Source organism: Aulonocara stuartgranti (genome assembly GCF_965226115.1).
Source record: "Aulonocara stuartgranti genome assembly, chromosome: 7".
NCBI classification, from domain to species: Eukaryota; Metazoa; Chordata; class Actinopteri; order Cichliformes; family Cichlidae; genus Aulonocara; species Aulonocara stuartgranti.
In genome coordinates, this window is record NC_138945.1 from 4,832,191 (window position 1) to 4,976,369 (window position 144,179).

Genomic DNA, 144,179 nt, shown 5'->3' on the forward strand with positions numbered 1-144,179 from the left:
AAAAGTGATTTGATTTGATTTGTGATTTGATTAGTTACTGACTTTGACAAAATGTAACAGTCACACTATTGTACGGGGGCCCACTGACCTGCAGCCCCCTTTGTTTGTGTGCCATTGGCCCCTTTCGTAATCTATTCATGAGTGCAGCTAAAAATCAAGTAGGGGTGAGCACATGGAAAAATTCCTGTTTGTTATGACATTCACCACAAGACCATTAGCACTGTATAATCAAAATGAGAGTTATCCACAAGAATGATGTTACTGAATAAAAATTTAAAAGATTTATTGATTGCTGCTTGCAATTACTAACTCATAAGCCTGTGGTGGTTCTAAGTACACTTTGTTTCACAGTTTCTCTCACTTCCTTTTGTTGTTTGCTGGTGCTTGGTTAGTGTCCAGGGTTTGTGAAGAAAGCAAATTTTTGCCTCCAGCACATGAAGGCCCCACAAACACAATTAGAGGCCCATCATATTTGTGTTTGGCCAATAGGAAGGCGGATCTGGATTTCTTGCGGGAGGGTCAAGTTATGAAGACACTGCTAGCGGGATACCGGAAGTTTCGCACCTAACCGTATCAGTTGTCAAAATGATGCTGTAGGAAGGTTGATTCAGACAAATAGGGAAAGAATAAAATTAAATAAGATTACCGAACTTTGGTACAGCATTCATCAGCACACATCTGATAGGCAGAATCTGTGGTTCATTTTAAATGACTGCTAAAAACTATTTTCTATAGGTTAGCGTTTCTTCATAGTTTTGCCCATTATTTATGCCCTTTTGTTCTTTCTACATGTGTGTATAGGCGTCTGTATACAAGAATAAATGAAAAACCCTGTGCTTGACTCTGTGTTTAGATGTATAATTATGTACGCTTATTTGTTGTGTTTTTATCTGTGACAGTGCTAGTGATGTTCAAATAATGCTTGTCTTTTTATTGTTGATATAGTTGTTAAAAAGTATCTAAACTAACAAGCCGATTAGCGGATACTTTTTTTAATAAAATCCAAAAACACACGAGCGCCATACACGGTATAGGCGCGCTCCTCGTCTTATTCTGAAATTCCCAACCGGATGTGGCCTTGCATAAATCCCGTTGGTGTTCCGCCTGTGGAAAAGCGACCGTTGGAGCGTTTTCGCTTCACCGTGCTCCCATCCGTTGTGTCCGTCAGCGGCCATATCTACTGTAACCGCATTCATTCATTTTTAGACGCACTGCTATTTTTTTCTTGAACCAAAAGACGGCTATTTAGTGAGAAAGCCGTGAGCATCTCGTTGTTTCGTTACCCTCTCGGACGTTTGTCGGTTTATGCCTCGGTGAGTGTCCGTTGAAGGCTGGGTGGTAACAGTTCGGCTTCACGATGATCGAGCGACCAGAAACCGCGGTTCCCAGCATCGCTGTAAGTACACCACTCTTCACAACACGTCTGTGGCTTTTTCCGCCAAATAAACGTATTATAATAAACTCAACCGTTACCGTGGGTTTCTGGCTCCGCTGGTATTGACTTGGAGGATTGCAGACCAGGCTCCGTTAAAAAAATGTTCCGTTTTAGGGTGGTTCGGATTTTTACAAATACCAGCCTTTGACTAAGACGTAATTTTCATCTCCTGCGATATGAATATAATGTGGTGAACACTCCGGCGTTAAATTTGATTGACCATATAATAAGTACTTCACTATATGGCATCATTTTAAAGCGAATCACGCCTCATTCCTCCTGTGTAGCCTCGTTTTATAAATGAAGCGATGTTTGAATGACGAACAATGACTTTAATTTGTTTTAATATGTGGAGGTGGATTCTGTGTCAATTTACCTTTTGGACAGCGCAATTATGGTGTTGCTTATAAAATGTCACTGTTTTGAACAGAGCCTGGCTTGAGAGCTCCCATAACAGAGCAGCACGTATCGGGGGGTACGTGGTCTGGTGTCAATTATCGCTGTGTGCACAAAGAGATGGGCTTAGTGGGGTTTCTTTTAGGAGTATTTACACAGAGTTACTTGTCTAATTTTTAAACGCTGCGACTGTGAGACTCAGATCGGTTTGCTTTTCCATGCTAGAGTCCCTTAAAGAAATATCACTTTTTAATATTCTTAACAACAGCTTTGGCACAGTGGCCCTGACCCTCGGGTCAGTGGGGCTGTGGCCCTTTCAGTCCTCTTTATTTGCATGTTGTTGGCTTTGTTCAGGGCATTTTAAACTGACACTTAGATTTAGCAATGAGTCCCTGCTCACCACACAACACAGCACACATTGTATTTCTGCCGCATCTGTTTCTGTAATCCAGTACGAGGTGATTGGCAGTGACTCCCCCAGGCATAAAAGTGTGCACGGTGCTAAAAAATAATCAAAGAAAACATACATTCACTGTGCTCATATGAATCAACGTTTAAGCGATGCATTATTTAGCACACAATGCATTAATATTGAAGTTGAAAACAGCTGAGGAGGCAGTGAGAGGGCCACAGCATCAGCTGCTGCATGCATGAGGGGGTGGACTTGGCATCACAGATGATGTCAGTGAACCAAGCAGCTACTATCACCACTGGGTTAGACTGGGGGATGGGGTAGTATGAATGGTATGGACTGACTAGCCTTCCTCTCTCATCCCCCATTACTTCCTTCTTTACAGTCCCTTGCCTGTTGCTCAGTTAGTCACTTTCTCGTCAGAAATAGCCACACTGCAGCTGTTACACCAATGTGAATATTATGCGGAAATGTGATGTATGATAGTGCATGCATACTATTTTATTCATGTAGTGTCCCATCTGATCCACAGACTCTCCGCTAACCACCCACTCACACTTTTTTTTGTGAGCTAAATGCTGACTGGTTTTCACTAATACATGCTTCCATATAGTTAAAGATCCACTGCAGTGTACTGTGTGAGCTACATGGAAACAGATCAACCATCATAGGTGGTATCTTATGTAACCAGTGGCAGATTTGGGTGTGGGCAGCAGCTGGAACTTACTCTCATCTGGCAGGCAGCCACACACTTTGGCAGCAGCCCTGTTATGCTTCATTCAAGCAAGGTAATAACAGAGATACACTTACCCAACTTTTTTACTTGTCTGATGCAGTAGAGATGCCTTGGTTTTGGGTATGAGCTGATACTGAGTTCTAATTCAGAGCTAGTGTTAAATTAGTGAGCTGTATACCTCACCACGAGGGAACATTGTTTTCCTATCTTTGTAAAAATAAAATGAACCGAAGACATCCAAGAATATAAATTTACTGAATGTGGATTTATTATAACTAATAAATAAACTAAAATCAGAATCACCTGTTTTTCCTGCATTTGTTTAATTTTAGCACAGCGTGAGAATCTTTATCTGTATACAGCTAATACTTATGGACATGCTAGGCTCTCCTTTCTCTATTCTCACTGTGAGTGCATCCCATCACACACAAACACATCAGGTGTGCAATGGAGCTCTAAGAGTCAGGTGATGTGAATTATTAAAAATCAAGTTGATCTCATTATGTTACTGTAAGTGTGATTAAAGTTTGCTAGCAAATGTTTCTGCTGGTTTACACTTCAGAATGAAATCTTCCACTTAACTGAGGAACCTTCTTAAACAGTTGCCATAACCTGACGTACCTCCCTGGAAGAAGAAATAATAATTATAGCGTCAGCAGGAGTACTCGCATATGTCTGGAGGTAGGTTACTGAAACTATCCCTAATGGATGTGAGGGAGCATACTGTGAAGTGCCCCCAGGGGAAAAAGAAAAATGGCTACAAGAGTGGGGACCCTGGAGGGGGAAGTCCCAGCATTTTATTTGTTTCTGTCTGCTGGCAACGTAAATAAAACATTGGGACACAACTACACAGTACTTAACACATGATGCATCAGCATAAATGCCGGCAATGACGTTGGCCACTTATGTAGGTTACGTTGTAGGATCTAGATTCTAAATCAGACCATAGACTGAACATAACCACAGTGATGAAGTGGAATAGAGGGTGAAGGCTAGGGCTGGGCTATATCATACCGTTCGCGGTAATAGTAATAGTAATTTTGGGCAACGATAGGAAAATGAAATATTGCGATAGAATATGGGTAAAACGCGCATGCGTAGTGCCTTTGTTTACATACGCACATGGCGGCCACGCATAATGAGAAGGGCGAAAGTGGATCGTTAAATGAAACTGATGAACCAGAATTGGTTTGTAAAAATGCTGCAACTTCAGTGGTGTGGAACTGGTTTGGCTCTCGTCCGTCAGATACACAACAAAGCACTATTTTTCGTAGCGCATGCTAGCGGGCCGTCGTTTTTACCGTGTTGTTTGGAAAGTACGGCACACTTAAAATCAATCCTTTGATTTTTCTGAAACTTGACAGTGCCCTTATAATCCCCTGTGCCTTATGTATGAACTCTGGTTGTGTTTACTGACCTCGAAACGATTTTATGTACATGGCGCTCGAAAGTCTCAAATGTTTTAGTGCGACTTTGCTAAGCTACGAAGCCGCACCGCTTGATGGATTGTCGGAGCATTACGGCTATCGTAGGCAGGAGCCTCGCGGAGTGATACGTACTGTGCTTCAACATAATGTTACTGTATTGTGTGTGTATAACCTCTTAAGTTTTGTGGATATTATACATGGTTATGCTGAGGATATGTCGGCCAATTTCCACTGGAAATGCCTTTTGGTTAAACTGTTAGCAAGGAATTTGCACTGTTACATTTTTATATAAGTTTAATGCACATAAAAAAAACAGCTGCTTGTTTAAGTGAAAATACATTGATGGGGTTTTTTGCACTAATAAAGTTGTGGAGTTGTAAAGTATTTTGTCTAGTGTCAATTATATCGTCAGTTATGTCGTTATCGCAAATTTTCAAATGTATATCGTGATAAATATTTTTGGTCATATCGCCCTGCCCTAGTGAAGGCAGTCTGACCCTTTCAATCAGCTTGCTTGACTACACTTTGTTGTTCATGTGAGTTAATAAGAAAAGCTACACAAAACTACAGGCCTTTTACTCTCAAGTTCCTCCATGCTGCGTTGTCCCTCCTGCTAACAGCAGGTACACTTAAGCATGGCATACTAAAAAGAGATAAATATAAGATCAAACATGAAAGATTGTAAAATATGGACACAAATCTCCTTATGAAGCTTCCTGGTTCTGAAACCAGATGTGATGAGTGAGGGGTGGATTCTTTTTTCAGAGGTCAGAGGCTGTATAGACTTTTATAGGACCAGAAGTGTTTTTGCAAAAACGGATATGACTGTTAGGTGTCACCTCTGTTAAGCTGTCCACTGTTTCTGCTATTGGTGTTTTGAGTTTGCTTTTCTTTCTAATTATGTGACAAACATGGCTTTCTGTGAGGAACAGACACTCCAAGAAGTTTGTGCTTCACTTCTCCCAAAGTTAAAATGGTAGTATTTAGTGTAATTAGTCTGTTAGTGCTAATTAACAAGTATGGATGTAAGTGCTTTTCATCCATGCAGTTTATAGATGTAGCTTGCTAATATTAGCTTCAGAATATGTATTCCAGAACCGGCTGCTGACATCCTCGTAATAACATCCATCTTTCATAAACAGTGTATACACGGTTTATATACGTCTATTCTTCTTTGTATTCTAAAGCAGCCCTTTTGAATTATGAACTGGAAGTGGATATTACTGGCTGCCCTCTTGTCACTGTAGCACAGAGTGATACCCTGGAGCACTTTGCACAGAGATATCCACTGTATATTTGGAGAACGAGAGAGTCAAACGAGTGGATTAAAGTACCACACTGATGTGTCTTTTGCTGTTGTCCTTCATCATTCCTTTCTTGCTTCTCTATATCTTTATATCGTCATGCTTGCATGAATTTGCACTCGTGGATGACTATAGCGCATGAGATCAGCGTTCCATGCTTCTTCTTTTTCACACAGCTTTACTCAGGCCATGTGGCTCAGATGTGTTTTTCTCTGTTTGGTGCTGTGAAGATCAATGCTGCGTATGTAACACACACTCTACTAGCGTCTGTGTGACTCAGGCATGGAAACACTGGAAAGTGCTTCAGGCAAGTTCAGAGTAGTTAAGCCTGCTGTTGACCTGTGTTCATCCCTAGTATTGATTATTTGCATAGATTGCTTCCTTTTTCTTTTTCTTTTTCTTTTTTTGCTGCTGTCTGTGAGCTGTTAATATCCACTGTTGATGGTGGTGTGTAACTTAGTTTTCTGAATATCACAGATCTAAGGCTTGTACCGTGTTAATATCAGGTTAGATCCGTGGCAGGAAGTTTCCCCGAGGAACAGGAACCTGATGTGTGTCATTTTTGTAGTTATAAATGTAAAAATATAGCTACAGCCAGCATGTTGTATAGAACGCTTTGAGTACTCCGGGAGAGTAGAAGAGCACTATGTAAGAATCAGACCATTTATACTTACCATTAATACAATTTATTATAGTGTTTGTCCAGCATTTTAAAAACATGAAACTCCAGGCACATTGTTTTGCTTGTGGAATGGAGGCGTCCATTTTGTGACAAATCATCTAGCCTTTGCAGTGACTTAACATAAAACTTAACATAAAAGAGTTTAACATAAAACTGTTGCACTTCAAATATGTCATCAAATTAATTTTTGTAAATTTTCAAGGGTTTGTAAATTTAAGGGTTTGCAGCAGATAACTTAATACTCCAGAGGAGTTTTTCATAAATGGACACAAGCACTAAAAATGTTAGTAAATGTACTAAAAAAAGCTGAAATCAACATGGTATGAATCATTTGACTGCAGTCACAAAGAAGCTTTTTTTCCTGTACCATATCTAAATTTTGTCTCTAAATAATTTGGGACTGATGTAAGTTGAAATTTTTGTTTTAGCTCACAGATCTTCTGGCTGGGTTTGTGGCACTTTCTGGTTAATTGAGTGTTGTCGTTGGGTGGGTGGGCAATGTTTACACCCAAGTTTGTGAATGTGATTACTTGAGAAAGAAGGAATGAGCTTCAAATGTATACCATAGGTGTATGTACTAAAATTCTCGGACAAGTTTGAATCTCAGCGACCTCAAAGCCAGAGGTCAAGATTTCGGAAAATCCTGTGATTGCGATAACTCAAGAAGGAACTCACCTAGGATTTTGAAATCGATACAATAGGTGATTCTACTACAAACACCCTTGCTGTTAAAACCTGTAGCTCAGGATTTGCAGCAAGTTGTTGTTTGAATCTTCTTCACATCTAATGTGGAAAAGAAGTAGATTGGATGGAACAACTCTTTCAATATATGACAGCTTGAATGTCAGAGTGCATGATATCACTGTAGATACTAAAGTTAGCAAATGTAATTATAATGGTGGTGTCTGGTTCTGGGTTGGAGGGGCTTAAAGAAGAGCGTCACTCTGAGGTCAACAGAAGATTCAAAAGTAGATGTGGCAGGAAATGGTTATCACTCTCTGTTTCAGTCTTTCTGAGGCGTTCTCTGCCTTTTACCAAGAGTCAGCTGGGACAGTTGACACTAGTTACTGACTAGTTAAGTCAAAAACAAGAAATTCAGGAGCAAAACATCTGAAATTGATCGAGTGGTTAAATTTCTGCAATAAAAATAGCTGTTTCCTACACTGGCAATGATGCAGTCCATTTTGAAAATTCAGTGGGCTAATTTTCCAAATGGTTCCAGAAAGAGAAACGCACAAATTTTGACACTTTTCTAAAAATGGTTAAAGTGTTTATGGAATGGAGAAAGGGCTGCTGACTTTAGCTGTGGGTGGTTTTTAACCCCCAGCAGACCTCTCAGTGCTGCACTTTCCATCAGTGCCACGCCTGGCAGCCTCAGAGGTCAGCAATCGATGTGTTTGGAGGGCGGGGTTTTATTTTGACAGCAGGCTGGGAGATACGGAGAGGTAGAGGGAGATCAGTGATCCGGCCTGCCTTCAGTACGACCGGTCTTTCATGCGGGACATGATGGACACTATTCACGTAGGACCTTCTTCCTTTGCTTGTCTTCATTCTCTTTGTTTGTGTGTTCTTGTGTTTATTGAGGAAATGATTGGCCTCGTGTATTGGTGTTTTCCACTTTCATTTTTCATGGACTTTGACAGAATTGACTCGACTTCCTCTTTCCATCGAAGAGAAAACCTGTTATTTCTCTCTTCTTCCACTCACTTCTGTTCCCCTTATAACAGTCTTTATGTATTGAACCCAGCTGTACTTCATCTCTTAGAGGCTCTGCCACTGTAGCACAGGAAAATTCTAGTAACAGGTTTACAAAAGCAAGATTTGTGTCACCTTGTGTGTCCAAATCCAGCTGTTTGTCTTAACAAGTGCATAAAGCTCCAGCTATTCTAAACATATATTTATTCTGATGCGTGTTTAAGAGTCTGAGTGTGTTATTGATTCATGCTGTTGATCTCTTTGACAGAATGTGTGTTTTTTGTTTCAGCAGCGGAACCTAGAGGGCTACGTGGGCTTTGCCAACCTCCCCAACCAGGTGTATCGGAAGTCTGTCAAAAGAGGGTTTGAGTTCACATTAATGGTTGTAGGTAAGTTGGAAACATCAACACCTTGACTGTAAGTGAGGACACTCATGTGCATGTTTGCTTCTATTGTGTGTACACCTGCCACTGCTGTGTGTTTTTCATTGCTGCATGCATGAGTCATCAGCACAGGTTCAAAGACAGTAAAACATGTGTGGCATCCCATACATGTCACATTCAGCTGCTCAGGATGAAGAGTTGACAGTTTAAAAGGCAGTTAAAGGCTTCGAGGTGTTGTTGTTTTTTTTTTTTGTTGTTTTTTTTTGCCTGTCCCATTTGGTTCTTTAGCCATCAGAATTGTTGTCTGAAGACCAACAAGGATACCCAATGGATTTACTTTGAATCATCGTGGCATTGCCGTATTGGTCCATTTGGTCGATCTTTGTTTTTATTATTTATTATATTTTATTTTCAGATGTTACAGACGGGACAGACATGAGTGAGGGATAGGAAAGGGAGAAAGAAAGAGGAAGGAAAGGAAAAACAGAAGGGGAGAGGGACAGTGAGAAAGGGGGGGAGAAAAAAAATAAAAATCTCCTGGATCACCTGTTGAGAGAAGAATAGAAAACAAGCAAAAAAAACAAAGCAACATACTAAACACAACACCATCGCATTAATCTAGCTAAGTGTAAACAGCAGTAAATACTAAATATTCAATGTTGTTGTGCAGCACGCAGGACAGATGTGCTTCGAAGTAGCAGCCAAGAAAGGTGTAATTTGGGTCTACGAGCAGTGAACACCCATGTGCATACCTGTGTGGATCAGCGCGCTTGTATTCCAAAGGTTTCTCCATGTAACGATCTGCTAGGGAGTGTGGGGGGGCCACAGCCCCGTCCTCCGGGGTGTGAAGCGGGTATGGAGGAGATCAAAACTCCAGACATCCAGAGGCCCCCAGAACACAAGAGACCATGGAAGACCAACAAAGGGGCAGCCGCGCCACTGTCCCAGTAAGAGCTGAGGAGAGTCCCAGATGAGGGCTCACTCAGCAGCCGCGGAGCAGAAGCCAGGGGGAGTTGCAGTGACGCGCCCATGAGCTCCGCCGGCCCCCAGCTGTGCCTGAGTGACCGAGCCCCAGGCCGAGAGGCCGGGGGCACCCCACCTCCGAAGGGGCCCAAGCGAGCCCCAGGCTCCAGGCCCCGATAAGCGGCCGCCAAGGAGTGAGCCGGTGTGTACCTGGACGCCCATCCCCAGACACAAAGAACCACCAACGCACCGACACCTGAGGGAGTCCGCCACTGGCAGGGGAAGTGGTGGGGGGGGGGATAGGCCTCCAAACCTTGGAGGGCCTGAGATGTCCCCAGAGAGGTGGCGTCTGATACCCAACCTGACATATAGACACAGACATACAGGCACACACAGACACAAACATCCATTCCCACCCTCATGCTCTCATATGCACTTACTCCACACTCAACCAACGTGGAGACAGACATAAAGAGACGCTGTACACACGATCACACTCCCCAAGCGTACTCTACAAACCGGGTCTAGGTACCCTTGCCCCTGGAGGGGGGAACTGCACCCAGACCCAGGTGGTGTTACCCTTTTCCCTGCGGTGGGGAGAGGCAGACCACCCCGACTCCGTAGCAGCAGGGAGGCCCCACACCCCAGACCGCAGTCGGACGGCCATCTCCTCCTAGCCCTCCCGCTCCAGCAGGCCGCAGAGAACGGGGGTGGGAGAAGACTCCAAACCTCCCTCCACCCGCTCATTGTAGTGTTGATGCATGTGTGTTCTAAGGTGCAATTAAAACCCAGGAGGGCATGGAGCTACCTGCCAGAGAGCAGCAGGTAAGCGCATAGTCCCTCCTGCTAGCCCTCAATGTCTACGTGTATTTAAAATTGAGAGGTGGGCAACGACGCCAGGGGTGAGGTGTACACCCTGATGGTGATTTGGACTCCGTGATTGTGCCCACCCCCAAGATCCTATATGTATGTGTAATGAGAGTGTGAATAATGTGAATGTCTAAGTTGTGGGATAAAATTGAGGCAGAGGCAGCCAGAAGGGGACAGAGGGGGGGGGTAGCCTCCTCTGCACCCTGGTGACATACCCCTACTCCAAGGCCCTGCATGTGTGGGTGGTTGTGGTGGAGCGGGAAGAGGGAGGCAGCTGGAGATGGGGAGGGAAGGAAGGGAGGGGCAGGTAACCCCTCCCTGGGGCCAGCTCCCCCGCTGACCCCAGTAGGCACTCCCATACTCCGCGACCCGCCAGGGAAAGGGCCCAGGCCCATCCAGACCGGGGCCCAGTGCAGCAGCGCCCCCCGGCCCCACAGAGCCCGGGACAGTCCACCCAACCCCACCACAGAGAAAACTGCACCCACCCCACCATCCACTCATCTTCCAGACTACATAAGACAGTAAACGCCCAGGCTGAGATCTTCCTCCACCTCTCCTGTATCTCCCCCTCCTGCAGAGAGAGTTCCTGAGGAGAGGAAAGCTCCTGCAAGATGTGGCTTCGAGGTGTTGTTCAGTGATGAAGAAAGTGTGTCTGTCACCTTAGTAAAAGATGGATTTCCACAGTTTCCCACAAGGGTTTTCTCACGTTCCTCTGGCCAGGACGCACAATGACACATCAGTGTGTTTTGGATGACTTCATTTGGAAAGTAAGCTGCAGGATGTCTGGTGAAAAATGTGGCTAACTGCATTACAGAGCAGGGGAAGTGGACAGGGGAGTGGTGGAACAATGGCTTGGATTGTCTATATAGATCTGAAGCAGAAGGTGGTCCACGGTTATTTTGATTGTAACAGATACGACTTTTGTTGTTGTTGTAAATATGTCCTCCATGTTTGTTCAGCTGTCACACATTTTGCTATGTATTTTTCACATAATGCTAAATATGTAAAAGGTCACTTTTTCACCAAGTTTTTTTTCACCAGCCAGTGCAATCCTAACTCGGGCATATAATGGCACAACACAAAGATTCAGATTTGTTTCTACTGTAATAGCCGTGTGTCTAGTTTGCCGGCTACTATAACTTAGCTACACATCTGTCTGGCTGTAGGTGTTTTGTTGCTGATTCTTTTCTATCTTTATACTGATTCTCAGATACAATATACTGTGTATATACAGCAACAGGACACTAGAATATAATAACGTGCAACAGCACAACAACAGTGCAGAATAATCATGTTTCTCATCACTGCCAGTCTTCAAAAAAACATCCACATGCCTTATCTGTGTGCTTCAGTTTCTCTTGTTTTGCATACTTCTTTGTCAGGAGTGTTAGTTTGTCTCTCTGCGTTCTCCAGCTTTATTACCCCATCTCTAACCCTAAAGTAAATAATACCATCTGACGTTAGTGCTTAGCTCTGTGTAGCCGAACTTCCTTATTTGGCCACAACAGGGAAATGAAACTTACAATATGAGTTGATCTTAAAGGAAAAATTCCAAAATTTTGGGAAACGCTCTTAGTGGCTTCCTGAAAAGGAATCGTCTTTAGCAGACTGAAGAATGGACTCATTTCTAACTCATAGTAAGTAAAAGCAAGTCAATATTGGTAACCAATCGCTGTTGCTCTGTTTTGCTACTGATTTGACTTTTGGGGAAAAATATTTCTTGTTGTGCTTTAGAAATATTCTTTGTTTTTGTCTTAAACTGAACATCTTTTAAAATGTTTTAAGAGGTCATAAATCTAACTCTGTAGCCTGTGGTGACCCCGAGCTGTTCAGTGAATGGAGAGAGACATTAACGCAAAGAGGCGTCCACTCATTATTGTCTCAGTCTGGGGGTTTTAGTTTCCTGTTTAGTAAACAGCCACTGTGGAGGAGCAGTCGAGTGACAGTTTGGGAGAGGGCCACAAAGATCCACAATCAGCACCATCCTGTTTCAGGGTTTCTCACACGCGGGCCCCTCCGTCGCGTCTCAGATTTCTTAGCATGCAGCAGCATATAAATTTCACACATAACTAGCGAGCACGTTTTAAAGAGAAAGTTCAGTGGAAAGTTTCTCAGCTGCAGTCTGTTCCTGTATTCATCACACTGTTGTCTGAAAACGCTTGTTTTATTTAAACAGCACAGAGTGCAAAGACACTGATCACAAATTCTAGTACATCATGTTTTACCCGATTTATCAGGGTTACTGGTAAAAAATTGCATCATAATTATCATTTTTGAAATCTTAAAAAGAAAACACACAAAAAAGAAAAAAAAATACATCTTATTAATACTGGCTAATTAGGATTCAGTTACACACGAATACTTGTTGGTTTTGGGGACGAGGCTCTGAAGGCGAAGAATCTTATCACAGGGAGGTTTTTGGTATGGTACTGCATACACGCACTGGAGAAAAAAATGTGACAGGAAGGACCTGCTGAGACTCTGGATTAATCCATAGTGTTGCTGAAACAGCAACTAGTGTGTTTCTGTCTACCCAGATAAAGAGCTTAACGGGTTAAAAGTACCAATTAAATATGCAGGGCCACTTGTAATTGAGGTTGGCTCATGCAGTTTCAACACTTTTTGCAGCTTCTGTTGTTATATCTGTTAACATAGTCATGTTAGGCGTTTACTTCTACTGTTACCCTGAACAGATTTCCAGAGCAGTAGGTTAAACATTTGCGTCTGCATCATAAAATGCGGACTCGACCAAATATGAGGCTCATAAAAGTCACGATCACAGAACAATGTATTTTAATGGAGAAGTTGCAGAGGGGAAAAAAAGGAAATACCAGTGTTAGAAAGAGAGACAGAAGAGCTGATTATGTTTTGACTTGACGAGCAGCCAACTGGAGCTACAGTCTGAGACTAAAGGTTGGCTTCAGTTCTGCTGTACTTGGCATTGTCACGAAGTGTGAAAGCTCAGCTGGCCTCTGAGGCCCTGCATTGTTCTGCCGCACTTTTGGAAAGACAGATGGTGAAATATTAGACGACTGGGCTGATGCCTGCAGCTCACTTGCTCAGATTCCAGTAGTGCAAGCAAACACTTGAGCTTATTGTTAAGGCTTGACCTTAGAAACAAAAATGAAACCCCCCCAAAAAGAATTTAAGAGTGTAATATTTACTTAAATCTATTAAATGGTAAATGGCCTGTATTTGTATAGCGCTTTTCTAGTCCCTAAGGACCCCAAAGCGCTTTACACAACCTGTCATCCACCCATTCACACACACATTCACACACGGGTGATGGCAAGCTACATTGTAGCCTGGGGCGCACTGACAGAGATTTTTTTTTTTTTTTTAATGAAATTCGGTTTTTATTTTATTTATTTGGGGAATAAAGGAAAAATAAATCTCTCCTCTGCTCTGTTTCACCTTGAGTCTTTTTTCTGTCCCCCCCCCCCACAGATCATAGGAGAGAGGGGTTAAAGTAACCTTACCCAGGTTAACAGATATTTGTTACTTGCAATTTTTGATAAGATAAGACTTTATTGATCCCACAACAGGGAAATTTTTGCGTCACCTCAGCTCAGGTACAGACATCAGAAGGAAATACAAAAATACAAATAAGTACAATCGATGAAAAAAAGTAAGATAATACACTATATACAATGGTAGCATACACAGTATGTGATTATGGATATGGTTGGAAATATGGAAGACATAAACTATATAGCTTGACATAACTATTGTACCACTACTATTCCTATGTATAGACATGTACACACACATGTACACACTAAATATACATATGTATACATTAGGGGTGCAACGATACACAAAATTCACGGTTCGGTTCGATACTTTGGTGTCACGGTTCGATATTTTTTCGATACAAAAAAAACGTTCATGCCTTTTAATTTGTCATTTATTAAAATTATAAATATATATTTTAACTCAAAAGTACAGTTTTTAAATTTAACCCTAACCCTTGTGCGTGTTTTTTATTTTGACAGCGAATGCGCACCTGCGGACCACTTATGTGCAGCCCTGGTTATTTAGCTCATCATATTGCAGCCACAGAAATTCTTTTGTCCATGAAACCATAAAGCTGCACTTTCTTTTTGCCTTATAGTCTGATTTGTCATAACTTTTCCGTTTTGTGGTAAGCTTTTCTTTGGCTGTCACTTCTTCACCCTGACCTGTCTTATTTGGCTCAGCAGAACTAAAATATATATCCTGCTACTTTTACACACACACACTCGCATAAGCTCAGCGTTTCTCTGCATCCTCTCACATGTTTAAGCTTGCTGCGGGAGATTTCACTCGTCATGTTTGCATAGTAAGCTAACGATTGATAAGACGATGTCAGAGGAATTGGTGCGCAAATTATCATCACTCGCCAATCGGTGCTGTCGCTCTCTATACACAGTTCGCGCGATTACAAAGTGAAAGCAAAAAACAAGCGCAAATTCAAACGCGATTTCAATATGTCACATATTGACAGTGGCTCACCGATGCCAATGACATAATTACCCAGCTACATTTCCAAAAGAATGCAAAAGCATTGACATATATTTTTCCTTCCTACAATAGGCCGACGGGCAGGGCAGAGATAGATTTTGGTACCCCGGCTGGAAAAAATCGCTAGCTCCGGGACGTCGGGCTAGCGATATTGCGAGCCCTGTATCTGATTGAGGAATCACTCATCTTTGGAAAAGAGAGTTTATTACAGAGAAATGGCTCTTTCCAAAATAAAAGCTATACTATACGCTTCTTCTGGGCTATATTCTCAGCAGCATATTAAACATATCAGGTCCCCATAAGGAGAATCATGTGCTAACGGCTGTCTAAATGACTCGGGTAAAGTTTGTAGCATGCATGCTTGTCGTTTTTGTCTGCTTCCGCTTGTCTTTGCACTAGGATCATGTAAATGTGCAGTCATATTCGTTGTGTTCCCACTAGTGCCTTCAGGTTAATCTCGTTGAAATGACCTTAGGCTAGACGGCCAACACGTTAACGAGCTAACTGCGCTAACACACTAGTTCACACCCATGTAATTAAGCATTGCGTGGCACATCCAACATACTGTTTTACTTTTGTCCAAGGCTTACCTTCAGGGTCATACGTCACATGAAAACCAAAATAATTCTAAACGCCAGATCTGAATGAGGGTGGGGGAGGTTCAATTTGCCATGTTGCAAGGAGAGCTTAACTTCTGTCTCGCTAGCTTGCCCTGCGCTCTTCCTTCTGATGATGCTGTCTGTGTTGAGCGCTCAGTGGATCTGCGCTCGACAGTGCAGCCTAGGCGGAGTAGTCGAACGCAGATTCACTGAGCGCTCAACACAGACAGCATCGTCAGAAGGAAAGTTGATAAAATAAATTACAAATGTTGTATTGTTCGATACATATGCGTACCGAACCGAAAGCACTGTATCGAACGGTTCAATATCGATACGAATATCGTTGCACCCCTAGTATACATATACATACACATATACCTGCACATGTCCGTACACATGGAAGGTCCATTATGCATGAAGTGGTGACCGTGGATGTTCAGTGTCCAGTGACTTATGACATCGTGATTGAGGAGTTATAGAGTCTAACTGCTGTTGGGATGAATGATCTGCGAAAGCGCTCCTTCCTGCAGCGAGGGTGTTTCAGTCTCTGACTAAAGGAGCTGCTCAGCCCACTCACATACTCATGCAGTGGGTGATGTGGGTTGTTCGTGATGGATGTCAGCTTTACTAACATCCTCCTCTCGCCAACCACCTCCACAGACTCCAGGGGACATCCCAGCACGGAGCTAGACCTCCGCACCAGTTTGTCAATCCTGCTCCTGTCCCTGTCCGTGCAGCCACTCCCCCAGCAGGCCACTGCATAGAAAAGGGCAGATGCTACCACAGTGTCATAGAATGTCCTTAACAGAGTCCTGCAGACTCCGAAGGACCTCAGTCTCCTCAGCAGGTGGAGTCGACTCTGGCCCTTCTTATACAGGATGTCTGTATTTGTAGTTAGGGCTGCCACGATTAGTCGACTAGTCACGATTATGTCGACTATTAAAATCGTCGACGACTAATTTAATAGTCGACGCATCGTTTGAAGCTTTGTAAGATCACAAAGGACGCAGGAATGAGTAGCAGGATTTAAGAGTGTAATGGCAGCACTGCATGTACAAGGATGCCAGCTGCCGTTAAACCCCGAAGAAGAAGAAGCTGTGTCCCAGAATTCATAGCGCAGCCCAGCGCAGTTGTCAACAACGGCGGCAGCAATGGCGTGTCCAGCGGGGTGGCCTGGGGGGGCACAGGCCACCCCCCCAACCAGACTGGCCACCCCAGGTGCCACCCCAAAGGCAAAACAATAAAATTCAATCAAATATCAAATGTCCAATTATGTTTTCACGTTGACGCTCAGATATCCGAGTGTAAGTGAATGCAGCATCGGCTTCTGCGCTATGTGCATCAGGTTAGCAAAGGTAGGAGAGCGAAGCACGAAAGACGGCACTGCAGGAAACAATTTTTCGGTGAAAGAAAATGAGGACAGAATAAATGTCCCGGTAAGTAATATTAAGTTTGTTGAGTTTAGTAAACTAAGGTGAAATTAGAATACCAAGGACAAAAATAACACTTAAAGAATTATTGCAGCCGTGGAATATTTCAGACAGTATGCTACTGAGGGCAGCTAACATACGAGTTATGAGTTATAAGATGTAATCTAAGTCGTAACATTGCTGTATGGAGCTGCAGATTTGGTTGCAGGTTAACATAGCTGGACTGGCCATCGGGCATACCGGGCATATCCCCAGTGACTTATTTTTTATTTTTTTTGTAATGGCATGAACAATGAGAGGTGGTGGATTGGCCAGATGCAGGTCGATGTGTAGAAATAACTCCGTTGTTTGGTGGTGGCTATGGCGGGGCTTCCACAGAGGCCAGCAGGTGGATGAGGGAAGGGGAGGCAGGAGGAGAGCCCCGAGGCGGCCACCAGTCCGAGTGTCAGGTGAACTGAACTTCAGGTAAGAAGTTATGACCTGCAGTCTATCTGGGTCAGATACAAACTAAGTTTAGGTGGAGTTTATTTTCATTGTGCTGACTTTTTACTGTCAGTTGCAATAACTCGTACTGCGTTCTAGCCAGCTTGACAGAGTTTTTATACAGCTGGTTGGGTGCTATGATGTTACTGATAGTGAACTTTATTTTATTCATAAGGTTAGTAGAGTTGCCAACGGCTCCTTAAAAATGGAATGGTCCCTCAATCAGAGAAAATATTACACGTTTCGTATTGAGCTGAGAAGAGATGCAGTTTGTCCCGAACTTTAGCTAGAATGGAAAAAGACACAAAGCTGGAGTTATTCTGTCTTTACGCTGCACAGCTGCCTCTTCTTCTCTCATTCTCTCCCCCTGCCTCTCCTGTTGCTACTTCAATCATGAAACTGATCAATGATCAGCTGATCGGCTTTTCTCTCTTGTTTATTTATCGCCCACTTTGCACCAGAAACAGGAAACCAGCAGATGTTGCGCTAAACAACAGCAGCACGTTTAAGCTTGATCAGCTGTTGTTAGAATGTATTTAATATTAATTTCTAGTATCAGCTGATGTTTGCTGGAGCCACAGCTGTAAAGCTGCTGGTCATTATGTCGGTTTGGATATCTGGTGAGAGGGAAACATGAAACCAGGAGATGTCCTTACTGAATCATCAGAGCTGAACAGGTGATGGAGAAACAGGTTTACCTTTTAGGTCACATGAATGAGTTGAAGGGAAGTTTTGAACTGTTTCTGAGAGGCAAATAACACCAGGATCCTTTTTTATGTAGCTGACAGCTGGTAACTGTGCAGGGGTGGATCTAGGAAAGTTTTGCCAGGGGGCCAGGTAGGGCATTAACAGGGAAAGGCACAAAGAAATACTTTTCTTTCTTATTCTCATTTAAAATACCTAGTTTTTATTAAATAATTATCTAAATCTTACAACCAAAGTTTTTATCTGACGTAAAATGTATAGAAATCATACATATACCAACAAGACAGTGTACATCACTGTCACAACAGGGTTTGTTTTCAGTCAAAGTCTTTATGGCTTTACTACCTGGTGGGTCGGCCTGTAGTGAAAATGCCCAATTTTTTTGTCCCAGTCCAGCCCTGCAGGTTATACTGGCAGTGTCACCATGCCAGCTGACTGTATTTCATCATCAGCCAGTGCTGTTCTTTATCAATATTACCAAAGTTTACCATAAGGCAGCATAGAAAGTATTTACTTGCTTTCAGGTTTTATTCAAATGTTAGTCTTTTCAGTTGTTTCCCCACTTTTTTCCTGTTTCAAAATCAAACACCAGTTTGTGAGAAGATTATCTTCTTTTTTTAACAGGCAGATAAAGTTTTACATTGGAACTGGCTAATTTGTCAATTGTATGTTACAAATGTTCGTATTTTAATATTCAAAAATGTTTTTGTCCAAAACATATGTGCACTATATGTCAGTAAAAATACTATGCAAATATTGCTGTCCTTGAATGCTGAGTAAACACTGACAAAGCACTGATTGTATCTCTTGTACTTTATCAACGCAGTATCTAAAAACTTTGCACCGTAGTGGTTAAAATCTCATTCTAATAAGAGTTAAAAGTGCATTTGGTTATTAGGTTTATAGGATTATTGAATTATGGTTAACGGTTGGTAGAATTTTTTTTAAACATTATCTGCCAATTACATCTGCCACCCTTCTCCAAATCTGTGCCCCTACCTGGCCCCCCCAACAAAAATTTTCTAGACACGCCACTGGGCGGCAGCTAGTTAGTTTTAACTTTACTCTTATTATTCTTTCTGGGTCACAAAATAAACGTTTAACATATTTTCAGGCGAGAATGTAGCTGTGTAAACCTCAAATATCTGCTCAGTTTATCAGGACACCACATATTTTCAAAAGCGCTCCGACGTTTTCGGAGACGTCTGTTACCCACTAGCTCGTTAGCTAGGCGGGGGCAAGGCTAACTAGAGCCGTGAGAACACCGGACTCCCGGCAAATCGTTTTCAAACCCACCGCCGTCTTTCGCTAGTCAGGTTAAACATATATATATATATATATAAGTCACTTAGATAACTTAAAAATGTTATTGTTTGGCTTTCTTTAGTATTTTATTTGTTCCTGAGTAAATCGGTTTGGCTGAGATTAAAGTTATAGTTTTTGCACAGCTAAAACTGTCAAGCAGACAGCTGATTATCAGAAGTGTGAGACGCTGGAGAATATACTCCGGTGTCCTGTTATATTTTAGAAAGCAAGGAGTTTATTAAACTTCACCGAAACAATCTGCAAATTTCATTAAAAATAAACTACCATCTTGTCTTTATTTTTAGTTAGCACAAACACTTCAAGCTGTAAGCTAATGATAGTTATATAAGACCAGATGCTGCTGGTGCAATAAGCTGTACGCTGTACGTCCAATGGATGATGATCTGATTAGTCGACTAATCGCAAAAATAATCGGTGACTAGTCGACTATCAAAATAATCGTTTGTGGCAGCCCTATTTGTAGTTCAGTCCAGTTTATTGTTGAGGTGAACACCCAGGTACTTATAAGAGTCCACTATCTCAATGTCTTTCCCTTGGATGTTCACCGGTGTTGTAGGGGGTTTGATTGATTGATTGAATCTTTATTTTGAACATGTTGAAAAAGTATAAAAAAAATAGAATTAAAAGAGACAAATGAACAAAGCAAACAAAAGGAAAACGAGCAACCACAACTCCAAATAACGTCCATGTTCAAAAAGGAGCAGGAAGAAGCATAAGCTTATTTAATCCCACCCCTTTTCCACTATCTAGTATCAATAGACTACAGAAATACCTCCTTGCAATTACATTATATGTTATGTGTAATTTTTAAAAAAAATATATACACATATGTTTCTATCTATCCATACATACGTATATACACACATACGCACATATACACATTTTCAATAACCCCATTAACACCTCAAGGATACACAACCTACAATTTTTTATATATATATATATATATATATATATATATATATATTATACCCCCATACCAACAAACCCGTGCATGCGCACACACATGAAAATATTAGACAAGAACACCCTATCAAATCTCTACCTTTTCCCTGTACCCTGTAAAAACCATATCCTTAAACCGCTTTTTAAACTGCGCCATGCTTGGACATTGCTTCATATCTTTACTTAGTCTGTTCCACAGCTTCACTCCACACACAGAGATGCAAAAACTTTTTAATGTTGTATGGATACGAGGATGTTTTAAATTTAATTCCCCCCTCAAATTGTATCCCCGTTCCCTTTTAGAAAACATTTTTAGAATATTGTCAAGAAGCAGGTTATTTATTGCTTTATATATAATTTGTGCAGTGAGAAAATGAACCAGATCTGTGAATTTTAGAATTTTTGATTTTAAGAATAGTGGATTTGTATGATCTCTGTAACCAGTTTTATGGATTATCCTTATGGCCCTTTTTTGTAATATAAAGATTGATGATAGCGAACATTTGTAAGTATTGCCCCAAACCTCTGCACAGTAATTCAAATACGGTGCAATCAGGGAACAATAGAGAATGTGGAGTGATTTGTGGTCCAGAATGTGTTTTACTTTACTCAAGATTGAGACACTTCTTGAAATTTTGTTATGTATATGATTTATATGAGACTTCCAGTTTAATTTATCATCTATAATCACACCAAGAAACTTATGTTCAAGTACTCTTTCAATTTCCACACCATCTACATGAATCTGCACTTGTGCATTTCTAAGGGAATTCCCAAATAAGATAATTTTAGTTTTACTTAGATTTAGCGATAGTGACTTCCTCCTGAAGTCTATGATCATCTCCTTTGTCTTGCCGGCGTTGATTTGGAGTACGTTGGTCTCACACCAGCCAACAAAGTCACTGATGACCCCCCTGTATTCCTGATCATTCCCGTCTGATACGCATCCAATGATGGCTGTATCATCTGAGAACTTCTGTAGATGGCAATCGTGCGAATTATAACAGAAGTCTGAAGTGTAAAGCCTGATGTTGAGCCGTCTAAAATCACAGACCCCCAGCTATGCAAAGTCAGGATAAACTGGTGACAGTGCAAGAGTGAAGAGATATTAGAAGCTCCTTCTGGAACAGTAATGTTAAAGTTTTCACACCAGGCAAAGACACTGTCACCTTTTTCCACAATGTCAATGTAAATCCACAGTGGAGTAAAGCACTATTCTATTGATTTCAGTGTTTTGAAAATAGTTTTTGTAAAGTGTTAGTTTGGACTTGCTTTAGAAATTTGATGGTTGGAGGACTGACACAGAAGATAAGCACTTTATGGGCAAGTTTTAAATGACCCAACCCAACCCGAAAAACTAATTTGTGTGTTACATGTCTTGTGCGTGTCAGGCCAGGAAGTAGGGCTGGGGCATATTATACCGTTCACGGTAATACCGGTATAATGTTAGGCAACGATAGGAAAATGAAATATCGCGATAGAATATGAGTAAAACGCGCATGTGCAGTGCCTTTGTTTTCATACGCACATGGCCGATTGTTGAGTGAAACAGATGAACCAGAATTGGTTTGTAAAAATGGTGCAACCTCAGTGATGTGGAACTGGTTTGGTGTTTGTCCGTCAGATACACGACAAAGCACATTTTTTGCAGAACATGCAAGCGGCTGTCGTTATTGTCGTATTTGTCAGACTAAGATGCTCTGAAATCTGGGAGTAATCTGGGTCCTAAACTCCGTATGCTTCAGGTCAAAAGAACACTGCAGCATCACTGAGAGTTAAAAACTGTCTAAATTCTTTCATCTTTAATAAAACGATCAGCATTGCTGCTTTACCAGGTGTAACTATGAAGTTTAACTTCCAGGCATCCATGAAAACAAAATTTATTACATTTAACGGAGTTAGAAGTTAGCAGGAAGCTAGCGGAAGTTAGCTCGCTAGTTTCGCTAGTTACCTAAGCATGATATAGCACGTTCTGATGGAGAGATTTCTGAAAAAATTCAAACGTACAGCTCTGCTATCACTTCCAACATAAATGAAGACAGGAAACTAAACAGCAGTGACGTTTGTAGGGTTACTGAAGTTGGGCTAGCTGGTATATAATGATGTGCTACGTGATGGCTAGCGACACAGCTATGTTAGCATAACATAAACAGTGAAGCTGGAGGACGAACACTAACACTTTTCCACTTATAAAAGTTAACGTTAAGGTTCTTCATGGTTAGAGACAAATGCAATCGCATGGCAGGATGCTGTAAACGGACCAAACTTCAGTCAGGAGAACAACTGAGACAATCCATCCACAATACGAGGTTAGTCATTAATATACTGCAACAACATGGGAATAGAGCAGCTGCCAGAGAATTCAACATTAATGAATCAATGGTACAGAAGTGGAGGAAGCAAGAAGAATGAGTTTAATAAAGTTTGATTTATCTGACTGCTTTGTTTCCTTTAATGTGCCTTATAATCCCGTGCACCTTATGGTCCGAAAAATGCGTACTGCACACTGCAGTTTAATGTTGCAATGCACCTCTTTTTAACTTCAGTGGATATTATACATGGTTATGCTCAGGATATGTCAGCCCATTTCTACTGGAAATGCCTTTTGGTTAAACTTTCAGCAAGGAATTTGCATTTGCACTGTTACATTTTTATAAAGCTTTAATGTACATAAAAACCAGCTTCTTGTTTAAGTGAAAATAAATGGAAGGTTGTGGAGTTGTATTTTGTCTCGCATCAATTATATCGTCAGTTATATCATTATCGCAAATTTTCAAATATATATCGTGATAAATATTTTTGGCCATATCGCCCTGCTCTACCAGGAAGCAGCTCTGTTTGTTCTGCTGTCAGTCAGTCACTCCCTGAGAAGGGACGCCACCAGAAACTGCTCTTCTCTCTCTCTCTCTTTTTTTTAAATTCTTCTGTCCTCTCAGTTCTTTCTGCTCTCTGTCAAACTGTCTTTCCCTTCCCAGTCCTGCCGCTCACCGAGGGGGTGGGTGGTGGGAGTGCTTCCTGCCTTTTTGTCCAGCTGGCAGATTGAATAGGAACTCCTGGAAAGCTTAGCAAGATCCAGCGCCAGTGCAGAGAGCTGAACAGAGCTAGGAGTCAGACGCGAACTGAGGAGAGCTCAGAGGAGAGGGGAAGCGATGCCTGTTTCACGCTGCTTCTGATGCCTAACAAGGCCACTACTTACCAGCATCGCTCCTCTGCTTTCCCAGAGCTGCTCAGGAGGAGAGCACATCAAAAGCCCTTTAAGAGTCTGAACTCAGGAGTGGCGAAGTTTGATATGAGCTAACGTAGATGGGTTTAAAAGCTTCCCACAACAAAGTTCTCCACATTCTCAGGTCGCAGCTTTCTCGCATGGTTTCAGCTGCTTATAATAGGAATCCATGAAGGAAATTAAGTCACTTGTTACTAGTGGTCAGTGGCAGCGACTGAAGCAGATGGATGAGCCTGAATCTCTTTAACAGATCAAAAGCAGTATCTGCCTCACTGATCCGCATCGTAAAACTGTTTGCCTGTGTGTCCTGCTGTCTCTGCCTTTGTTGTTGTGTTCCTCTAAGCCTGTGTGTGTAGTAACGCTGTGCAGTACGCGTGTCCAGATAAGACCGTCTGCAGGCTTTGGATTGACCGCCTTGCCTACTGACCTTGCAGAAGGCAGTGGTTGAAAGACAGCTTTGGGCCGGTTAATCTGCTGGCTTAACCAGATGCATTGATAGACACTAAACACGCACACATTCACTCACACAATAATGATGTTAACTCTTATTAAGAACCCATTTATTCATGCAATTTAGCAAAAAGACAGTCATGTGGAAATGATGCACTGTCCTGCAGGTTCAGGTCACATGCTTCAGTTTGTGCTCCCATCAGTCAAATCAAACATTTGGTTTGGTTGTGGCTGTCAGCCGAGGTAATTTTATTATTATTGACACTGCTAAAAGCCTGTAATGTGAAGCAGGTTGAACATGCTTACATGGCTTTGCTAGCCAAACGGCAGCAGTCCAGCTAAGTGGTTATGTGCAGGTAATTATTAACTTGATAGGTCAACCCAAGTTTTCCAGTCTACCTCAAAGCACCTTTATAGGAGAGGCCCAGTGTTTGCAGCATATGACCAGTTACAAATATGGACCAGTCTCCTGGGAGTAGAATGATATATTTTACAAACTAATCTCTAATATTAGCAAAAAAAAATCACAGCGGTCGCTGTGGCCCGAAGTAGAAAGGTATGAGTTTATTGATAGGAAACCCACTGTATCACTATGTTGTCCTCCTTTGTTTTTCATTCCTCTTTCCCCTCACCCACTAACCAGTCACGGCAGATGGCTGCCCCACCCTCAGCCTGGTTCTGCTGAAGTCTCTTCCTGCTAAAAGGGTTTTTTTCCCCACTGTTGTAAAGTACTTTCTCATCATTTCGTTGTTGAGGATTTCTCCCAAACATTGAGATACTGAGAATATAGAGACTAGTATCAAATGTAAACAGTTTAAATAATGTGGGAAGCACTTTAGTTAAATAGAAGTAAATAAATTAAAATGATGAAGTCAGTAGATAAAGATGGGACTTGTTCCAACACTGTCATGTTTTCATGGGAAAAGTATAATTGAGCTGTTGTCCCTTTGACATGTTCCTACAGGCACAATTAATCACTATAGCAATGCTTGCATCACACAGTGTATCTGACTGTAGTGCATGCAGGTTTGCTGCACCACTGTTTATTGGCTCAGCAGAATGGAAGTGAGCAACCGTTGGTGGTAACACCTGTGCTTTTCCTGCTCTGACAAGCCAAAGTGATTGCTGGGAAACCCTGTAAAGCACCACACGAAGAAGCAAGACTGAACTATGATGTTGAGGCTTATTTCTTATTTAATTTTGACCTAAAGATTTATTCTGAAATGTCTTGGATTTAAACTAGAGCTGGGCGATAGAACGATAACGATATGTATCGCGATATAACTTTTGCTCGATAGAGAAATTAAGCTATCGCGATAGACCTCGCCGCTCTTGTCCTCTTAAAAAAAAAAAAAAAAAAAAAAAAAAAAAAGGTCAGCCAATCCAAATTAAGTAGCGCAGAGCCGAACCAATCACAGCCGCAGCGTCACGTCGCGTGCCAAGCCGCACGTGTGTTTGTTTGGGAAGCGGCCAGCAGGTAATGGAGCCAGCGCGTAATGGAGGAAATGAGTGTGCCGACTAGAAAAATCAACCGAGCGTGACCGAAGAGAAAACAGATGATGGTTCCAATGCCGGAGAGATTGTCGAACGGAAGAGCCAAAGAAGTTCCGTAGTGTGAAGGTATTTCGGCTATTTCAAGTCTGACAAAAAACAGAGTAGCGTGCACTGTAAATTGTGCCGAAAGCAAGTCTGGAAATACAATAAACTGGTGCATGCGTCACACTGTGCGCCACGTTATTGTTTCGGTGAAATGAATTTCTACAATACTGTTACTGTTAATTCTACTCTCTGCAGTGTTTAAATGCTTACATATACACACAGTTACTGTCCGTCCACACATACGACTAGGGATGGGTACCGGTGTCCGGTGCCATGATGGCACCGGTTCTGACATAAACGGTAGTAACCAGACCGAAAAGCAGCGCACATTTCGGTGCTTTTTTTTTTCCTGAGCTGTGATACACTTCTAGCCAATCATTTTACGTTTCCGAGAATAGTAGGCGGGCCCAGGTACGTACGTTCTTTTAGAGCAAACTCAGCAGCCTGCAACAAGTGCTTTAAGCTGATACTGTGATACTGTCAAAGGAGGTAACACCTCAAATCCGATGAAACACCTGGCGACGCATAGCGTTTTTTTTAAAAGCCCAGAAATGCGCCGTATTTGATAGCTTGCTGCGAGACCTCACACCGAGCACATCTACTGCGGGTGGGTTGCCTGTTATGCAACATCCCCCAAAAACACGAAGAGGAGAGTCCTGGCCCCTAGCCCTGCCAGTGTAGCATAAATGATGACGGATGATGATGGCAGCAGCAGCCGTTCTTCTCTGCGTGAGTAGCTAAATGTTGTTCGTGTGTAATTTACGTTGAGTAGGCTAACCACGTTATTACATTAATGCATGTAAGGTGAACTAGCAAACATCATCATAGCTACATGCGGCTGTCTTCTTGTTTGATGGCAGATACTCCCTTCACCCTGGCCAAAAAGGCTAAAATGACCAAAGAAAAAGTGGAAAACAGTTAAACATGAGAGGTTTTTGGACAAAGTTTGTGTTTTTTCCATTGTTTAAGCACTGCTTCCAGCCAAGAGTGATACCATATATACCCCATAGCTGCAGAAAAGGCTAACATTGTTATCTTTTTACAAAAAACCAGCTGAGCATGAGAGGTTTTTGGACCAATTTTGTGTTCTCTATTCTTTAAGCACCGGTTTGAGCACCGTTTGAGCACCGGCACCGTTTCAAAAGTACCGATTTGGCACCGGTATCGGATAAAACCTAAACGATACCCATCCCTACATACGACTCGGTTCTGCTTCTATGCCCCAGCTTTGTTTACTATTTCCCACCGAGGCTTCTAGACTTCTGATTGGCCAACATTTCTGCACGGTTAGGAATCTAGCGCCACCTGCTGCTTTGGCATGTTCATAGCAGCGTTTTCCTTCATTTCTGCCTTTATGTGTGGACGGGATTATTTTTTAAAACGAAAACGGAAAATCTCAGTTTTCAAAAATACCCGTGTACGTGTGGACGTAGCCTCAGTCTCTGACTGGAAGCGCTAATTTGTCATTCGGCTTTTGTCAGACTAAAGTAACTGTTAAAACTGTTTGAAAAGCTAAGCTATACAACAAGGAGAGATTGAGAATTTCCTTTTAGTTCTCAGTTTATTTGATATTGACAAAAGTTAGTCAGTTTTGTCTGTTCTTCTGTAAAACAAACTAAGATTTATTTTTAGAATTAATATTTTGTTTCTAAGTGGAATTGACAATTTAGTCTGTTTCGTTTGTTCTATTTTGAAACTTAAACGCTTTAGCGGCTGCCTTTTGTGTAGTTTGCAATATTTGCCTTTATTTATCTGAAAAAGTCTCATGTTCCTTAAGTACATCTACCCTGTTGAACTTATTATGGGAAATAAATATTTAAATCAAAACAAGCTGCTGATTATTTCACATTTTACTTGTGAGCAACAGCACATTTAAATCTTACAAATATAGTTATTTGGCTTATATCGTGATAGATATCGTTATCGCCTGAAATGAAAAAAACATATCGTGATATGAAAAAATCTCATATCGCCCAGCTCTAATTTAAACATATAATTGCAGTAATGTATATAATATTCAAACATCCTGCTGTTGAAAATATTTGGAGCCAGAGACTGTATGTAGATGGATTTTGATGTTTGCATTTTGGCCATAGAATACCATTACAGACACCTATGTAATGGTAACATAAGTGTCTAAAGCACTTAGGCACTTGGAATCATTTCTCTAAGTCGTTTTGGGCGTTGCTCCTTAGGCATTTTCCCAAAGAGAGTGCTGGCAAACTCAGTACAAACATTAAGGGGATTTTGTGCTCCATCTGGTCCAGAAATGTCTCTTCCTGTAGTTGGAGGCTGCGGAAAAAGACATAAAATATGAGCTACTTTTTTTCATTCATAGTTCAAATCCAGACAGGGAGTTGAAATGGATGATTAAATTGTACAGGTGTTGCTTTTATTGTGCCTGCACATCATGTAAAATGCATTCAAGGCTACACACAGCTGTGCTTCATGGTTGTAAAGGAGACACCCTGGACTGATGGGTTCTCATAGGTCATACTCGAGGAGCATCAGGCGACAGCTTCAACAGCAAATTCCTCAAGCTTCAAGGTTTCCTGTTTGGCTTTTCAGCCTCACAGGTGTTCGTTTCTTAAAGTCACAGTGTCATATATTTTGGATATCACGGTGCAGTTTACATTTCTCTTGGATTTTTACCAGTACTTCTACTGGTCATCACAGAGGACACAGAAACATGTAGTGAGAAAGGTCCTGCGGTTTCAAGAGTACATGATGGTTCCCTGAAACTCTGCTGTTGTTTCTCTGAGCAGGCTGAAAGTTGCAGAATGATGTCACACTCTCAAGTTCATTTTTTTCCAGCCTGATCTCTGTCCTGGATCTGTGGTTAGTGTAATATGCATTTAGCCAACCGTGTTAGAGCAGGACGGCAGTCTGTTTACAAACCTGCCTCAGCGCCTCTGGGCGCAGCACCCAGTGCATTCACTGCTTGCTACTCTGCGTACGCATGTGTGTTGGTGCGACTGGCTGGGGTCGTGCACATGTGCGTGTTCATGCATGCTCAGTCAAACCACTGCAGGCAGGCCTCGTTTTGCTCATTCTTCCCCTCTGCTGTGCTCCCGTTCCCTCCGTCTCTATTTTGAGACGCACATGCCTGCTGTGACCCAGCACGTGCCGATTCTGTCAGATTTAGTCTTGGGCTCGGTGGATCGCAGCGCTACACGCCCTTTTCTAAATTTAAAATGATGAAATCAGAAGAAAGTGTGCTGCGCCCATTCGCTGCAGTCAGACTGGGTGCTGACACGGTTTAGTTTGGGCTCTGGATCTCTCAGTCTGCTAAACTTGCAGATCTTTATCATTTGCCAATACACTGACCTTTTCCCCTGTTTGTCCCCCTGTTACAGTTAGTCCCGCTGAGCCTCACGAGTGACTGCAGTTTTCCAACTCTCCTCATATGCCTGTCTGTCTGGCTGTTCTTTCCTTTACACCACTATGTTTCCCAGATATCCCGTTTTCACACTTTCTGGTTGAGGCCTCGCACATGTCTGTTAGAGGTGTATGCGTGTTTGTGCTGTGTGTTAGTTAGCAGGCCTGTCAGGATGTTAGGAGGCCAGCTGCAGCCTCAGGGCAGAATGAGAGAAGCTGAGATCCAAAGAGAGAAAGAGGAGGAGGAATGTCAGGAATCCCATGGGAAAGCCACTCTGACCATTTGTGTGTTTGTTTGTTTTTGTCTCTCTAGCAGTCCAGCCTGCCTTAACTCAGTGAACACATGTTTAATATGCAGGCCTTTTAGTAAGTACATTAATCCTGTAGAGTGCTACTGTGCACTCTGCAGGTATGCCAGTGGTACCTGGGCAATAAATGTTCAAATCATCAGTCAATAAATTACCCCGTGAATGAGTCCAAAAACCTGGAAATAAGTTCAGGATTTTGGAGTCCCGGTGCCTCCCCTTGAAGTCTTAGATATTGCTGGATATTCAGCATCATCAGGCACAGCCACTCACCAGTGGTGGAGGTTAGAGCAGGGCGATATGGCCAAAAATATTTATCACGATATATATTTGAAAATTTGCGATAACGATATAACCGACGATATAATTGATGCGAGCCAAAATACAACTCCACAACATTACTAGCGCAAAAAGACAACCTTCCATTTATTTTCACTTAAACAAGAAGCTGGTTTTTATGTACATTACAGCTTTATAAAAATGTAACAGTGCAAATGCAAATTCCTTGCTGAAAGTTTAACCAAAAGGCATTTCCAGTAGAAATGGGCTGACATATCCTGAGCATAACCATGTATAATATCCACTGAAGTTAAAAAGAGGTGCTTTGCAACATTAAACTGCAGTGTGCAGTACGCATTTTTCGGACCATAAGGTGCACAGGATTATAAGGCACATTAAGCGAAACAAAGCAGTCAGATAAATCAAACTTGATTAAACTCATTCTTCTTGCTTCCTCCACTTCTGTACCATTGATTCATTAATGTTGAATTCTCTGCAGCTGCTCTATTCCCATGTTGCAGTATATTAATGACTAACCTCGTATTGTGGATGGATTATCTCAGTTGTTCTCCTGACTGAAGTTTGGTCCGTTTACAGCATCCTGCCATGCGATTGCATTTGTCTCTAACCATGAAGAACCTTAACGTTAACTTTTACAAGTGGAAAAGTGTTAGTGTTCGTCCTCCAGCTTCACTGTTTATGTTATGCTAACATAGCTGTGTCGCTAGCGATCACGTAGCACATCATTATATACCAGCTAGCCCAACTTCAGTAACCCTACAAACTTCACTGCTGTTTAGTTTCCTGTCTTCATCTATGTTGGAAGTGATAGCAGAGCTGTACGTTTGATTTTTTTCAGAAATCTCTCAGTCAGAACATGCTATATCATGCTTAGGTAACTAGCAAAACTAGCGAGCTAACTTCCGCTAGCTTCCTGCTAACTTCTAACTCCGTTAAATGTAATAACTTTTGTTTTCATGGATGCCTGGAAGTTAAACTTTATAGTTACACCTGGTAAAGCAGCAATGCTGATCGTTTTATTAAAGATGAAAGAATTTAGACAGTTTTTAACGCTCAGTGATGCTGCAGTGTTGTTTGACCTGAAGCATACGGAGTTTAGGACCCAGATTACTCCCAGATTTAAGAGCATCTTAGTCCGACAAATACGACAATAACGACGGCCGCTTGCATGTTCTGCAAAAAAATGTGCTTTGTCGTGTATCTGACGGACAAACACCAAATCAGTTCCACATCACTGAAGTTGCACCATTTTTACAAACCAATTCTGGTTCATCTGTTTCACTCAACAATCGGCCATGTGCGTATGAAAACAAAGGCACTGCGCATGCGCGTTTTACTCCCATTCTATCGCGATATTTCATTTTCCTATCGTTGCCTAACATTATACCGGTATTACCGTGAACGGTATAATATGGCCCAGCCCTAGTGGAGGTATTAAATTCATGACTGTGGTGTACTTTGGCAAAGTATGGCCTATGGCATAAATAGACGCACAGACCGTCTCAGTCAGCAACATTACAAAAACTGGCCCCAAAATCAGTAGCAGGATAGTGCCAAGGTAGCAGTCCAGTACTGAGCAACTGGCATTGTAGGGTACTTTACATAATTTACATTTAGGTGTGAGAGTTAAAGATTCTGGTATCACTGAAAAATAAGCAACCTTTAAATGATGATGGAGGTCGAGATGACAGCAAGGACAGAGAGGAGAAATGGGGCCAACAGGCTGGGCTGGAGAGAGATGGAGAGGAAGAGAAACAGCAGGGAAGAGCTGTGGGGGTCAGCCATCCATCACTGAAGTTTAGGTCACTAATCTATTTACAGAGAGCTGGCACTGCACTTCAACTTGTCATGTGGAACCAATATTTAATTAAAGCTGCACGAGGAAGGCTAATTGGGACGGACCTGCCTTTAGGGGAGGTTTAGGCTGTGGCAGTAACTAAAACAATCAGAAGAATGGAGCTGTCATTTTCAGCTAGTCTTTCACTTCTGCTGTGTACAGCTGACATTTCTGCATGTCATTTGGGAGTGTGTTGGCTTTATTTGATGAGTTTCCTACAATAAAATAGAAAAAAGAAGCAAATATTGCAAATTCTCTCTAAATATTCACTCTTGGCTCTAAATATTGATTCCCTGCAGCTTCGATCCACACACATGGGTGTTGCCCTTAACTTGAATGTGAGTTGAGCCCAGCTGACTTGCAGCTCCCTGCAGTGTTTGCGCTCATCGTTCAAGTGTTTGTGAGGCCTGTTTGGTTTTGTCGAGCCAGCGTGATGTTTGCTGAGGACCCACTGAAATGTTAGCACAGTCTCAGCAATTTTAGGTGAGCTGTGTGAAGAGTTCCATCTTTACTTGTGACGCACCTCATTGTCACATCTGCCCCTCAGGCTGGACAGACCACAGACGGAGGCTGCCAGGAAGAGAAACTGAAACCTCTGACCTATGACTTTTTTCTGTCCACAAATGCCAGAGGACACTGCTTTCACACAGGCTGAACAGCCTGATAAAATTGTAGAAAAATTAGTCGGATTGTGTGATACGGAGGGTCAAATATTTGTCTACCTATAACAACTACTGTACGGTGATTCTGCCTCACATTGTCTGGCAGGATGAGTTGAATGGAGTGTCTCATTGTGCAAAACACATGGCAATACTGCTTTATCAGTATCAAGATGTCATTTCAGTGTCATGCATAACAATAACTGTTTAGTTCCTTGTATGAAGTGCATCCGTCACACAATAGGCTCTGGATACGCTGTTTGCACCAAAACATTAGTGCCTGACTAACAAAACCAACTGATGCAATAAAGATTCAACTGAATTCAGAGCTGCAGACTGGCAGCGCTGAGTTCCCAAAGGACATGCATTCTTTTCCACATAATAACACTTTCTCTGTGGCGGTGGGATGCACACACAAAAAGGGACACCAATTTTTTTTATTTAGTTATTAACCGAAAACTATAAACACAGAGAATGATTAAAGCAGTTAGTGCAGTGAGTGCACAGACTCCAGCGCTGTCATCTTAAAGTGCAGCTGGTGATGGCATGCTTGCTAGCTTAAAAAAATGTTTCTTCAAATGAGTGAGTTGGGCGTGGTGTAGCAGAGGAAGCTGCAGCAGACAAACTGGATTCCCAACTCGCGTCATTGTCAGAATGTCAATCATAGCTGAGCAAATACACACAGGGGCGACCGTGGGGTTAAGAGGGGGTAAAGAATGCAATCCAGCAAAGCATTACACCCTCTCGGCGTAGCCTGATGATATGCACAGCTGTCCTATGAGCAGTAAGAATGAACCCATGCAGATTTAACCCCCAGCAGGTGGTTTGTTTAGAGGATGAAAGGAGTCATACGAGGGGAAAAAATGATGGAAAACTTTGAGCTGAAACCCTTCATTGGGGTCTGTGGTTTTAAAGCTTCTGACATGTAATGAACACTTGGTTTGTTGTCAACGGTTTGCAAAAAGAAAGTATTTGAATGACACAGGAGCCTGAGACTTTTTACAGCAGACTTTACTTTTAGCGGACGTTACTGGAAAATTGCTTATCAATCAAGAATTACTGGAGCAACATCTGACTCACATTAAAATGGAAATACTCCAGCTTCCTGCTTTCAGGCTGCACACAGATGCTGTATGTAAGAGCTCAGTGGACTGTACTGCACTATACACGGTTTTCTCAGCTGCTCCTTTCAACGCAGATTTAAAGTCAGAGGCAGTAATTCAGCACGCTTTGATAGTGACGTTGATATTCTGTTTGGTCTGTTTAGAACTAGTATTGATATTTGATTTTGTCTTTAAATGGAGTTGAAAATTCAGACCTGTCAGTCTATATAATGACAGAGAAACGTGGTATACATTTGGATCAGTTCTCAGTTCTACCCAAAGCATTTTTTAAAATATGTAAATGGTGTGAAAAATACCTATTTCTATACTAATAACATTACATCAGTATTGTTGACCACTCTGTGATTTGTCAAGTAAAAACTGCGTAAACATCTGCTTATTAAACATGAGAAAAGGCCTCTTTGTGCAGCCGCTAGCAATTTTAAATTCGAGTAAAGAGTTTTTTATAGAGGAAAATGGTAAAATGGATTATAGAATACTTTACTTGGATGCTTGGACGTTGGTATGTATATGTGCAGGAAACACTGAAAAAGCACACACATCAATGTCAACACCGGGTAACAGAAAAGTCATAGACATGTTTCCACCTACTTGGAATCACATAAAGACAACAATGCTGGAGCTGAAACATCAGTGAGTTAATTGATTTGGTGGCATGTTTTTAAAGGACAACTTGAGGAAATTCTGTGAGTCACGTGTCTGCTAACTGAAATTTAAGGGTTTCAGATTGTTGGACAACTTAAAAAAGACATTTTATAGGTGTTGCAAGATTACAAGCGTCCTCTGACCTCTATGAACAAAACATCTGGAAAATGATCTGCAGATGGCTAAATAATAACACGCGTCGACACATTTTTGCCATTCTTTGTAAACTGGATGTGTTATGGTTTTCTCGTAGCACCTTTAAATTCTCTTACCTGATAGATCTGATTCAGAATTTTAATTTTTGCTCGGTAACCTTTTTTTGTCCAGTACTCTAATCTTGGTCTGTTTCTGATGTGTCCTTTTTGGAAACCCCCTCAAGCTACTGTGTACCCAGCCCAGATTGATGTTTGGCCACAGATTACTCCAGTTTTCAAAGCCTGAAATTGTGTCGTGGGAGTCGGTCAGAGGTCTTGCTGGGACAGGCAGCCCTCCTTCCCTCCAACCAAACACTCCTCCAGTGCCTTTTCATGAGACGCAAGCCAGATGCTCAGCTATTAATCATAGGCCTGTGTGATGGAGAGGGCGAGCATATGCAATGTGTATGTTTGGACTGACTGTGCTCTTTGTCAAGTAAATGTTTGTGCAGCTTCTGTGCCGTCAGTATGGGAGAAGGGAATGGAAAGTTGGCACTGTGAGGACCGAAATAGAGAGATTTATACTTCAAGGACGCACTGAGCGAGGAGGACAGAGGAAGAGTAGATAAACGGGGGGTGGGTGAGAGAGAAAGTCAGCAGGAGATGGAGAGGAAATGTTTTATTCCCTCCATCTGAAAGCTTTTCATGCTGGCAGATCAGTCTCTGACCTTTCCCCTTACAGACAGTGAATCTGCTTTATTATCTGCACTGCATCCATGTCTCTTCAGGCCATCTCAATATTGTGTTCAGTGCATGCACATGCTTTTATACATGCGTTATGTAAAGTCCTTTTTGTCATGTGTTCAGCTGGTTGTACTTAGAAAACAGTAAGATTATATAACGTTGCTTAACTTGTGCTTTTGTCCTCAGGTGAGTCTGGTCTCGGGAAATCGACTCTCATCAACTCCCTGTTCCTGACTGACCTCTACTCTAAGGACTACCCTGGCCCCTCCCACAGGATTAAAAAGACTGTTCAAGTGAGCTTTTTCAGCTTTTTGCCCAGTAAATGAATCCTATGAAGTCTAGGTCACCATTGATGACAAGATCTGTAACCTTAACTATAGATGGCACAACACCACTTTTTTGTGACCGATATTATAAATTTGGATATCTGCCGATACCGTTATGAATCCGATATAGTGTATTTTTAATCAATAAAACAGTTTTAAATATCTTGCTGCATTTTGTATAAATTCATACTCAAGTTTTAAAAAAACAAAAACACTAAACCTATTCTGTTATACCTGTATGCAAAAAATATACTGCACCCAAAATATTTCATAGTTCAGCAACACTGATCAATCTAATAAACTTAAATCCTCCATCCTCCCTGTTCTGGTATTTTAAAGAGCACTTAGCAGAAATATTAAAGAACCTAACTAATAGGGTTGCAAACTCCCAGCAAAAAAAATAAAAACAGGGAACCACCCTCCGCCTCGTGATGCTTTATCGGCGTAATCAACCTTAATTTAATGCACGCGTTATTTTAAAAAAATGCACAGAAATCAATTATTTTTCTACAATAATTAAATAGATTCAACATCTTTCTTCAACAGAATTGCAGACTGCACAGATGGTACCTTCCCAAAGGAAAAAGTACTATTGCTTACTAGGGTATATTAGACTTAACCGATCATTGATCAGTTTCATGATCGAAGTAGCAGCAGGAGAGGGAGGGAGAGAGGCAGTCGCTCCATATATCGGTTGTTAAGCTTAACGCTGGAATGCTTTACAAACATTCAGAGATGAACTTACACACTTGCTTTACTTCTCTCTGGGATCACTTTCTCGGAGATGAAATGCCGGGTTGGTAGCGAGGCTCCAAATGCTCAACCAGATCGCTGAGAGGTCTCACACGCCACAGCCGCTCTATCATGTGACACATACTGCTCGACGTGCTAAAGTTATGAGCGGAGTTACGCCATGTCACAAGTTTTGTGAGGTGCTTTTGTGATATTTAATGGATCGGATTACATTTTTTATTTCTCTCAGATATCCGATCCAGTAATTTAAGTTCGTATCGGACCGATACGTAATATTGGATCGGTCCATCCTTAACCTTAACCCCTGTTTCCTTTACACTTTACATCACATGTGATTTCTGGGTTTTGAATTTTGTTTTATAACTAAAGCACATTAAAACAATACTTTTTAACTAAATGTACTTTACTTTCTTTTAAACACAGGGTTAGGTATAACCTAATAACCCATGGTAGTGTTAATTCTCACCCTAACCCTATATGGGTCAGACCTCAGTTGCCATCAGTTCATTTTTAGCTTCAGGTCCAGTGTAGAGATGTTTTGAGTTTTTGTTAATGGTCTCTGTACAACCCCATGTCTTCTTATAGTTGATAGTCATATAAACAAAGGCACTATATGTGCTAAGACTGTGAGATCACCATTCACCGTTTTCCTGCAAGAGTTTGATGCTTGATGTCGATTTCTTCTACGTTCTAAATTCCAGCAGCGACAGCAAATACTGGGATGAGGATTAGGAAACCATGAAATGAACAGATGTCTTACAAGAAAGTGTTGTTTCTCAAGCCAGTTTGAAGGAAAATAACCTTGTTAATGGAGACATTTTAAGTCCTCCCACAGCCGTTGCTCAAGGCATTTTGTCATTTACATTCCAGTGTCAGTGATATCTCCTAATATCTAAAAACAAATTCTTCACGTAGTACTCATTCCCTCGGAAAAATGATGATTTCTGGGTGTTAAAAGTAAGCATCAGTGTGACCACACCATATGTTAGGAGCCCCTGAAAGTAATCTCATTCATTCTGGCCAACAAAAAGTGTACTTGAGCGTGAGGGGGAAACTATTTGAATTTGGTAGTTGTTTTGGTGAGCAGTTCAAAGACCCTTGTGGAGCTCGTGGTTAGGTCTCAGTGTTTGCAAACTCGACCTCGGTGTGTGAGGCCAACCTGAACTATAAAGTGTAAAGAAAAAAAGTCAGGTACAGTTAAACTTGATGGAATGCAGGTTGAATGTTCACCTACAAAGTAAAAGTTGTGCCGTTTTGGATGATGTTGAAATTTCCTCAAGAGTTGTTGAAAAGCTCAAATCTCTAATCTGAGCTTAAACACATCCTGTATATGTAGACGTTAGACCAGTTATTAAATCCAAGAGTTGACTTTTTTTTTGCACCAGCACGTTCAAAGTCTTAACTGGTGTCTTCAGTAAAAAAAAAAAAGAAAAACATGACAGATAAGCACAGGCACTGAAAGGGATGAAGTTTCATGTTTTCTGACAAATTAATTGAGAACATCTGGTCTGGTCATTCTGAAGGCTTTTCTTGCTCCTGCATTATCAGCCAGGTTTGTTAAAATTGACATGTTAGTAGGGATGGGAGGCTAAGAGGGGAGCAGGATTCTGCTGGGGAGGAAGAGAGTATAATGGAAAAGGAGAATGAGAATGCAGGATGGAGGAACTACGAGGCAAACAACAACGCCACTGGACCTAGTTTTGTCCTTTTATGGTAATGGCAAATTGAAGTGGAGGAGGGAGACTGTGTCTGGAGTAAAAGGGGCAAAGGAGAAGCAGTTTGGGAAAGAGGAAAAAGCAGAAGATGGAGATGTGGGACAGTGTGATGAACTAAGACGGAAAGAGATGAGATGGTGGTGGCAGGAGAAGACGGACAGAAGCAACATGGCGATGAGTGAGGAAAAGGTGGAGCTTTGTAAAACTAAAGAGCATATAAACCTCGAGGAGGGTGATGGGGTAGATGTGATGAGGGGAGAGACAAAGAAAAACAGAGGATCAGGGCTGAATTTCCCCCTTGGGTCTGAGAGGGTCAATACCAGGGCAGGAATGTTCCCATGAAATGTAACACCCTCCCACCCCACCCTCAACCACTACTTAAAAGATGAGAATTCATCTCCACACGCCGCTTTGCACTATAATTCGATTCCCACTACCATATTACTTATGAAGTCTTAAGATTTCCATATAGGTATGTCATAGGGGAAAATTCCATATACTGGGATTAATGTGAACTTAACATTTACAACTCTAAATGGGTGGCTGGCAGCTGAGTGGGTGAGAGAGGTTAAAATGTTAATTGAGACAAGTTAACCGCCGTTTTCGCTTTACCGTCTTTGGACTTTTTTTTTTTTTAATCAGTGTAGGTGAACACTATTGTATCATTCCAATGTACGTTAGCTAGCACCATCTGCAGAAGAAAAAGTCCCCATGAAGTGGCAGTTGGTGTAGTTGTGTGAAGCCTAAGGTGGATGATGAAAGTGAAGACAGACAGGAAGTGCATGGGAAGGAATGAAGCAAAAGGTTGGAAAAGTCAGGATTAAAAGCAAACACAGTTGGATAGCAGATGTTTTACTTTGCCAAAGGCACAGACTCGGCAGCATTTTGGAAAATAGGGACCTGTTAACTCACAGTAAGCTAACCGTAAGCCATATATTCCAAGATGGAGAAGGCTAAGGTATCTTTATATCTGACTTTGACTCTGATAGTCGTCCTGGTCACAGAAGGTTTTGCTCTCCAAAACTCGTAACAAATGAGCACATTATGTCAAATGTTGTCTAAATGCAAGGAGGTACGCAAGTCAAGGCTGTGGATCAGGACGGGTATAGACAATCTCTGAACCAGAAAATAGATTTTTGTGCATTTACCATTAAACAATAATTATTAAACTGGACTTAAGTTGATGTTGACTTTTAGCCTTTGGCAAATTTTAATGCTTTATAATGCCAAGTTACTCATTCCTTTTTTTTAGTTCAATGCAGCATGGAGTGCAGCTAGAGATAACCAACCAAATTTATCTGGCAAAACGGAGATGACTGAGTGCCAAAGATGTCCAAATATAATCTCAAGTTAAACTTATGTCTCTGAACCTAAAATAACAATGTTGTTCCATTCAGACCGAGGTGCATAGAGGTGCCTTATGTTATAGAGCAGGGGTGGGCAATTCCAGGCCCCAGGGGCCAGTGTTCTGCAGGTTTTAGATCTCACCTTGGGTCAACACACCTGAATCACATGATTAGTTCGTTACCAGGCCTCTGGAGAACTTCAGGACATGTTGAGGAGCTAATTTAGCCATTTAAATCAGCTGTGTTGGTTCGGGGGACACATCTAAAACCTGCAGGGACACCGGCCCTCGAGGCCTGGAGTTGCCCACCCCTGTTATAGAGGAAGTAGTTTTTTGTAGGAAGTCACTGATACGTCACACCGAATTTAGTCAAGACGGTGCTATTCATAAAATATGGCAGGATGATCCAGTCACTTTTTACACTTATTAGAAAACAGACCTGAGATCTGTGAGTCCTTGGGTCAGCTCTCAGTCTCTTGAGTAAACCCATTTAAACCTCTGCATTTTATGTATGAAGTCAAAGGCAGACTCGCAGTAAGATACAGACTTCAGATCTGAAATCTGTATGTTCCAGTATCAACACTATTTTGGGTTTGCAATGCATCTATAATACATACTATAGTCTGGGAAACTGAACAAACTCTGAGATGGTTTGCTATTTCAAATTAAAGTAAGTAAAAATCTCAGTATCTACACTTCTAAATCTGTCCTGTATTCTTTACAAACTGACAATCGTTCAGTCAAAGCGCTGTGTATTTTCAGCTTCTTTTCTTTAAAGTTTGCAGACTCTTTTCATTTCCTCATTAGGTTTAAATTTCTCCACTGCATCAATTTGAAAGTCCTGTTCATTTTGTGACGTTCGATTGTACTGCACACTTGGCCTAAATTATAAATGACAGGAGCCGCTCAGGCAGCTGTGATTCTGCATCTTTGTGCAGGTCTGTTGTGATCCAGACGACGCACCAAGGCGGTGCTAAATTTACTCTGTTTTGACGAGACTGAAAACATTAAGAACCTTTTGCTTCAAGCTTTCTCTCACTCTATTGCGCTCATCATACCTCATGTGAGCCCCATGAGCGCAACGTGGGCAAGCAGGCTCTCCTCCAAGCAGCAGTTAGTGTGCATACGTTGGAAAGGAGCCGCTGTGGTCTGAGGCTGAGGGGGAGAGACCGGGTCAGAGTATTTATATTGCAGAACAATCTCCCATGTTTTGTCGCTCGCTCACATTCCCCACAGATCAGATTTCTTTTAAATGATGGTGTTGAGGCCGACGGCATTTTTGAGGTTTTCTCCCAATCTGTTTTTCTTCACAGAAACAGTGGAAATGGCAGATTTGGTTTTGAGAAGGGCTGACATGTCATGCGCAAACACTTACAATACAGACACAGATTTAACACACATGCCTGGCTGCACAATTAAGGTCAGATGTGTAAAAAAAATATATATATATTTATGTATATATGGTCAGCTGTAAAGCCAGACAGATTATCTGAAGGTTTGTGGAAGCTAAAGAATGTTTGTGTTACAGTGAGAGGGCTGTAGTTTGACTTAAAGGGGCGATCCTAAAATAACTACATGGTCCTGTGAAACTATGCGACGAAGTGGGGGAACAGCTGGCGAGCTTCAGGAAATGGATGGATCTCTGGGACTGAATGGGAACGTATGTGACTGCAGACTATGATGAACAGTTTGCAGTGATGGCTTCACTTTTTGGCATATGTAATTAAACATTAAATTAAAATCAGCTGCATTGAGTGAACACCCAAACTCAGTGTGCATACATGGCTGTTGTGTAAAAAGGCTTTCATACAGTGACATATGCACTCATGGCATGCTAGAGTGGATGTAAAGATGGGAGAAGAAAAGTCTAAACGCCTTTATCATCTGCTGGACTCTCCAGTATGTGTAATAAATATTATTTCTATCATAAAATCACCTTTTGGCTCAGCTTAAAAATACCCCCATGCTCTATTTTTAACCATGTTTAACTATTAAGACAAATGGGAACTCTGCTGTATTTGTTTTACTTTACATTTATTGACAGGATTCACTAAGTCACATTCAGTGGCAGATCAGCTGACGTAAGTGACACACACAGCCTATTGGCAAATCGCACATTGGGTGCTCTGTTTAAGTTGGTTTAGAATGCCAACGTGTGCTGGGCAGTTGCCGAACTCTGAGCTCCCCTTTAAACTGTGCGCAAACCTTAGAGTTGCAGTTTCATTGAGGTGCTGTTTTCAATGGAACTGATACCATGCACAGTAAGGAATTTGAGTGTAGTAAAGTTCAGGCACACTTCAAGGACCAGTTTAGCTGTAATCAGCTGATCTCGATGCCAGCACATAGAAGGTGAAGGCTCAGATGGTACATTTTTACACATTCTTTTGACACTACTCTTCATGTTCAGCATGCCCACAGTTGTTGCGTATGTGCAAGCCTCTTTACAACCCATCATCACCCAGGTCCTTTCACGCCGTATCTCGCTGAACCACTGTCATAATCTGCTGTCACTGATGTCTGTTTTGTTCTGTGCTGGGTCGTGCAGCTGCTCTCATTGCCTCCATGGAAATCGAACTCTTCTTTGGAAGACAGTGGTTTTGACTTAAGTTGAGACACACACACACACACACACACACACACACACACACACACACACACACACACACACACACACACACACAGTGCTGAGAGGAAGGAAAAGAACTTCACTCGTATTGTACACACACTCAACCAGCAGATCGGTTTCGGCTGTGTGGGAGGACCTGCTGTGCAGTGTATGTAGTCCAACGTGTGGGCAGATACATGCTGTCAAATTATATTTTGAAAGTGTGAAGTTATTGCAGCTAATGGAAACACTTTATAAATACTGTAAGGCAAGGCTGAGATCCCAAGAGTTCTGAAGGGTGTGAATGTTTGTGTTTCAGGTGGAACAGAGTAAAGTTTTGATAAAGGAGGGAGGAGTCCAACTAACCCTAACCATCGTGGACACACCAGGGTTTGGCGATGCAGTCGACAACAGCAACTGGTGAGGATTGCCCACGAAGACATGCACAATTTGATTCTACCAAGCAATCATATGCTCTTTGTTGTACAGTCCACTCTCTCTGACATCATCTTTCCATGTTCCCAGCTGGCAGCCTGTCATTAATTACATTGACAGCAAATGCGAGGACTTCCTGAATGCTGAGTCGAGGGTCAACCGCAGGTCCATGCCGGACAACAGAGTCCACTGCTGTCTATATTTTATAGCACCATCTGGACACGGGTGGGTGCTGCATAAGATGATATAATAAGATGCAGATGTAATTAAGAGACATGAAATGTTCGAAAGGTGGCAGTGATGCTGTCTGCATATAACTGGAAAGGATGTACTTGAGTGTCTGTCTGTCTCATAAAAGAGGAGCCTGCCAGCCAGTATTTGTGACCCACATACAAACCAGTTCTGCTCATGCTCAGTAGAGTTTCCTGATCTCCATCACTGAATCACTCAGAGTGGAGACTCGCAGCAGCTCCCAGGAACAGCGCTTTCAACTCAGACGTGCCATACTGTCTTACGTTAGCGTCCGTGTGTGTGCGCGCACCTCTCAGGCTTTGGCGATGGATCTAAACCTGCAGAGTTGATTGGCATGCAGTGTGTTTAAAATAACACTAATTTGTTAAATATTTCAGCAGCCCAAAGCATAAAATGTGTGAAACATGTTGCTGTCTGTGAATGTCAAAACACACTCTGACATTTTCTGATCATTTTAGCTCAGCTTTAAGTGCCTCCATGATGCACCTTAACTGCATTGAGGCAGTGACAAAGACAGGAAACCTGTCTATGAAAATAAACAGTCTTCAATCGATCATCCAGCAAAGTCGGGCTCACTTGTCAGATCAGCTGCAATTTGTGCCATCCTACATCAGCTGAAGGCTCAGCGGATTCCCTTCTAGACATCAGATGGGCAAGTGTCACATGGGTTTTTATGTTGAGGCTGCTTTACCTGTTGTTTTAGTTGTTCAGCAAGCAATTTAGAACCCAACTTCACCTCAGGACCACATTTCACATGGTTTCTGTCTAAATCAGTGTCATATTATTATCATTAATGCCAGCTCTATTCTGTGCTGGGGCCTTCCTGCTACTGTATCCTTTGGTTTTACAGTTATACAGAAGGAAGGATATGGAGGCCCCACAACACATGTTCCAGGTATAATTTACTCCCGACAGAAATGACAATCTTTCTTGAATTATGAGAAAAGCACACAAGCAGTTGAAAAGTTCATTAAATGTTAAATAAGCCGGTCTTATCTCTCCCCTTAAAGTGTAATCATGCACAAAACGGTCTGTTCAGGTATTCTGTTCCTGCTGCCTCCAACATAAAGAAAACGGTGGATGCTTTATGCTTTTCTCCTAACCATCGAGAAACAAGCATTAGTACATGGTTGAACAAACGACAGGTCATCCTGCAACTGGAGATGCACATTTTGGTTTTCTTTGTTAAACAACTGCTGCAGTTTGTTTATCATCAATAACAGATCAGATTTTAACATGTGAATTTTACAACATAAATGGTTCTGCCACACCACAGCTTCTTGTATTCTTTGAGCAGTGTTCTAAGTTTAAAGTCAGAGACAAGTCAGTAAATTGTCCACTTCACTGAGAAGATGCATCACTTAATTACGCTTTTACTGTCACCCCAGAGGAATCTGCCTACATTTCCAGCAGACTCTTTACCACTTTTAAATGATCTGCAACAAGCTCCAGAAGGCCCGTTTCCACACTGCTGCCTCCAAAAGTCACTCACATGTGGCTGTAAAATGTGAAATCCTATAAATCCTGCTTTAGAAGTAAACTGCATACTTATTTCCAGACCTGTCCTCTCTGTGATGTTTTAGTTCCCCGGAGTAACTACAAGAGTTCTGACAGTGAGTCCAGCTTTCTGTAGACAAAGTGCCGCTCATGCTGGTTTGATTAATCGGTGTCAGTGTGTGGGAGATTTCGGATTTTGACTTCACAGAAATGCCCTTCGAGTCTCCTGCTCTAACCAGACACTCTGACTCCAGTGTTATCTGGGGCTGCCTTCACTCCAGCTCTCCTCTGGTGCAGCAGCATTATATCCAAAGCTGTCCTCACTCGCTGAGCCGCCCAGCAGCTGTTTTGCTGGCCTCTTTCATGGGACAACTAATTCAACTCAACACGCAGCAAAAAGCATTTGCAGATATATAAAGTGCTTTCATGTAGACAGTGGTAATCCATTGAGCTGGCAGAATAATAACTGTATTATAGTTTTGAATGCAATGCTAAACTTATTGTGTGCGATTCTATTTTACGTTGAATAGTTTTCCCCAGAAAGGTTAAACTACATAATGAGCCTTTAACCTGCACATTATACAGGGGGCTATTTAGTATTATACTCCATTAATTTACTATCAGTCCACTGGAACACTGATGTAGTGGGCTGACAGCTAACATTGTAAACAAACTGAGAGAGAAAAGGAAAAATTAATGATTACTGCATTCACGACAGACCCTCAATGTTTGTGATGTGATTAGGAATTTCACATAAGGTATTTCCCAGCTATATTTTGGAAAGGGGGCCTCAGAAGGATCAAGGTTATGGACTCTGTAGCATGAGGAGTGGATTCTAATGGTCACCTTGAATGCATTTCTACTGTGGTAGCCTGGAAGCATTTGGCTTCTCTATTTTAATCTGACTTCTATTGTATGTCATGTACATTGTACAAGAACTATTACAACAGTGTTTATATTGTATACTTAAATGTAAAATGACAACAAAGTAGACTCTGAAGCCATCGCAGTGTTTGTTTTGTTGTCCTCATGAGAGGATTGTATTGGACTCTGTTGTTCCGGTCAGTTGTTGGCAGTACTGAGTAGTGGACTTGCTTTCTAAGTAAGTGTTTTCTGGTGTTGCTCACTGAGGAAGAGTAGAGGCTGCAGCAGAGAGGACAAGTGCACATCCTTTAGGATTTTGGCTGAAAATTTGTCCAACATCTCTAACACAAGTCACTGCACCGGCAACTGAGAGTGTCGAAGGACGGTCGCCATTTTGAATTTACATTCAGAAAATGGCAAAAAAACAAGAAAATCTTCCACTCCAACAGCTGATAATACAAATGTGGTTTGTTCTGTTAGGACTGACTGTGTGCCCGCACAGCTTGGCATTCAGAGGTGAAGACCCTGTGGCTCCCTGACAGTCACTTGCTGTGGGCTACATGTATTGTACAGTTTTGTGTGGCCCTCTGCTGGTGACCCACTGAACTGCTCTGAACTAAAGAGGCACACTGTGGTATTTTCTTTAGATTCAGTCTTGTGAGTTGATTCCTCATTCATGTGGTGAGTCACGCAGCCAAATACAGCTGCTGACCCACTTAAAATAATGTAATGCTATTCAACTACAGCTTCATGAACTGACACATCAGCCCCAATGAACTGTATATAATTTACAGGGAGTGCAGAATTATTAGGCAAGTTGTATTTTTGAGGAATAATTTTATTATTGAACAACAACCATGTTCTCAATGAACCCAAAAAACTCATTAATATCAAAGCTGAATGTTTTTGGAAGTAGTTTTTAGTTTTTAGTTTTAGCTATTTTAGGGGGATATCTGTGTGTGCAGGTGACTATTACTGTGCATAATTATTAGGCAACTTAACAAAAAACCATTCTATCTCCCTCGGGAATTTTCTGCCGTTTACATCTGCGCTGTTTACATTCCACCAGATGCTAATGCTAAGCTAGCGTTAGCACAATTGAGCAGCAGCATCAATAACAGCCTGGTAGCACACCCGGACAGTGTCTTTATTGCGGCTGGGGATTTTAACCACGCGGACCTGAAATCTGTACTTCACAATTTCCACCGTAATGTGAAGTGTGCTACCAGAGGAGATAGAACGTTGGACCAGGTGTACACCAACATGGCGAATGCGTACAGAGCCCAGGCTTATCCCCACCTGGGTCTGTCAGACCATCTCTCCCTTCTGCTACACCCAATATACACACAAAAGATCAAGAGCACTGGGATTACAACCAAAACAGTGAGAACATGGCCGCAGGACGCTATTCCGATACTTCAGGACTGTTTCCACTGCACAGACTGGGATGTATTCAAGGTGCAGGACACTGACAATCGTGTCGCATTGGACAGTTACACCTCCACTGTCTTGGACTACATCTGTTTCTGTGTGGACAATGTAACAACTTGGAAACGATTCCGTGTGTTCCCTAATAATCCACCCTGGATGACACACGGAGTTCAACAACTTATTCGAACAAGGAACAACGCTTTCAAATCCGGGGACCAGGAGGCATACAGTGCTGCCAGGGCCAACCTGAGAAGAGGCATCAAGACTGCCAAGCAGCAGCACAGGAGGCGTATCGAGGCCAGGTTTGAGAACAACACAAACCCAAGGCAGGTCTGGGAGGGCATCAGGGCTATCACGGACTACAAAAGAAGAACACCATCACCCTCAGCCGACAGTTCTACTCTGGCTGAGGATCTAAATCTCTTTTATGCCCGTTTTGACAGGGAGAACACCGACCCTGTCCTGTCCCCTCTCCCCTCAACCGACCCTGCTCCGGTCCTGAGCACTCATGAGCTGAGGCGTGTGTTCCGGAGCATTAACACCAGGAAGGCGGCCGGGCCGGATGGAGTGCTGGGCCGGGTGCTAAAAGACTGTGCTGCGGACCTGGCGGACGTCTTCACCTCTATATATAACACCTCGTTGTCCTGTTCACTGGTACCATCATGTTTCAAAGCAGCAACCATCGTTCCCATCCCAAAACAGTCAAATGTCACATGTCTGAACGATTTCAGACCTGTGGCACTCACCCCCATTCCCGCCAAATGCCTGGAGAGACTGGTCATTAAACACATCAGAGCTGCTTTTCCACCATCCCTGGACTCGCACCAGTTTGCATACAGGGAGAACCGGTCAACCGAGGATGCGATCGCCACAGTGCTGCACACATTACTGAAGCACTTGGAACACAGGAACACCTATGCACGGCTCCTCTTTGTAGACTACAGCTCGGCTTTTAATACCATCCGGCCATACAAACTCCGTCCCAAACTCCACCAACTGGGACTTAACTCCTCTCTGTGCAACTGGATTGTGGACTTCCTCACTAACCGTAGACAGAGTGTCAGAGTGGGTAAGAACACCTCTTCCACCCTTGTGGTCAACACCGGTGCCCCTCAGGGGTGTGTTCTGAGCCCTCTGCTATACACTCTCTTCACTCATGACTGTATTTCCTCCTGCGCGTCCAATCTCATTGTTAAGTTTGCAGATGACACTACAGTGCTCGGACTTATATCCAACAATGATGAGACAAACTATAGGACAGAGGTGCAACAACTAGAGTCATGGTGCCACGACAATAACTTGGTCTTAAACACCAAAAAGACCAAGGAGATCATTGTAGATTTCCGGAAGAGGGGTCATAACAACCATCTGCCTCTCTTCATTGGCAGTGAGGCGGTGGAGAGGGTGAGCAGTTTTAAATTCTTGGGGGTAACTGTGACCGAGGACCTGTCCTGGGGCAACCATATCACCTCAGTTGTACGGAAGGCCCAACAGCGCCTCTACTACCTGAGGAGACTGCGGAGCGCACACATTCCCAGATCTCTGATGTTGAACTTCTACAACTGTGCCATCAGCAGCGTTCTGACGTATGGATTTCTAGTGTGGTTCCCCAGCTGCACCAAGGCCGATCAGCAAGCACTCCAGCGGGTGGTGAAAGAAGCTGGCAGAATTATTGGAACAAGTCTGCCAGAGATCAGTAATATCTTCCCCACTCGCTGTCTGAGGAGGGTGCACAGTATCCTGCGGGACCAACATCACCCTGCGCGCCACCTTTTCCATCTGCTGCCCTCAGGGAGAAGGTACAGGTCTATACAGGCCAGAACATCCAGACTGGCCAACAGCCTGTATCCACAGGCTGTGAGGCTCCTGAACTCTCTGCCCCCCTCTCACGGACAATAACCATATCCAACTTCTTAATAGCAATGAACTGGTCTGCATTGGTGCATCATATCTTTATTCTCTTCCCCCTCCTGCCCCCCCCCCCCCCCCCCCCCTCTTTCTTAAATAGATAACTATCATATCTGATATCATATCTCACAGTACAATAATATTGAATGGGTTGCATTGTTGTATTTTGTCATGTTTCTCAGGTCTTTGTCTGAATTTCTACGAACATTATTGCTAAGGATTGTCTTATTGCATTGTAGTCACACTGGGTTAAATATGTACACTTGGGTTTTAAGGGGTATTTATTATTTTCTTCTTTTTTTTGGGTTGTATGGAAGCCCCAAACGCAATTTCATTGTTCTTGACAATGACAATAAATAAATAAATACTAAATACTAAAATACTAAAACAAATATATACCCATTTCAATTATTTATTTTTACCAGTGAAACCAATATAACATCTCCACATTCACAAATATACATTTCTGACATTCAAAAACAAAACAAAAACAAATCAGCGACCAATATAGCCACCTTTCTTTGCAAGGACACTCAAAAGCCTGCCATCCATGGATTCTGTCAGTGTTCTGATCTGTTCACCATCAACATTGCGTGCAGCAGCAACCACAGCAACCACAGCCTCCCAGACACTGTTCAGAGAGGTGTACTGTTTTCCCTCCTTGTAAATCTCACATTTGATGATGGACCACAGGTTCTCAATGGGGTTCAGATCAGGTGAACAAGGAGGCCATGTCATTAGTTTTTCTTCTTTTATACCCTTTCTTGCCAGCCACGCTGTGGAGTACTTGGACGCGTGTGATGGAGCATTGTCCTGCATGAAAATCATGTTTTTCTTGAAGGATGCAGACTTCTTCCTGTACCACTGCTTGAAGAAGGTGTCTTCCAGAAACTGGCAGTAGGACTGGGAGTTGAGCTTGACTCCATCCTCAACCCGAAAAGGCCCCACAAGCTCATCTTTGATGATACCAGCCCAAACCAGTACTGCACCTCCACCTTGCTGGCGTCTGAGTGGGACTGGAGCTCTCTGCCCTTTACCAATCCAGCCACGGGCCCATCCATCTGGCCCATCAAGACTCACTCTCATTTCATCAGTCCATAAAACCTTAGAAAAACCAGTCTTGAGATATTTCTTGGCCCAGTCTTGACGTTTCAGCTTGTGTGTCTTGTTCAGTGGTGGTCGTCTTTCAGCCTTTCTTACCTTGGCCATGTCTCTGAGTATTGCACACCTTGTGCTTTTGGGCACTCCAGTGATGTTGCAGCTTTGAAATATGGCCAAACTGGTGGCAAGTGGCATCTTGGCAGCTGCACGCTTGACTTTTCTCAGTTCATGGGCAGTTATTTTGCGCCTTGGTTTTTCCACACGCTTCTTGTGACCCTGTTGATTATTTTGAATGAAACGCTTGATTGTTCGATGATCACGCTTCAGAAGCTTTGCAATTTTGAGACTGCTGCATCCCTCTGCAAGATATCTCACTATTTTTGACTTTTCTGAGCCTGTCAAGTCCTTCTTTTGACCCATTTTGCCAAAGGAAAGGACGTTGCCTAATAATTATGCACACCTGATATAATGTGTTGATGTCATTAGACCACACCCCTTCTCATTACAGAGATGCACATCACCTAATATGCTTAATTGGTAGTAGGCTTTCGAGCCTATACAGCTTGGAGTAAGACAACATGCATGAAGAGGATGATGTGGACAAAATACTCATTTGCCTAATAATTCTGCACTCCCTGTACAGTTTCATGGATGCTGTATTTTAGCATTTTTTTTCCATCCTCTAGTCTTAGTCCAGGGATAGGGAACATTAGTCCTCGAGAGCCAGTGTCCTGCAGGTTTTAGATCTCACCCTGGGTCACCACACCTGAATCAAATGATTAGTTCATTACCAGACCTCTGGAGAACTTCAAGACATGTTGAGGAGCTAATTTAGCCATTTAAATGAGCTGTGTTGGATCAAGGACACATATAAAACCTGCAGGACACCGGCTCTCGAGGCCTGGAGTTGCCTACCCCTGTCTTAGTCTGTAGATATTCAGCCTCTGAGAGTAAAGAGAAATCCAGCATGCAAAGGGACGAAGCAAATATTTCTCTAACTCAGTCTTTAAAGGAAAATGGTTTATTCACTCAGCACATGATGAGCATCCTCGGCCAGTAGCTATCTGTCCTCCTCATGCTTTTCCTTCTCTGTCTCCTCTTCAGCCTAAAACCTCTTGATATAGAATTTATGAAAAGGCTCCATGATAAAGTCAATGTCATACCTCTCATCGCAAAGGCTGACACACTGACGCCTGAGGAGTGCCATCTTTTTAAAAAACAGGTATTTCTGCACATTTGTGTCACATTAAAGGTGCTAACTAAGGCATACTGAGAAACTGAGCTGTTGCATATGTGCCATCATCTTTACTTTCTACAAGCAGCACATACAGTGGCATGCACACATTTGGGCCTCCTTCCATTCAGTAATGTTAAACTAAGCAACATTGTGTATCGTACACCCAATACAAGTGAAGCTAATGTGATATCTTAGCTCTGTGTATGCAGATCTGTTGGTAACTGATCACTTTCTCTCTTCAGATTATGAAAGAGATTCAAGAGCACAAGATTAAAATATACGAGTTTCCAGATGTAGACGAGGATGAGGACAATAAGCTGGTCCGGAAGATCAAGGTAATGAAGGATGCAGTTCTTTTCAAGCTTGACTCAGGGTTTTCCGATTGATCTCCGCAGGGACAACCAAAGATCGGTGTGTCCTTTGTTCAAGGTCCACATATAGCTGCTGCTATCTCACTTATAAGGCTGATTGAATAACTGCTCATCAGATTTAAAGACAGACTGATGAACTTTGGTGACTGTCATGCACATAACTCCCTGACGCAGTCACTGTTGTCATGCATATATGAATATACAGAAAAGGTAAATAAGAAGTGAGATTTCTGGTACCGGATGCTTCCTGGTTTCCATTTGTCATCCAAAAACTGTTGTGTTTGAGCAGACTTTTGTTTCTAAGCGTCAAATGGTCCATGTGGAAAGCAAATCGACAAAAGAGTTTGCTAAAATGCAATTTTGACACCAACAGTTTGTCTGGAAACAGTTTGGCTTTATATTTGCATTATAAACCTTTGCCAGCAAGTCTGGAAACACTGACCATTGCCTCCAGACAAATTCTGACACATCAGCAGATGATAGCTAGCCGGTTCCTGCATTGGCTTTTAGATTTTCATTACAGTTTTGAGATACGTTAGCTGACTTTTGGGAAAACGTGTCAACAGAAAATGCATATTAATTATGTAAATGTTAGAAAATAGGTCCTTATGGTTTTGCTGATCATTTCTCCACTTTTGACTGATGACTTTGACAAAATGAGATGATATAATGATCACAGTGAAAAAGAATGAAAACTTGACAGAAGTATGAATGTGATGAAGGTGACCACTAAAGCTTCAGTGAGTGTTGATGCTTGCTGTTCGGCGGGAAACGCACCTGACTCGTTACAACAGTTAGATGTGAAGTCACACCAGCTTTAAAGCTAAATTTCACTTATATTCCTTTATGGCAAATTTATTCTCTTTATTTGTAGTAGGGCTGGGCGATATGGCCTAAAATCCATATCGCGATATAATTTGAAGCATGTGCGGTAACGATATATATCGCGATATATTCTTTGCTTCTGTATAACGTATTTTCCACACTATAAGGCACACTTAAAATCCTTTAATTTTCTCAAAAATCAAGAGTGTGCCTTATGTATGAATTCTGGTTGTGCTTACTGACCTCAAACCATTTTGGCGTGCAGAAATCTGTTTAAATAATGTTTTGATGGATTGTCACAGTATTACGGCTGCCGTAGTGAGGAACTTCGCGGAGTAATCTGGGTCCAAAACTCCGTCTGCTTCAGGTCCCAAAGTCAAACGAACACTAAGAGTTAAAAACGGTCTAAATTCTTTCATCTTTAATAAAATCATCAGCGTTGCTGCTTTAGCAGGTGTAACAATTAAGTTTAACATCCATGCATCCATGAAAAGAAGTTATTCAATTTAACGGAGTTAGAAGTTAACAGGAAGTTAGCTCGCTAGTTTCCACCTAAACATGACATGCCATGTTCTGATTGAGAGATTTTTGAAACTAATTCTAACTGCTACCACTTCCAACATAAATGAAGACAGAAAACTAAACAGCAGTGACGTTTGTAGGGTTACTGAAGTTAGACTACCTGGTGTATATAATGTTGTGCTACGTGATTGCTAGCGACACAGCTATGTTAGCATAACATTAGGACAGTGAAGCTAGAGGATGGAGGATGTTCAAAGAGAAGATATAAAACAAAGTTCTAAGCTAATCGACCTTAGTGTTCTCCTTTTTAAAAATAAGAATCGATAAGAGAATCAATAATGAATCGAATCGTTAAAAAGAATCGAAAATGGAATCTGAATCGTGAAAATCTTATCAATACCCATCCCTACCCGGCACATCGTTTTCAAACCCCCCACGGTCTTTTTGCTACTCGGGTTAAACAAACCCCAGCAGCTGTCTATTGTATTAAGACATACATGTACACTATTTTTATTAATAGAGATTTCGCTACTGAGGTTAAACATGATATATAAGTCACTTAGATCACTTCTAAATGTTAATGTTTGGTTTATTTCAGTGTTTTATTTGTTCCTGAGTAAATTGGTTTGGCTGTGATTAAAGTTAAGCTTCATAACATATTAATCACAGTTAAATTAAGAGGGGACGGCAGTAAAAACTCCGGACCTGTGACATCATCAAGTACGCTGGTGTTCCAATTGTACAAATCGCGAGTCCGTGCTCGCGTTCTCGGCAAGTCCGTACTCCCGTGCGGTCTCGGCAAGTCCGGTCTCGCCGAGAACGCAAGTACGTACTTGCCTACTTAGAATTGAGAAAGGGCCCTGAACTAAAACAATGCTCAACTTGTTTGTTCTCCAGGAAAAAATGCCGCTGGCAGTGGTTGGCAGCAATGTCGTTATTGAAGTGAACGGCAAGAAGGTCAGAGGTCGTCAGTACCCATGGGGTGTGGCAGAAGGTAGGTTGACTCGGATCCTGTGCTGGAAAGCAAGTTTTCATTCCGTAGCCAAACCGGAAATCTGTAAAATGACCTAGAAAACAAATGTAGGCCCTTGAAACCTTTTATGATTTGCAGCAATGACGATTATTTTCATCTCTCATCTGGTTTTAAGAGTTGCTGTATGTCACTGCACTTTGGTCAGACAATGACTGATGTGAGAAAGAAGGCTGGAGCATGGTGTTTGAAGGTTGATGGTGTTTGAGAGCGTCCAGCAATAACAGTGTTCTCTATTTTTGGAATGGATGAAGCATGATATTTCTGAGTGTGGAACACGGTGCATGTTCTCCACAACAACCCCCTGTACCTACTCAGTGTGTTAACTACCAGCTAACACAACGACTTGTCAAAATGTAAACAAGGAAATCTGTTCATAAATGATCAAATGCAACCCATAAAAGACAAAATATCACGTTGTGTAATGTGAAAATTTCTTAGAGAGGTCTTTCTTAAAAGCCTTTGCCTTTCTAAGAACTTTGCTAATCACTAAAGCTCTTGTTTCCACCTCCTGCAAACTATAAATAAAAGAATAGTACCTTTTGTGAGCTGAAAGGAACCCTGTGGCATTGATCAAACTGACACACAAACAAGATCCCTCCCAACCCAGTTAGAGTAGACTTGAGACCTAGTCAGGTTTGGGTCTTTTGTACCTGAGTATCAACTGGAATCTTCAAGACTCAGACTTAACCTCTAGGACCAACTTCATCCACTAAGTTGGGGGCCATTGAGTAGCCAAAACGCCTCCAATAAGATGAGACCTGTTTGTCAACAGCAGTATCAACTAGCTCTAATGAAGATTTTTCACCATTCATAGAAGACATTATATCATCAATTAACCTACCAATGGGAAGTGCCTGGGAGATCAGCAAAAAGTGTGTTCACTGCCAACCCTTGGACCTTGCTCAAACCACGGCTTTGCTTCATCAGACACAACAACAAGTCCACATATAGCCACATTCTGACCACACGTTGCTCTGGAGTCTAAGAACTTTTTCTACTTGTTTTTCCACCAGAGGAACCAGTTTGTTGTTTTTTTCCCCCACTAGAGTCTAATTGTTCTTAGAGTTGTACTTTCCAAAACCCTAGGGATAAAACTGGGACTTTTATATTCTCTGTCATTGCAAACAACTCCTGTAGATTGAACGGCAATGAAGTCCAGGTCCTGTTAAGCATTTATGTAGAAGTGAAGGTTTGGGCTGTCTTTAATACATCAATTATAATTTGGTTTTGCAGGGTTTTAAACTCTGATTAATACATTGTTAATACAAGACTTTGTACACTACCCCCAGAACTGCATATACATGAAGTCACACATACTGCCAGGACTGTGTGAATGTACTTGAATCTGTTGGGATCCCAATTACATTTTGACAAGTAAAAGGTTATCTGGTTGGTTGTTTCTACATTCTTACCTTGTACACCTACCTCTCCTCCCTTCAGTACACACACAAAACCACAACTCCTTTTGCTAGTGTTAGACCCCATAGGGATTCTGGAAAAGGAGGAATAGGTGTAATTTGGGGTGTCACCGATAGCCGCAATGAACTCTTCTTGCTCTTACTGGCTTGTTCACTTTGATTTGTGTTCTGGAAGGTAATTTGCTGTACATATATCTTTCTCACTATATATATTTATACATAAAGTAATATACAGTTTTATTCTCTGTGGTTGACCGTTTATCAGTCTTTCACTATTTCATTCTTTTCTCTCTTTTTTTCTTTTCTTTTTTTTTTTTCTTTGTCTATTCTGTTCCATGACTGACAGAGGGCATTTTTGGTAAACAAAGCCATCTTTCACTTTATTTCAGCCTCATTTTTCTCCCCCACTCTTCCTTCCCTAAAGTATATCCCCTCCTCCCTCCTGCCAGTATCTGCCCATTCCTCCTTTCCTTCCACTTTTCTGTTGCTGTGCTCTCTCATCATTAGGCTGATGGTCAAACCAATTCTCTAATCAGACTTGGGCTTTCTTAATATCTTCCAAACACTCACCTTATTTTGAAAGCACAAAAAGAAATGTTGACAATTATTTTGAAACACCCACCAAACACATTCATGTGTTCCTGGTAGACTCTCGCCCCTACGCTCTTTGTTAATACTTAGTCTGAATTAGCCTCTAGAAAAAGCAACCTGGTTCTTGATAGAAACTTAGAGATACCCACTTAAAGAATCTGTAAGACATTCATATCAGACCCTACAGTGAGCCAGTTATATGAACTAACACATTTACAGTTTTAGGGTTTTTTGGTATTTGGAACCCCCCAAAAATCTGAGAACATTGTCGAGGAAAGAATTAAAACTAAATATCTCACTCACTCACTCACCTTATCATTCAACAGATCAGGAATGTTTCTAATGTTAACTTCAGGGCAGTGTAATGAAGGAGAAAGATGACACCAACAGTGCTTGTTTCACTCAAACATTTTGAGTGGGAAATCTACAAGAGGGTTATACAAGCACCTGCAATCTAGAATGTCCACTAGCAAAATAATGGCCAGCAAGCAGATTGCTTTAAACACAAAATAATTGAGACCGGGGGCATCAAATATAAGGCTTGGGGGCCAGAATCAGCCTGGCAAAGACTCCATTCCCACCAATTGGATGGCTTTGGAAAATGTAAAGAAAGACTTAAATGTTGGACGTATCTGCATTTTCACAAGTCTTGCACCTTTTTCTATTGATAACAGTCTCCCCAATGGCCACTAACAAAACACAGAAACTGGAGTTTCATTGGTCCGGTCAACAGAAGCCCAAAGTTGGCTGCATGTGGCCCACAATTTAAATGATTTTGAAATTCTTGATCCAGACTGACTTAAGTCAGATGAGCAAGGCTACATAAGCCTTATTATGTCACTTTGAGTGTTCATAATCATGCTGTATGCTAGTTATTAACATGGGGCAAGAGGTCTAGTGATCTACCAGGGAGTCGCATGACTGATTATTTATGTTATCTGATCTCAGAATTTGAAATCCAACTTTAAAAATGGAACATAATTTAAATTAATTACTACTTAAATCATTGTGATATTTTTGACTATATATTGTATCCATTAATCAGTTGTTGTTGCCCCAACATAATTACTAAAATCTGGGAACAGTGTGACATTTAGCAAGTTAAGAAACACAAACGGTGAGATGATTGGGCTCATTTTGAAAAGATTATGCTTACCCAGGTTCTCTAAACCACTTTATTTGCAATCAGGCTCAAATAAGTATATCTGACTTTAAAATATGCTGAACCAAAGTCGGGTATGCACTATGAAGGCAAAAGATGACCTGCTTAAAGGCTGCACAACAAGGTCTTTGGTCGTGGCTCAGAAGTGATAGTCCTGCATTGTGCGATGTGATGGCCTTGGGCCCTTGGCCTAGCAAATCCGACAGTGTTTAATTTTTAAGATTGCCATATCACAGTTTGGCTGCTGGCATAACCTATTTACATCCATAACAAAGAAGCATTAAATGAGATGCTAATTAGTAAGACTGTTGTGGGGAAAACATAACCAACCCAGACAGAACAGATGGAGCAACACGTGCAAAACCAAATGTCTGGGATGCCAACTTTAGTTGAGTTAGCAGACGTTTTCGGTTTTCTGCACCCTCCAGCCGTCGTGGCCTGGCAGCATGGGGCTGCAGTGCTTAGCACTGTCACTTCACAGCAAAAATGTCCTGGATTCAAATCCACCAGCTGGCTGAGGCCTTCCTGTATAGTTTGCATGTTCTCCTCATGCCTTAATGGGGTCTGTGTGAGTGCCTCAGCTTCCTCGCATAGTCCAGAGACAGCATAAATCACCTTTGGGTGTGACTTTTAAGTATGAATGCTTGTCTGTCTCTGTGTATTAGCCTGCGACAGACTGGCAACTTCTCCAATATGTACCCCCTCTCTCACCCTATGAAATCTGAGATGGACTCCAGTCCAAGTGTAATCCTGAACTGGAAAAGTGGCGGAAAATGGATGAATGGCATCAAAGCCTATGATTTACTAGGTATTATAATTGTATAGGCTACATAATTGACACTCTAGTGAACCTAGGTCTGGTGGACCTATACTGCACAGTTTGGTTTGCAATAAACTTACAGATTTCTGAAATCTCAAACCCTGAGCCTTTAAAAAATGTGAAGATATGATTAAGGTCTGGTTCCAAATGAATTCTGAAACCAAGCAGACAAAGTCCAGGACTTTCTGCTGTGGTAAAGGTGTGAATTCTAAACCGAAACTATGGTTAAGTATTGGAGTCAGCTTCCTTGGAACTGTTAAGGTTATCTTATCGTCAATTAATGTCAGTGTAAATCGTGTGGTAACCAGCAATGGTAACACACAGATTCATTCCAAAGCAGCTTCAGCTCCATGCTAAGGACATTGTTCATTAAGTCAATGAAAAGCATTTTTAGGTTCAGTATAATGCAAACAGGGCATTTTTCTTTCTCCTTGTATGAGACAAGTTCTCATACAAGCTAAACGTTATATTGAAAACACTCTGCTAGAAGTAAATGTTAGAAACCACAGGTTTAAAGCTCATATGACTGACTGCTTGTGTTTCTTATGACACCAAGTTCCTTTTTTTAAAGATACTCATATGTTCCCAGATCCCACTCTACTCTAAATATTGACCAGTCTATTGGTCAAAGTAACCACAACCTACTTTATGATGCATTTAAAGATATTTCCTCTCAATTTCCTTTCAAATCTACCAGCAGATGTAAAGCTTTGTCCCAGGTCTGATGCTGTGAATAATCATGGAGAAAACTAGAGGCTGTTTGGTGCTGAAGCTCCAGCTGTAATCGAAACATCACTCTAACACTGTGGTTTCCGTCTTTGCTCCGATGGTGTCAAACAAACTGCTGAGTCTTCACCACAAGGTTCCTTTCACTAAGAGATGAAATGGCTGGTGTGGGCTGAGGATTGTCTGCAGGCCTTATTGTATCATCGGAACAAGGACTGGGAGCCACCATTATAACACATTGCTTATAGGTTCATGAGCAGATAATAGAGAGTTAGAAATTTGCAGAAGGGCATGTAGCAGCTTATTTAAGTCATTAAGGTAACATGTGGCTTGGTATCATGAACTCTCACTCATTAGCGTACTTGGAATTTTAATCTAAGGCTGTGAACGTGTTTGCACACACACTTAATGCATGTTGGAGATTAAAGGTTGTTTGCTCTTGTTTCATTAAGCCAATGCAGTTCATCATCATGGCCTAAATAAACACTCCAATTAGACAGAGCACTCAGGCTCAAAATACCTGATGCACTGTTAACATCCATCATATTCTGATTGACTAATAAAGAACAAAAATCACACGAATTATCATAAAAATCTACAATATGCATCAGGTGTTTTCTGCCATTCATCAATAATAAAACGAATCAATTGCAATTGTTTTATTTTTTTCCTATGACCTTTGATCCCACGTAGCTCCTCTACTTGTCCCCTCTCTGAGACTTTCGCCCCCAACTGGTCATGCAGAGAACTTCATATAACACCCTGCTCCTTTCAACCGCCACACTCCCTCTACAAGCCCTGCGCTCTTTAGCCAGTCAGCTTGGACACATGCAGGTTTTGGTGTTGATCAGGGCCAAATCTGGGCTGAATCTGGGCCAAAAAGCAGGCCTGTTATGGGCCAAGTGTGAGCCGTAAACCCAGCTGCTCCAGACCCAGATTTAGCCCCCTGCTGGGCGCAGACAGTAACTGAAAAACCGTACCCCTCCCCTCCGTCAGAGCTCCCTCCTCTAGAAGAGACAGGAGGTCAATGGCTGGCTTGGGAGGCCAAGAGGCGGGACTGCTTAAGTTTCATCAATGGTAAGGTGTCCTCCTTGTTCACTCCCCTGATGATGATTGACTGCGAAGTGGGGTGAAGGCGAGCCAATAAAGGAGCAGCACGTTTGATGAAGAGGAGGCTTGGAGATCTACCATATACATCTTCAGCAGCAGTTTATCTGCAGTTCTTTTCCAGAATCCCATCTGACCTCGTAACCTTGTCTTTTGTTGTTGAGCTGAAACTCACAGTCATCTAACTGTACCATGTCGAAATGACATCACTTATGTTTTTGACCAGGAGCTGTAGTTTGTTCTAGCTGCGTGGTGTCTCTGGGTCCGTTTGTAAAAGGCTGTGGTCAGATAGGAGGCAGACTAAATGTGAAGATGCCTGTTCGTAGTGATGTACCCACAGAGAGTTAACACTAAATCCTGCATATTTGGCGTCTTTCAGATTATTTCTTTGGTTTGCAGGATTACTCTTGCAGTTCGCTCTCATAGCCCATCTCACTTCCAGCCGCAGCAGCAGAGATGAAGCTTTGAGTGCTGATGATTTGCTAATCACTTAGATGTAAGACTTTAGGGTTAAACAGAGTGTCTGTGTCTCAGATAAAGCCCACTACAGGTCCCAGGATGGTGGGCTCATAACGTTCAGAGGTTTCTCCACACTTTCCATCCTCCATGCTTGCCGTCTTCAGTACGGAGCAGAAAGGGACAAAGTAGCAGTCAGTACGAGGCGGTAGCACCTACCCACTGCTAGGTAGTTAATAGTGGGGAAAAAATGTAAAAGCAAAATTTTCAGGCATTAAATTTGCAATACAGAGTATGTGATGTGGAAGTATCTGTAGTTGGAGCATCTACATCCTATGTGATCATGGCCTGATATCTTCCCACCCTTTGTTTTTTGTTTTGTTTTGTTTTTTTAAATCAGTCTGCCACTTCTACTGATACTTTACCACACCTTTATTTCTCCCCCTTTTAAACCGAGTACGCCTGAAAAATGCCTCGCTGTCCGTGTACCCCTCCCTCTGTAACCGCTGGGTGAATGAACTTTACAACATGTTGCATCTGTTTGTGTGTATTTGTATTAATAGTTTTAATCTTTTTTTCACTGTATCACTGTACTGAATATGTTTGATATAATAACACACTTAATTTGATGACATTCTGCTGGGACTGCTTCTGTATCATCATATCAGGGTGACAGCTGATTACTCAGTTACTCAGCAGTTAGACAGCCATGGAGTGTAAAAATATGTAGATAATGATGCTTGAGATTCATTTCTAGCTTAAGACATAGTGATAATTACTGTGATTGTTACAGTGAGAACTCTTCATTTGTAATGATTCTGATCTTTGTCTCTCTCTCCCTCTGTTTTCCTCTCACTTCCTGTGTGTTTCAGTCGAGAATGGGGAACACTGCGACTTCACTGTGCTGCGCAACATGCTGATCAGGTGCACAATTTACTCCCCAGATTCACTTTGACAAATGCAATGTTATATAGAGTTTGTAAGATCCACAGTGGCCACTAGAAGCCAGAATTATCCTCTGACTCTACTTTAGACTGGATATAGACTGGATCAGCTGTGTGGATGTAGCAACTGTTTAAATATCTTTCTGCAGCTCCTCCTGGTGTGTGAATGAAGAGATCTGCAGTTTGTGTAAATTTGAAACTTATTCGGTGATCTAATTTTTCATTACACCTTAACCAGAGTATGTACATGTCAAATTTAAAGCCATTTAAAATAAAAAATAAAAAGTTTTTTACAGCCAGGTGCTGGTACTCAAATGCACTTAATTAAGTCATCAGCAAGTGTGAGCACCTCTATAAAAGCAGAAGTTTTGGTAGGTTGCTGGTCTTGAGAATTCGCGTGTACTGAATAATGCCACAGTCTTCTCGCGAGTCGACGTCCCAGCAAATTCAGCCCAAGCTCAGACTGTGCAATACTCAGAGAAAGTAGAGAAACAGGAGTGCTATCTCAATATACAGGCCTCAGTTAGAAAGTTAAACATTAAAGTTCATTACAGTACAATTGGGGAAAAGACCAAACAAGTACGATTTGTGTCTAAGGGTTGTCAGGAGACAACCTTTTTGCTCTAGAAAGAGCGTGGCAGTACGGCTTAGACTTCTGTATAATTCACAGCGACACCTTTAGCAAAAACCAAACGGTGTGTCGGCCCAAACGCCTCATACAACCGTCAGCACGGTGGTGGAGGGCTGATGATTTGGGCTTCATCGAGTTGTCGATGATTTGTATACCAAAGTGTTCCAGAGTCTGCCTGACAGCTGAAGCTTGGCCTAAATTGAGTCATATATCAGGAAATGATCCCAAGTACAGCAGCAAATCTACAACAGAATGCTATAGTGGTTCAAAGCACAGGATGATATAGTCCTGTGAAAAAGTTTTTTCAGTTTGATCTCTTTATATTTAAGACGTCTCTTCTTCTTTTCTCCCCCTTCCATAGGACCCATATGCAGGATCTGAAGGACGTCACCAACAATGTCCACTACGAGAACTACCGCAGTAAGAAACTTGCTGCTGTCACGTGTAATGGTGTGGACACCTCCAAGACCAAGGGACAGCTCACCAAGTAAGGCCCAGCCAGAAATAGACCATCAGTCTGTAAGGGCCAGTGTTGGGACTAACGCTTTATTAAGTAACGCGTTACAGTAACTACGTTATTATTGTGGTAACGAGCACGGTAACTAGTTATTATGCCAAAATCAGGAACACGTTGTTACTGGGATTTAGATTGGTGGCTATCGCAGAGCTTCCACAGATTCAGTAACATTAGCAAGTGGAGGAGAGACCCGAGTGTCAGGTGAACTGAACTTCAGGTAAAAAGTTATGACCTGCAGTCTATATGGGTCAGATATAGGTGGAGTTTATTTTCGTTATGCTGACTTTTTCGTACTGCGTACTAGCTACCATGACGGAGTTTCTATACAGCTGTTCATCAGAGCTGAACAGGTGATTGAGAAACAGGTTTACCTTTTAGGTGACATGAATGAGTTGAAGGGAAGTTATGAACTGTTTCTGAGAGACAAATAACACCAGGATCCTTTTTTATGTAGCTGACAGCTGGTAACTGTGCAGGGGCGGGTCTAGCAAAGTGTTGCCAGGGGGGCATGTAGGGCATTAACAGGGAGAGGTGGGCACAAAGAAATACTTTTCTTTCTTATTCTCATTTAAAATATCTAGCTTTTAAAAAATAATTATCTGAGTCTTACAACAAATGATTGATAGATTGATGCATATATACCATCAGAACAGTGTACATCACTGTCACAACAGCGTTTATTTTCATTCAAAGGCTTTATGATTTTTACTATAATGGTGGGCCAGTCTCTAGTCAAAATGCCCAGGCTGATTTTTTTTTTTTTTTTTTTGTCCCAGTCCAGCCCTGTATGCAGCTCATCTGCAGTCTGGTGTTACCTACATCTTCCTATTCAGAAGGCAGAATTTCCGAGTTCTGAGTACAATCAAAAACACAGCGACTGCAGTTTTTGTGTTAGATGTAAAAGGCGCACATGATGCTGTGACTTAGGCTAGAATCATGGTGGCGGTCCAGGCGTGGGATTTGCCTCGTGGAAATATGCACATTATCTTTTCCTTGCTATTGGTAGGTGGCACAGTGCACTTGTGGCAAGTAAGCAAGCTAGAAGACTGGCAAAGTTATGGAAGCAACACATTAACAAGAGAATTCTGAGTAAAACCAAAGTTACTTTCCCTAGTAACTAGTTACTTTGAAAGTAACGAGTAACTTGAATTAACTGAGTTACTTTTGATAGAAGTAACTAGTAAGTAACTAAGTTACTAATTTAAAGTAACTTACCCAACACTGGTAAGGGCACAGAGCAAACTGCTACAGATGTGGAAGCAGCTGTTGTCACAGTAATTCTGTATATGATAGGAACAGAAAGAAAGTATATCTTTACCTTTTATCATTATTACTCCAGCATAAAAAGAGTCTCAGGCTAACAACTCAAGAGAAACTAAATTGGCTTCATTTGTCTTTGCTCTTTGTTTCATAAAAATTCATTAGTCATGCACAGAAGTGCAGCAGCTTCTCTGCGAGTGGAGGAGTTTACCGCTCTAAGGGCTGAGGAACAACATTAAACAACATCAAGCCTCTAACCTCTTTCTGTTTCTGCAGGAGTCCCCTGGCTCAGATGGAGGAGGAGCGCAGGGAGCATGTGATGAAAATGAAGAAGATGGAGGCAGAAATGGAACAGGTGTTTGAGATGAAGGTTAAGGAGAAGAAGCAGAAACTGAAGGACTCAGAGGCTGAGGTTAGTTTGAGAAACCATGTACACATAACTACATAATTGTAATATTATTATTATTATTATTATTACTTGTATTCTTAAAACTTTCTAGTAGGTTTATATTTTTATTTATAACATGACCAATTAGCATTCTTGATTGCGGTTAGCTGACCGTTGTAAATGGTTATTACCGGGGTGTTTACTACACTAGTGCTGAGAGCTCAGTGCTCTGCAGCTCACTTGGATCTTTTACTTGAGCCTCCTGTGACAGCTGTGATCGACTCTTTCCATCCTGGAGCTTTAGAAGCTACCGTCGCTCATTTTCCTTTCCCGTCTCTGTCAAATGTTTCGACCTTCAGCTGGAGCGACGCCACGAACAGATGAAGAGGAACCTGGAGGCGCAGTACAAAGAGCTGGAGGAGAAGAGGCGAGTGTTTGAGGAGGAGAAGGCCAACTGGGAGGCTCAGCAGAGAATCCTCGAGCAGCAGAAGCTGGACGCATCCAAGTGAGTAACACTCACATCTGACCCGACACTGTCACCGAAGGTTAACCGCTCTGAGCCACGTCTTTTTAGTCCAGCGATCACAGATCATGTGTTCTGGTCTTGCAACATTACAGATTGTGTATTTGATTATTGAACCACACTTGAAATCTTGCTTATTTAATTTATGGATTCTTACTCGAAAAAAGCAGCACTTGAACTTTAAAGCTCAAGTTTTTTAGTTCAGTGTTATATAAAAGTATTGAGGCTTTTAATTTTTTTTAATGCTGGACACAGACAAATTCATTAGAACAAATGTGGAGTTAGTTTTACTAGTTTTAGGCCTCTTCATTATTCAGACATTTAAAATAAAAATCAAACAAAATGGAAAATGGAGAGAAATAATAATTAAATATGGCATATCCACATTTCACTAATAAAGTCTGAAGCTTGCGTTTTTGTTTCTGTTGACTTGATCTCGTGTTCTCATTCTCTGCTCACAGGACGATGGAGAAGAACAAGAAGAAAGGAAAGATCTTCTGAAGAGAGACGCGACTGCTCGCTCCAAACTTGTTTCCTTTGATCCTGTCTGAAGTTCACATTGTAACGTGGTCCTCAGAACACACAACAGAACATAACACATGGCATAACAACTCTCTGTGGAAGCCATTTACACACACACATATATATGTACACACACACACACACAACAGCTCACACGCTCGTCTCTCTGCAGGGTTTTACTGTATCTCTTAAAACCTGTCTGTTTCCATGGGGAATGCATGTGTTTGTGAAATTCTATTTTCCTATATTTCCTGACAAGGAGAAGTTTGAGTTCCTCTGAGTTTTCAGTGCGGCGTTAACACATGGCAGGGACCATGCATAGCCATCGTTCACAAGTAGTAGTTGTATGTTCGCTAAGTATTCATAGATCTGCAGATATACCAACTCTTTCTTTTACTGTTCTAAAGATTTAACAGGCGTGTGCACACTAAAGCTGTGAGGAGAAGGTAAAGTGTACGTGAGGGAAGGCAACTGAATGATTCTGGGTCTGAGGAGAGAGGTCAGGTGGAGCGGAGGCCCGGTCTCACCGCAAACTGCCAAAAACTAAACTGGTCACGCTAGCATAGCGTTCAAGCTAACATGCTTGACTGCCTGAAAACGTCCCGGCAGCATTTTACTGAAATACTGGCTCGTTCCCGTGTGCCGTTCAATAAAGACAGTGTGAAGGTGAACTGTGATTGTTAGGTACCTGTTAACATTAGTAGCTGTTTGAAATGGAGCGTGATCACAACACATCTCCCATCACTAAATACATGTTTTAAATAATATTTTAGTAAAAGTGCTTCTCAGACTTTTCTCATTAGCAAATTCAGCCCTGCAATAAAATTACTTTGTCCAATTAAAAAAAATCTTAGAATAAAAGTGTAGGTTTTTTTAGCTTTTAAGTAAAAATAAAACGATGCAGAGTTGGTTTACATTCCAGAGCTCGTTCACGTGTTAGCAATTACATGTTTTAAGTTAAAGAACTTTATCTCGTCAGACACACAAAACAAGCAAAACACATTTTTAACATGAGCAAATGCATCTGAGTAATATAGAAATTACAAATTAAAACGAATCTATTAAAATTTGCCTCCTGTACTTTGAATAGCTTTATTAGTAAATACACTTTTCTCCTGTTCCAAATGCATCTTTTAATACTTCTTGTTTTCTTTTAAGTCACCCAAAAAAAGTCATTTTGAGGTCATTTAGCAGTGTTATTATATATTCAGTGATCTACAAACATAAAGGCCGCTCTCCTTTGTGACAGAAAACTTAAATATCTGTTAACAGCTTCCTAGCAAAAACTACTCTCTATTTTGGACTCTGTACCTTCAAAATTTTAGTGTCCAGGTACAAATACAGAGATTTATTTTGAAAGATTTGCCAGATTTGTGGCTGTCGGTGGACCGGGCCTTCAGATTGGATCGTGCTGCAGGAGTTTCTTTACTAAATGTTTTGTCTGAGGACGTGTTCGGATCTAAAGCTTGCAGTCTGGAGGGGAGGAAGTCATGTGTGTCACAGCAGCCAAGATATCGTCATTGCAGTGTGTGTTAACTATTTTTGAATAAACGACAATATGCAAAAAGCCTGATCGGTGTCTGAAAACTTTACAGGTTACAGTGCTAATAAAGATGTTTTATATTGTAACGTGAGTGATGGATGTTGTCTTAGACCCGAAACCCTGATGTTCACGATTCTGTGACATTTTTCCTTTTGGGTCCAACCACCAAAGGGACGACTCATCAGAAAGCTGAAATCTTCCTTTCACCTTCCTTTTACGAAGACGTTTGCCAAAAACAGCCAAAACTTTGTGTTTGGCTTTATTTTAGATTATTATATATGTATATGTTCCAAACAGCTTGTGCACGCAACAAAACGCCAGCCCTCTGTTAAACAGGTTATATAGATGACATGTTCAGGAGCTTTCCCAGAGTTGTCATGTTTTATTTTCATATGACGATTATATTAATACTCTATATACGGTTGAAGAAAGACTCTTTAATTCCCTTGTAGTTTTCTTAAATGTTTTAGTGTGGCTAGGCGTGGTTTGCGGTGCTGTGCAGGGAGGGTGGACACCTGCACGGCATCCGCAGTCATTCCCCGTCCACTTAAAATCTGTACTGGTTCCTGTGATTGGGGTTCTTGGTATGTTGATCTGGCAGCAGGAGAGCTGCAGCTGTGTCTTTGTAACAGCAACCATGCATTTGAGAAGTAATAAAATAAAGTATGCTGCAAAGCATGTTCATGTCGTCGGTATTGCCGTGGTCATCTACATTTAGATTACCGTATTTTTCGCACTATAAGGCACACTTAAAATCCTTTAATGTTTAATTTTTATCAAAAATCAACAATGCACCTTATAATCCGGTGAATTCTGGTTGTGCTCACTGACCTCGAGCTGATTTTATGTGGTAGACGGCGCTCAAATATCTGTCAAAATATGTTTTAGTACGACTGTGGTAAGCTAGGAACCCGCACCTTTAATGGATTGTCAGAGCATTACAGCTACCATAATCAGGAGCCTCACGGAGTAATCTGGGTCCTAAACTCCGTCTACTTCAGGTCCCAAAGTCAAACGAACACTGCGAGATCACTGAGAGTTAAAACAGCCTAAATTATTTCATCTTTAATAAATTAATGATCAGCGTTGTTGCTTTACCACGTGTAACAATTAAGTTTAGCATCCAGGCATCCATGAAAACAATTTATTAAATTTACCGTAGTTAGATGTTAGCAGGAACCATGTTCTGACTGAGAGATTTCTGAGGAAATTAAAACCTACAGCTCTGCTTACACTCCCAACATAAACAAAGAGAGAAAACTAAACAGCAGTGACGTTTGTAGGGTTACTGAAGTTGGACTAGCTGGTATATAATGATGTGCTACGTGATTGCTAGTGAGCTATGTTAGCGTAACATAAACAGTGAAGCTGGAGGATGAACGTTAACTTTTTTCCACTCGATAAGTTAACTTGAGGGTTCCCGATGGTTAGGAATAAATGCAATGGCATGGCAGGATGCTGTAAACAGACCAAACTTCAGTCAGGAGAAGAAGCGCCTTATAATCCGGTGCGCCTTACCGTTCGTCGACAGTTCACCTTTTGGTCCGAAAAATATGGTAGTTTCTCCGACTGCATTTAGAGCAAAAGGGACGAAGCTTATACTTAAGCATATTTCATATTACCATATTGATTTGTTTATGATGGTAATGCTTATATATTGTGTACATACTGGAGGCTGCTCGGTGGCTGTTTTTTCCTCTTTGTTTGTATTTGGTTATTCTTTTTTATATATAAATATATGTCTGGAATGAACCACAATTTGTACTTAGAACAGAACTTGGAGCGTAAAACTCGCCCTAGAAACATTTCCATACATCTATATGATCGCATATAAACTGTTTGCATCTTTGCCAATGAGCGCGCCTTCTCAGGGCCCTTCTGTTGAATTCTCTGGTCCTACAAGTTCAAGAAAGTGATGGAATTTTACTTTGAAATGCTTGGGAACGACTCACCCATCCAATAACAACATGTTAGATACTTTTTTCTTCTTATGTTTTGTAATATTTTCTTTATATATATTTACATATACAAACAGTTTTCTGCTTCTCTTTGTTTCCTCATGTGTTCTGTCTCTAACTGTACATGGTTAAAATTAAAGTTGAAAAAGTTATGCTAGAACTCTAATCGTGTGTATGGATTTCTTTTGAAGTATTAATCATAGAGGACCAGTATGTCCCAATACTTTTGTCCATAATAACTAAAGGCAGCCCCTCCCCCCAGCACTGAATAGATAAACAGAAGAGAACGAATGGATGGATTACTACTGAAATTTTTCATTCAACATTATACCCAAGTTATCAAACTGATATTATGATTGTAAACTCAAAAAATGAAATTGGTGCAAAAAATAAAATAAATATCCTGACTTCATTCACATATTTTTCTGTTAATAGAGGAGTTACAGCTTCACTGTGGAGGATAACACATTACTGTGGCAAACAGTGCAGGCTTGGCCAACTCCAGGCTTCAATGGCCAGTGTCCTGCAGGTTTTAAATTTCACCCTGGGTCAGCGCACCTGAATCAAATGATTAGTTCATTAGCAGGCCTCTGGAGAACTTCAAGACATGTTGAGAAGTTAATTTACCCATTTAAATCAGCTGTTTTGGATCAAGGACACATCTAAAACCTGCAGGATACCAGCCCTTCAGGCCTGGGTTTGGACACCACTGCATTAGTTTTTGTATTAAAGAGGCAGTAAAGGAGGAATAGGATGTGCTGAAACGGGGGGGCCGAAGAAAAACCATCTCATTGAGAACTGTCAGATCGGCCCACAATAAATCATGTAGGCATGCAGACTGCTGGTACCACTGATCCATTTATTAAACAGTTGGGTTTACCTGTCTGTATCTCAGAGACAAACAGGTCCCTGGCTGCTCCAGGCTGCATGCCAAAGTTTCCTCGGGAAATATGCTGAACTCACAGTTGCTCTCTGTGTGTTCATCGGTCTGAATGTTAGACGTGCCCACATTTGTGACAGGAAACCTAAAATCTGTTTACACCTTATAGCATGAGCTACTTTTTCCATTTTGGATTTCAAACCTTCAGAGTTAAAGTGTCCAGACAGCTTTCTGCTGCTCATTGCTACAAATTCACTGATAAAAATTCTGAATTGAAAATTTTCCAGACTTGTTTCTTTTTCGTATTATAATGATTGTATTAATAATGCTCTATGTACACCTGAAGAAAGACTCTTTAATTCCCTTGTAGTTTTCTTAAATGTTTTAGTTTTTCAGACTGCATTTATAGCAAAGGACACAAAGCTTACGTCTTCATCATATGGCATACTACCTGTATGGATTTGTTTATGATAGTAATGCATATATATTGTGTACATACTGGAGGCTGCTCAGTGACCCGTGGTTAATATTACAGTTGAAAAGTTGTGCTATAAGTCCCAATGTGTGCACTTCTTTTTATACAGTCAGAAAACACATGATATTTTAATAAGTCAAATATTTGCAGCATTTCTGGATGATTTCAGAGTTTTATAGAGCAATAAAAACAAACAGTAAAGCTGCAATCACTTATCAATGACAAGAAAATAAATTGTTTAAAATTTTAATTTCTATTTAAATGTTTGTGTGATGAGTAATCACTATACTTTAGATTGTCTGTGTGTTTTACAGCACACATCCTGTCATTTCAAGCAGATCCAACAAAAACTTGTCAGTTTGTCTTGATGTTCTTCAGTCACTGTTGATCCTTTATTATTACTTAACTTTGATTCATGGTGACTCCCCTCTGTGTTAAGAGAGCTGGGACGCCCAGTTGGCTCTTGAGGTACAGGGGGAATGTACTCCCTCTCTTGTTTCACAAATTGTTCCATTGCCCACTCTGCAGTCTGTTTCACACAGAAAAGCCCTCTGGGTGTCTTGATCCTGTAGAAAAATCAGTATCATTATTTTGCTCTTATTTTTACAGATTTTACTGTTAATAAAAGAGTTACACCTTCAGTGTGGACGATCATAAATGACTTACTTGGCAAACATTAGTGATTGTATCAAAGAGACAGTGAAAGACAAACTTACACAAATGCTGGTGTGGGGCACTGACTGTGAGTTTTCACGATGGAGACGATGTTCGCCTTTGGGATCCGTTTGTCAAAGAAGCGAAAACAGCAAGAGTCAGGAGTAATCATTGCCTTACAGTTACTGCCTGTAACAGAAAAACAGGGATTACTCAGTGCTGCGTCTGCTTCTAATGACTTCTCCAACATATCAGATATAATTAAGATTAATGCTCATCGGGTAACAAAATACAATTTGTTATATCTTAATGAAAGATACCATTTGAAGGCTCTCATTTTATGTCTTGGAGGCAGATTATTGAGCAAAGACATGAAAGATAGAAATAGATAGAAGATACAAAAACAAATTTAAGGAAAAAAATCTGTCTCAATAAAGGACATGCCGGACATGTGACCACACTTTTTCCGCAAGGATTCAGTCTGACTTTGAAGAGTGATAAAATTACAGGTAAGAACTTCCAGCCCACTTGAGATCAACACTGGTCTTCATGACCATGAACTTATATGAGTTTGATGTCCTCGCTCTGTCTCACTCTGTGTCTGAATGAAGAGAAAGACAGAAATTCAAAAACTGATCTAACACAAGTACAAGAAGCAGACTTACAGGCATCGCTGTGGTAAACGGTGAACAGCACGAGCAGCAGTCCCACTGTCAGGCTGAGAGTCTTCATGCTGACTTCACTGTAGACCTGATGATCCTGATGTTTCAGAAGATGTCTGAATGATCGTTCCGATCACCCTGCTTTAAGTCTCGTTCTCATCTGCATATTGAAACGAATTCTAAGAAAGTGGAAAAATGATCAACAACCCCAAAGGTGGTTAATAGATTGGGGTTTTTCTGTACCATGAGACAACAGGAAGTTTCGGGGACTCAATATATCTGATAAAACGCTCAAACAAACCACTCGGTGTAATATGCACTGTTAATCAATCAATCAATCAAAGCTTTATTCGCCACTTGCAGGTTGCCCTGCAGTGAAATAACATCTCTGTCATTTAAGCAGATCTGAACGATTTGAACAGAAAGCGCTACACAATATGTTGTTGGGAACGGTCACAAAGTGAATTTTTTTCAAAATTAAATTAAGGTAATCCAGTCTAAATTCTTCTTTTTCTTTTTGAAATGGCGTCATATTGCTGACGGTGGAAACCTAATGCGACAGGAGATTCTACTATCAGTAATGAATGAAAAATTAGGAACTGACTGGACTTATAAAAGCTGACAAGAGTTGACTGACTTAACACCACTATGCAAGGTTAAAAAGAAAAGAACTGGAGCCTTGTGTGAGCTGGTCTGACTGAGATGGTTTTTCTTCTTTAAATGATCCTTTAATCTTAATCTTTTCTGCAGGATCAAACATCCAGAGGGCTTTTCTGTGTGAGAAAGACTAAGGAGTGGGCATCTGACAAACAGGAGAGAGAAAATGAAACCACTGTTGTGATTAACACATGAAAATCTATCGTGACACAGATGAATGAAAGAATGAGTCACTCCATAAAGCTGCAGAAAGTATTTCAGAAGTTTTAACCTCTTCTGCTAGTGTATGTGAACAATAACTGGTGTACCAACACCACAGTTAAAGTCGTCCACTGCTGCCCAGACATAGAGTACATGATAGTTCGGTGTAGACCCTTCTACTTGCCGAGAGAGCTCACAGCGGTCACAATAATAGCAGTTTATGTTCCGTCGCAAGCTAATGCTAAGTCAGCCATGGAGCTACTCCAGCGCTCAATTAATAAACAGCTCATCTTGGACTCTCTGACCATCTCTCTCTGTCCCTGATCCCTGCTTATAAACCTCTAATTCAAAGACAAAAACCATCTGTAAAACCAGTACAAGCGTGGACCGCGGTAGCCACCACAGGGGCATCCTTGTCAGATGCCCGAACCACCTCAACTGGCTCCTTTCGATGTGGAGGAGCAGCGGCTAACCTAATAAAGAGGCCGGGCACAGCCCGAAAAAGGGACATGGGTCCATCTTCCTGCAGGCCCACCACCCGCAGGAGGCACTGTAGCGGTCGGGTGCAATGTGAGTTGGGTGGCGGCCAGGAGCGGAAGTACTCAACTGGTCCCTAAATGCAATTGACACCCCTTTCTCAACGAGAAGTTTGGGCTTGGGTGAGCCTGAGTGCTGAAGATATCTACCTATTTGGAACCATGGTAACAGGGTTCTGGCTGTTCGGAGCTGGCTTGGCCCTGACTTATCGAAGAATTAAGAAAGCGGAACCGGCTGTTCAAACCCCCACAAGGCTGCCCGCTGCGATTGGAACGATGGGAGAGGCGTGAGTTTCTCAAAATGGGCTCATTGAGTCAGCACGGATAAGATCTTGGAGAGGCTACGGCTGCTGTGAATACTCAGAATATGATCTCTGACTGCAGACTGGATACATCTCAGAATGGCTAGCTCAGAATAACATCTCTGGGCGCAAATCGGATGACATCTCGGGGAGGCACACTGCCGTGAGTTCTCAGAATCGGCTCCTTGAGCACAAGAAATGACAACATCACAGAACGCAAGTATGGCGAAGCTCGTGGCTCTCCAACGGGAGATTGAGAGACCAGTGTTGGACTGTAGAACTGCTTTGAAATTCATATGAGCTGTTCGCACTAAAGTAAAAACCACCATCACTTCATGCGGATACCCCTTTGGCGCCACCTGCAGTCTCAAGGCTGGAGCTGAACAACAACACTCTGATAATGACTGTGTTTAGTCTGTTCCTTCCCATTCCATGCAAGGCCACCTGGGTTGGCTGGAAGACTGTTTACTTAGCCTGGCAGGGGAAAGGACACTGTCTCAGCTGAACTCTGGACACGCACACACATACATATACACTGATATGCACACACTCATCCCCCCTCCCTTTCCAAACGCCTTCGACGCTTATTCCCTTCCGATGCTGACGGTGGATCAAGGAGACCGGCACACAGGCTGTGGGCCCGGATGTACTGTCTAATTCAGCTGTCTCTCACCCTTTACCCACCCCTGTTGCTTGTCATGTGTTTCTTTGGTGTATTAAGAGTTTTTTCATGTGCTATGTGCAGAGGTGTTTTTTTCTGTTCTCAAACTGATCTCCCTGTTGGAGCTCAGTCTGGGGGGAGTTATTTTTTTCAGGAGGACTGAATAATATGTATTAAAACATTAGTAAATCTGGATATTTGCAGCTTGACTTGATCTGAAAGTCTGCAGTGCAAAGACGTCACCGAACACTGAGCGGTTTGTTTCAGCTTGTTTTATCAGAGGATCAGAGCTGTGGTGAGTCCCTGAATCTTCCTGTTATTGAAGCTTACAAGCACAGTTTGGTCAGTGCTGCAGTTTTCTCACAGTTAAACCTGCACATAAGAACATACAGAGCTTTAAGCTGTGGGTGATGAGGACAGATCACCTCAGACATCATCAGATCTACAGTGAAGTAAACATGAAGAGTCTCAGCTTCACAGTGGGACTGCTGCTCAGTGTTTACTCCTGCAATGCTGATTGTAAGTCTGTTAGCCTGCTTCCTGCTCCAGACATGATGAAAATGACACTAAAGATTTTTTTTAAATAATTGCATTATTGAAATTGCAAATGGCTTCAGATATATTGTCTATATTATCAATATCTTCATTAAACAGCATAAATGTGTGTCTGTGTGTATTACCACATTTATGATAAAAATATTATAAACATAATCGCTACCATCTAAATAAAATCACCCAATATTAGTAACCTCATTAAGTAGACATCGAAATAATCTTTATTTGTGTTAAATAAAAACTGCAGTTTCATATTTTGACAACCTTAATATGATATCGATCAGAAACACCAAAAAAGTGTATTATATATATAATAATGAATACTTCATTGATGCTCATGGGGAAATTACTCTCTCTGCATTTGACCCATTCACTCAGTGAAGCAGTGGGTAGCCACTAATCTTGCTCAGGGGTACCTCTGGGTAGCCGTTTGGTGGATTGGATCACCCGACCATGCAGCGACTACTCTACCTACTGAGCTATGCCTGCCTGCCCCAACTAAGCCATCCCTAGCTAGGGAAAGCTTAATATTATATATATACAGTGGGGCAAAAAAGTATTTAGTCAGCCACCGATTGTGCAAGTTCCCCCACTTAAAATGATGACAGAGGTCAGTAATTTGCACCAGAGGTACACTTCAACTGTGAGAGACAGAATGTGAAAAAAAAATCCATGAATGCACATGGTAGGATTTGTAAAGAATTTATTCGTAAATCAGGGTGGAAAATAAGTATTTGGTCACCTCAAACATGGAAAATCTCTGGCTCTCACAGACCTGTAACGTCTTCTGTAAGAAGCTTTTCTGTCCCCCACTCGTTACCTGTATGAATGGCACCTGTTTGAACTCATCATCTGTATAAAAGACACCTGTCCACAGCCTCAAACAGTCAGACTCCAAACTCCGCCATGGCCAAGACCAAAGAGCTTTCGAAGGACACCAGGAAAAGTATTGTAGACCTGCACCAGACTGAGAAGAGTGAATCTACAATAGGCAAGCAGCTTGGTGTGAAAAAATCAACTGTGTGAGCAATCATCAGAAAATGGAAGACATACAAGACCACTGATAATCTCCCTCGATCTGGGGCTCCACGCAAGATCTCATCCCGTGGGGTCAAAATGATCATGAGAACGGTGAGCAAAGATCCCAGAACCACACGGGGGGACCTGGTGAATGACCTGCAGAGAGCTGGGACCAAAGTAACAAAGGTCACCATCAGTAACACACTACAACGGCAGGGAATCAAATCCCGCAGTGCCAGACGTGTTCCGCTGCTGAAGCCAGTGCATGTCCAGGCCCGTCTGAAGTTTGCCAGAGAGCACATGGATGATACAGCAGAGGATTGGGAGAATGTCATGTGGTCAGATGAAACCAAAGTAGAACTTTTTGGTATAAACTCAACTCGTCGTGTTTGGAGGAAGAAGAATACTGAGTTGCATCCCAAGAACACCATACCTACTGTGAAGCATGGGGGTGGAAACATCATGCTATGGGGCTGTTTTTCTGCCAAGGGGACAGGACGACTGATCCGTGTTAAGGACAGAATGAATGGGGCCATGTATCGTGAGATTTTGAGCCAAAACCTCCTTCCATCAGTGAGAACTTTGAAGATGAAACGAGGCTGGGTCTTCCAACATGACAATGATCCAAAACACACCGCCCGGGCAACAAAGGAGTGGCTCCGTAAGAAGCATTTGAAAGTCCTGGAGTGGCCTAGCCAGTCTCCAGACCTCAACCCCATAGAAAATCTGTGGCGGGAGTTGAAAGTCCGTGTTGCTCGGCGACAGCCCCAAAACATCACTGCTCTCGAGAAGATCTGCATGGAGGAATGGGCCAAAATACCAGCTACTGTGTGTGCAAACCTGGTAAAGACCTACAGTAAACGTTTGACCTCTGTTATTGCCAACAAAGGTTATGTTACAAAGTATTGAGTTGTATTTTTGTTATTGACCAAATACTTATTTTCCACCCTGATTTACGAATAAATTCTTTACAAATCCTACCATGTGAATTCATGGATTTTTTTTTCACATTCTGTCTCTCACAGTTGAAGTGTACCTCTGGTGCAAATTACTGACCTCTGTCATCATTTTAGGTGGGGGAACTTGCACAATCGGTGGCTGACTAAATACGTTTTTGCCCCACTGTACATACATGTGTAAAGTTGCCCATAATGGCAACCCATATATATATATATATATATATATATGGCGCCGAGTATGGCAGCCTCGTCGCGAGCTCCCCCAAGCAACGGCTTTCTTCTGTGTTTAATTTTACTTTTCCTTTATTTTTTCACGAGCAGCACTTGTCTCCTTGTGTACGACCGACAAACCTTACTGGACATAAAAGACGGTCTTTCTTATAACTTTCCGGAGTTCAAGTTTTGCAACACGGACGCTCCGTTTGCAGACCCCCCATTCATCTCACCTGAGACGCCTTTGTTCTCTGGCCCTGGAGGCCGCAAACGCCGACGCAGAGGGAGAAGATCTGGCGTTCTGGTTCGACTGAGACGGCGCACTTACAGACCACCGTTACCCAGTTTATTACTGGCTAATATGCAGTCTCTGGAGAACAAGCTGTGCGAGCTTCGGGCACGGATCTCATTCCAGCGAGAGATGCGGGACTGCTGCGTGATCTGCCTCACAGAAACCTGGCTATCGGACAAAGTACCGGACTCCGCAATACAACTGCCGGGGTTCTCTGTGCACCGCGCGGACAGGTCACAGGATCTTACTGGGAAAAGCAGAGGCGGTGGTGTGTGTTTCATGATCAACAACAGCTGGTGTGATTATGCGAACGTGCACCCGGTCAAATCCTTCTGCTCACCGGACCTGGAGTACCTGATGATTAAGTGCCGGCCATTCTGGCTACCGAGGGAATTTACAGCAGTGATTATTACGGCTGTTTACATTCCCCCACAAGCCGACACTGACCGTGCACTCAGGGAACTGTACAGCGCGATCAGCAGCGAGGAAACCGCACACCCAGAGGCAGCGTTTATCACAGCCGGAGACTTTAATAAGGGAAACCTGAAGAAAGTCTCACCAAAACTCCATCAACACATCCTTTTCAACACACGTGGAAACCGGCAACTCGACCACTGTTACACCTCTTTCCGGGATGCGTACAAAGCCCTCCCCCGCGCCCCATTCGGCCAATCAGATCACTGCTCCATCCTGCTCCTGCCCGCCTACAGGCAGAAGCTGAAACAGGAAGCTCCAACCCGGAGGGCGGTGCACTGTTGGACGGACCAATCGGAGTCTGCGCTGCGGGACTGTTTTGATCATGCGGACTGGGAAATGTTTCACGTGGCCGCCAGAGACATTGATGAATACACAGACTCAGTCTGTGGATTTATCAGGAAATGCGTGGAAGATGTCGTCCCATCCAGAACAGTCAAATCCTTCCCAAATCAAAAACCCTGGATTAACGGAGATGTTCGCGCGGCACTGGCGGCACGGAACACCGCCTTTGCCTCCGCGAACACATCGGACTACAAACACGCACATTACCAACTCCGGAAGACGATCAAAGCAGCCAAACGTGAGTACAGGGACAGGGTGGAACAACAGTTTGACAACCCTCGGAGTATGTGGCAGGGACTAAACACGATCACAGACTTTAGAGGGAAAACCAGCACACCGCAGACCACGGCCTCTCTGTGTGAGGATCTAAACGTATTCTACGCTAGATTCGACACAGCGAACACCATGAGACCGGACAGTGTGCGCACCGCGGATGACGTCAGTGCGCACACTGTGTCTGAGGAGGATGTGCGGAAGTGCTTCAGGAAGGTGAACGCACGCAAAGCTACTGGTCCGGACGGGATTCCCGGCCGCGTCCTCAGGTCATGCGCGGCTCAGCTGGCTGGAGTGTTCACGCACATCTTCAACCTTTCCCTCTCTCTGTCTGTAGTCCCAGCCTGCTTCAAAATGGCCACCATCGTCCCTGTACCCAAATCCTCCACCATCTCCTCATTGAACGACTGGCGACCTGTAGCCCTGACCCCCATCGTAAGCAAATGCTTTGAGAAGCTGGTCAGGGACTTCATCTGCTCTGCACTACCCGACTCACTGGACCCTCTACAGTTTGCATACCGCCACAACAGGTCCACTGATGATGCCATAGCCCTGACACTACACACTGCCCTGTCACACCTGGAGAAGAGAGACACGTATGTGAGGATGCTGTTTGTAGATTACAGCTCAGCATTCAATACCATCGTTCCCTCGAAGCTGGACAGGAAACTGCAGGATCTAGGACTGAGCAGCTCCCTCTGCAGCTGGATCCTTAGCTTCCTGTCTGACAGACGCCAGGTGGTCAGACTGGGCAGCATCACCTCATCCCCCATCACACTGAACACTGGTGCTCCACAGGGGTGTGTACTGAGCCCTCTCCTGTACTCACTCTACACCTACGACTGCACAGCCACTAACAGCTCCAACATCATTGTGAAGTTTGCGGACGACACTACAGTGGTGGGTCTTATCACCAACGGTGATGAGACGGCTTACAGGGAGGAGGTCAGCGCCCTGACCCACTGGTGTCAAGACAACCATCTCACCCTCAACGTCGCAAAGACAAAGGAGTTGATAGTGGACTTCCGGAGGTGCAGAGAAGTACACACCCCCATCACCATCAACGGCGCTGCTGTGGAGAGAGTGAGCAGCTTCCGGTTCCTTGGCGTACACCTGGCTGAGGATCTTACGTGGTCAGTACACACAAACAAAACAGTGAAGAAGGCCCAGCAGCCGTCTAGCCCCGTGCATGGGGCTAGACGGCCAACACGTTAACGAGCTAACTGCGCTAACACACTAGTTCCCACCCATGTAATTGAGCATTGCATGGCACATCCAACATACTGTTTTACTTTAGTCCATGACTCGCTTACCTTCAGGGTCATACGTCACATGAAAACCAAAATAATTCCAAACACCAGATCTGAATGAGGGTGGGGGAGGTCCATCTTGTAAGGAGAGCTTAACTTCTGTCTCGCTAGCTTGCCCTGCGCTCTTCCTTCTGACGATGCTGTCTGTGTAGAGCGCTCAGTGAATCTGCGTTCGACTACTCCGCCTAGGCTGCACTGTCGACCCTAGGCGGAGCAGTCGAACGCAGATTCACTGAGCGCTCAACACAGACAGCATCGTCAGAAGTAAAGTTGATAAAATAAATTACAAATTTTGTATTGTTCGATACATATGCGTACCGAACCGAAAGCACTGTATCGAACGGTTCAATATCGATACGAATAGCGTTGCACCCCTAATATATATATATATATATATATATATATATATATATATATAAAAACACCCAGCACGCCACTGCGGGCGGTTTATCCTTCAAGCTCGGGTCCTCTACCAGAGGCCTGGGAGCTTGAGGGTCCTGTGCAGTATCTTAGCTGTTCCCAGGACTGCGCTCTTCTGGACAGAGATCTCCGATGTTGTTCCCGGGATCTGCTGGAGCCACTCGCCTATCTTGGGAGTCACCGCACCTAGTGCTCCGATTACCACGGGGACCACCGTTACCTTCACCCTCCACATCCTTTCGAGCTCTTCTCTGAGCCCTTGGTATTTCTCCAGCTTCTCGTGTTCCTTCTTCCTGATATTGCTGTCATTCGGAACCGCTACATTGATCACTACGCCCGTCTTCTTCTGTTTGTCTACCACCACTATGTCCGGTTGGTTAGCCACCACCATTTTGTCCGTCTGTATCTGGAAGTCCCACAGGATCTTAGCTCGGTCATTCTCCACCACCCTTGGGGGCATCTCCCATTTTGACCTCGGGACTTCCAGGTTATACTCGGCACAGATGTTCCTGTACACTATGCCGGCCACTTGGTTATGGCGTTCCATGTATGCCTTGCCTGCTAGCATCTTGCACCCTGCTGTTATGTGCTGGATTGTCTCTGGGGCATCTTTACACAGCCTGCACCTGGGGTCTTGCCTGGTGTGATAGACCACAGCCTCTATGGATCTTGTGCTCAGAGCTTGTTCTTGTGCTGCCATGATTAGTGCCTCTGTGCTGTCTTTCAGTCCAGCTTTGTCCAGCCACTGGTAGGATTTCTGGATATCAGCCACCTCCTCTATCTGCCGGTGGTACATACCGTGCAGGGGCCTGTCCTTCCATGATGGTTCCTCGTCTCCCTCCTCTTTCTTGGGTTTCTGCTGCCTGAGGTATTCATTGAGCACTCGGTCAGTTGGGGCCATCTTCCCAATGTATTCTTGGATGTTCGTTGTCTCATCCTGGACTGTGGTGCTGACACTCACCAGTCCCCGGCCCCCTTCCTTCCGTTTAGCGTACAGCCTCAGGGTGCTGGACTTGGGGTGAAACCCTCCATGCATGGTAAGGAGCTTTCTTGTCTTTATGTCAGTGGCTTCTATCTCCTCCTTTGGCCAGCCTATTACCCCAGCAGGGTACCTGATCACGGGCAGGGCGTACGTGTTGATGGCCCGGATCTTGTTCTTACCATTCAGCTGACTCCTCAGGACTTGCCTGACCCTCTGCAGGTACTTGGTGGTTGCAGCTTTTCTAGCGGCCTCTTCATGGTTCCCATTTGCCTGCGGGATCCCCAAGTACTTGTAACTGTCCTCTATGTCTGCAATGTTGCCTTCTGGTAGTTCAATCCCCTCAGTTCTGACTACCTTCCCTCTCTTTGTTACCATCCGACTACACTTCTCCAGTCCGAACGACATTCCAATGTCATTGCTGTATAGCCTGGTAGTGTGGATCAGTGAATCGATGTCTCGTTCACTCTTGGCATACAGCTTGATGTCATCCATGTACAGGAGGTGGCTGACAACTGCTCCGTTCCGTAGTCGGTATCCGTAGCCAGTCTTGTTAATGATCTCACTGAGGGGGTTCAGGCCTATGCAGAACAGCAGTGGGGACAGAGCATCTCCTTAGTAGATCCCGCACTTGATGGTGACTTGTGCTATGGGCTTGGAGTTGGCCTCTAGTGTTGTACGCCACATCCCCATTGAGTTCCTGATGAAGGCTCTTAGGGTCCCATTGATCTTGTACAATTCTAGGCATTCCAGTATCCAGCTGTGGGGCATTGAGTCATAGGCCTTCTTGTAATCGATCCAAGCAGTGCACAGGTTGGTCAGTCTGGTCTTGCAGTCTCGGCTGATTGTTCTGTCTACCAGTAGCTGGTGTTTTGCGCCTCTGGTATTCTTGTCAATTCCTTTCTATGTCCCGCTCATGTATTGACCCATGTGCCTGTTCATCTTAGCCGATATGATGCCTGACAGGAGCTTCCATGTAGTACTGAGGCAGGTTATTGGTCGGTAGTTGGAGGGGACCGGTCCCTTCTTGGGGTCCTTGGGGATCAGGACCGTCCGGCCTTCAGTTAGCCATTCCGGGTGTCTCTCGTTAACTAGCAGCTGGTTCATTTGTGCTGCCAGACGCTCGTGGAGTGCAGTCAGCTTCTTCAGCCAGTAGGCGTGAACCATGTCGGGCCCTGGTGCTGTCCAACTCTTCATACTGGAGACCCTTTCTTGGATATCTGCCACTGTGATGGTTACTGGACCCTGTTCAGGGAGGTCGCTGTGGTCTGCCCTCAGATCCTCTAGCCACTGAGCATTGCCGTTATGGGTTGCGTCCTTCTCCCATATGCTCTTCCAGTATTGCTCCGTCTCCAGCCTTGGTGGTGCTGTTCTCTTATTGTTCCCTTGCCACTGAGAGTACACCTTTGCTGGTTCTGTGGAGAACAGCTGGTTTATTCTCCTGCCTTCTATCTCTCTGGTGTACCTCCTCAAGCGGCTGGCCAAGGCTGTGAGTCTTTGCTTGGCAGTTTCCAAGGCCTCAGGTATGGACAGCTTGCCTACTACTTACTTTGCTCTCCATGTTTGAATGAGGAGAAACACACAAAAATTTCAAACAATTACTGCTGCTAATAACTTATGTCTTCTTCAAAATTTCCATCCACTTAAACATACAGACAAGCTTTTGACATTAAATTTTCATCTATCCATTCTCTTCCGCTTATTCTTGTCAGGGTCGAGGGTCTATCCCAGCAGTCTTAGGGGGAGAGGCAGGGCACACCCTGGACAGGTCAGCATTAAATTTTTAGTAATCAAATACACTATTTTGCCAAAAGTATTGACTCACCAATCCAAATCAGGTGTATAAAATCACCTTGCGAAAAGCCTTCCAAAAAGTTGAATCTGTTATAGCTGCACAGGGTGGCCGGTATTATATTAAACCCTATGAATTAAGAATGAGAAGTCACTTAAGTTCATATGTGTATGATGGCAGACGAGTGAATTGTCTTGGCAATATAGTTTATTCTGTGTAAAGGTGCTACCGCTCCTCAGTGGAGAGCGTGGGTGTTTGGTACGCAGAGGCCACAACTGAGAACAGGAAGGCTGCACAGAGGGTAATTACCACTGCCCAAAAAAATCATGGGCTGCCCTCTGCCACCCCCGGAGGCAATCACTAGCTCCTCCTATCTCAGGAAAACCAGGGCCATCACAGCCCTGTTTGACCTTTGTACCCCAATCACTTTGGGCCTCTTAGCACCAACTGAGCATCATCTAAACACCACAGCCTATCATGTCCATCCCTTTATGACCTTGTAATGACTGCTTTCAGCAGGATAACACACCTTGCCATAAAACTCAAATGATCTTAAACTGGTTTCTGGGACATGAAAGTTTGTTCACTGTACTCAAATGGCCTCCACAGTCATCACATCTCAGTTCAATAGAGCATCTTTGAGATGTGGTGGAGCAGGAAATATATATCATGAATGTGCAGCTGATAAATCTGCAGTAATGTATGTGATGCTGCCGCATCAACATGGACCAAAGAATAAGAGGAATGTTAAATCACCTTGTTATACCTGAGTCACAGAGAGTGAGCAGTGAGTGTATATTTCAGTATTAATGGAAAATATTCATAAACCTGACCAGTTTAGAACAAAGGGACATTTGAAATTTGAAAAACAAAACAAAGTCTCATCTTGTAATTTGATTCACTTGCACAAACACAGGTTGAACTCAAGGTTGTTTTTATTGTAGCCCTGTCAATTTATTAAAAATGCCATACAATAATCCACCCACTCACACGCTCTAAAAGGTTTTAATTTACACTTGTTAGTAAAATCAACACCTGTAAATAGTCCTAACAGTGAACAGTGAAATGCAGAAGAAAGAAACCTCTTTTAACAGGAAGACAGCTCCAGCAGCATGAGCTCAGAGGCAATGTCAGGGTGAGGGTAAAGAGAAGAGAGGAAACAGGAGAGCTCTTAAAGACAAGACAGAGCCCTGAAGCGGGAGAATGAAAACATGAAAACACTGCAGGTAGAGAATGAAAAGGTTCAAACTCCAGCTACTATTCTAGCTTTAAAAAGCAGCCTCATAAGGAGCCTGAAGCATTTCTGTCGTTGGCATTCAGCAGGATCCCAGTAACTTCATGATGTCCTAATTGTGGCATTTGATAAGTTCTTTTATTGTCTACTTCACAGTTGACACAGTGCTTTGATCCTAGGTCCTGGTCAGCAGGAATTTCATCCTCACATTTTGTCTAATTTGTCAAACTGGGGAACATTGTCAAAGCACCGTCATTCATCTTAACTCACTGACATTTATTCACATCATCTGCTGAAGAGCTGCCGACTGTACAGATGCAGATAACCCTCGCAGCCATAGAGGGACCTCTAGCTACAAGCTCAGTCTCAGTTGGAGAGAATTAAAATCACCTGTTGTTTTTTATCGAGCATTTCTGAAAACATGACTGGATTTCATGTAGGTTACACAGAAAACTCAAAGCACTGAAAACAGAAAATGGACAACAAAGCAAACAAAAAATAAAGAAAGAGGAGTCAGTGTTTCAGTGTGTGCAACAGAGCTGGAAGACGTGCTGAATGAAATGGGAATTACACACAGATATACAGATATACATGTATACTGATATACATGTTAACACTGACATTTAATGTTTTAACCAAATTGGGAGTCTAATATTATGACTTTTAATGGAAACATCTGAAATCAGTGCACCTCTCTTCAGTAATATTAACAGTATTTAAGCAGGTAAAGTATGCAGAGGTTCAGCAGCTCTTCATGTTTACAAAGACACTTTATGGAGTGGCTGATGTATTTCTGCTGGAGTTATTCATCGATGCTGCAGCAGGTGCTTGATGTGTTAATTGCTTCTTTGTCTCTTGTTTGATAAATTGAGTCATTTCACAGTCTGCCTCACACAGTACTCCCCTCTGAGTGTCTCAATCCTGCAGAAAAATCTGTATGATTACTCTGGATCAAAGTCACAGATTTGACTGAATGCTTCACTGTGGAGGATAACACACTTGTGTAGTTGAAAGACACTGAAGAACCTTCAGCACCACTAATAAAAGATTTAAGTGGATGTATGTTAATATTTGAAGGTGTAAAATCACTCTGGAAAAAGAACGGTTCAATAACCATGATGTTCATGCACATGACTTCTGACCACAACTGTACTGAAGTTACTGAGATCATCACTGGTCTGAAACACGCAAAAGTCAGCCTGTGACCACAGCAAACAAGCTTAACTTCAGCTCTCCGGGATCTCTGCTGGTAGTTTGAAGATAATTCGTGTGAATTTATTGCAATAAACAATATCTAATATGACAGAAGTTTGATGAACTTTCATCTTTGCTCAGTCTATTTGCTTGTCCAAGCTAAAGCATTCATCTGCTCACTACTCTACTACCCAACACTCTCACAGTCTGTTCTCTAAAACCTAAAAGAGGAATTATGGATTTGATCAACTGGTCCCTGAATGAAATTGACACCCACTTCTCAAAGAGAAGTCTGGGCTCGGGAGAGCCCGAGTGTCCTGGAGGGACGTTCCCTGCCGAATACACCATGGACGGGTGGCATAACTGGAGGGTCGTGTGCCTGGCGGGACTGTCGATCAAGGACATTAAAGACATCTACCTTTTCGGAACCATGATAACTTGCTGATCAGAGCTGGCTTGGCCCTGGCTTATCAAAGATTAAAGAAAGCAGAATTAGCTGTTCAAAACCCCACAAGGCTGCATGCTGTGATTGAAGCAATGGGACGGGTCGTGACTTCTCAAAATGGGCTCATTGAATGCAGCATGGATAAGATCTCAGAGAAGCTCACGGCTCTCCAACAGGAGATTAAGAGACCTGATGGACTGCCAGATCAGCTATGCAGTTGTTCGCACTAAAGGAATACCACCATCATTTCATGCAGCTACCATATTAGCGCCAGCTGTGGTCTCAAGGTTGGAGCTGAACATAACAAATTCTCACCTTGATAACAGACGGTGTTTAGACTGTTCCTTCCTATCCTACGCAAGGCCACCTGGGTCGGCTGGAAGACTGTTTACTTCGCCTGGCTGGGCGAAGGACACTCTCTCAGCTAAACTCAGGACACACACACACACACACACACACACACACACACACACACACACACACATACACTGATACACACTCACCCCCCCTCCCTTTTCAAACGCCTTCGATGCTTGTCCCCACCCGGGGCAGATGGCGGGTCGACTGGACCAGTGCAGACATGCTGCAGGACCGGATGTGCTGTCTACACCAGCTCTCTCTTACACTTACCCACCCCTGTTGCTTGTCTTGTGTTTCTGTGGTGTATTGACTGTCATGTGCTTTTTGTGCTGGGGTGTTTTTTTCTGTCCTCAAACTGTTCTCCCATTAGGATGTGACAAACATGGACACAAGGATGAACTAATTATTTGTGGTGTTTCATTTTATAGGTTGCTTTGACTAATTCTGACTATACACAAACTGTATGCAATGAAATTGTATGTATTATTGGGTTTTTATCCTAGAGGTCAAAGGTCAACTACAACCCAAATTTTGTAAAATGTGGAATGCTGTGTAAACAAAAAAACTAAACAAAAAAGGAAGCAATGATTTCAAGATCACAGGCCCACGTTTGCTACTCTGAGCATCTGCTTTACTTTAATAACAGTCTGCAAACATCTGGGAGCTGAAGAGAGCAGCTGCTGGAGTTTTGGGAGAGCAATGTTGTCCCATCCTTGTCTGAGAGGATTCTAGCTGCTCAGCTCTTCTTCTTTGTCTTATATTTTGTTTCATGAAGGGTTAAATGTTTCAACTGATGAATGGTCTGGACCACTCCTTCTATTCATTTATGAATATGAAAATAAAACCTTAAAAAAAAATCTGACCTGTATTACAGTTTTTTCTGAATGCTTAAACCCAAACTGTGATTCCTGTAGCACAATTCCTAAAACTATGCAGACATATAGCAAAACCACTCACTGAGTTTGCAAAACTAAAAGCACAAAAACTGCTTTGCACTCAGTTTGCAATTTCGTAACACACACTTTGCAAAACTGTAGGCAGAATTCACTGCACAACACTCAATTTCCAAATTTCCAACACACTCCTAGCAAAAGTACACACATGTATGGCTATCATTAACACTAATTTGCCAACTGTCTGGCACACTTTCACATGTGAAGACTTTCTTAGATAATTAGTTCACTTTGCAATCAGCCTAAGCACTATAATACAGGTAAGCTGTGTGTGCGGAGTACAATGGAGGGAGCAGAAAGAGTGAGAAGTAGAGGAGGCCGAGGAAGAGGACGTGGAGGTGAAGAAGTAGGATGAAGAGGACGACAAGGACAAGGAGGAGCAAGAGGTAGACGAGGAGGGGGCAGAGGAAGCATGTTCACTGCAGACCAAGTAACCCATATAGTCATTATGGCGATTGCAAATAATCCTATACTTGGAAATAAACACTTGTGTTTGTTTTGATGTGTTTGAATAAACACCAGTACTTGAAGTTTGGATCCCTCTATGCTTATGGATCTATGACAGAAGAATGAGCTCAAACTGACATAGCCTACCTTGTGCACAGAGAAAGCAAAAGCCAGATGTGTTTTGTATTCATACCATCAGTGTGCAGTTGGCGCATTGTGTGCTTAGTAGATGATGGCTTGTGTGTACTGTTTGATACGGAAACACCATTTTTACGAAGGTGTGAGGAGTTAATCTAGCTGTGTTTGCTTTTGCAAGAGAACTACAATGTTTTGATGATTGGGTGACAGGTTTTCTTATTTGTGTGAAGAGTTTTGCAAAATTAGCCAATAGTTGCAAAAAAAGGGCTTAAGCAATCAGAAAAAACTGTAAACCCGATTCTTTGATCCCCATGATAGCACAGAGAAAACCCGACTCAGCAGTGGTCAAACCATTTATAATTCTTTATTCAATCATCTTCCAGAAGAGAGAGCCCTGCACAGCCCAAAGCCAGTTGCAGAATCTCTAACATTAGAAGCTAAAAATGTGTCTCATATAGGTGTTATTTTGGTACTTTACATGTCACTAGAGATGGCACGATACCACTTTTTTATGTCCGATACCGATACCGATATCATAAATTTGGATATCTGCCGATACCGATATGAATCCGATATAGTGTTTTTTAATCAACAAAACTGTTTTTTTAAATATCTTGCTGCATTTTGTGTAAGTTCATACTCAAGTTTAAAACAACAACTACACTAAAGCTATTCTGTTATACCTGTATGCAAAAAAAAAAAATTTCATAGTTCAGCAATACTGATCAATCTAATAAACTTAAACCTACACCATCCTCCCTATTCTGGTATTTTAAAGAGTACTTAGCGTAACTATTAAGCAACCTAACTAATAGGGTTCCAACTCCCAGCAACAACAAAAATAAATAAATAAAAAATAGGGAACCACCCCTCACGCTCCACCTCATGATGCTTAATCGATGTAATCAACCTTAATTTGATGCAGTGTGGAAAAAAAATGCACAGAAATCAATTATTTTTCAAGAAATATTAAATAGATTCAACATCTTTCTTCAACAAAATTGCAGACTGCACAGATGGTACCTTTCCAAAGGAAAAAGTACTATAGCTTACTAGGGTATATATATTAGACTTAATAGTTACTATATACAGTAATTGACTTCTATTCATTTTACATCAAATTAAAACTTTGGGTGTCAGATAATTATTTATTAAAAGCTAGACATTTTAAATGAGAATAAGAAAGAAAAGTATGTCTTTGTGCCCCCTTTTCCCTGTTAATGCCCTATCGGCCCCCCTGGCTAAACTTTGCTAGATCCGCCCCTGCACAGTTACCAGCCGTCAGCTATGTAGAAAAAGATCCTCGAGTAGAAAGTAATAATAAATACATTCTAACAACAGCTGATCAAGCTTAAACGTGCTGCTGTTGTTCAGCCGCTGGTTTCCTCTTTCTGGTGCAAAGTGGGCCAAAAGCAAACTAGAGACACGGACTCGCAACAGAAAAGCCGATCAGCTGATCGTTAAGCAGTTTCATGATTGAAGTAGCAGCAAGAAGAGGCAGTCGCTTGTTAAGCTTAACGCAGGAATGCTTTACAAACATTCAGAGATGGTCTTACACACTTGCTTTACTTCTCTCGGGGATAACTTTGTCGGAGATGAAATGCCGGGTTGCTAGCAAAGCTCCACATGCTATCCAGACCACCGACAGGTCCCGCATGCCACAGCCGCTCTATCACGTGATGCATACTGCTCCGAGTGCTAACGTTCTGAGGTGAGTTACGGCGTGTTGCAAGTTTTGTGAGGTGCTTTTGTGATATTTAATGGATCGGATTACATTTTTTATTTTTCTCCGATATCCGATCCAGTAATTTAGGTCAGTATCGGACCGATACCGATACGTAATATCGGATCGGTCCATCTCTACATGTCACACATAGTTTCAATATAAACAACTCCTTATATGTTACTAGTTCCGCTTTTTCTGTCTGGTTTCCTGTATTTATTAATATGCTTGTACAGCTCTACACTAACTTCCTGTTTTTCAGTCTGGCTGAGCACTTAGTTTGTGAGTCAGAAATGGCTTTGCTTTACAAGCAGTAGCGGTTTTAGATACGGGCGACACGGGCGGTTGCCCGGGGTGGCATCGTGGTGGGGGGCGGCATCACGGGCATCGGCAAAACAAAAACAAAAAAATGCTCGTACTCATGCTGCCCCGACGTCAGCCAGCGCATATTGGGAATGGCACAGGCACCGATCGGTTTTCTATCGCCCATTTGCTGGGAGTAAGGGCGCCCCTCGTTTGCGAGGTGCGCCTGCTGCTTGCGGCACAGGGAGGAGAGGGCGGGGCGGCGGGGGATTTTCTGACCGGCTTGAGCAGCATCTAATAACCAACTCGCAAAGTAAAACAAAATAAAAACAAACCAACAAACACGAAAACACCAGACATGATACAGACTTATAATTTGCACCAATGTTTTTTCGAAATTCTATACACGAAAATTGAGCGCGAGAGCCCTCGGTGCGCCTGCTCGCTGCTGAAGTCAAAGTAAACTTTATTGTCATCACCGCTACATACAGTCCAATTTAAAGAGAGACGAGACGACGAGGCTCCAGTTACAGCAGTGCAAGTAAACAAACAATAAATATAAGAAGAGTAAGAAAATAAATATACAGGTTAGGACTCGGGGTAAAGGGCTCAATAACAATTTAAAATTTATAATTTACAGTTTGATGATTTAAAGTCTCACACACAACCCGTCGAAAGGGGAGGGGCCCTGCTGCTTCCAAATAGAGCACATTTCATTCATAATGTTGTAAATCCAAGCCCATTATTTATTCGTGATTTGAATCCTGGGTTGTGTGAAATCTCAGAAATGCACCCCAGACAAAGTGAATCTGTGAACTAAGGTGTAGGTGTGTTAGATTATGTTGTGGTGATCCTCGGGTTGGGGGATTTGTGTTCATACTGGAGTGCAAAATTAAAACCAATGGAAGATGGACAAGAAAAGTTCAAAGCCATCAGGTGCTCAGTTTAGAAAAAAGAGAAAAGAAGAGGAGGAGAAACGAGCAAAAGATGCAGGTAAGCAGATGGGTGATTGGATAATGGCAGGTCATCCTGAAACAATCAGAATCCGAATACTTTATTAATCCCTAAGGAAATTATGTGCGTTACAGTTGAAGAAGAAATGGTAAAAATAGTAACAGTAACAGACTAAACTCCAAACTATACATTATGTTACAGATTTTAGTATTAATTAGGCATTGTCAATTGTTGATTTGTCCTGTTCTCATTGTATGACGAATTATGATGGCTGTTTGGTAGCCGTTTGCATACTATGCATACTCTCTCTCTCTCTTCATATGTGTGTGTGTGTGTGTACAACAGTTTTATGTTAATGCACAATCCTTAATATGTTTTGTCTGTGTGTGTGTGTGTGTGTGTGGGGGGGGGGGGGGGGGGGGCAGAGGGAGTGTTCGCCCAGGGCGCCAAGCAGGCTAGGACTGCCACTGTCCTTAACACCTGCTAAATAAAACACACTTAGCAGAGCGATACAGAGTGATGTATAAATGCTTCAGATATACTGTAGCTGCATAACAATGAAGACAGTGAAAAAAATGAAAATGATGAAAAATGATTTACTACTTGTTATATATACAGCTGGATCCAAAAGTATGAGAACATCTCTAATTTGTGCACGATTTTCGTTTGAATCTGGAAATAATCTGAAAGTCTGAGGAATCAAAACCATTTAAAACTGTCTTTAATTTTGTGTTAGAGATTAGTGCCAGGAAAATGAGTGTGTAAGGAGATAAATAGCAGAGGAAGTGAAACCACAGTGGATCAAACCTGCAAGGAGACTTTAAGTCTGGAGGTGGTTTTGTATTTCTGTGGTTCTTAAGCACTTTCACTTTGCTGTAATATCATTTACAGATGATCAAGGACGGAAGAAATGTCATGAAGTGCCACAGTCGAGCTCACGAAGTGCTTTAGAATGACCCGCTGTTAAGTATGTTTGATTTCATTCACCTGTGGCAACAAGACTGAAAACACCCAATAGTCCCAATACTTTTGTCCATATACTAAATACTGAAATTTATTTATCTGAGGTTTAAAATTTTACCCAAAAAGTTAAACTGAATTTGTGATTTGTAAACATTTGAAAACACAGAAAAAATAAATTCATTCTCCCTTCATTAAAAGTTACAGTATTTAAGCAAGTAAGTTATGCAGAGGTTTGAAACTGCAGCATTGCCTCGAGTCTACAAAGCAGTTTTATGCAGTGACCGATGATTTCTGGCTTGTGACATTTATTGGAGCCATGGCAGATTTTTGATGCATTTATTGTGCTCTTTTGACAAATTCTCTCACTGCCCAATCCTCATCCTGTTTCACACAGAAAAGCCTTTTGGGTGTCTTGATCCTGCAGAAAAATCAGTATCATTATTTTGCTCTCATATTCACATATTTTACGGCTAATAGCAGAGTTACGGCATCAATGTGGACGATCTTACATTACTTATAGATGATTTCTTGGCAAACATTAGTGATTGTATCAAAGAGACAGTGAAAGACAAACTTACACAAATGCTGGTGTGGCGCACTGACTGTGAGTTTTCACGATGGAGACGATGTTCGCCTTTGGGATGCGTTTGTCAAAGAATTCATAACAGCAAAAGTCGGGTGAATTCCCTGCCTTAGCTGTAACAGAAAAACAGGGATTACTCTGTGCTGTTTTTGCTTTTAATGACTTCTCCAACATACCAGATATAATTAAGATTAATGCTCATCGGGTAACAAAATACAATTTGTTATATCTTAATGAAAGATACCATTTGAAGGCTCTCATTTTATGTCTTGGAGGCAGATCATTGAGCAAAGACATGAAAGATAGAAATAGATAGAAGATACAAAAACAAATTTAAGGAAAAAAATCTGTCTCAATAAAGGACATGCCGGACATGTGACCACACTTTTTCTGCAAGGAATCAAACTGATTTTGAAGAATGAGAAAATGACAGGTAAGAACTTCCAGCCCACTTAAGATCAACACTGGTCTTCATGGCCATGAACTTATATGAGTTTGATGTCCTCGCTCTGTCTCACTCTGTGTCTGAATGAAGAGAAAGACAGAAATTCAAAAACTGATCTAACACAAGTACAAGAAGCAGACTTACAGGCATCGCTGTGGTAAACGGTGAACAGCACGAGCAGCAGTCCCACTGTCAGGCTGAGAGTCTTCATGCTGACTTCACTGTAGACCCGATGATGCTGATGTTTCAGTCTGAATGATCGTTCCGATCACCCTGCTTTAAGTCTCGTTCTCATCTGCATATTGAAACTAATTCTAGTTTCAATATGACCTGTGGATCCATTACAGTTATTTAACTTTGATTCATAGTGACTTCCCTCTGGATTAGAACAGCTGGGAAGGCCAGTTGAGTGGATCCTACATGAGTAGGATGAGGGACCTATGGAATCTTCAATACCCAGCATCTGCACTGATGGCGAAACAGCTAGTAGCTCAGTTTTTCAACATTCGGAAGAAGGGACTGCTGTCAAAGCTAGGGATTGACGAGGCACAACACACATGCTACAGCAAGGGGGATCCAGGACGACAGGTCAGAGGGGAGATATCATCACCCCCACACACGGAGCAATACTGGAAGAGCATATGTAGGAGAAGGACGCAACCCAAAACGGCAATGCTCATTGTCTAGTGGATCTACGAGACTACAGCAACCTCCTTAAAAGGGTCCAGTAGTCATCACAGTGGCAGATATCCAAGAAAGCAGGACCCTAAGAGCCTTCATTAGGGTCATGGGGATGTGGTGTACAACACAAGAGGCCAACTTTAAGCCAATAGCAGAAGTCACCATCAAATGCGGGATGTACCAAGGAGATGCTCTGTCCCCACTGCTGTTCTGCATAGGCCTGAACCCCCCAGTGAGATCATTAACAAGACTGTCTAGAGATACTGACTACGACAACCATCAATCGTCAATCGACAGCACACATCCACGAAGACATCAGGAAGATGGCCTCAACTGACTGCGTGGTCATCGAATACCTCAGCAGAAACCCAAGAAAATGGAGGAAGAGGAGGAACCATCATGGAAGGACAGGTCTCTGCACGGTATGTACCACCGACAGATAGCTGAGGTGGCTGACTTCCAGAAATCCTCCCAGTGGCTGGACAAAGCTGGACTGAAAGACAGCACAGAGGTACTAGTCATGGCAGATAGAGGCTGGGGTCTATCACACCAGGTAGGACCCCAGATGCAGGCTGTGTAAAGATGCCCCTGAGACAATCCAGCACATAACAGCAGAGTGTAAGATGCTAGCAGGCAAGGCATACAGGGAACGCCATAACCAAGTGGCCGGCATAGTGTACAGGAACATCCGAATGGCCTGAAAGTTCCAAGGTCATTCTCCACCATTTCCCAAGGGTGGTGGAGAATGACAGATGTAGTGACGTAGGGACAGATGTAGCGATACCAAAAGACAGCAACATCAGGAAGAAAGAACACAAGAAGCTGGAGAAGTGCCAAGGGCTCAGAGAAGAGCTCGAGAAGATGTGGAGGGTGAAGGTAACGGTGGTCCCAGTGGTAATCGGAGCACTAGGTGCGGTGACTCCCAAGATAGGCGAGTGGCTCCAGCAGATCCCAGGAACAACATCGGAGATCTCTGTCCAGAAGAGCGCAGTCCTGGGAACAGCTAAGATACTGCGCAGGACCCTCAAGCTCCCAGGCCTCTGGTAGAGGACCGGAGCATGAAGGATGGGGGAGTTTTAAATATATATGTATAAAACACACTTTTTTGGTGTTTCTGATCAATATAATATTGAAGTTGGCAAAATCTGAAACTGCAGTTTTTATTTAATTAACACAACTAAAGATTATTTCTGTGTTATCTACCTAACAAGCTTACTAATATTGCTGTGATGTTATTTGGATGGCAGAGATCATATTTATAATATATTTATTATAAACGTGGTAATAAACACAGACACACTTACATTTATCCAGTTTAATGAAGATATTGATTATATAGACAGTATATCTGAAGCCATTTGCAATTTGAATGATGAAATTATTATTATTTTTAAATAGTGGCATTTTCCTCATGGAGCAGGAAGCAGGCTAACAGACTTACAATCAGCATTGCAGGAGTAAACACTGAGCAGCAGTCCCACTGTGACGCTAAGACTCTTCATGTTTACTTCACTGTAGATCTGATGATGTCTGAGGTGATCTGTCTGTTAGAGTTGAATTGTTAGATGTTTGTCATTTTTATGTTTACCATTTGTACAGTGTTTTAACTGATGAAACTCCACTGTCCTTCCCCCCAGATTCTCGAGGTTCTGGTCGGGGTCTGTAATGTTTTATTGCAGATACATCCTATCTGGAAGATCTGCTTCTTTTGATGTAGGCTTCCTACGTTTACGACCCTTTGGTCAGCAGGAGGTCTAACACACACACACACACACACACACACACACACACACACACACACACACACACACACACACACACATTCTTACAGAAGTTCACACATATACATAAAATGCTTTGTCTTAGAACCAAGGGGGCGTGGCTTTGTTCTGACGTGTTTTGTGTAAACTGTCTCTCAATAAAAGGTAGCAGGAGGAGGTCAGATCTGGGGGTCATTTTCGTGGTGGACACAGACGAGGCCTCCCTTGCGCAAATAATCGATCAATCGACTGTCTTGTTTTCTTCATGATGAATAAGTCTCTAGAATTAGCGGGGTTTGTGGAAACACAGACCCAACACTGTCCTCATCACCCACAGCTTAAAGCTCTGTATGTTCTTATCTGCAGGTTTAACTGTGAGAAAACTGCAGCACTGACCAAACTGTGCTTGTAAGCTTCAATAACAGGAAGATTCAGGGACTCACCACAGCTCTGATCCTCTGATAAAACAAGCTGAAACAAACCGCTCAGTATTCTGTGACGTCTTTGCACTGCAGACTTTCAGATCAAGTCAAGCTGCAAATATCCAGATTTACTAATGTTTTAATACATATTATTCAGTCCTCCTGTTTCCCCTGTTAAATCTCTCCTCTCATTACATATTTGTCACCGGTACTCCTCCTTAATCATCAATTACATTCTTATATACACTCACTGGCCTCTTTATTAGGTACACCTGTTCAAAATCTCGTTATCTCAAATAATCAGCCAGTCACATGGCAACATGTCGAAACTGCAATGCATTCAAGCACAAATGTGCAGCAGATACAGCTGCAGCAAGTGTGTGATGCTGTCATGTCAACATGGACCAAAATCTGAGGAAAGTTTTCAGCACTTTGTTGAATCTATGACACCAAGAATAAGGGCAACTCTGAAGGAACATGGTGTTAAACCGAGTACTAGCAAGCTGTACCTAATAAAGTGGCCTGTATGATTCAGTTTTCATGGAAAATATTCAAACACCTCCCCAGTTTAAAACAGAGTACCATTATAAGTGAAAAAACTAAACAAACTCTCTTTTACACGTTTTTGTCCCATTAAAGAGCAAACTTCAAGTTTCACGTCAAAAACACATCAAAGTAATATTCAGCTCAGGTCAGTTTTATTTATGCAACACAAATTCACAGCAACCACAAGTTTTGGCACATGTGACTCTGATCAGCAGTTATTCTGGGAGCGTTTGGCTTTAAATACAAAGGCTGCTGGCTCTCCGATGTGCTTGACCTACATCAGGACTTTAGACTGAAACTAAAACTGTAAAAATGCATAACAAAGGTACCGGGCCACACATGCATTACACCTGCAGGAGCTGCTCAGTCATGGAAACTCAACCCCACCCCACTCTCATTGCCCACTCCTCAGTCTGTCTCACACTGAAAAGCCCTCTGGCTGTGTTGATCCTGCAGAAAAGATTAAGATTTAAAGGATCATTTAAAGAAGAAAAACCATCTCAGTCAGAGATGTCAGACCAGCTCACATAAGGCTCAAACTCTTTTCTTTTTTAAAAATAATAATCACAGCAGTTGCTAAAAATTGTGAGTGCTGTTAATCACCTGATGTGATCATATTATAGACATATTTCAGACTGCACAGAATGATACATTTGGAGGTGTTGTAAGAAAACAGTTGCCTGCTTGAGATCACAGTTAGTTGAATATTCCACAGGCAGCTGGTAGTGGTACTATAACTAAGTGGAAGCGAATCAGAGCAACTCAGCCACAAAACGGTACGACCACGTAATATCACGGAGTCAGCACTGAGCTGCATAATCTAGAGACGTTCAGTCGCTACAGACTTCCAAACTTCTTGTGACCTTAAGATTATTTCAAGAACAGTGTGTAGAGAGCTTGATTGATGAGTTTCCATGTTGACCATCAGATGCAGTGGTGTAAAGCATGACAGCACTGGACTCTAGAGCATTATGATGTGGGGTTGTTTTTCATCCACTGTGCTCGGCCTCTTAGTTCCAGTGAAAGGAACTCGTAATGCTTCAGCGCACCAAATATTGTGGAAGAATGGGATGTCACTCAAGTTCATATGTGGTGGCAGAAAAGTAAATACTTTTAGCAATATAGTGTATTTTCTGTAAAGCAGTGGTTCTCAAACTGTGGTACGCATACTACTGGTGATACGCGGGCTCCCTATAGTGGTATGCGGGAAGTCGCCCCCAAAATTTTTAAGATTAAATAATATACCATGTTCTGATTGAGAGATTTCTAAACAATTAAACAGTTCTGCTATCACTTCCGACATAAATGTCAATAATGATGTTTTTAGGGTTACTGAAGTTGGGCTACCTGGTATATAATGATGTGCTACATGGTGGCTAGCTACATGGCTATGGTTAGCATAATATAAACACATTAGCACAGTGAAGCTGGAGGATGAACACTAACCTTTTCGCATGTCGGGATGATATAAACAGACTAAACTTCAGTCAGAACAACTGAGATAATCAAGGTTAGTCATTAATATACTGCTGCATGGGGTGGGCTGTAGTTACATCATATGGTTTTAAAAACTGAGCTTTAAAATGAATAATGGTAATAAAAACAGAGAGAGACCGACGGTGATCACTGCCTTGTTTCAGGGGCTTGTTCAGATTAAATAAAACAAGATACAGAAGCATTAAAACATGTTAAAAACACAATAGCCTTAATATACACAGAGTAGTTTGGACCCAGAAGCAGGATTCATCAGGTCATCATTCAAAGATTGGATATCCCACCTGCTGTGAATGTTTTAATGCAGTACATTTGTTATACTTAAATCTGATTTTATTGTCACTTGTCACATCCTGTTTATGACAGTTAAAATAAATAACATTCATATAAGAAATTAGATTGTCTTGTGTAAACTGTACATGGTGTTAAATACGCCCATACTACTGCACTTTAATGTCGGTCATAATGGTGGTACTTAAGAGCCATATATTTGGTTAGGTGGTACTAACTGTGAAAAGTTTGAGAACTGTAAAGGTACTTAACCATAACATCATATGCTGCTACCACTCCTCAGAGGAGAGCGTGCTCTCCTACTGCCTGTGTGTTTGATACGCAGAAGCCAAAACTGAGAACAATAAGGGTAGTTAACACTGCCCAAAAAAATCATTGGCTGCCCTCTGCCACCCCATGAGGCAATCACTAGCTCCTCCTATCTCAGGTAAACCAGGGCTATCCCAGCACTGTTTGACCCTTGCACTCTGCTCACCACCTGTTTGACCCACTAATGTGAGCCATGGTCTGTATACCTGTTATCACTCAGGCCACCCACACACAGACTCTGCTCAGACCAAGTCCTTTGCACTACTTCCAAGCAGTTTGAAAACTGTTCTATTTGTACTTTTTTCTTGTTTTGTATGCTGTAACTCTAACCTTTATATATTACTCTTGTCTATTGTTTATTCTTGCTGTCCTACTATTTATATTTTACTTGTGCACAGTTGGTGCAGCGCACCCACAATTTTGTTGTGCATGTACAATGACAATAAAAGGCTGTTTTATTCTATTTTCTAGGCCTAAGAGATAGAAACTACTGTTATTCTGTTTGGCAAACTAACTCAGTTATATATGAGCTACCTGAGTGTCTGCCTCTCTGAGAGGACTCTGTCAGTGGGATCTGTGTTACGTGTCTGTGTGTTTCTGTCAGAAAGAAAGGGGAGAAACAAGTTTGTTTGAATTATTATTAAAGTTTATGATAGTTGGTAAGTAGCTTGCTTGCTATCAGCTTGGTATGAGTAAGTCTGTCTGATTTCAATTCAATTCAATTTTATTTACACAGCGCCAAATCACAGCACCAGTCGCCTCAAGGTGCTTTTTTTTTCTGCTGTGTTATTTGGATGGTAGGCTCACAAGGTGGTGTAAACTGCTGGACATTTTCTTGACACACTTTGGGCCTCTTAGCACCAACTGAGCATCATGTAAACACCACAGCCTATCGTGTCCATCCCTTTATGACCTTGACTGCTTTCAGCAGGATAAAGCTCAAATGATCTTTCTGGAAAGTTTTCATGAAAGTTTGTTCACTGTACTCAGATGGCTTCCACAGTCATCACATCTCAGTTCAGTAGAGCATCTTTGAGATGTGGTGGAGCAGGAAATATATATCATGGATGTGCAGCTGATAAATCTGCAGCGATATATGTGATGCTGCCACATCAACATGGACCAAAGAATAAGAGGAATGCTTAAAGCACCGTGTTGAATCTGAGGCACAGACAGTCAGCAGCGAGTGGATATTTCAGTATTCATGGAAAATATTTAGAAACCTCACCAGTTTAGAACAAAGGGACATTTGAAAAACAAAATAAAGTCTCATCAGGTATGTAGCCCTAATTCACGGCAACGGTTACCTCAAGGAAGAAACACACGTGGCTCTTTCAATCAAATAAATATAGAGGCACATGAATATTTAAATGAACAATAGTTATTTCAACAGCAAGGCTGCTAGCTCTGCTCTGTGTTTGATCTTCTAATTTTTTTATTTTACCTTTTTTTTTTTTTTTTACTCTTTCTAAATCTGTTAGGCTTTATGTTTTCAAACTTTATCAAAGTTCTCTTGTTTTAATTTGATTCATTTGCATAAATACAGGTTGGACTCAAGTTTGTCTTTAAAGTAGCCCTGTTACTATATTAAATGCTATAAAAGATTTTAATTTACAGCTGTTAGTAAAGTCAACACCTGTACATAGTTCTACATTCACCATAGACTAGTCTGTACCTACCAGCCTGTCACACCTTCACCATGAGCTATGTGCAGATCTGGTGGGGACTGTCACGGCTGCCGAGGCGAGCCGTGTGGAATAAATGAGGATCCAAGCGCAGGCAGTCGTAGAGGAGTGAAGGTGATTTATTGAACACAAAAGAATGTGGACAAACAGCAAACGGGGCACGAACTAAACTAAACTGGGAAACAACTAAACTACAGAGCACAAACCTGAATGAAAACGAGCAGAGGAGGATGACGATGAACAGCAGGGAGAAGACACTGTGGATACACAGACTGACACTGAGTAATACAGACGAACCAGCAACAGGCAGGAGAACACACAGAGCTTAAATACACACACCAGTAATCAGGGGATGAGAGACAGGAGGGCAACACAGCTGGGAGGAATCTGGGCTGACGGGACAGGGGAAACGTAAACTGATCACACTCACATACGACACGGACCTTCACAATAAAACAGGAAACTCAGATACATGGAACCAGACAAGACATTGAACTAAACAGACAGATTCACAAACAGATGGGGAGACACCATAGACAGACAGGTACAGACGCAGACTTAGAGGCAGATCGAAAATAACACAGAACTTAAACAATCATCATCTAGAAAATGATAACAAACTAAAAGCGCTGGGTCACCGACCCAGGACCATGACAGTACCCCCCTCAAGGGCTGGCACCAGACAGCCCAGCAGAAACGAAAAAACGGACCAAAATAAAACAGAAAACAACCCGACCAGGGCGGGCGGAGGGGGCCCAGGACGGAGGGACAGAGTCCAAAAGGGCCCAGATGGTCAAGTTCAGGAGGCCGACCATGCGAATGGCAACGGGGCAGGTCCGGATGCCGGCCACGCAGTAGGCAGTGGCGTGGAAACAGTTCTGGGGGCCGACCGTGCGGGCGGCAACGGCGGCGTGGAAACAAGTCCGGGGGCCGACCGTGCGGGCGGCAACGTCGGCGTTCAGGAGGGAGTCCACGGTGGCGGAGATGCCCAACAAGCGGCCTGGCAGATGACCGACGATGTGGAGGTGGTAGTAGGGGACCTGAAGGCTGCGTGGCCCCTGCAGCCCCAGGCGAGGCGGAAGCTGGAGCCGGACCAGGCGAGGCGGAAGCTGGAGCCGGACCAGGCGAGGCGGATGAAGGTGATGAGGCTGCAGCCGGTGATGAGGCTGCAGCCGGTGATGAGGCTGCAGCCGGTGATGAGGCTGCAGCCGGTGATGAGGCTGCAGCCGGTGATGAGGCTGCAGCCGGTGATGAGGCTGCAGCCGGTGATGAGGCTGCAGCCGGTGATGAGCCGGTGATGAGGCTGCAGCCGGTGATGAGCCGGTGATGAGGCTGCAGCCGGTGATGAGCCGGTGATGAGGCTGCAGCCGGTGATGAGCCGGTGATGAGGCTGCAGCCGGTGATGAGGCTGCAGCCGGTGATGAGGCTGCAGCCGGTGATGAGGCTGCAGCCGGTGATGAGGCTGCAGCCGGTGATGAGGCTGCAGCCGGTGATCAGCCGGTGATGAGGCTGCAGCCGGTGATGAGGCTGCAGCCGGTGATGAGGCTGCAGCCGGTGATCAGCCGGTGATGAGGCTGCAGCCGGTGATGAGGCTGCAGCCGGTGATGAGGCTGCAGCCGGTGATGAGGCTGCAGCCGGTGATGAGGCTGCAGCCGGTGATGAGGCTGCAGCTGATGGCTGGACGGGCTCCTCGGGCCCCCCAGCTGACGAGGCAGGACGCTGGACGGGCTCCTCGGGCCCCCCAGCTGACGAGGCAGAAGGCTGGACGGGCTCCTCCGGCCCCCCAGCTGACGAGGCAGAAGGCTGGACGGGCTCCTCCGGCCCCCCAGCAAAAACAGTCACAGAACCAGTGGGCACTGGAGCCCCTGGCACACACAGAACAGAACCAGCAGGTGTGGAGACCTCTGGCAGGAACGCAACAGGACCAGCGGGCGCACGGGCCTCTGGCAGGAACGCAACAGGACCAGCGGGCGCACGGGCCTCTGGCAAACACATAGCGGCCTGCAGCTGCGCAGAGCATTGACCCTGCTCAGGCAGCGACAGCCGGGTGCAGTCCTCAGCTGGCTTCTTAAACTCCAGGGGTCCAGAGTCTGATGGGGGCTGAAACCCAGCCTCTGGGGAGGCCCTGGAGTGCATCTCAGTCTCAGAACTGGCCAGCCTTTGAGGAATGTTGACATTATCATTAGGTTTGACGCTCTGCTTAGAACAAACGGATGAAACCGAGTTCCTTTTAGATTGATTTGACTGGGCTTGTTGTACCGGAGTAGCAAGTGACACAGGGTGCAGGGCTAGTGGCTGCTGAACAGGAGGCTGAACTGAGGGTGACTGAAACAATGGTTGGGGTGACGGCGGTGGTGGAATTGGAGACTGAGCTTGAGGCCGGGCGGCTAACTGAGCTTGAGGCCGGGCGGCTAACTGAGCTTGAGGCCGGGCGGCTAACTGAGCTTGAGGCCGGGCGGCTAACTGAGCTTGAGGCCGGGCGGCTAACTGAGCTTGAGGCCGGGCGGCTAACTGAGCTTGAGGCCGGGCGGCTAACTGAGCATCCGGTTGCAGTTCAAAAGAATAAACAGTCCTGGTATTATCAGAGCTGGTGTTAATTGTCTCTGGGATATATGCCACAGTTTTAGCAGACCCTGGGTTAGCTGACATGGGTTTAACAGGTTCAGAAGAACAACAGCCCTTTGCTTTCGCTGAAGTCTTAAAAATGCCAACCTGGGAGAGATCGGTTATCACGAAGGTAGGTAAGCTTTGTGAATTAGCTCCCACTGACACACCCCGAACAACCCCAAAAGAAAAAGTCTTACAGTTCAGATTGGAGCCGTTATCCTTTTTACTCACCACAGTCGGCCGCTCTGATATCCTGGGGTCCGACTGTGGCGAGGGGCGTCGACGGCGTGAGTGCCGTTTCCCATTTGAAGGCTGGACCGACAGGCCGGGCAGGACACTCTCCGTCGGGTCAGGGAGTGAAGCATGAGTTGCAGAGTGGGTGGTAGCAGGGGGGAGAAGATGAAGCTCGTTCAGAACGAAATTCTGTGTGAGCGGGTGAAGTGAGCTGAGCAACCAGGGGAGACCAGAAACTAAGCGCTGTAGCCGAACAGCTATGCCTTGGCGGAATTCTCTCCCCTCATGCTCGAGCCATAAGTTAATTAATCTGTCCACCGAGTAAATAATGTCCTCCCGGAGCTCCTCGGGCGGGTTGACTGCTGCTGGGTCCATAGTGGCCGGTTCGTACTGTCACGGCTGCCGAGGCGAGCCGTGTGGAATAAATGAGGATCCAAGCGCAGGCAGTCGTAGAGGAGTGAGGGTGATTTATTGAACACAAAAGAATGTGGACAAACAGCAAACGGGGCACGAACTAAACTAAACTGGGAAACAACTAAACTACAGAGCACAAACCTGAATGAAAACGAGCAGAGGAGGATGACGATGAACAGCAGGGAGAAGACACGGTGGATACACAGACTGACACTGAGTAATACAGACCAACAGGCAGGAGAACACACAGAGCTTAAATACACACACCAGTAATCAGGGGATGAGAGACAGGAGGGCAACACAGCTGGGAGGAATCTGGGCTGACGGGACAGGGGAAACGTAAACTGATCACATTCATTTCATTCATTTATTTGTTCATTTTCAGGCACAACAAATACCTATATTGAACATAAAATGCACAAAACAAAAAACAAAAATTGCCTGAAAAAGGAGTGAGACGAAGAAAACTTATTAAATCCCACCCCTATACTCACTCATCAACAAAAAAACCAAACTTCCCGCAGCTACGCCCATCATTGCATACAGACCCATCAACAGCCCCGGGCACATACAAGCATCTAAACGGCAGCTCGCAAACAACAATTAGAGCCTTCATAACTGAATACAGAATATATAAATTATAAATTGCATTACCACAGGTAACAGGCAGTAATAACTACAAGTAACAAACACACATACATATACATACATATATATCTGCACACACATGTACATATATGTACATACATACGCACGCTTTTTTTTTTTTTGGAATCCATACCAGCAATGGTAAGAGAACAGACATTACAGAGCACACTAAAAGCATCATTGAGTATACTGTGACCAGACCAACTGTTTGTAGAGAAATTTAAATCTATGAATATTTTTGCATTGTTTCAATTGTAAACTCAGACTGTTCCAGATTTTCACACCACATACAGACACACAAAAACCTTTACGGGTTGTTCGAGTTCTGGGTAATTTGAATTCTCCAAAGCCTCTCACATTATAAACCTTTTCTCGAATTTCAAATCTAGTTTGTAAATTTGCCGGTAAAAGTTTAGTAAAAGCTTTATACAAAATTATGGATGTATTGTAATTAACCAGATCCTGGAATTTAAGTAACTTTGCCTGAAGAAAGAATTTGTGAGTATGATCTAGATAACCAGCCTTGTGAATAATACGCAGTGCTTGTTTCTGTACTGTGACTAATGGATTAGTTGTATTTTTATATGTGTTTCCCCACACTTCCACACAATATGTAAGATATGGAAGAACCAGAGTACAGTACAGAGTACGAAGTGCATCTTTATCAAGGTATGGTTTCACTTTGTTCAAAACTGCGAGGCTTCACACTCACATATGACACGGACCTTCACAATAAAACAGGAAACTCAGATACATGGAACCAGACAAGACATTGAACTAAACAGACAGATTCACAAACAGATGGGGAGACACCATAGACAGACAGGTACAGACGCAGACTTAGAGGCAGATCGAAAATAACACAGAACTTAAACAATCATCATCTAGAAAATGATAACAAACTAAAAGCGCTGGGTCACCGACCCAGGACCATGACAGGGAGAAGAAACTCCTCAAACTTCATTGCAAAGTTCATTGCAAGCTCTATAACATTAAAGGGAAAACACAACAATCAGATGATAGCTTGTGAGGAATACTTGGCAACAGTGAAGGAAGAGAGCTCCAGCAGCATGAGCTCAGAGGCAACATCAGAGTGAGAATAAAGAGAAGAGAGGAAACAGGAGAGCTCTCAAAAATAAGTGAGAGCCTTTAAGAGGGAGCATGAAAACATGAAAAGACTGCAGGTAAAGAATGAAAAGGTTCAAACTCCAGCAACGATTCTGGTTTATAAAGTAGCTTCATGGAGAACCTGAAGCATTTCTGCCTGTGGCATTCAGCAGGATCACAGTCATTTCCTGATGTCATAATCGTGGCATTTGATACGTTCTGTTATGGTCTGTTATTGCTTTGATCCTAGGTCCTGGTAAGCAGGAATTTCATCCTCACATTTTGTCTAATTTGTCAACATTGTCAAAGCACCGTCATTCATCTTAACTCACTGACGTTTATTCACATCGTCTGCTGAAGAGCTGCAGACTGTACGGATGCAGATAACCCTCGCAGCCACTAGGGGGACCTCTAGCTACAAGCTCAGTCTCAGTTGGAGAGAATTAAAATCACCTCATTTGTGTAGATTTGTGTGTTTAGTGTTATGAACTTAAATGTTTAAAAACTAAATATAGAACATAAAGACAATTAAACTCTGGCGACAGGGAAGCTTGTGTTTGTAGGCTGTGCCGAAACAGCTGGAAACAGTTCAGTTTAGAGCTCCTGATTCACTCTTAAACATCACGGCTCTTTTACAATCGCTGGATCTGGATTTCCTGGATGATTTCAAATTAAAAGCCCTGTGGCCCTGCAAACATTTTATTCTTTTAACGGGGCTTTTATTGTGAAACTTTGTAGGAAATAATGGCTGTTATCTTAGCCGTTCCTTGGACTGCACTCTTCTGGACAGAGATATTGGATGTTGTTCCTAGGATCTGCAGAAGCTACTCGCCTAGCCCGGGAGTCACTGCAACGAGTGTGGTCAGAAGTATCATCCTGAATATCATGGTCATTTTGGACTTTAATGACTTCTTTGAACTAGTCTTTTCCCAGGGTGGAATGATTGTACCTTTAATGGTGCATCTTTAATGATTTTAAACAAGAATCAGGTACAATTTGTTAATCAATTTTATTACTGACATACATGTCGATATTGACATTTAACATCTTAACCAAATTATTAATTTAATATTGTGATTTTTAATGGAAAGATCTGAAATCAGTGCTCAATAAATGTGTCCTCTCTTCAGTAATATTAACAGTATTTAAGCAGGTAAAGTATGCAGAGGTTCAGCAGCTCTTCATGTTTACAAAGAGACTTTATGGAGTGGCTGATGTATTTCTGCTCGAGTTATTCATCGATGCTGCAGCAGGTGCTTGATGTGTTAATTGTTTCTTTATCTCTTGTTTGATAAATTCAGTCTTTGCCCACTTCCCAGTCTGCCTCACAGTCCTCCCCTCTGGGTGTCTCGATCCTGCAGAAAAATCTGTATGATTACTCTGGATCAAAGTCACAGATTTGACTGAATGCTTCGCTGTGGAGGATAACACATCACTTTGGCAAATATTAGTGTCTGTATCAAAAAGACAGTAAATCACAGACTTACACAAATGCCGGTGTTAAGCAAAGGCTGTAGGTTTTGCTGACGGAGAGGATATGTGACTTTGGGATCCTGTTTTCAAAGAACTTATAACAGCAAACTAAACGAGCTGTGAGAGGAAAACAGATTGAGGGCTGTGTCTGTACGTGGAGACATCCAACACATCACAAACACTTTCATATGTTTTAAATAATTAAAGCTAATGGGGCAACAGAAACATAGTTTTCTTTTTCCAGACAGAGACACTAAGGGAAAAAACACTTAAATCTGATTTTATAATCAAGGGTGCCCAAAATATGCCCACATTTTGCTTTGCATGTGTGAAGATTACAGTGAAGTTTTTTGTTTTTTACTTTAACCCTGTCACACATAGTGGTCACTACAGTGGACAGCTATTCAAAGGCTGTTTTATTGTATTTGTGTCAGTGTTGATGGTATACTTGCACATAAACCACTACACTGGACACTGATGTGTCACTCCATACCCTGCCATGTTTTAAAAAATGAAAAAAGTACACATTTAAAAAAATGCACATACAAGTTCAGATACAAGATTTTTTTCATGCCTAAAGATAAATAAAAATACTTAAGAAAAAAAAACCCTGATTGAGGTTGCCATAATTGATGGATGAAAGGGTTAATACAGAGCACTGCATTTCCTGCTGTGGGGACACAGGAGTGAAAATACATGAAATTGAAAGTATTTCTTGATTTGATTGGTTGTTTGTTTTATTCACTTAATTAGAGGAAAAATGCAGAGTTTGGCGGTTACAGTAGAATTTCCCTCGAGTCTGGAGCAGAGAGTAGGCTGACAGACTTACACGAGGCATCACAGCAGCGAACAGCACGAGCAGCAGTCCCACTGTGAAGCTGAGAGTCCTCATGTTGACTCCTCTGTAGACCTGATGATGCAGATGTTTCAGAAGATGTCTGAGGTGATCTGTCCTATTACCTCACTTTAAGTCTGCTCACATGTTCTTATCTGCACATTCAAAGTGGAAAAGTGTTCAAAAACCCAGTAGGTGGTTAGGTGAGTGGGTACTACTGCAACACGAGACAACAGGAAGCTCGAGGGACTCGACATCGCTGGGAATATCTGACAAAACGAGCTCAAACAAACCGCCCAGCGTTCCACAAACTCTTTACTCTGCATGCACGCACTGGTTTTACATCACGAATACTCAAAGTAGGTCAGACCGGAAATATCAAGCACAGGCAAGTTTAGAGGTTTTTAGGGGCCGTCAAGCACCTAAAAAGTTCGTGATAGCACCCTTAACAGTATCTTTAGAAAAAGGGTTGATAACAGTGTCATTTAGTATTATTTTCTGACATTTTTTTCTAATGTTAAATTTTGCCAACTCTTCTACTGGAGACAGGACAGAATAAAAACAGGCTTAACTGCACAGTGTTCTTGATGTTGTGATGTTACAGTGCACTCACACACACACTCACACACAGCTGCTCCAACAACGCAGCTCGTCATTAACAAAAATGAGACTTGTGTTGCTGTGACAGAAAGAAGACAAAGAGCTCATTTCATGAAGGTTTTTAAACACACTTTACCTGAAACAAAATGCTGTGACTGTGTTAAGGCTGGATCATTTGAGATTATCAGCTAATTTTACCTTTCAGAGCCATTAGTCTGCTGGCAGCTGCCAGCCAAGGGGCTGATCTACTTTATTATTTTAGTTTGTTAAACATTTCAGTTGATATTCTGCTCAAATTGGGCTTCGTTGTTTGTTTACAGCACAACTGCAGATCCTGGTGAGAGCAAGTCAAAAGGACGTTACCTGTCATGTCAACAGCAGCAGCTGGTGCTGTGCCAGAAAGTGATTTCAGATGGTTCAATGAGTTTATTTGGTTTGTTTGTGTGTTTTACATCTGATATTTTTTTTACTTATATCAGTAAATAGAATAAAGGGGTTATGTATAAAATAAAGAAATGACCTGTTTTTGTAGTATCTTTATGACTTTAGATTATAATCGATCCAGTCCATTTTGGTCACTTAAAGTATGTTTATGGAACTGCAATGATATATTTCTTAAACTTTCTGTGTCCCTCTTGAGTAGATCTCTCTTGAAAACACATTTTAATGTCAATGAAACCCAAATGACCCAAATAAATAAAGACTATAAAAAAGTCCAGTTGTAGTCTAGTTTGTGTTAGGGAAGTTGTTTCTGACTCAAAATGACTTCATATCATTCATGAGAAATATTTTTGACTTAGATTGTTATCAAGTCATTTATGGAAGTTTAAATTCCCCTAATATTTGATGGCAAATGCTAGAAAACGCTTTTTGGCACGACCCTGGTATTACATTTGTACGTGCCAGGTTAGCAGATCACACGCAGTGCCTGCACCCCGCGAGTCCTCAGGATTAACTTCTTCATGAAGTCAGCTCTGGCTTAAAGTAAGAAGCAAGAAAAAAAATCCATCTTACAAATTTTCAGTGTCTCCGCTGGTTTACATGTTAATGAGTACAAATAACAGGCAGCTCAAACTTAAGAACACTGTGAGCGCACCGTAATTCATCCTAACTCACCGACATCCGTTCACATGGTCTGAAGAGCTGTTTCTTCCTCCATGCGGACAAGGATGCAGATAACCCTCACAACCACTAGGGGGACCGCGAGCTGCATGCTCAGTCATTTCTGGAACATGACTGGATTTCATGTAGGTTACACAGAAAACTCAAAGCACTGAAAACAGAAAATAATCAAGAAAACACAGAAAATAAAGAAACAGGAGTCATTGTTTCAGTGCGTGTGACAGAGCTGTAACAAATGTGCTGAAGGAAATGGAATTACACACAGACAGGTCGATTAAAACCAGCACTGAAACCTGAACAGATGAAGATACGTTTGCAGTGGGCTGAAGCTGATAGTCAGTGATGATGAAACACATATATAAGAAAATAAGCTAATTTCCCAGATTTTTTATGATTTGGGAGACACGTCAGGTAAAAGTTCAGAAGACATAACAGTCATTACCTCACAGGTGTACACTGACATTTTTCTCATTCCTCTCATAGACAAGCCAGCATCACAGTGCTCTCTGTGAACCTGATCTGAAGACCGTGCAGTCCCCTGCAGACATGCAGTCGTGGTCAGAAGTTTTGCAGACACTCATCACAGGCATGAATATCATGGTAATCCTGGACTTGGACTTTAATGATTTCTTTGAACTGGTCTTTTCCTTTGCTGGAATGATTGTACATCGTATTATCTTGAATGGCTTAAAAACAAGAACTGGGTGCAGTCCAAACGCCACTAATATTCGATCCTCTCCAAGATGCACCTCGACCACACATTTTTATTAGCCATCAACAAGCTTCTGATACAATTCTGGCCAAATATATGACCACTTTTTGTCAGAAATGATAGAGTTCATTTAAATTGTTTGGTTTCTTATGGTTAAAAGCTGATGCTAGCACCTCCATGTGTGGCAGTTGACCCAGTGCTCTTTGGTTAGAAAGCCTCACCTTTATTTCTGCAAATATACCGTCATTGTAGCCAAACAGCTCTTAGCTCCTTGGACTTTGTTCTGAGTATTGGTGAATCTACTGAGTGCTGTTTTCTATCATGTAATCAACCATAATCAGTTAATAATAGGCCTTGTGTAGTTGAAAGACGCTGAAGAACCTTCAGCACCACTAATAAAAGATTTAAGTGGATGTATGTTAATATTTGAAGGTGTAAAATCACTCTGGAAAAAGAACGGTTCAATAACCATGATGTTCATGCACATGACTTCTGAGTTACTGAGATCATCACTGGTCTGAAACACACAAAAGTCAGCCTGTGACCACAGCAAACAAGCTTAACTTCAGCTCTCCGGTAATATAGTCGTGGTTGCTGGTAGTTTGAAGATAATTAGTGTGAATTTATTGCAATAAACAATATCTAGTTTGATGAACTTTCATCTTTGCTCAGTCTATTTGGTAACTATTCAGGTAACTCAGGACACACACAAACACATACACACACACTGATACACACTCACCCCCCCTCCCTTTCCAAACGCCTTCGATACTTGTCCCCACCCGGGGAAGATGGCGGGTCAACTGGACCAGTGCAGATATGCTGCAGGACCGGATGCGCTTACTACACCGGCTCTCTCTCACCCTTTACCCCCTGTTGCTTGTCTTGTGTTTCTGTGGGGAGTGGGTTTTTTTGTTCTCAAACTGTTCTCCCATTAGGAGCTCAGTCTGAGTGGAGTTTTTTTTTCTCCTCCTCTCACCTCATGTTGTGTATTTTCGTAGTTTTTTTTCCTATCAGCCTACCTCTCTGACATGTTTCCCCAATGTGATGCATGTGTAAAGTATGTTTGGTCAGAGGGTTCCGTTGTAAGTGTGCATGTGCCATTTAGCGTGCTGTAACCCATAATTTCCTTCGAGATTAATAAAGTATTTCTGATTCTGATTCTGATTAACTGTGACCCTGATCATCTTTTTTTATTTGATGTTTTCTTGCCCCACAACATATAGACCTTTGTAAATAATTTAAAAATCACATTCTTCCACTAGTGTGTGTTACTTAGAAAAAGACTGAAAATCTGAAAAAAGGGTATATTTTCCTACAGATGCCAGCTGAGGGGAAATAGGTAACCTTTTTATGTTTTGTTGTCGGCTCCAGGCAGGGTCACATACTCCAGTTTCCTCAGATGTGACAAACATGGACTCAAGGATGAACTAATTATTTGTGGTGTTTTATTTTATAGGTTGCTTTGACTAATTCTGACTATACACAAAAACTGTATGCAATGAAATTATGTATTTTTGATTTTTTTTTTTCACCGAAAGGTCAAAGGTCAACTACAACCCAAATTTTGTAAAATGTGGAATGCTGTGTAAACAAAAAAAATATAAACAAAAAAAGAAGCAATGATTTCAAGATCACAGGCCCACGTTTGCTACTCTGAGCATCTGCTTTACTTTAATAACAGTCTGCAAACATCTGGGAGCTGAAGAGAGCAGCTGCTGGAGTTTTGGGAGAGCAATGTTGTCCCATCCTTGTCTGAGAGGATTCTAGCTGCTCAGCTCTTCTTCTTTGTCTTATATTTTGTTTCATGAGGGATTAAATGTTTCAGCTGGTGAAATGTCTGGACTGCAGGAAAGTTCAGCACTCTGACTCTTCTGTTATGAAGCCATGTTGTTGTAACAGATCCAGTGAGCAGTTTAACATTGTCCTGCTTAAATATGCAAAGCCTGAAAAACACACTCCAACCTCTGACATCAAGGCAGCATTTTTCCCCTGAGAGCTGCACTGGATATTTTCTCTTTTTTTAGACCATTCCCTGTAAACCATAGAGATGGCTGTGTGAGAAAATCCCAGCAGATCTGATGTGCCTGAAATACTCAGACCAGCTTCTCTGGCACTAACACATTCTGATGCTCACTTTGAACTTCAACACTTCGTCTTAATCACGTCTACATACAATGAACTGCTGCAAAAAGTACATTTAACATCCAAAATAATCATGATAAAAGGTAAGATAAATTATTAACATAAATAAGCACAAGTAGATGATTGTCAAAGTCTGCAAAATAACTTAAATAGCATCAGCATCTAACATGGTTTTCTTTTCAAAAGTAATCTCCACTCCTCCTATTCATTTATGAATATGAAAATAACACCTTTAAAAAAATCTGACCTGCTAAATAAAACACACTTAGCAGCACCACATAGTCTGTTCAGTTTTCACACTGCACTTGTGTAAGAAAGCATTTGTGCAGATAAACAAGTTTAACTTTCGAGCAGCTCAGGAAAGTTTTCCCTTTTCAGATAATGGGTTTGTAAAATGTCTTCTTAGTCCCATAGTGCACATTCACCTTCACCTGTACAAACTCTACTGACAAAACTTTTATAACCAGCATTCAGATCAATTAAAAAAATTAGGCCATTAAAACACACTTTTACATTCACAGTCAGAGTCGTTTAGTTTTATGAAATTCAACTTTAATGAAGAATAAAGCAGAGCGATACAGAGTGATGTATAAATGCTTCAGATATACTGTAGCTGCGTAACAATGAAGACAGTGAAAAAAATGAAAATGATGAAAAATGATTTACTACTTGTTATATATACAGCTGGATCCAAAAGTATGAGAACATCTCTAATTTGTGCACGATTTTCGTTTGAATCTGGAAATAATCTGAAAGTCTGAGGAATCAAAACCATTTAAAACTGTTTTTAACTCTGCATTAGAGATTAGTGCCAGGAAAATGAGTGTGTAAAGAGATAAATAGCAGAGGAAGTGAAACCACAGTGGATCAAACCTGCAAGGAGACTTTAAGTCTGGAGGTGGTTTTGTATTTCTGTGGTTCTTAAGCACTTTCACTTTGCTGTAATATCATTTACAGATGATCAAGGACGGAAGAAATGTCATGAAGTGCCACAGTCGAGCTCACGAAGTGCTTTAGAATGACCCGTTGTTAAGTATGTTTGATTTCATTCACCTGTCGCAACAAGACTGAAAACACCTGAATTCAAAGAGTCTCAATACTTTTGTCCATATACTAAATACTGAAATTTATTTATCTGAGGTTTAAAATTTTACCCAAAAAGTTAAACTGAATTTGTGATTTGTAAACATTTGAAAACACAGAAAAAATAAATTCATTCTCCCTTCATTAAAAGTTACAGTATTTAAGCGAGTAAGTTATGCAGAGGTTTGAAACTGCAGCATTGCCTCGAGTCTACAAAGCAGTTTTATGCAGTGACCGATGATTTCTGGCTTGTGACATTTATTGGAGCCATGGCAGATTTTTGATGCATTTATTGTGCTCTTTTGACAAATTCTCTCACTGCCCAATCCTCATCCTGTTTCACACAGAAAAGCCTTTTGGGTGTCTCGATCCTGCAGAAAAATCAGTATCATTATTTTGCTCTCATATTCACATATTTTACTGTCAATAGCAGAGGTACAGTTTTGATGTGGATAATCATACATGACTTACTTGGCAAATATTAGTGATCGTATCTAAGAGACAATGAAAAACAAACTTACACAAATGCTGGTGTGGAGCACTGACTGTGAGTTTTGTTGATAGAGACGATGTTCGCCTTTGGGATCTGTTTGTCAAAGAATTCAAAACAGCAAACCTCAGGTGAATTCACTGCCTTAGCTGTAACAGAGAAACAAGGATTACTCAGTGCTGCATCTGCTTCTAATGACTTCTCCAACATGTAAAATAAAAAACCTACAATTTCTCGTGTTATAATAACATGTTGAAAAATATTCCTATCCTGTAAAAACTGGGAAAAATCCAACATGAGTGCAAAACAGAACACATAAATAAGAAATCCTGAGTAAGAAAAATATTTTAAACACTTACTAATTGTTATTAATAAGTTTTAATTGTTGTTAATTATGAATCTGACAGAGTAAGTAAAGTAAGTGTTCAAAGTTTATTTATTAAGCGCTTTTCACAAACAGGCGGTCACAAATCGCTGTACACAAACGGCTAAAATAAACAAGAACATTAGTAGCTTAAATAGACAATACAAAAGATTAAATAAAATCGGTAAGGTTAATAGGTCGTTTTAAAATAAAATAAAAACAAACAACAACAAAAAATCCTGTTTAAACAGAAAAGTTTTTAAGTAGTTGTGGTGGTAGACTGTTCCACTGTTCTTGGTGCCACAGACTGAAACGCTCTGTCTGCTCTAGTCTTTAGTCCCGTACGGGGAACAACCACTAAACTCTGAATCTGGGAATGGAGACAACGAGCAGTAGTGTATTTTAAGCCGAGATAAATCATCTGGGGTCTGGACATTTACTGCTCTGTATCTTAAAACAAGAATTTTAAATTGAATTAAAAAATATATTGGGAGCAAATGTAAAGAATATAAAATAGGAGTGATGTGAGCTTGCTTGCTAGAATGTGTGACAAGACTGGTCGCAGCATTTTGTATAGCTTCAGGAGAGAAAGAGATGATTTGTCCAAGCTGGTAAACAGGACATTACAATAACCTAAACGTGATGACACAAATGCATGAAGAATTTTTTCTAGTTCAGCTGAGAAGACCATATGATAGAGATGTTCATTAAATAAAAGAAACAGGAACAAAACAAAGATTTTACATGCGAGTCAAGGCCCAGAGAAGAATCAAATATTACTCCAAATATTTGACTTAACAGTTGGACAGAAAGAAGCAAGAACCTGATTGATTTTAGCATATAGTTCAGGAGGAGCTATGATCATGGTCTCAGGCTTGTTGTGTTTAAAACAAGTTAATTGCTAGATAGCCAATCAGTAACCTGAGTTAAGCAGTGGACTAGGGTGGACAACCTATCCAGCTGATGAGGTTTAAAAGACATATATATCTAAATGTCATCGGCATAGAAATGATAAGAAATGTCACTAAAAGATTGATTAATGCCAGCTAAAGGAAGAACTTAGAAAGAAAATAATAATGGACCCAAAACTGAACCCTGTGGAACCCCACATGTTAGGGAGGCAATGTTAGAGGAGAACCTGTCTGTTCTAACAGAGAAGGTCCTAAAAGATAAGTAGGAAGAAACCAGTCTAAGGCAAAGCCAGATACACCAGCCAAAACTTCATATCGAAGGCTGCACTGAGATCAAGCAAAATGATCACAGACTTATTCCCCACATCAGAAGCCATTAAAAGATCATTATAGACCCTCCAGGATTGCCGTCTCAGTGAAGCGCTGCCTCTGAAAGCCAGACTGAAAACGGCCAAGAATCTGTAATCTGCAGCCTGATGATTACAAGTAGAGTTGGCATCAAGATTCTGTTTCTTCCGTAGAGGAGTTACTGTGTTTAAAATAGGATGGAACATGACTTTGTCTCAATAGCTGTAATTGGAGAAAAAGAAATGCATGACCCAAGGCACTGAGGCCATCTACATAAGGGGAGTCAATCACCTTATTAACAAAGTAATTGAGAAGAGTTTACATCAGAAAGTAGCACAGCATTCTGAGTTGGAAATAGAACCAATAACGCTGATAGTCTCAAATAATACTCTTAGTAAAAGTATTGGGGTAAAATATAATTAATAAAATTCATGAAATAGTGACTTTTTAAAAATACTTTTATTTGCTCAGGCTTTCTTTAATAATGAGAACGTGATAATAATAATAATAATAATAATAATAATAATAATAATAATAATATCCCATTAATTTATAAGCCATTATTTTGTGCCACTAATCTCAAATCAGGTTGCAGGAAGACGAAGCAAAGAAGCCCAGACCTGTTTCTCAAGGCGATCTTTAGCCCTCAAGCTCGGGTCTTCTACCAAACACCTGGGACCTTAAGGGTCCTGTGCAGTATCTCTGCTGTTCCGAGGACTAGGCCCTTCTGGACAGAGATCTCTGATTATCACTGGGACCCTCCACATCTTCTCAAGCTCCTTTGTTAGCCCTTGGTATTTTCTCGAGCGTATAGTCATTTAATCATTTCCATTTTTCCATTTTGGTTTTATTCATGAAAATCACAGTAGAATAAAGTAAGCTAGAAGACTTACAGGCATCACTGTGGTAAACAGTGAACAGCACGAGCAGAAGTCCCACTGTCAGGCTGAGAGTCTTCATGTTGACTTCACTGTAGACCTGATGATCCTGATGTTTCAGAAGATGACTGAAGTGATCAGTCCGAACACCCCGCTTTAAGTCATGTTCTCATCTGCACATCGAAACCAATTCTACGAAAAGTGGAAAAACAATCAACAGCCCCAGATGGTTAATAGATTGGGTTTTTCTGCAACATGAGATAACAGGAAGTTTCAGAATATCAATCTGATTATCTGATAAAACAAGCTGAAAAAACCCAATGAGTGTTCTACAAAGTCCTTACAATGCATGCAGTATCTTTATCTCATGTCTCAAACAACGCAGATTAATAGGTCAGGCTGTAAATAGTACAGTATAATTTGATGATAAATTCAATTAACAGGGATCTTTTTGTGGTTACATGTCTTCCATCTTATGGTTTTAGAAATTGTCGAGCAAACACTAACGGCCTCGGCAAGTTGCTTGAAGAGTTATACCAGATAGACAGAAGGCAACTAAACTCTACTGAAACATCCAAGCTATACTATCAGTGGCAGTGGGACAATGTGAGAACAGCCACACCAAGGCAGTACAGTGCGCAACACTGGATGTGGTGTACAACACTAGAGGCCAACTTCAAGCCAGTGGCACAACTTACCATAAAGTGTGGGATGTACCAAGGAGATGGCCTGTGAACACTGCTGTCCTGCATAGATTTGAACCCCCCTCAGTGCAACCATTAAAAAGACTGGCTATGGATACCGACTACAGAAAGGAGCAATCATCAGCCTCCTCCTCTGCATGGATGACATCATGCTGTATGCCAGGAACAAGACATTGATTCACTGATTCCACCACGAGAATCTACAGCAGGGGTCGGGGAACTCCAGGCCTCAAGGGCCGGTGTCCTGCAGGTTTTAGACATGTCCTTGATCCAACACAGATGATTTAAATGGTTAAATTACCTCCTTAACATGTCTTGAAGTTTCCAAAGGCCTAATTATTTGACTCAGGTGTGTTGACCCAAGGTTAAAAGCTGCAGGACACCGGCCCTTGAGGCCTGGAGTTCCGCACCCCTGATCAGAGCAACGACATCGGAATGTCAATCGGACTGGAGAGGTGTAGTCGGAGGGTAATGAAGAGAGGGAAGGTAGTCAGAAGTGAGGTGATTGTACTACTAGACGGTAACATTACAGACATCGAGGACAGCTACAGATACCTAGGAATCACAGGCAAATGGGAACTAAGACGAGGCCACTTAGAAAGCCGCACCTAAGAAGTCCTGAGGAGTCAGCTGAATGGAAAGAACAAGATCCAGGCAACCAACACCTACACCTGAGTTTTTCAAGGTTCAAGGTTCAAGGTTCTTTATTTGTCACATGCATAGTTATACAAGTATAACACACAGTGAAATGTAGCCTGACACGCTCCTCGACATGTGCAAAAAAATTGGGGGGGTGTAGAGGAAGAACATTATATATATATATATATACATACATATAGTAAATACATACATATAGTATATACACTGGGTGAATGTGCAGTAGTAGCAGCAAGCAGGTGAATTCTGTACATTAATATGAATAGACATCTGACTATTTTACAGGATAGACAATATAAACATATTTAAAATTAAAGGAATTGAAATGTACATTGTGCCTTGGTTTAGTGTCTGGAAGAGTCCTGTCTCAGTCAATTATAGATGATGTGAGAGGGCGGGTGTGTGTGTTTAGGGCACGGATGGCTTGGGGATAGAAGCTCCTCTTGAGTCTCTCTGTCCTTGCCCGGAAGATGCGGAACCTTCTACCAGATTGCAGAAGTTGGAACAGTTTGTTGCCAGGATGGGACGGGTCCTTCAGTATCTGCGCTGCTCTAGTCCGGCATCTCCTGGTGTAGGTGTCCTGAAGCGGGGGGAGAGCAATCCTGCAGCAGCGTTCTGCTGTACGGATCACTCTCTGGAGAGCTTTTTGGTCCTTCACACAGCTGTTCCCGAACCACGATGTCACGTTCTGTGTGAGGATGCTCTCCACAGCGCCTGTATAGAAAATCCTGAGGATCTTTGGAGAGACCCTGAACTTCCTCAGTTGTCGTAGGTGATACAGGCGCTGCCTAGCCTTTTTGGTCTGGACCTGAATGTGGGCAGCCCATGTCAGGTCTGAGGAGATGTAGATACCAAGATACTTGAAGGACTGCACCCTCTCCACTGGAGCTCCATTGATGATAATGGGCTTGTAGTCTCTGTGCTGACCCCTTCTGAAGTCCACCACCAGCTCCTTGGTCTTGCTGACGTTCAGCTGGAGGTGGTTTTTAATACATGGGAGAATGGATCTAGGATTTGATGTTGTTTACATCAAATTATTTGAATTTGATTTCTATCAGCTCAAATCAGTCTATTTTCCTCTGGCCTTCACAAAGTATTTTCTCCCCAAAAAAACGCTGCTCACTGGATATTTCCTCTTTATCAGACCATTCTCTGTAAACCCTGGAGACCCTAAAGTGTGGGAAAATTCAAGTAAATCAGCCATTTATGAAATATTCAGACCAGCTCGACTGACACCAACAACCACACCACATTTAAAGTCACTTAAATCTCCTTTGGCCGATTGGATGATTAGATATGAGTTGAACAGCAGATATGGTGCAAAATGTAGTTTGATTGGTTTTGGTCATATACAATCGCAAGGAAATCATTTTTAAATGCTTTTCAACAGAAATGTTTGATACTACAGATCATTTTACCTCAATTGCAAGAAATGGAAAGGTCACTGACTGTTTGACTGAAAGATTAATGTTAAAAGTTCAAATGTGTTAGTAGACACAGAGGATCGTCAATGTCTACAAAGTAACTGACATCATGACATGCTTTTCCTTTAAAATGCCCCACCTCTTTATGGGAACTGTAAAGAACCGCAGTAACATTCTCACCACTCCGTCTCCCACATGGAAAATATACAATTTATAAATATGTCACATTGTGCACATTCACCTTCAACTGCTTCTATTAACACATTTTCATAACCAGCATACTTATAAATTCCAAAACAAAGGCCACAGCATGAAAACACTTTTACATTCAGTGTCAGATGGAGTCGTTGAGCTTTGTGAAATGAAACTTTAATGAAGAATAAAGCAAAATAATAAAGAAAGACAAAATCTTTTTAGATACACTGTAGCAGCATAACAATAACACAGTGAAGACAAATGATCACATGATTTGATACATGTTATACGTAGCTAGATCCAAAAGCCTGAGAACACATTTAACGTGCGCAAAACTTTCATCTGAACCTGAAAATAATCTCAGAGTCTGAGGAATCAAAAATATTTGAAATTGTTTTTAACAATCGCTCTCAGAGATTAGAGGCAGGAAAACAAGGGCCTTTGTAAGGTGAGGGAGAGATACCACAGTGGATCAGACGGTGAGAGTTTAAGTCTGGTGGTGTTTCCAGACCCAGAGCTGAACACCTGATGTGAGTCAACTGCACCCTGACTGAGGGCAAGCAGTGATCCATTCTTCAGAGATGTGCTCCAACAGTGATGTAGATCTTTGTGGAGAAGAATTCACACTGCAGCAGGATATTGAAGCCAAACACACCTCAAAGCTTTGGAGAGCTGCTTAAAGAAAGCCTAAGAGTGCTGACTAAGATAAACTTTGCTCATCAAATGAGGCTCTTTGAGACACAGTCACATCAACCTGGGTCAACATGGCTTAATGGAGGGTAGGCGGTGTGGAATACTATATGGACAAACGTATGGGGTCACCTACACATTACACCTACAGGCCATGAAAACCCACATCACAATTTTAATTCCAGAAGAGGAACTCTGGAGTTTCTTAGTCACCAAAACATTGGAGACTTTTTCAGCACTCTGTCTTTGCACTCACTAACCCTGCCATCTAACTTTATGTCGTCTGGCACTTCATGTGGTTCTTCAATGCTCCCATCTTACAGTAAAAGCACCTTCAGATGATTATGGGATATTAATGAGGGAAGACACTTTATCAACTGAGTTTTACATACTGGATTAACATAATTCCCAAATTATGAAGTTGATATTGTGATAATGTAAAAAAAAAAAAATTGAAATCAGCATAAAATATATGTTCTCTATATTCTGCAGCTGTAATTAAGCAGGTAAAGAATAAAGGGGTTAAAATTCCAGCAACAGTTTACAAAGTAACTTCATGGAGTGAAAGCATTTTGTGATTTTTGAAGTGTTAATTGTAGCATTGGTTCAATTTTCGCTCTCTCTTCTTTAACAAATTGTTCCATTGCCCACTTCACAGTCTGCTTCACACAGAAAAGCGTTCTGGGTGTCTCGATCCTGCAGAAGAATCAGTATCATTATTTTGCTCTCATATTTACACATTTTACTCTTAATAGGAGAGTTATGCTTTAATGTGGACGATTATACATTGCTTATACATTACTTCATGGCAAACATTAGTGATCGAATCAAAGAGACAGTGAAAGACAAACTTACACAAATGCTGGTGTGGAACATTGTCTGTGAGTTTTCACGATGGACACGATGTTCGCCTTTGGGATCCGTTTGTCAAAGAAGTGAAAACAGCAAAGGTCAGGTGCATTCACTGCCTTAGCTGTAACAGAAAAACAGGGATTACTCAGTGCTGCGTCTGCTTCTAATGACTTCTCCAACATACCAGATATAAATAAGGTTCATGCTCATTAGCTGCTTCTGGGTCCAAACTCTCCCCTTAGCATTTATTGTTTGTTTTTTTTTATTGTCACAATTCCAACCCTCCCCCTTTATCTTGCTTGGGACTGGGAAAAGTGACACAAAATAGGCACTCTGGAGGAGTTTTTTTTTTTTTTTAATGAGCGGGTAGTTTTATACCTTGTGATCCACAAAAAGTAACAGTAAAAGAAGAACTGACTGCGTAACAGTCGGGGGGGATTCATTTGCAGTTTGGACGCGTAGGTGGGAACATCTCTTGCTCTGACAGCAGCTGAGGGCGACTGCTGCGTGAGGTCTATCACCAGCAAAAGTCGCCAGATTTGTCGCTGGTGGCTTTTTAGAAAAAAAGTCACTAAGGCGGTCTAAACCCCTCATACACACAATATTAACATGGACTGAACCACTACTCACAACCAATGGCCCTTTATATAACTACTGTATAAATTATCCATATATCTCACTGATCTCAACTGCACTACTGTAAATGCTGCATAGACAATCATACTGTACAATATAATAATTATAGTTTTACAACTGTTTATTAATACTCCAATTGTATATCTACAATCTATATAGTTTTCACATTTTTAACCACATGTATAACCTGTTATATAGCCTGTACATAGCTTGTTCACTCACTAGAGCTATAGCCTGAACATACTTACACTTATAGTATATTCATAACATACCTTCATACCATGTACATTGTAACATACCTATAATAGATCCATATTGTGTAATATCTATATTATTGCTAAAGAACTTTCTGGATGGATGCAAACTGCATTTCGTTGCCTTGTACTTGTGGCATGTGAAATGACAATAAAGTTTAATTCTAATTATAAAACTTGCTAAATATAGTGACAAAGTCACTAAGTTAGCAATACTGGGTTCGTGCGTCATCACTGCAAAAACAATTTTAGAAAGTCTTGTTCATCCTATTGGTCCAATTGAGCTAGTTAACTAGCTTTAAAAAGCATTATTTGTAAATAAATAAATAAATGTACTATGATAATTTTTTAAGGCACGGTAAGACGCTGGAAAATTTTATCCGCTTTTTAAATTTAAAAAAAATGAACTAAATATTTATGCAAAAATTGCACAGATAGATGACAAAATAACCATCATATAATTTCTCATGGCAAGAATTACTCATATTTTGTGTGTGAAAACAAGAATACCTGGGAAAAATCTAACACAGACTTACAGGCATCGCTGGGGTAAACTGCAAACACCATGAGCAGCAGTCCCGCCGTCAGGCTGAGAGTCTTCATGTTGACTGCACTGTAGACCTGATGATAGTGATGTTTCAGAAGATGTCTGAAGTGGCCTCCTGAGCTTTAAGTTGCTTTCTCATCTGCATATTCAGTGCAGTTCTAAGGAAAGTGGAAAAATGATCAACAACCCTGAAGGTGGTTAATAGATTGGGTTTTTCTGCAACATAAGACAACAGGAAGTTTCAAAGACTCAATATCACTCTGATTATCTGATAAAACAAGCTCAAACAAACCACTTCATCTTCTACAAAGTCCGTACGATGCATGCACTGCATGCATACTTGTATCTCAACTCAGAGTAGTAGGTCAAGCTGCAAATATTAAGCTATAATTAGATGGTAAATTCAATTAACAGGGATCTTTTCATGGTTCATTCATTCTTTGTTTCCCATTAAACCTCTTCTGTCATTTCATAATTTTCCTCAGTACTCCTTAATCACCAATTTCTGCACAACTGTCCTTCATTCAGGCTGCAGTGAAGGCTGCAGCAGATTCACGAGACAACACGTAAGACATCTGCTCATGCCTGATGTATATCAGTTCGGGTTACACAAATCATTTTCTGCAAAGAATATATGTATTATGGACAGTGTTGGTCAAGTTACTTGAAAAAAGTAATCAGTAACTAATTACTGATTACTTCCCCAAAAAAGTAATCCCGTTACTTTTTTGATTACTTATTTTCAAAAGTAATTAATTACTTAGTTACTTAGTTACTTTTTAAAAACACGATTTACAACCTGAAGAGGTGATAAAGCGATCGATCTTTCAGCCCAATTCTACTTTTTCTACATAATCCATCATACAAAATGTAATCAAATGGAAAAGTCTCTTTTTTTTAACTTGTTTTATCAGTTTTAATCTTTTAACTTTATGCATCAAGCAAAAATTTAATTATATGCAACATTCTTTGAGTTGAATAAATTAGTTTAACATTTAAACCTATTTTCTGCACATTCCAGCACATAAAATAAAATATTTTTTGTGTTTACACTCAGTCTTTCAAATAGATGCAAGTAAAACACAGCAGAAAATAAATAAAGTCAAAGACTCAGCGGTGCTGTTGCTCTATTTTCACCTGTAAAGCAGGACTGCGGTAGGCGGAGGTTTACCCTGGTGCAGGTGTGCCGCGGTCAGTTGAAGAATCCGCGACTTTCTCTGTGAGTTTCCCATTACGTCATGGCGCACTCGGTGCTTGCTCGGAAGTTTAGGGGGTTTTTTTTCGCTGTAAAAAGAAGTTTTCTTCCCACGCACGATGGACGCTAATGTTTTTGTCACTTTTTATGGAATCAAACTCAAAGTAAGGTCAGTACTTCCACGCTTTAAACGCTGCACGCTCATACTCTCTCTGCACTCGATATATGATCCATTGTTGATCTGCACACAGCTGTTGTCACTAACGGCGCACTCGCTTACGTCACTGTCGTGAGACATTCTCGCAAAAAAAATCACGGTTTTAGTAACGCAGTAACGCAGCGTTCCTACGGGAAAGTAACGGCAATCTAATTACCGTTTTTGCAATAGTAATCCCTTACTTTACTCGTTACTTGAAAAAAGTAATCAGAATACAGTAACGCGTTACCCATCTCTGATTATGGATGTGTTATGTTTACATGTTGCACATTTGTCTGAATGCTAGCTGCAGAAACATTTCAAGCTGCATTGGAGGCACAGTTATAACTGATCCCACCTCATAGTTTTAAGCAACTACAAGCACTCTATTTAAAGTTGGAGAAAGACTGTGGCTTTGATTAAATGTAAACACATTCAATGTTCATGCTGGGTACTTTTCTGTTTGTTTGTATTACAACAGACCACAACAATGCTGACCTTTAACCAGGGAACTGCAATAGAAGATTTATAATGCTAACGTTGTGACCCGCTCAGTCTGATTCTGGGCGTTTCTTCATGTTAAAAATGTCATGTCTCCTTTGTTTTGAATTTCTCTTTCTCTCCTCCAAGTCGATTATTGTGTAGAGTTTTGGATTTGGTATATTTTTCATTTTTGTGTGTGAATTTAGACATATGCAAATTCAAAAGTGAAGGCCCCACAGCCACGTGATCTGAGGTTTCCTAAGACATATCAAGCAGGGTGCTCCCAGAATGGTACAAAATACACCCTTGGTTGGAATGTTCCCAGAGTAGAGACTCTTGTTACTGTGTATTTACTTCAGCTGTGGGATATCGTCATTGGGAGAAAGCAATGTTTAAAGTCAGTGGGTTCTGTTAAATTCTGATGACTGTAATGTATGGCGCTTGCCATCGCCAGAAACAGGTGCTTGAAAACAAAACATACAGTAAGACAAAAGCAGAAATTCTAATCTTCACTGCTACTAAAAACATAGCTCAGAGTGGTCACAGTGTGCTGACTCAAATAAAAGGGGAATTTTCCTAGAAATGCCAAACATGATAAGCAATCATGACCCTGTGGTTAGAAGGAGACTGGAACAACAAGCAAAAAATATTTTGTACACCAGCAAAACAACCCAAATTCTGTCATGTTTGGCTGAAATGGTTGCTGAGGAGAAGTTAAAGAAGCTAAAGAGAGTGCACAGGTTCAGTCATTGTAGATGAGTCAAAAGATGCCATTGAATCAGAGCAAATTTCTTTCATATTTAAATACTAGTATAATCAGGGGTGCACAAAACTGGTACGCAGTTACGCATGCATGACAAAAATTAGGAACGCATAGTGACACTTGTGTTACCAAGCACCTTTGCGTTCTTGACCATGTCATTTAACCTTACACATGTTGCTTGTCACCATCTAAATGTCCAAAAAACAACAGACATTAAGTTGCTTCTTTGGCATTTCGCCACCAGCTGAGAAACACCACCTCTTCGGGTTTTTGGGGGATGTTGCTAACTCCGGGTCCGATAACAGGCACCACACCCGCAGTAGATGTGCTCGGTGTGAGGTCTCGCAGCAAGCTATCAAATACGGTGCATTTCTCGGCTTTAAAAAAAAACAAAAAAAAAAACCGCTATGCGTTTCATCGGATTTGAGGTGTTACTTCCTTTGACAGTATCACAGTATCACCTTAAAGCACTTGTTGCAGGCTGCTGAGTTTGCATATTTTGCTGTGAAGTACAGCCAGACTTCAACCGCTTCACCTTGGGCATTTTTAATCTGTAGCTTTGCTCTAAAAGAATGTACGTACCTGGACCCGCCTACTATCCTCGGAAACGTAAAATGATTGGCTAGAATTCAAAGTGAATCTCAGGGGGAAAAAAAGCACCGAAATGTGCGCTGCTTTTCGGTCTGGTTACTACCATTTATGTTTATGTTATGCCATCATGGCACCGGATACCGGTACCCATCCCTAGTTCAGAGTGAGTGCTACAAAGAGGAAATAAAGTGTATTCAGGAAAGAATCACAATCTCCCCCTCAAGCAGTCTCTGGAAACTGCATCCTATTCTAGATGGTAATGGACTCTTAAGAGTTGGGGGCCGAATCATACAATCTGAACTGGACATCGACACCACTCACCCTCTCATCATCCCTGCCCGACACCACTTGGGAACGCTCTTAATACGGCACTATCACGACACTGAAACACCAAGGAAGACATTTCACAGAAGGTGAAATTAGAGCTGCAGGGTTCTGGATGGTAGGGGCCAAAAGGGCTATCAGCACAGTGCTTTTTAAGTGTGTCACATGCAAGAAATTGAGAGGAAAAGCGGAATGTCAGCAAATGGGAAACTTACCATCTGAACGAATGCAACTTGCACCCCCCTTCACATATGTGGGTGTAGACGTGTTCGGGCCATGGGACATTATAACCCAGCGCACAAGAAGAGGAAAAGCTAGCTCTAAAAGGTGGGCCGTGATGTTCTCATGTCTGTCGACAAGACCAGTCCATATCGAGTTGATCGAATCAATGAGCACAGACAGTTTCATAAATGCTTTAAGGCGGCTTTTTGCAATCAGAGGCCCGGCAACCCATCTCCCGTTTCTGCTCGGTGACAGCTCGTACTTTTCCTTTTTCTCCCTCCCTCCCTCGCTCACAGACACATAACGGGTATGGCAGTCCATTCTCCCTGCAGCATGGACTACACTGCCCATGAGGCTACATTCTTTAGGGCGATGCCTGCAACACTCTGCCTATTGCCTTCATAAAAAAAACATTTCTTCACGTCATTATGAGACGCAAGATTGAGACACAGGCATTTGAACCTCTTAATACGCGTTTTGTTTGGGTTTCCACCGGCGTGGAATTACCAAAAATAGAGAGGGCATAGCCAAACATATGAAACAGGAAAAGACCGCCGTGTAATCCCTTTATTTCAACAAAGTAACTGTATTCTGAATACCACCCTTTTAAACGGTAACTGAATACAGTTACTCACATTTTGTATTTTAAATATGTAACGACGGTACATGTATTCTGTTACTCCCAACACAGTCCATGACTAGGGATCTTCACCAGGAAATCAGGGACGGGTCCACGGGATCTAAACACAGAGTGAACACATTAGAACGAAGGCACAGGTATAGCCTTCGGAGTCTAATACTACGAGAGCAGAGATACACTAACGTGATTCACGCAACAATCCAGCGATAAATGGCTGCCATCCCTCTGCTTAAATGCTGGTAGCATCAGTGAGAATCAGGTGTTTCCACTTCACAGGTGAGTGGGCCGAGGGCATTGACCCGCAATAATTTCCGCCCCGGCGAGTGAGAGAGAGAATGCAGCTGATCAGCTACCTGCTGATCCACCAACACTTGTAATTTACAAAGCAACTTCAAGTGTGCACCTTTGGGATCCATTTGTCAAAGAAGTGAAACGAGCAGAGGGCAGGTGATTTCACTGCGTTAGCTGCAACAGAAAAACAGGGATTACTCAGTGCTGTGTCTGCTTCTAATGACTTCTCCCACATATCAGATATAATTAAGGTTAAATGCTCATCAGGCAACAAACACAATTTGTTATATCTTAATAAAAGATTAAGTTTGAAGGCTCTTATTTTATGTCTTGGAGCAAGATTATTAAGCAAAGACATAAAAGATAGAGATACATAGAAAATAGAAAAACAAAAAATCTGTCTCAATGAAGGACATGCCGGACATGTGACCACACTTTTTCCGCAAGGATTCAGAGTAAGAAAATTACAGTGAAGAACTTCCAGCCCACTTGAGATCAGCATTGGTCTTCATGACCATGAACTTATATGAGTTTGATGTCCTCGCTCTGTCTCACTCTGTGTCTGAATGAAGAGAAAGACAGAAATTCAAAAACTGATCTAACACAAGTACAAGAAGCAGACTTACAGGCATCGCTGTGGTAAACTGAACAGCATGAGCAGCAGTCCCACTGTCAGGCTGAGAGTCTTCATGCTGACTTCACTGTAGACCTGATGATGACGTGTCTGAAGTGATCGGTCCAATGACCACGCTTCAAGACACGTTCTCATCTGCATATTTAAACGAATTCTAAGAAACTGGGAAAAATGATCCACAACCCAACGGTGGTTAATAGATTGGGGTTTTTCTGTACCATGAGACAAGTTTCAGGGACTCAATATATCCGATAAAACAAACTCAAACAAACCACTCATTATTTTACAAATAAATGCATGCACTGATAATGCATGCATAGTCCCAATCTTCACTTTCTGCACAACTTTCCTTTATTCAGGCTGCAGTGAAGGATCTACAGCAGGGGTGGGGAAACTCCAGGCCTCAAGGGCTGGTGTCCTGCAAGTTTTAGACATGACCTTGATCGAAAACAGCTGATTTAAATGGCTAAATTACCTCCTTTTTCATAGGCCTGGTAATGAACTAATTTGATTCAGGTGTGTTGACTGTGATGGGAAACTTCTTTATCTTATGTGTGACAAAGTGGGTGAGAAGACCATTTGTCTATATTCTTAGTTAACATTCTTGTTTTGATTTAACCATATTTCACATGTAATCTGCAATAGGCAAACATCTACTATCCTGGGTTTGTTTATGTTTTGCACTTTTACAGATTATATAATATAACATCTTGGTTTAAATCAATTCATACAAGTTTGCTAAGTTAAGAACTTACCTTGCCTACCTGTCTTGCAGAAACAAAAGGAGGAAATGTAGTTTTACTTCCTGCTTTATACCTTCTGGGTTCATCTGAGGTCACAGGAAGAGACCAAGTGCAGAAGGGGAAGAACTCTTATAATTTAATAAAGTTGATTTTAGAGGGTTTATGGAGAAATAGATTTATTGTTGTAATATGTATTGATTACACCAAAGAGTTTATGTTGCCAGTAAAGAGGAGTAGTAGAGGTTTGAATATAATCATGTTCATCTTACCTACCTACTGAATGGAATAGTCCAGAGGAGAAATTGTTTGGTTAAGTGGACTATTTAAGCAGAAGAACTCAGGTGTTTTGGGGGAAAAGGTTCAGGTCAGTGTAGCTGTGTGCAGGTTGACCTTAATTTCTGTTGATTTAAGTTCAGTTATGTTTATTTGAACTGAGTTATAGAGTTGAGTTTCTTATTTGTTTCTTTGTAAATATTGTTGGGCCACAAAATGGTGAATAAATCACTTGCTACACTGGACAGCATCAGTCTCCTGCACTTCTTTGACCGCTTAAGTCGAGTCCTACCACGTTATGTATTTATCTAATGTACTTTTGTACTTGTTTTTTAGTTACATACATATAGGATAGCATCACAAATGTGTCTTTATGCTTTATCACACCTTCACAGTGGGGCCATTGTAATAGGCCAGAGACATCCAGGCACCTGTGTGCGGGGGGGGCTGTTGCTCATTTCTGGGGGGGAAAGGGAGGTGATTGCTGGTCGTTATTCTCTCTGAAGGGAAGGTTTCAAGGATGAGCTGAACTGGCAGGTATAGAGTGACGCAATGTGCTCTGGAATTCTCTTTGTCTCTGAGTTTTGCCAGTTTGTATATAAGATATCTATCATTAGAGACCATTGTTGTCTCCACTGCAGTGTATATAATAAACTCCACTTCAAAAGACGCTCACTGAGTGTTTGCAGGTTACTTGAAATTTTCACGACATGACCCAGGGTGATATCTAAAACCTGCAGGACACCGGCCCTTGAGGCCTGGAGTTCTCCACCCCTGATCTACAGCGTTAACATTGGAATGTCAGCCGGACTGGAGAAGTGTAGTCGGATGGTAACGAAGAAAGGGAAAGTAGTCAGAACTGAGATGATTGTACTACTAGACGGTAACATTGGAGACATCGAGGATAGCTACAGATACCTAGGAATCCTACAGGCAAATGGGAACCAAGATGACCTGCCTTACCTGCAAAGGGTAAGACAAGTCCTGAGGAGTCAGCTGAATGGAAAGCACAAGATCCAGGCAACCAACACCTACGCTTGAGTTTTTAATACATGGGAGAATGGATGTAGAATGTTGTTTACATCAAATTTTGAACCTACCATCTGAATGTTGCAGCCAAAATCTAAACACATTACACAAAGCAACATTTATCAAATCTTCTATTGTCTAATTTTGGTGAGTCAGAACAAATTTCAATCTAATGTTAATTTTTGTAACTGACGAGTGACATTAAGTGGTTTTGCAGTGGTTATTTGAATAACTGTTCGATTTCTATCAGCTCAAATCAGTCTATTTTCCTCTGGCCTTCACAAAGTATTTTCTCCCAGAGAACCGCCGCTCACTGGATATTTCCTCTTTTTCAGACCATTCTCTGTAAACCATAGAGACCCTAAAGTTTGGGAAAATTCAAGTATATCAGCCATTTATGAAATATTCAGACCAGCTCGACTGGCAAATAACAACCACACCACATTCAAAGTCACTTAAATCTCCTTTGGCTGATTGGATGATTAGATATGAGTTGAACAGGAACAGTACACTGTAAAAAAAAAAAAAATCCTAAAAAAACATTAATATTCCAGCAGTTGGGGCGCCAAAATAATACCAGAAAATAACTTTCATAAAAATACGGTTATTTTCAGTAATGACAATACAGTTTGTTGCCCTAATTTTACATGGGATTTTGCCTTTTTCAAGTGCTTTTAAACATTAAATTAGGAACATTTTAATGTGATTAAACAATGAAATTACCTATAAACAAGGTCAATGAATGCGGCAATATGAATAATAATACTTAAATGTACAGAAATATACAGTTAACAGTTGGTTTAAATAATAATAACAGATTGCATTTATATAGCGCTTTTCGAGACCCTCAGAGCGCTTTACAATTCCACTATTCATTCACTCTCACACTGGTGGAGGCAAGCTACAGTCGTAGCCAGAGCTGCCCTGGGACAGACTGACAGAGGCGAGGCTGCCATATCGCACCATCGGCCCCTCACCAGTAGGTAGTAGGTGAAGTGTCTTGCCCAAGGACACAACGACCGAGACTGTCCAAGCCGGGGCTCGAACCAGCAACCTTCTGATTACAAGGCGAACAGCCAAATCTTGAGCCACGATCGCCCTAAGTAACAATGATAATAATTATTATTTCATGTAACCAACTAACCAACCAGCTCACACCAGGATTTAGTTTGAGTTTGCACAGTGAGAAAATTACAGTGAAGAACTTACAGCTCACTTGAGATCAACATTGGTCTTCATGACAATACACATCAGTGACGCTGACATCATGGCTATCTCACTCTGTGATTGAACAAAGAAAAAAACACAGACAATTCAAAGAACTACTGCTGCAAAAACCACTGGAAATGGTTACACACTAATTAAATTTATTTTAGGTAAGAAAAACCAAAGAAAAAAATGCTTGTGCAAAAGTCAAAGAGATACATGACAAAAATAACCAACATATAATTTCTAATGGCAAGATAAGATGCTCAGGATTACTCATATTTTGTGCGTGAAAACCTGGGAAAAATCTAACACAGACTTACAGGCATCGCTGTGCTAAACTGCAAACACCACAAGCAGCAGTCCCACCGTCAGGCTGAGTCTTCATGTTGCACTGTAGACCTGATGATGCTAATGTTTGAATGATGACTGATTTTGTCTGAATTCATCAGACCGTTCACCCCGCTTTAAGTCGCTTTCTCATCTGCATATTCAGTGCAGTTCTAAGGAAAGTGGAAAAATGATCAAGAACTCTGAAGGTGGTTAATAGATTGGGGTTTCTTGCAACATGAGACAACAGGAAGTTTCAAAGACTCAATATCACTCTGATTATCTGATAAAACAAGCTCAAACAAACCACTTCATCTTCTACAAAGTCCGTACGATGCATGCACTGCATGCATACTTGTATCTCAACTCAGAGTAGTAGATCAAGCTGCAAATATTAAGCTATAATTAGATGGCAAATTCATTAACAGGGATCTTTTCATGGTTAATTAATTTTCTCCATAAACCTCTTCTGTCATTTCAGAATTTTCAGTACTCCTTAATTATCAATTTCTGCACAACTTTCCTTCATTCACGTAAGACATCTGCTCATGCCTGATGTATATCAGTTCAGGTTACACAAATCATTTTCTGCACACAAAATGTTAAAAATGCATTTGTGTATTGATACTCACTTTTGCACACAATAACATCTGTTATGGATGTTTTATGTTGCATATTTGTCTGAATGCTAGCTGCAGAAACATTTCCAAGCTGCATTGGAGGCACAGTTATAAATGATCCCACCTCATGGTAGTGACTAAAAGTAGCAAAAAAAAAAAAAAAAAAAAGCACTCTATTTAAATTTAGAGAAAGACTGTGGCTTTGATTGAATGTAAACACATTCACTGTTCATGCTGGGTACTTTTCTTTGGGGTTTTTTTTTAATTTACAACAGACCACAACCATGCTGACCTTTAACCAGGAAACTGCAATAGAAGATCAAAAATGCTAACGTTGTCTGATTTTGGGCGTTTCTTCATGGTAAAAATGTTATGAGTGCTCCTTTGTTTTGAATTTCTTTTTCACTCCTCCAAGTCGATTATTGCGCAGAGTTTTAGATTTGGTATATTTTTCTTTTTTGTGTGTGAATTTAGACATATGCAAATTCAAAAGTGAAGGCCCCACAACCACGTGATCTGAGGTTTCCTAAGACATATCAAGCAGGGTGCTCCCAGAATGGTACAAAATACACCCTTGGTTGGAATGTTCCCAGAGTAGAGACTCTTGTTACTGTGTATTTACTTCAGCTGTGGGATATCGTCATTGGGAGAAAGCAATGTTTAAAGTCAGTGGGTTCTGTTAAACTCTGATGACTGTAATGGACGGCCCTTGCCATCGCCAGAAACAGGTGCTTGAAAGAGTGGTCACAGTGTACTGACTCAAATAAAAGGGGCATTTTCCTAGAAATGTTCAATGTGGAAAGCAATCATGACCCTGTGCTTGTCAGGTCCCAGCATCCTCGTGTCGCAATATCATGGACAGATTGCTGGTTTTTTTGTGTGTACTAGAAGAGATCTCTTCAGAGACCAACAGAGAGCTGTAGGAGCAAGGGGCATTCTGGTTCAGATGGGTCTGAATTTTGTTGGAAGCCTTACACTCTGAGTGGCTTTAACATGTTATCAGAAATGCTTCAGTCCGAAAACTGTTGACCTGTCTAAGGCTATAAATCTAGTTGAACTGCTTAAGGAGACAGTGGTTCATTACTCTACTGAATCCTTTTTTGATGACCTGTCGACTGATATTGTGGGGAAAAAGAAAGCAAGAAAACTTAATGATTCTCTTGTCTCACTTCTTGCCTTGGACCGCATGCAGACCCACACAGCAAACGATGTTCAGAATCAAAAAATGTTATCCAGTTATAGATAGTATGATGGAAGAAATGGAAAAAACACTTTTCTATCCTGAGCTGTAATATTATGAAAGGTGGTCAGGCTTGAGGCGACTGTTGTTGTGATTTGGTGCTGTAAAAATAAAATTGAACTGAATTCACTAGTGAACCCTGTTGGTGAAAAACAGAAAACACCAGAATTTTTAGACCATGTTCACATATGGCTTCTTCTATGCATGATGGAGCTTTAACCTGCATTTGCGGATGCCACAGTGAATTGTGTTCATGGACTGTAATTTGTGGAAGTATTCTTGAGCACGAGCACTAAATTCCATGAGAGAATGCATCCATGATGTTAATCTCCTGTTCCATCACATCATGAAGGTGCTCTATTAGATTGAGATCTGGTGACTGTGGAGGCCATTCGAGTTGAAGAAACCAGTTGGGGAGATTTCACCTTTCTGACATGAGGCATTATTCTGCTGGAAGCTGCAATCAGAAGATGGGTACACTGTGGTCACAATTAAGGGGCCCAAAGTTGGACAAGAAAATATATCATAATATACCATTGTTATGGCCCTGTCCATAATCTGTTTTGGTGGTTGTTTCCTTTGTCTGTGCCTTTAAGTCTTTGCAGGTCCCTGAGTGGATGAGCTGACGGCTGCCGATTGGTCCGGCGATCATGTGGTCGCATTCAAAATCCCTCCACCAGCAGTTGTCCCGGGGGCAGCCACTGACAGCAGCAGCAGACCTGACCCTGGCCTCCAAAACCTGAGACATTTGTGCCTGTGACTTTGTGCGACTTTTCTCAGTTCTGTATATAGTGTGTACATTAGTTTTCATTGTAAATAGCACATTGTAAATAGCACTGCAACAGAAGGGGTGAGCTGCCTTATTGTTTTTCCTTGCACTGTTTTCTCCTGTTTATTTCAGTTAGGGAGTTAGGTGTAGCGCTTGTCTTTTGTTTGATGTTTGATTTCACATAGGGTTTTAGATAGCACCTCCTCCTGACTTAGCTTGTTTTGTTTGTTATTTTGGCCTTTGTTCACCCCGGAGCTTCATTTTTGCAGTGTAGTGAAATAAATCACCATTCACTAAGACATTGGTTTTCCCTCTGTGTATGGTTTTGGGGACCAGGGCGGGGCAATCTTTTCAAACTTATGTTGCGTTCCTGTACCCCTAGACTGGGGCGTAACAACCATATCATCAAAAGTCTACCCACAAAGCAAAATTGTTATGGCCCAGATCTGGCCCATACAATGTGCTTACACATTGCCCACATACCGCAAAGGATGACGGCCCTTTGGTGGCCCAGATCTGGTTTGCCAGAGGTGGCCCACACATGGGCCAGCACAAGGCCAGTTGCAGACACACTGCTGGCCCTGTGCTGGCCCAAGATGTCAGCCTAATGTGTACCTTAATCAAGCCATGTAATAACAACATGTGCCGGAACATGATAGTGCAAAAGTAACATGACAAAACTCTGCTCCGACTGTGAATGGACTGATTCTTATATAGTGCTTTTCTACTCTCCCAGATTACTCAAAGTGCTCTATACAACAATCCACATTAACACACTTCCTAACTACATTCATACACATTCACTGTCTTGACATGCAGACTGGAGAAGCCAGGAAACAAACCACTAACCTTCTGATCAGTAGGTGACCTGCTCTACCTCCTGAGCTGCAGCCACCCAGTGGTAAACATGAGTAAACCCTCACTAGGGTTTTAGATAAAGTGTACACTCACAAATAGGGATGGGTACCGGTATCCGGTGGCATGATGGCACCGGTTCTGACATAAACGGTAGTAACCAGACCGAAAAGCAGCGCACATTTCGGTGCTTTATTTCGGTGCTTTATTTTCCTGAGATGTCATACACTTTGAATTCTAGTCAATCATTTTACGTTTCCGAGGATAGTAGGCGGGCCCAGGTACGTACATTCTTTTAGAGCAGAGCTACAGATTAAAAATGCCCAAGGCGAAGCGGTCAAAAGTCTGCCTGTACTTCACAGCAAAAGATGCAAACTCAGCAGCCTGCAACAAGTGCTTTAAGCTGATACTGTGATACTGTCAAAGGAGGTAACACCTCAAATCCGATGAAACACCTGGCGACGCATAGCATTTTGTTAAAAGCCGAAAAATGCGCCGTATTTGATAGCTTGCTGCGAGACCTCACACCAAGCGCATCTACTGCGGGTGTGGTGCCTGTTATCGGACCCGGACTTAGCAACATCCCCCAAGAACCCGAAGAGGAGAGTCCTGGCCCCTAGCCCTGCCAGTGTAGCAGAAATGATGACGGATGATGATGGCAGTGCAGCCGTTCTTCTCTGAGTGAGTAGCTTAATGTTGTTTGTGTGTAATTTACGTTGAGTAGGCTAACCACGTTATTACATTAATGCACGTAAGGTGAACTAGCAAACACTGTCGTAGTTACATGCGGCTGTCTTCTTGTTTGATGGCAGATACTCCCTTCACCCTGGCCAAAAAGGCTAAAATGACCAAAGAAATAGTCAGACCTGTTTTCTATGAGCCTGGACCACATAAACCAAACCATAATCGGGCCAGATGTGGCATGCCATCACATAAACAGTGCCATCTACGCCAGGTCTGGACCACATCTGGATGACATACCACTTACCATGCCAGAAGTCAGCCAGCAGTGCCAGCTTGACACCAGATCTAGGCCAGACCTGTCTGTTATGTGGGTATATGTTCACCCATCCAAATCATTGAATTGAGGTGTTCCAGTCACATCCGATGAACTCCAAAACATAGGCATGAAAATGCTTTTACATTCACTGTCAGATGAAGTCGATGAGTTTTGTAAAATGAAACTTTAATGAAGATTATTTCAATTGCATAGTGAAAGAAAATTATAAAATAATTCAATACATGTTTTTACATATTGTTTTTTTATAAACTGAAATAAAACTTTAACGAAGAATGAAGCAGTGATATAAAAATGATTCCACCATCCACACGACATTGTACGTTGACAGCTGTTTCACTGATTAGGATTTTTTAAGACAATTTATTCATGGAGTTTTTCAGCTGCCCTCTCCTGCTCAGCACACCACACCGCTCTCTCGTCGGGTCCCAGCATCTTCGTAAAATAGGGCAGGCATGACCCAGTGATGGAGAACAGCTGTGTGGTTCAGCCAGGGGCGATTTTAGCCCATTTTTGGGGGTGCTTTAGCACCCCCAAAAATGCTGCCAGAGCCATGGTGGCTGAGACGCAGCGGAGCGGAGGTTTAAGTGCCTGGCTTAAAACAGGACATATTAGCTGCATTTAACCTTCAGTTACTCTTTATATAGTTAGGTAGGAGTCAGACCAGGTTTCTTTTTAGCTGAAAAACCTTACACCAGGTAACCTGCAGTGTCTAAAACGTGTTTTCCGACAACGTTTGCTACCCTACAATCCGTCCTGCTCAGTAGTAAATTCAGTGACATTTGACCATCCTGTTGCTCCCATTGAAATGTATACAGCCTATTTAAAATCTAAAACTTAGAATTGTCCGTAGCCTACTGTTGTTACCACTGTCCTGTTTGAAATGGATACTAACTAGCTAACTGACTGGATGCCCATTAACCTTATAACTCCTGTTGTGCGTGTATGTGTGTGTGTTTGTGTACAGAGAGACAGCCAGGTTCATACTGGATATAAGGAAGTTTTTACAAAAAAAGGAGCCACATTCAGGTAAAAGTGTAAGATCAAATGATCCGTCAATCAAGAATAATGTTGGATCAGTGTTTCAATGTTTATATCTTTTATTAGATGTTCATGTGGTTTGGTTATTTGCCTTTTGGTTGAAAGTACACTGAGAGAGGACTTTTTGTTAGTGATCTTAATAGAATTTTTTTCATATTAATGTAATTTTTCATCTAATTGAATACAATCTATTTGTGTATGATTGTCAGTCCAAAGAGGGAGAGAGGAAAGAGGGAACGTGAGAAGAAAGTACAAGGTCAGGAAGAACCAGGTAAGAAAACAGACAGGGAGCAGTGACAGGCACAACAGAAACTGTTAAACTGACAAAGAGAAAAAACCTGATTTTACTCACACAATCTGGAAGTTGTGTCCTCCCTATATTAAAGCTGCTATACAGAATCTGCAAAACAAACTGGGTTGAAACATTTTGACCCTCTTTAACAACATTCCAACATAACACTATCATTGATTGGGGAGATTAAAATTAATGATATATTTTTATGTGGTTCAGCCACAACTCTACTAAAACCTCAGCCAGTAATAGGTAGGCCAACATTTGGACCGTCCAGTTGTCTGTATGACTGCCGCAGTACGTACATCACATTTGCACACTATCAGAAAGAGCCAAACAGCCCTGATGGAGTGAGGAGCTGTAAAGAGAAGCAGAAGCTCTGTTTATATTCTAAAAATGTTTTAAGCTTGTTTCAAAGATTCTGTACTGCAGCTTTAAATGTTTTCCAAAAGCACACATACACTTATCAGTGTTTCTCAAACTTGTTACAGTGTGTACCACCTGATAAAAATCTCAAGCTCTCCCAAGTACCACTATGAATGTGTGAAAGTCATAAATCTTACAACACAAAATTATTATTAATAAATTAGTAAAATTAGCATCTGCAATAAAGATTTTTTCATACATTGTATACATTCAACCACGGGCAAAGTTGCCTCCATTTTTATAGTTTTTATTAATATTTCGTAATAATTTATTCTGTTTTGGGAGTATTTTTATTTATCTGTATTATATTATACATACACATTAAAAGTGAATCTCTGTCCAAAAAATGCACTCAGTTTACTTTTTACTCACTATGAGCATCATTCATTATTCTCCCCCAGTAATTAAGGTTAGGATGTGTATTTTTTATTCCAATCCATTCTTCTTTTGCGGCATTTAAATAACCTTTATCAGATTTGATGGTTTTGTTACAGACTTTTCAAAAAAGTGTTTTGCTTTTCTTTCACAAATGTGGGGATTAAATTGTGTTAAAATGCACAAAACAGTGATGTCATGTTTTGTGACGAGGACCCAGGCACAGAGAGACTTGATGAATTTAAGAAGCTTATGATTTAATAAAGAAATTTGCTGACTTGCACAGAGATGGTAAAATTATGATGACTGATAACGGAGACTAAGACAACAGACGATGAGGACAGGGAGGAACAGGGGTTTAAATGCACCAAAGTGACAGTCAGAGAGAACTCGGGACAACATTTAAGGATGCAGGGACTGACAGAGACAGGTTTATCTTGCCTGGCTGGGCAGCTCTCCTGGGTGCTCAGCACCCCCAAAGCTCTGATCCTGGGTTCAGCCTTCCCTGACAGCACACCCTGCACCCGCTACTCCACCCCTCCCCTGCAGCTGAGCCACAAACCACACATACTTTTACATTCACTATCAGATGAAGTCGATGAGTTTTGTGAAATGAAACTTTAATGAAGAATAAAGCAAAACAACACAATGTGATAGAAAAATGATTTCAATTGCATAGTGAAAGAAAATTATAAAATAATTCAATACATGTTTTTACATATTGTTGCATTATAAACTTTCCTCATCAGATGAAGCTCTTTAAGACATTGTCATATCAGGCTGGGTCAAAATCTCTTTTGGTTGTCAAATTGTTCTTTTGCCCACTCTGCAGTCTGTTTAACACACAAAAGCCTTTTGTGTGTCTTGATCCTGTAGAAAAGTCAGTATCATTATTTTGCTCTCATATTCACACATTTTACGGTTAATAGCAGAGTTACGGCTTCAATCTCAACGATTATACATTGCTTATACATGACTTACTTGGCAAACATTAGTGATTGTATCAAAGAGACAGTGAAAGACAAACTTACACAAATGCTGGTGTGGGGCATTGTCTGTGAGTTTTCACGATGGAGACGATGTTCGCCTTTGGGATGCGTTTGTCAAAGAAGTGAAAACAACAAAAGTCAGGAGAAATCACTGCCTTAGCTGTAGCAGAAAAACAGGGATTACTCAGTGCTGCGTCTGCTTCTAATGACTTCTCCAACATACCAGATATAATTAAGGTTAATGCAACAAAATACAATTTGTTATATCTTAATGACAGATACAGTTTGAAGGCTCCTATTTAAGTTAAAAAAATAAATATGTCTCAGTGAAGTACATGCCGAACATGTGACCACACTTGTTTACACGAGGATTCAATCTACTTAATTACAGTAAAGAATTTAAGATCAACACTGGTCTTCATGGCCATGAACTTATATGAGTTTGATGTCCTCGCTCTGTCTCACTCTGTGTCTGAATGCAGAGAAAGACAGAAATTCAAAAACTGATCTAACACAAGTACAAGAAGCAGACTTACAGGCATCGCTGTGGTAAACGGTGAACAGCACGAGCAGCAGTCCCACTGTCAGGCTGAGAGTCTTCATGCTGACTTCACTGTAGACCTGATGATCCTGATGTTTCAAAAGATGTCTGAATGATCGGTCCGATCACCCTGCTTTAAGTCACGTTCTCATCTGCATATTCAAACCATTTCTTAGAAACTGGAAAAATGATCAACAACCCCAAAGGTGGTTAATAGATTGGGTTTTTTCTGTACCATGAGACAACAGGAAGTTTCGGGGACTCAATATATCTGATAAAACGCTCAAACAAACCACTCGGTGCTCTACCAATAAATACATGCACTGATAATGCATGCTTAGTCCCAATCTTCACTGTCTGCACAACCTTCCTTTATTCAGGCTGCAGTGAAGGTCGACAGTAGAATCGCGAGACAACATTTGAAACATTTGCTGATATCTGATCCATTTGTATATTGATACTCAGTTTTTCCACACAATAATATGTAGTATGGATGTATTATGTTTACACCTTGTATATTTGTCTGAATGCTAGGTGCACCATATTTCCAGGCTATAGCCATTTGTCAATATACACTGACAGCAATCAGCGAGGCAGCACTTAAGATGTATTCAGCGCCAGTTCGTCAGCTACCTAACTGTGGTAAGCAGGCCTCCAGAACCTTACACTTCTAACCTGCAAAGTAAGCTTCAAATTCAGAAACCATCTTCTCGCTGCCACATTTCCATGGTGTGTCATTGCTTATCTCTCTGTTTATAATAAAGCTTGTGAAAAACCCTCCGCCTGTCTTTTGATTTGGGTCCCCACCCACATACTGGCCTCCGGGCCCCATTGACAATAATGAGTGTTGGTTTGTTTTCAGTTTCTCTCTTTCCCCCAGCTTGATCATTGGGTGGAGATTGGATATCTGATTCTTCAGCCAAACACATCGATTATCATCTACTTCATCAGCGGCAGTGTGGTAAGACCTGCCGTGCACGTCTCTGCATAATATTATGCCTCCAAAGAGGAGTGTAACAGGCCTCTTAGTTCTTTAAGTGTTCTTGCTCTTACGTGCTCTCCTTGTTTCTAGTGGTTCTTCTGCTGACTGAAGAGCCTCCTGTTCTTAGTCCTTATCAGCATACAAGCAAGCTGTTTTTAACGGGATACTACAGATTGTTTTACCTTAACATTAAAAAATAGAAAGGTCGTTTATTGTTTCACTGAAATAATAATGTTAAAAGTCAATGTAAATTAGCAGAAATACCTTCATGTACCTTCATGTCAGAAACTCCCCACTACATATCCACACTGTGTCATTGCTTATCTCTCTGTATGTATTATTATTTTTCTTATTATTTATTATTAAGCTTGTGATCAACCTTCCGCCAGTGTCTGGATCCCTCCCACGTACCCGGTGCCCGTTGACAATAATGAGTGCTGGTTTGTTTTCAGTTTCTCTCTCTACCAAGTTGGCCATTGGACGTAGATTGGATTCTTTGTTCTTCAGCCGAACACGCCTGATTATCATCTACATCATTAATGACAGTGTAATAAGACCTGCTGTGCTCGTCTCTTGCCTCCAAAGAGGAGTGTAACAGTCCAAACCGAGTTCTCCAAGAGGCTACCTTGTGTTCTTGCTCTTACGTCTCCTTGTTTCTAGTGGTCCTTCTGCCGACTGAAGAGCCTCCTATCTCCAGTCCTCATCACCATGCAAGCAGCTACACTCATCAAACCAATCTGAATTACCTTCCTCAAATTCCCCATTGGCCTGCTCACCCTCCAGTGGTAACATTTACGTGGATTTCAAACAGCATTCTGTTCCTCTGGAAAACTCCAAAAATCTTGGGATGCTTTGTAAAATGTAAATAAAAATGAAATGCAATGATCTTTAAATCTCATACACACATACTGTTATTGTCCTCTGGGCACCCTCATTATTCTTAGTGCCAGTTGGTTGTATTAAACCCTGCCAGCAGTGTAGTTTATCTTCCATACCCTTACTCTATTAGCAGCAGCCTGAACTATTGATACATAGCAGGCTATATATATGGTCACTTACTGTTTAACATCTGAAATTGTGAAATGATAAAAGCTAACAAAACTACATAGAAAGTTTTGTTAGCTTTTGTATAAAGTCAAAGCAATTTTCTTTTTAAAAAGTGTTTTTCTTTAGGGAAACTTAAAGTAATATCCACCCCTCCTCCTCCACATGGAAAGTTTTGTTTATGACTGACTTGAGCAGCACTCGGTGTGTGCTTTTGCTGTGGTTATTTGAGTTACTGTTTCCATCCTGTCACCTCAAAGCAGCCTGACCATTTCCCTCTGTTTGTCACATGGGCCTGAAGGCCAGTACTCCTAATCTGGTTACCCCCTAAAAAGCACATCTTCATGAAGTCTTAAAGTAATCCACTCCTTCTCTCACATGGAAAATTCAAAATGTATGAATATGAAAATATTTCTTTACACTTTAATTTTAAACTTTTGATAACTATTGATGACTTCCAGTTTTCACATTGCATTTGTTTACTTAAACGTCTGTGCAGATTCACATTCAACTTCAGAGCAGCTCAGATAATTTTCCCACGTTCAGATAATGAGTTTGTGAAAGTCCTCCCTATGACACATTTTCCACTTTGACCTTCAACTACATTAACAAACTTTTATAACCTGCATTCTGATGAATTCCATTAATTAGGCCACCGCATAAAAGAACACATTCACTGTCAGATGGAGTCGTTGATTTGTGTGAAACAAAATTTTATTCAAGAATGAAGCAAAACAATACAAAGTGAGATACAAATGCTTTGGATATACTGCATCTGTATCACAATGGCAAAGTGAAAACAAATCTGAACCTGGAAATAACCTCAAAGTCTGCAAAATCAAAAATATTTCAAATTAACGACAGCTCAGTATGAGATAAGCAGCAGGAAAATAAAGTGGAATATAAGGAGGTGTTTCCTGCTCTACAGGTGGTAACCTGAACTGAAATCAACTGCACCCTGACTGAGGACAAGTGGCACTGCATTCTTGAGAAATGCACTTCGACTGTGATTTGGATGTTTGTGGGAAAGTAAGTTACAGAGCAGAATGTTAATGAGCCCAAAACACACCTCAGAGCTTTGAAGAACATCTCCAAGACCAAAGAAAGCCTAGCAGCGCTCTTTGGGACATGTGACAAGTTTGTCACATCAAGCTGGGACAACATGCTGTAAGTGAATGTAGGCAGTGTGGACAAAAGTTTGGGCCACCTACACGCTACACCCACAGGCCATGGAAACACATGATGCTGAGTCAGCAGTGCACTGGAGACGTTTTTAAAGCCCTCTGTCTCTGCACTCTCCCCACCATGTAACTTTATCCAATCTGCCACTGAATGCTTTCACTTTCAGATGATTGTGGTATTTCAAAGACAGAAGTCTCACAGTCTTCAAAGCGACTGATTCTTTCACAAATGCTTGTAAAGACTGCCAATTGTAAAGATGTGTTTGATTTCATATACCTGTGGCAACGAAACAGAAAACCTCAGAAAAATAATTTTTAACATTTCATTCAAATTCTAAAATTGATATCTTTATTTTGAATTAAATCAATGCATAATAAATGTATCTTGTCTTCAGAAATGCTGACAGTAATTAAGCAGGCACATTATGGAGAGGTCAAAACTCCAGCAATACATCTGGATTAAAAAGCAAATTCATGGAGTAATTGATGCAGTTCGGCTTATTGCGCGGTAGATTCTCCATCTCTTAATTGTGTTATTTTCTTTGGACAAATTCTTTCAGTGCCCAATTCTCATTCTGTCTCACGCAGAAATCCCCTCTGGGTGTCTTGATCCTGCAGAAAAATCTGTATCATTATTTTGCTCCATATTAACTTTTAAATGGTAAATGGACTGGTTCTTATACAGCGCTTTTCTACTCTTCTGAGCACTCAAAGCACTTTACACAACTTGTGCATTCACCCAATTAAACGAACACATTTTTCTAAGTGCTTTCTAACCAACATGCACACACACATTCATACTCCGATGGATGCATCAGAGAGCAATTTGGGGTTAGTATCTTGCCCAAGGATATTTGGCATGCAGACTGGGGGAAAGCCGGCAATCAACCCACCGACCTTGCGATCAGTAGATAACCTGCTCTACCCCACGCATTACAGCTTCTATGTGGAGGATAATACATTATTTTGGCAAATATTTGTGACTGTGTTAAAGAGACTGTGAAAGACAAACTTACACAAATGCTGGTGTCGTGCATTTGCTGTGAGTTTTTTTGATGGATTTGATCTGCTTTGTTGGGATCTTTCTCTCATAGAATTTAAAACAGCAAAGGTCAGGTGTTGGTTTCACTCCATGAGCTGTAAGAGGAAAATCAGAGATTTGTCAGTACTGATGTCCAACACATCACAAATACTTTTTCATGTTTTTAGTAATTAAGGTCAACGCTCAGCAGGCACCGCAGTGATGTTTATTATATCTTAATAAAACATACACTTTGAAGGATCATATTTTATGTCTTAGAGCAAGATTATTAACTCGATTTCACAGTTAAAATGTAATGAAGAAAAAACATCACAATGAGGGATGTCCAACAACATGCCAGAATGTAAGGGTCTAATTTTCCTTTTCTTATTCCTTTATAGTGCAGACAGCGGAGGTGTCAGCCTCCGGTATGTACCACCGGCAGATAGCGGAGGTGGCTGACATCCAGAAATCCTATCAGAGGCTGGACAAAGCTGGACTGAAAGACAGCACAGAGGCACTAATCATGGCCGGAGTCTATCACACCTGGTAAGACCCCAGGTGCAGGCTATGTAAAGATGTCCCTCAGACAATCCAGCACATAACAGCAGGGTGCAAGATGCTAGCAGGCAGGGCATACATGAAACGCCATAACCAAGTGGCCGGCATAGTGTACAGGAACATCTGTGCCGAGTACAGCCTGGAAGTCCTGAGGTCAAAATGGGAGACGCCCCCAAGGGTGATGGAGAATGACCGAGCTAAGATCCTGTGGGACTTCCAATCGGACATAGTGGTGGTAGACAAACAGAAGACGACGGCCGTAGCGATCGATGTAGCGGTTCCGAATGACAGCAATATCAGAGAGATGGAACACGAGAAGCTCGAGAAAATCCAAGGGCTCAAAGAAGAGCTGGAGAAGATGTGGAGGATGAAGGTAACAGTGGTCCCAGTGGTAATCGGAGCAACAGGTGCAGTGACTCCCAAACTAGGCGAGTGGCTCCAGCAGATCCCAGGAACAACATTGGAGATCTCTGTCCAGAAGAGCACAGTCCTGGGAACAGCTAAGATACAGCGCGGGACCCTCAAGCTCCCAGGTGTTTGGTAGAGGACCCGAGCTTGAAGGATCAAAGCTGCCCGCAGGGGCGCGAGGGGAATATATATATATTTAAAGATTTTCTCAAGCTATTCGGATCAGAAGAAAGTAAAATACTGTAGTTCTGTGTTTTTTATATCAATTGTGATAGATACAAAAAGCACAGGTAATGGATGGATTCAAATGGATGTCATTACATTAACAGAATGATATATTTAGAGGTGTTATAAGAATATGCTGCTTGAGAGCAACACTGTTTTTCTTGAAACACAAATCAGTTTGAGAGCCTCAGTAAAGCTGTTACTCCATCTTTGGACAAAGAGAAAAATGCGATTTGATTAGTCACAAACCAAGGAAGTTCAAACCAGCGCTAAACTAGGCTGGCTAGCTTTTAGCGGCAATATTGTGTTACTTTTTTATTTAAACTTTATGTTTTAATTTTGCATTCAAGGAGATGATCAGAAACTGGTTATGTTTATTTTAGCGAAGTAATTACACCAAATGACAAAATAAAATAAGTAAGATTTGTAGAAAAAGTAAGATGCTGGAAAATCAAATCAGCATTATAAAGTTAGAGGAATAGCTAACTGGACGCTTTTGAGCCTCACAAGATAACAAATACTGCAAAAATAAAAAAAGATTTATTGAAATTTAACTTTAAGATTAGCTGTTAAAAAATTTTCATACTTTGCACGTACATGTGAAAACAAGATTGAAAGTCCATTGATTTATTGTTGTGATAATCTGTGAAATTCAGCAGTTATCTCTTTTAATTTAGTTCAGGCTTCTTTAATAATGCTTATGTCCATCCTCTTTCCACTGTTGTCCATGTTGTAGACAACGGGTGACCAATCTGACACTGGGCTAGTTCTCAAATACATTTTTAAATCCTGTCATTATTTGAAATTTTCCTTTATGTCATAACAACAGTTTTTTGTATTTGTTCGTTTTTTGCCTGGAGTGGACAGTGGGCTAACAGACGCACGTCCAACATCATAGCACTGAAAAGAGATTTTTTTCTCTTTTCAGTTTGTTTCTTTGTTTTCAATGCTTTTCCATCATCTATATTATTTTTTAGTAGATCAACTGTGATGATAAATCCAAAATGCACATGAAATGACCGTAGATGGCCTGAATGTAGAAGAACAGATATGTTGCTGAAACTGCAATCAATATTGTTCAGCATGTACTGTGAACATAGATGAGTTTGGTGGCCTAGCTGCTGCACTTGTGTTTGTACAAAAAGACAAATGCACAGAAAAATTAAGCTGTTTCAAACAAAATATGTGTTCTTCATCCTTTTCATCGAGCTGAGATAATTATCTGTGTTAGGAAGATGATGTTTTAAATGTAAAATTTAGTGTTTAATTTAAAGAGGCATCAAAGTCCATGCCTTTTAATTAGTCAGAGGCTAAATTTAGGAAAAATGATACTTTTACAATCATTTTCAAAGAAAACAAAAACAAAAAGAAAAAAATGCAGAATTGAATTCTCACAGTAGAGTTTCCCACCAGTCAAGAAAAAGTAGGCTAACAGACTTACGTGTGGCATCGCCGTAGTAAATGATGAACAGCACAAGCAGCAGTCCCACCGTCAGGCTGAGAGTCTTCATGTTGATTTCACTGTAGACCTGATGATCCTGATGTTTCAGAAGATGTCTGAAGCGATCAGTCCGAACACCCCGCTTTAAGTCGCTTTCTCATCTGCATATTCAATGCACTTCTAAAGAAAGTGGAAAAACAATCAACAACCCCAAAGTTGGTTAATAGAGTGG

At 41.8% G+C, this 144,179-nt stretch overlaps 2 protein-coding genes and 6 long non-coding RNA genes across 11 annotated transcripts; 2 read left to right on the forward strand and 6 right to left on the reverse strand.

The window, feature by feature from the left end:
- Positions 1-1,080: 1,080 nt before the first annotated feature.
- Positions 1,081-64,133, forward strand: LOC309711564 (septin-7-like). 2 transcript variants are annotated; one of them, XM_082541965.1, is made up of 13 exons: positions 1,081-1,396; positions 8,377-8,476; positions 34,879-34,985; positions 41,756-41,856; positions 41,962-42,096; positions 50,029-50,146; positions 50,404-50,496; positions 52,777-52,873; positions 60,065-60,116; positions 61,129-61,254; positions 62,821-62,956; positions 63,292-63,437; positions 63,917-64,133. In XM_082541965.1, exons 1-13 carry the CDS (start codon positions 1,358-1,360, stop codon positions 63,954-63,956), a joined length of 1,290 nt encoding a protein of 429 aa, XP_082398091.1. In that variant the 5' UTR covers positions 1,081-1,357; the 3' UTR covers positions 63,957-64,133. The 2 variants fall into 2 exon arrangements, with proteins under 2 accessions (XP_082398091.1, XP_082398092.1); XM_082541966.1 differs by having other exon boundaries at positions 8,380-8,476.
- Positions 64,134-68,284: 4,151 nt separating this feature from the next.
- On the reverse strand, positions 68,285-137,176 carry LOC309711565 (uncharacterized protein). 3 transcript variants are annotated; one of them, XR_014278008.1, is made up of 3 exons: positions 137,080-137,176; positions 136,586-136,641; positions 68,285-69,399 (listed from the first exon to the last, which is right to left on the reverse strand). XR_014278008.1 is itself a non-coding variant. In XM_082541967.1 (2 exons), exons 1-2 carry the CDS (start codon positions 79,839-79,841, stop codon positions 70,283-70,285), a joined length of 1,281 nt encoding a protein of 426 aa, XP_082398093.1. In that variant the 5' UTR covers positions 79,842-80,174; the 3' UTR covers positions 69,727-70,282. The 3 variants fall into 3 exon arrangements, 1 of the variants encoding a protein (XP_082398093.1); XR_014278009.1 differs by lacking the exon at positions 68,285-69,399 and adding an exon at positions 136,375-136,424; XM_082541967.1 differs by lacking the exons at positions 68,285-69,399; positions 136,586-136,641; positions 137,080-137,176 and adding exons at positions 69,727-70,309; positions 78,588-80,174.
- Positions 103,777-107,138, reverse strand: LOC309711579. The gene is made up of 3 exons (XR_014278016.1): positions 107,103-107,138; positions 104,566-105,541; positions 103,777-104,433 (listed from the first exon to the last, which is right to left on the reverse strand). It is a non-coding gene; the product is annotated as an uncharacterized lncRNA (long non-coding RNA).
- Positions 110,519-114,182, reverse strand: LOC309711576. The gene is made up of 3 exons (XR_014278013.1): positions 114,055-114,182; positions 111,570-111,687; positions 110,519-111,419 (listed from the first exon to the last, which is right to left on the reverse strand). It is a non-coding gene; the product is annotated as an uncharacterized lncRNA (long non-coding RNA).
- On the reverse strand, positions 117,177-121,862 carry LOC309711578. The gene is made up of 4 exons (XR_014278015.1): positions 121,136-121,862; positions 119,988-120,156; positions 118,565-118,682; positions 117,177-118,405 (listed from the first exon to the last, which is right to left on the reverse strand). It is a non-coding gene; the product is annotated as an uncharacterized lncRNA (long non-coding RNA).
- Positions 128,369-131,322, reverse strand: LOC309711577. The gene is made up of 3 exons (XR_014278014.1): positions 128,912-131,322; positions 128,592-128,663; positions 128,369-128,481 (listed from the first exon to the last, which is right to left on the reverse strand). It is a non-coding gene; the product is annotated as an uncharacterized lncRNA (long non-coding RNA).
- Positions 134,706-138,038, forward strand: LOC309711582. The gene is made up of 3 exons (XR_014278019.1): positions 134,706-134,732; positions 137,619-137,726; positions 137,965-138,038. It is a non-coding gene; the product is annotated as an uncharacterized lncRNA (long non-coding RNA).
- A 1,768-nt stretch (positions 138,039-139,806) lies between these two features.
- On the reverse strand, positions 139,807-144,080 carry LOC309711469. Its single transcript, XR_014277980.1, has 3 exons — positions 143,948-144,080; positions 141,308-141,428; positions 139,807-140,903 (listed from the first exon to the last, which is right to left on the reverse strand). It is a non-coding gene; the product is annotated as an uncharacterized lncRNA (long non-coding RNA).
- Between the last annotated feature and the right edge of the window lie 99 nt (positions 144,081-144,179).

What these genes read in the sequence shown, in the direction of transcription:
- LOC309711565 (XM_082541967.1), bottom strand. Translation starts at nt 79,841, where the DNA reads ATGGATGACATCAAGCTGTATGCCAAGAGTGAACGAGACATCGATTCA. An exon ending in AAAGGATGTGGAGGGTGAAG is followed by an intron (nt 70,310 to 78,587) that starts GTAACGGTGGTC and finishes TTCAATATGCAG; the next exon opens with ATGAGAACGAGACTTAAAGC.
- LOC309711564 (XM_082541965.1), top strand. Translation starts at nt 1,358, where the DNA reads ATGATCGAGCGACCAGAAACCGCGGTTCCCAGCATCGCT. An exon ending in GCAGTCGACAACAGCAACTG is followed by an intron (nt 41,857 to 41,961) that starts GTGAGGATTGCC and finishes CCATGTTCCCAG; the next exon opens with CTGGCAGCCTGTCATTAATT. An exon ending in AGCTGGTCCGGAAGATCAAG is followed by an intron (nt 50,497 to 52,776) that starts GTAATGAAGGAT and finishes TTTGTTCTCCAG; the next exon opens with GAAAAAATGCCGCTGGCAGT.